The 112,130-nt window shown below is 39.4% G+C and overlaps 3 protein-coding genes across 17 annotated transcripts; 2 read left to right on the forward strand and 1 right to left on the reverse strand.

The window, feature by feature from the left end:
- Nucleotides 1-617: 617 nt before the first annotated feature.
- MCCC1 (methylcrotonyl-CoA carboxylase subunit 1) lies at nucleotides 618-19,813 on the forward strand. Its single transcript, XM_071437981.1, has 19 exons — nucleotides 618-935; nucleotides 1,997-2,043; nucleotides 3,039-3,178; nucleotides 3,591-3,686; nucleotides 3,840-3,961; nucleotides 4,921-5,068; nucleotides 5,850-5,971; nucleotides 7,080-7,191; nucleotides 7,513-7,594; nucleotides 8,380-8,507; nucleotides 9,415-9,598; nucleotides 10,151-10,260; nucleotides 11,472-11,688; nucleotides 12,411-12,497; nucleotides 13,063-13,112; nucleotides 14,055-14,192; nucleotides 15,546-15,653; nucleotides 16,639-16,710; nucleotides 18,261-19,813. Exons 1-19 carry the CDS (start codon nucleotides 880-882, stop codon nucleotides 18,378-18,380), a joined length of 2,139 nt encoding a protein of 712 aa, XP_071294082.1. The 5' UTR covers nucleotides 618-879; the 3' UTR covers nucleotides 18,381-19,813.
- A 6,173-nt stretch (nucleotides 19,814-25,986) lies between these two features.
- On the forward strand, nucleotides 25,987-44,193 carry DCUN1D1 (defective in cullin neddylation 1 domain containing 1). The gene is made up of 7 exons (XM_071437982.1): nucleotides 25,987-26,144; nucleotides 33,746-33,962; nucleotides 35,229-35,397; nucleotides 35,892-36,022; nucleotides 40,030-40,112; nucleotides 40,348-40,444; nucleotides 41,423-44,193. The coding sequence occupies exons 1-7, from the start codon at nucleotides 26,142-26,144 to the stop codon at nucleotides 41,500-41,502; spliced, it is 780 nt and encodes a 259-aa protein (XP_071294083.1). The 5' UTR covers nucleotides 25,987-26,141; the 3' UTR covers nucleotides 41,503-44,193.
- Nucleotides 44,194-45,345: 1,152 nt separating this feature from the next.
- On the reverse strand, nucleotides 45,346-111,454 carry ATP11B (ATPase phospholipid transporting 11B (putative)). 15 transcript variants are annotated; one of them, XR_011680834.1, is made up of 33 exons: nucleotides 111,190-111,454; nucleotides 96,079-96,195; nucleotides 95,198-95,287; nucleotides 92,112-92,192; nucleotides 87,818-87,925; nucleotides 87,543-87,671; nucleotides 87,315-87,418; nucleotides 86,052-86,099; nucleotides 83,273-83,337; nucleotides 82,639-82,720; nucleotides 81,584-81,734; nucleotides 79,377-79,574; nucleotides 78,949-79,107; nucleotides 78,477-78,649; nucleotides 78,028-78,096; nucleotides 77,015-77,088; nucleotides 76,826-76,929; nucleotides 76,491-76,672; nucleotides 75,567-75,770; nucleotides 75,141-75,294; nucleotides 72,385-72,487; nucleotides 72,001-72,146; nucleotides 71,138-71,197; nucleotides 70,733-70,860; nucleotides 69,754-69,892; nucleotides 67,930-67,953; nucleotides 66,442-66,507; nucleotides 66,063-66,166; nucleotides 65,272-65,437; nucleotides 61,378-61,463; nucleotides 53,913-54,046; nucleotides 47,526-47,599; nucleotides 45,346-46,160 (listed from the first exon to the last, which is right to left on the reverse strand). XR_011680834.1 is itself a non-coding variant. In XM_071437977.1 (32 exons), the coding sequence occupies exons 1-31, from the start codon at nucleotides 111,214-111,216 to the stop codon at nucleotides 47,566-47,568; spliced, it is 3,423 nt and encodes a 1,140-aa protein (XP_071294078.1). In that variant the 5' UTR covers nucleotides 111,217-111,454; the 3' UTR covers nucleotides 45,346-46,160; nucleotides 47,526-47,565. The 15 variants fall into 15 exon arrangements, 12 of the variants coding, with proteins under 12 accessions (XP_071294078.1, XP_071294075.1, XP_071294074.1 ...); XM_071437977.1 differs by lacking the exon at nucleotides 61,378-61,463; XM_071437974.1 differs by having other exon boundaries at nucleotides 45,346-47,599.
- Between the last annotated feature and the right edge of the window lie 676 nt (nucleotides 111,455-112,130).

Consider the following 112,130-nt stretch of genomic DNA (forward strand, 5'->3'; position numbering starts at 1 on the left):
CAGAGTATGGAGAACACTTAAGACACTAAACACTGCCACTATTGCAATTGATAGCTTGTGTATTCCCGTTGTGGAAAAAAGCATGGCAGCTTTGCTATTTGTAAACAACAAATGGAAATACTTATTTTGACTGTGCTGGGGCCGGGCAGGTTTAGCAAGGCCCCACACTGGGGTGGGCTGGGCCTTAAACTGATAAATATTGGGAATAAATTCTTCCCTGTGAGGGTGCTGAGGCCCTGGCACAGGCTGCCCAGAGCAGCTGTGGATTCCCTATCCCTGGAAGTGTCCAAGGCCAGGCTGGATGGTGTTGGCAGCAACCTGGGCTGCTGGAAGATGTCCCTTCTCAAGGGAGCGTAGTGTAATGTGATGAGCTTTCAGCTCCCTTCCAGCCCAAATCTTCTGTGGCTCTGTGGCTTGCAAAGCTCCAAAGCCTGAGGGAGCAGAATAGATCCTGACGGCTTTCTGATCCCTTCGCTCTGTGACCGCCTCTGCTGCCCGAGGCGGTTTTGATGCCGGATCTGGGGATGTTGAGGCACCCGAGGATGCCCACGCCCTCCCAAGCACCCTCACCGTTGCGTGTCTGTTCCACTACAACCCCGGATATCATTCCTGAAGGAGCGCGCTCAGCTGATTCCGTGCACCCACAGGGCCGACAACCTTTCAGCGACACGCATCGTTTCACATTTAAATAAATTTATTCCATCGGCCCTCTCAGCGCCGTTCCTCGGTGCAGCCCAGCCCCGCCCCCGACAGCCATTTCCGCGGCTCTCCCCGAGCGGGCCCCGGCCGTGCGCGGCTCTCCTCCCGGTGACGCGCTCTCTCCGCCCGCTCCCTCCCTCCCCCTGAGGGCTTTCCCCGCTGCCGCCCGCGCTCCCCAACATGGCGCTGGCGGCGGCCGAGCGGGGCCGCGGCTGCCTCGGGGCGCTGCGCCGGCTGTGAGTGCGGGCCGGGGGAGGCCCGAGCGGCCCCGAGCGCGGGCAGGGGCGGCCGGGCCGGGGACAGCCGTGGGTGCGGGCCGGGGGCGGCCTGAGGAGCCGTGGGGAGCTGCCCACAGCGAGCACAGAGCCCGCTGCCCGGGCAGGAGGGGAGGGGGCTCTGCGGGGTGTGAGGGGACACACAGGGAGCCCGGGCTGCTCTGGGGGAAGGAAGAGCAAATAAGCCCTCCTGGGCCTTAGGGAATGGTTGTGGCAGATGCCGCGAGTGCCACGAAGCTGCTCCGGCCCCGGGGGTCGGTGCGCAGGCTGTGCGCAGGGAGGTGACCATGACAGCTGTGTATTCAGAGTTTGAGACATGCACAGATTCCTCCTCTGTTACATCCGAGCTCTACTTGTGTGGTGCCGAGGACGTCCCGTGTCTTTTTGTCCGATAACGCTTAAAGAATTCTGGACTTGATCCAAAATTCCGACGTTGTTTTACATACTAATTAAAACAGTTCCAGGAGTTCGCTTTCACAGCTCTATCCAGTCACTTCACTGCTGTTACTTCATTTAGTTAGCATTAATTATCTGAAGTTTAACTTTCCATTTCTAAAAGTCACCATAGCTCACTCTTGCTCTTTCACATTCTTTTCTCTTGCACCTTTGCTCTACAAAAGCAGCTCCTGTTGCCTTTTTAAGCTTTTTTATCTTATGTTTGCTCACGTCTTCTTTCCCAAATAATTCATGAGTTGGCCTCTCTGTAATAAATAAATGCGAGTTGTTGGCTGTTCTGTCCACAAAAAGAGGGTTTTTTGCTTGTTTAAGAAAGCTCCTTGATTATTTCTGTTTGAATACTACTAAAAAAACATGGGGCTAATTTTTATTGTGTACAAGTGAAAGTACTTAGGGTGATCTGGTAAAGTTTGAGCAACTTCCCTTGTTACACCTGAATATGTTCTGTGTCAGTAGATGTATCAGAAGTTTCAGTGCTGTACTTCTCTCACCTGAAAATAAAAGTAGCTCAGTTGCCACTTGTTCATATGCACTTGTAACACTTCTGTCCCTTTATAATTGCACAGGCAATGGAACCAAGTACGAATATTTGTGAAATGGGCCTCAACAATAGGTATGAAATTTCACCTCTTTAGCTACTAGCTTAAATTGCTATACAGTGTGGATGGTTTTAGAGTATTAGTTGCTGAAAGACTGCAGGGGTTTTTAATAAATATTGAGTATCTTCACAGCTTTTGAAGAAAGGAACCTGTAGCTAACCAAAGAGAAATCGTCTTTAATGTTTAAACAACATTTTGTATAATTTTATCTATCATATTTAGGTATATGGAAATTAATGAAAACGATTTATTTTTTGTGATGTTTTTCTCTGAGTTCTTTTCTGATACAAATGTTGCAAAGTCTCTGATAATTGTTTTATAGGCATAATGGTATTTAAATAATATATAAAGGAGTGTAAAGGGGTTTAGCAAGATTATTTAAACTCACTCTGTGTTCCTGTTATCTAAAAAGTTATGTTTGAGAATTCAGAGATCTATTTTCATTTTATTGTTTAGTTTTAAGCTATTTAGTTCTCACTGAGAAGTCTCTGTCAGTGGTGGCCTCATACTTCTATCAAGTTGTGGCTGCTGTCTTGACAGTTTTTAGAAGTTTGTAAGTCACTGATTAAAAAACCAAACCAATAAAAATTGATATCTTTTTATTTCTTTGTCACTGGGTATCAAGGGGGAATGGTGCTCTTCATATGTGAATCACTTCTGTTGTGGGGGACACAGCACAGCTTTGATTGTTTCCTAGTTAGTCCAGAAGGTACATAATACAACTATAAGCATTAGCTGGTATGTAGAAGTGGGATTTTTTTAGGGTTAGGATATATTTCTTGAATTCTAAAAAAGAAAAAAAAAAGCTTAAAGATACTTCTGCATAAGGACTCTGAGTTAAGAATTTGAGGAGCAGCTTGAAAATGCTTTTGGGTGAAGCATGCTTTTTCAATTATTGAAGAAATGCATAAACTTTGTAATGTAAAAGAAACCAGAATTTTAAAGTTGCTTTGTTTCCAGGGATGTTTTTGTGGCTTGGTTTCTTACTGTGCTTCATCTTTTCAAACAGGAGGTCACAGCATAGGGAAGATCCTCATTGCAAACCGAGGAGAAATCGCCTGCAGGGTGATGAGAACAGCCAAGAAAATGGGGGTGAAATCTGTGGCAGTTTATAGTGAAGCAGACAGGAATTCCATGCACGTAGCAATGGTGAAGTATATTCATTAAACTTGGCTGATGTTCATTCATAACAGTACTTTTCATTGATAAGTTCCATGGGTAAAGCAGATTTGGGTGCTGATACAAAGTTGATTTTCACTTCTGTAGACCTATTGCCAAGTTTTCCTTGAAGGGATGGAAAGTTTGCCTGGTGTCTGTCTCAACACCTGACAGCTTTACAGGAAGTGCATTCAAGTTTGGCTTCCAGACTCTGGACAGCCAGGGGTTGGAGAGTAGACTGTGATTCTGAGGAAAAAGTCGGAATTTGTTTCACCCAGCTGAGCCTCTCCATGAGGAAAGGCAGTGATTTAAACTGCAGTCTGATAAGTGATATAATTAGCTTAGAAAGTAATTTAAATTTGCTAGTGACCAGTCTCTGTTGTATGTATTTTTTGTAAAACAGGCAGATGAAGCATATTGCATTGGTCCACCACCCTCTCAGCAGAGTTACTTGGCCATGGAGAAAATACTGCAGGTGGCCAAGAGCTCAGCAGCGCAGGTAAGGAAATCAATCAATCACATTTTCTGTTACTTCCATGTCTTTAGTTCTTTATTTTTGCTCATCTTGTTTTTCCTTAATGATCTATGAAATTTTTGGGTTTTCTAAGCTAAACTGATACAAAAACAGGCTGGTAACATTTTTCTGTTTTAGGCTATTCATCCAGGTTATGGTTTCCTCTCAGAAAACACAGAGTTTGCAGAGCTGTGTAAGCAGCAGGGAATCATCTTCGTAGGTCCTCCTTCATCTGCTATCAGAGATATGGGTATTAAAAGGTATCTATTTCTGATTTATTACTTGCTTATGCAGTTTACAGCTTGACAAAGATGATTTTGTTAACAAATGACCAGTTGCTCTGTAATTGTTTTATTCTGTCAATTTGCATTGTATTTTTACCATTTTCTTCAAAGGAATAAACTCCAGGTTTATAGATTCATTTCGGGACATAAACAGTCAAGATTGTTCAGTTATTGGGATTTTAGTAATTAAATAAGTAATGGTTCTACTTTTCCAGAATTGAAGCATTGCAGTGTAGTATAGGTAAAGGTTCAGCAGTCAGATTGGATAGGTCAAAAGAGCAGTGGAAAAGAAGCACCAAATCATCAGGGTTGTGGTGGCTCATGTAAAATTATAAGTTTAGTTCATCACAGAGAATCTTATTCTTAGTTTCTTAGATCAAAGAAAGACTTTAAAGGTATGAAGAATAAATCAAGACTATCGAAGTATAAATCAAGACTATGGAAATGAAGATAATACTGACACAGGAACTGTATAATCGTAGTTAGAGAGAATTAACTTTATCACCTCATAATGTGAGAGTAAATTGCCTCAGTAATTTAACAAGCTTTGCATGCATTTTGGAAATTAGAGTTGTTATGCTTGAGGGTTTTATGTGTGGTGTGAATGTAGCCTGTGTAATGAAAAGTTTTGCCTTTGTACAGCTTTAAATATTGTAGTGTTTTAATTTGAAATTGTTAAATTTTGGCATATATAATGTGGAAAAACCAGTCAAACTAAAGTGTAATCCTGCTGGGAGAAATAAAAATGTTTGTTGGAAGTATGTGCTGAATTACAGTCCAATGCTGTGTAACCACCTATGCAAGTAGTCCTGTTGAGGTCTACTGTGGAACTATTTTCATGGAGAGAATTAACACTGGGAGCATTAGACAGGTTGGAGCTTAAAGTAAGAAAAAAATATTTTTATCATTCTAAATATAAAACTGTTCTGTCAAAGCACTTCCAAAGCTATAATGTCTGCTGCTGGCGTTCCTGTTGTTGAAGGTTATCATGGAGAAGATCAGTCTGATGAGTGTCTAAAGGAACATGCCAGGAGGATTGGATACCCAGTAATGATTAAAGCTGTCCGTGGGGGTGGAGGAAAGGTAAGGAACTCCTCTGTTCAATATGTGCTGTAAAGTTACCATGGCTCAGGATCTGTAACTCAATATTCGAAAAGAAAACAAAAACTGGAAAAGTACTTTGTGTTAAAATTTATTAATGGCCAATCTAGCACTATGAAATCTCATTTCCCTTTGAGATGCAGAAGATAAGTAGCTGGAATAAACTGGAAGAGTTTTGTTTGTTTCAATGGATCTCCAGTAATTCACATAAGCAGAAAAGTTATGCTGTGGATTTATGCAAAATGAGATGACTTTAAATTGTTACTCTGTGATAGCTTCTGTGACTTCCTTTGCCAACAGTTTTAAATGTTGTATAAGAAATGATTAGAAATAACATTTTGTGTCTAGATATTTTTCAATGGGTGGTGAACTCCCAGTCTAAATCAGACTTTGCTCTGAAATAAATGTCTATAAAAATTATGTATAGAAAATCTTAGTTATTTCCAAAATAGCTAGACTTATTTTGTAGAAAATAAGTTTTTCTCTGCCAGCCTTGGAAGATTTCTATAATATTTGAGGAAAAAATTGAATTTTGTGCTCACTCATATCAATGGAATGATAATATCTATTTTTTACACTTCTTATGGCACTTTCACTGGGACTTAGTAGGATTATCTTACTGGAAGTTGATACACAATTCTCCTAAAGTTTTTGAAGGAAAGAAAAAATGTTATTTTTAAGCTAATTTTCACTCTGTGTATGCAGCAAGGTTTTTCATTGTGTATTGTTAGCTGTTTGGATAAGCTTTTTTCTTGTATTTTAGGGCATGAGGATTGCTCATTCAGAAAAGGAGTTTCTGGACCAACTAGAATCAGCAAGGAGAGAAGCAAAGAAGTCTTTTAATGATGATGCAATGCTGATTGAGAAATTTGTAGATAATCCAAGGTGTGAAATAGATGTTTCAATATAAACACTGTAGTGTTTCTTCTGCTTAAATAAACATAAATAGCTCAGTTTAGTTAAATAAACGTAACTAGCTTAATTGTAGGATTAAAATTGGTTTGTATGTCCAATTTGCACTATGAAATTTGTTAATTTGGTCAAAATTGTTTATAATTTATTGAATTTCTTGTAGTGACTTTGTTTTGAATGACAGGAATTAAAATGCTACTGCCTGGGAGATGTGGCAGTGAGATTTCTAAAATTGATTTACATCTAGGAAAAAAATCACTATAATGTTCAAACTATAGACCTTAGTGAAGCTGTGATGGTGTTTCTGCTGCCCTCAGGTGTCCCAAACCAGTTATTTAATCTTCCTCTACTTGGATGTTTCAAACAGAAGTGAGAGTCTTTAGCTCATGCCTGGCCTGTGCAACTGAACCAATTTATTTTTTATAAAGAATGTCTCAGAGGTCTGTTTGACATTCTTGTACTTTACATCTGTTCTTCCTTGAAGCATCACTATAGGGAAAGCATTTATCCCAAAGAAATTGAGGGTCTGCTTCTGCTGTCAGGTAGACATGAGAAAAAACTCATTGCTGGGGAATTTCTTTTGGCAGGATCAGGGGATTGTCAGAAAGGTGATGTATTTTTATTAGTTTTATGCATAGAATAAATTTCTGCCACCCAATAGTTGTCCTTTGAAATGGTGTTTTGAAGTGAATAATGTTATTCCTGAGCCAGGACTGCTGCAGTCTCTTGTGAATTGCTGCACAATAAATTATGATGGAAATAATCATTATCAAATTAATAGTGAAGTGGTTTTACTTTATTATAATAACTAAGAAAGAGGTAGCAGCCTTCAGATATGTGTCTTGCTTATCCTACAGTCTGTGAGATTTCACTGCAGTAGTTGGTATTAGGAATCCTCTTTCATTTAGAAGATGAATAACTCTAAAACAGCAAAATCCTGCATAATATCAGCCTCTCTTTACATTTTTGGCATTTATTTAAGGGCAGACACTTAAATTTATAAGAAATCCTATTAAAATTATAAGTTTAAAGTCTCTTTGGGGCATTAAAATACATTAAAACATTTATTTTTGTGGAGCAGGCATGTTGAAGTCCAGGTGTTTGGTGACCAGCATGGCAATGCAGTGTATTTGTTTGAAAGAGACTGCAGCGTGCAAAGGAGGCATCAGAAAATCATTGAAGAGGCACCAGGGGTGAGCAGAAAATTGTTAATATTTTTTATGAACTGCCATGTTTTTATAGTGATTGCTATCCCCCTCTGAATGCATGTAGTGGGTAATAATTTATTTCTAGTTCCTGGACCTGTTTTAGTTTTGCTGCTGAAGATGTTCTAATTGAATAAAAACCCTGCATTCTTTAGGAAAATGATTCTCAAAGAAGTACTATGTAGATTTCAAGTGTAACATAGATCAGGGTTTCACTGCATTTGTTAATTCTGTTCAATATTCATGCATACCAGGTTTAATATCAACAAACTTAACAATAGTTTGTAATCTTTTTATTGTTATTTACAGCCAGGAATTAGTCCAGAGGTTCGAAGGAGACTTGGAGAAGCTGCTGTCAAAGCAGCTAAAGCAGTGAATTATGTGGGAGCAGGTAAGCCTGGGGAGGTGCAGCTTTTAACTTAGTCAGACTTTAAGTCTCAAGCAAATGGCATCTGGTTGTTTTCGAGTATGACACACATCCCTCAAATTTTTGAGGTTTAAGCCAGTAATCATGTAGTTAATTCTGATGTAATTACAGATTTAAATTGGCATACCTGAACTCAAGACCAGTGGCAGCTGAAGGATAGAAAGAAAAAAATTTCAGGACAGATAATTTGGTCAACTCAACTGTTGTTGGAAAGTGAGCATTATGAATTAGTAAATTTGAGCTGAGCAAGGGGAAAATAATTTTTCTTTTAGCATAGAAAGGGTAATACTTTATATGCAAACAGTAGTCTTTAAAAGAAAATCACAACTCACTTTAAAGTCCACACCATTTCCCAGATGAAAAATAACCTCCTGAAATGATCTGTAACTTTGTTTTCTCACTGCTTTCTTTGGATATTTATTTTAAAAAAATTACATATCCCATGAATATTCAGAATACTTTCAAAGACTCTTGATGCACTTTTTAAAGTGCTAATGAAATGCAGCTCTTACTGTAGAGAGTGGCTACTAAACAAAGGTTATGTAAATGTATAAGGAAACAACCCTTCTGTTTTCAGATCTCAATTTTGTGACCCTTTTAGATTATTTGTATAGAATTTAATGCAATTCAGTGTGTCTGATTTTGAAGTAATAGTCTTGGCATAGTTGAATTAAGTGTCTTGGATGTCTTTTCTATAAATGGACATTAAGATGCTCTTAGGTGAAGTGTCCGTCTGTTAAATACTTCAGGAACAGTTGAATTTATTATGGACTCCCAACATAATTTTTACTTCATGGAGATGAATACCAGGCTGCAAGTAGAGCACCCAGTTACAGAGATGATCACTGGAACAGACTTGGTGGAATGGCAGCTCAGGGTGAGTGTTAATTGATTTTACATGGAGTTCCTCCTGAGTGCTGTGTGACACTGCCTGTGAGAGGCTGGATGGGTTTCCAGATCCTCATCTCCTGCTCAGCTGTCAGGGTAGAGTTTCCTTTGCTCCACAGGAGCATCTCACATTGCTGTATTGGATGTAGAGCATTGTGTAGGTGCTCTGAATTTCAACCAGCTGTGTAGAGAGAAAACATTTTAAAAGTGTATTTAGAGGCATTAACAGACAGTGTGGAAAGTGGGAGTGAGTGAGGTCCTGATCTTTCCTTTGCTATGTTGTAAGGTTTCTAAAACTCTAATTGAAATGGATCTGTGACCCAAAAGTCATTCTTGCATCAGGCTGTAGGAGGAAAAAATCCTCACAAAAACCTGTGTCTGGTGTTATACCAGTATAGCCACATTCTGAAATAGATGTACAGTGGGGTGGACTGGAGCAGTGGATTTCCTCACACACCTAATTTGCAGAGATTATTCACATATTTAAGTGATCACAGGAAGTTTTGGGTATTAGGGAACTTGAAATAAACCCCAATTCTGTTTTCATAAATCCAAAAGTGAGGACAGCAGCTTAAGAAGTGTGAGATTAAGGGTGGGGAGGTGTAATCAGAAAGAAAATTGAACTGGCAATGCTGATGCAAAAAGAAGGAACATTTGTCTTCCTTATCTGTGCATGGAAATTGAGAATTGAATCCTGGGTTAGAGCAGGGATCAAACAACACTGGAAGAGAGAAACAAGGTGGACAGGTTCAGTGGTCTTAGCAGTGTTTTTCTCCTTGTGCTTTTTAAAATGTGCTTCCTAGTTCTTCAAATTCAGAAGAAATACACTTAATATTTCATATATCAGCATTCCAGAATATTCATCCTGCATTCAAGAAAAAACCTATTGTTTTCAGGTTGCAGCAGGAGAGAAGATTCCTCTGATGCAGGAAGAGATCCTGCTGCAGGGCCATGCATTTGAAGCTAGAATATATGCTGAAGACCCTAATAATAACTTTATGCCAGGAGCTGGGCCACTGTTGCACTTATCCACCCCCCCAGCAGATCGTTTCACCAGGATAGAGACTGGAGTCAGGCAAGGTAAAACTGAAGGCAGTGATGGAAGAAGAAATAATTAACATCAAGAACTTGTTTTTGTAAGCATTTCCCTCTTTGGCCTGAATAAGTTTGTCTAAAAGAGTGGTGTTATAAAGACAAATCCCTACAGAATCATTCTTCCTTATGATTTTCCATGTACTTTTGGTCAATCACTGAATATTTTATTTACCTCTTCTTTACCTGTACCCACATTAATGTCCGCTGGCTCATGCTGGTGATATTCTCCTCACCGTTTAGCAATCCTGCATTCTAATTGCAATAAAGAAAACTGAATTTGAGTCATGTTATCTCTACAAAAATTTATAAATTTATTTATAAAATTTATAAAATTTATAAAATGTCTGTGCTGAAATTGTCCTTGAAATTGAAATGCCAGGTCACATCATGTCCTTAAACAATTTTAATCTTGAGAGAAATGTGGCCATGAATTGTGCCCGTGTTGGATGCCATGTGGTGCCCAGTACTTTGCATTACCAACTTCCATAAATTCATGGTTGCATGTTAGAGCATTTTTGTTTTATTGCTGCATTTCAGGTGATGAGGTTTCTGTGCATTATGACCCCATGATTGCCAAGCTGGTGGTTTGGGCTGAGGACCGACAGGCAGCGCTCAGAAAGCTGCGCTACAGCTTGCACCAGTACAACGTAAGTGGGAGGAGGAACCCAGTGTGGTACCACAGCTTGAGCCACAAAAGTGGTTTCCAAAAGGGAGCCTGCATTGCTACTGCATTTCAAATTCATTAATTATTTGCAGAAGTTGTATTTTTTCCCAATTTGCAAACTGTTTTCATTGGTGGAGTGAGTGAAAATAAGTGTGAAGCCCAGTTTTACACATAGATTTTTAAGTTTGTGGTTCAGTTTGAATATGCATCTGGGACTTTGTAGAAGGGTAAGGCTAAAAAACATTTTTAATTGTACTGTGAGCTTTCTCAGACTTAAATGGTTTCTTTAGTGGAATTTGTATCAGACAATGTTTGCTTGTAATTTTTAATTTACTAAAAAAGCTAAGTTTTTAGACTATACATGTGGTAAAGAAATATGCTGTCAGTTCTTTTTAAGAAACATTCCATTTTTCCCTATGAAAACTACAGGTATTATAACTGTTTTCAAAAGTGGAATTCAGAAGGCTTGGCTTGAGGCGAGACTGAATATTACTTGTGAAGAACTAATTTACACTTTTAAATCAACAACATGAATGTCATGTTCATGTGCCTGAGGTAGTGAAAGTGTTGGGCCCCTTATTGTTTTAGCTAAAAATGAAATTTACTGTAAGAGAAAGAAATAAAAGAATTCTCTTGTTTTTTTCAGAATTTTCTTAGCAGTTCTGTCAGTAAATGTTAACAGCATAACATGGTTACCAGTGTCAATGATTTCTCTAAAATAATAATGTTGTTTCATTGGGTATTTTGCACTATAGGAAGTGGATAGTATCTAGTAAGCTTATAGAAATCCCTGTTCCTACTTTTTACTATTAAAAGATCAAATATGGGATACTGGATTTATTGTAACTCATTTTTAATAAGAAGCACTTGTCAAGTTAGGAATGTTCTTCTAAATACTCAGAGCACAATTTTCCAAAAGTAGGGGTTTTTTTCTGAAATTACCTCCTGTTACTGTTTCCAGGAAACTTTGCTCAACTTCACAGTGGACAAAGGCAACATTTAGATAACAGAGTGCTTTTGAGAAAGCAGCTTTTGGGTTTTGTTTTGGTTTTTTGTCTTTTTCCAGTCAGTGGTTTTATTGATAATAAAACAGACCAGTTGAATGAATTACATTTTATTGATAAACTTTGTGAGCAGAAAGCTGTGTAGTCATAACTCAGTTTGGCAAAATACTTCTGTTCTGTTTCTTTACAGATTGTAGGATTAAGCACTAATATTGATTTCTTACTGAGCCTGTCAGGACACCCAGAGTTTGAGGCTGGAAATGTGCACACTAATTTCATTCCTCAACACCATGATGAACTATTTCCAGCCAAAAAGGCAACTCCACATGAAGTTATGTGTCAGGCAGCTCTAGGGCTCATACTGAAAGAGAAGATGCTAACAGATGCTTTCAGAGATCAGTCAGATGGTAAGGATCATTGTTTTGTATTGTTTCATTTTATGAGTTCACGTGCAGTTGCTTAATTTGGATGTTCTTTCTTTGCCCTACTTTGTGCCTGCTCAGGGTTCTGCGTGCTGGCATCTCCCAGGTATTTGCACACAGGGTAGACTATAAATTTTGTTAAGGATCAGATAGGGAATATGTCACCACTGTAATGTCCAGAGAGCTTCCCAAGCCCTTCAGACAGGCACTGCCTGAGAGACCTTGGGATTCATGGTCAGTGACACTGTGAGCTCTTTGCTCTTGATAAGCACAAGCAGGGACCTTCTGCCTCTCTTATTCCTACAGCTGGCCAAGGTCTTCAGACAAAATTACCTCTGCTCTGAATGGGAGAAGCAGTGGGGATTTAATGGAACCTTCACCTAAAGGTTAATCAGGACCTGCTCTGGTGTAGTTGAATTCTGATGCTCTCTAGTCCTGTTCAGGGATGTGTTCATGGAAAACAGCCAGTGCCCTTCTTAGTGTCACGTTTTCTGTAGGTCACACAGCATCAATTTATTCTGTGTTGGAGATCAAGGAATTGTCACTTTCTCTGACTACAGTCATTCCCCAGTCTTTTCTGTGCAATATAAATTAATCAATACTAAGGTAGTAAGAGTAGGACAATGATTTTAAGGCCTAAGTTCTAAGTATTGTGTTTTGCTGAAGTAGAATGAAAAATAATAATATCTGTATATTTTGTATTTTAGATAAATTCTCACCATTTGCATCCAGCACTGGTAGAAGATTAAATATATGTTACACTAGAAAACTGTCTCTGCTGGATGGGGAAAACAGTAAGTTAATAAAAAAGTGTGTGGAGGGAAGGGAGGTACTTGATGGATGAAGTTATTTTAACTGGTGCTTGAAAATTCAGGCTAAGAAACAGCATCGAATCAGTATGAGTTTTATGCAGTGTAAGCTGGGAATTGACAGAATTGCATGTTTAATCCACACTGTTAGATCCTGAAGAAATGTAAACCAAATTGAAATGACTACTAATTCATGTTCATCATTTAAATGAATGAGGTTGAGATTTTAAAAAGAGAAGAGTGACATTTCCTTCTTTTGAACTTCTTTTTTTTGTGAAAGGAGTACTTCTTCCCCTCACAAACTTGTTTTCTGTACAGATAATACAGATTTTAGATACATTTCAGATGTTTATTGTGGAAAGAAAAATTGTCTGGAATTCAGTAGGAATTCTGCAGTGTGTAGTAAGCTAATCTGAAAATACTTGTTCTTATCTTAGTGTTGGTAGGCCTCATTTTTATCAAGAAAGCCTTGATAGAGTTTATATGTCATCATTCTCTAGATACTGCAGTGAAATCTACTCACACATGCATGTTTTGTTTTATTGAACAGTTGTGGATGTAGCTGTAAGTTACAATCAAGATGGGTCATACAAAATGCAGGTATGAGTACATTTTTTTCAGATACTTCATTAGATAAAAGAATCAATTTCATGTCGATTTCTCTTAGTAGTAATTGTTGCTAAAGTTGCTTGGTGATTACAGATGCAGGGTTCTGTTTTTAGTTTGCTTGTATCCATTGCTATACACTGTTACTTCAACCTGAAATTATCTGTGCTAGATGCTGGATCGGCATGGAAGAGCTATCAAAATGTTCCTGACAAGGCTAAGGGAAATGCTTGTATTTTCAGTACTTAAAGGTCTTATTCTTTATTTTCCTTGTTGAATTTGTCTGTTTAAAACCTGGGAAGTTAGATTTAAATCTGCATTTAAAAAGACTTTTTTTCCACAGGACTCCTGCTCTATTCTTTGCATGAGAATGGATCTTCTGTGGGATAAATAAAAGCTTTCTAGAGCATTATCTGCAAGATAACATTTTATTTTGAAGATGGAAATTGGAGAGTGATTACCAAATGAGCTGAGGAATCTTCTGGTTAGATAATTGAGTGATACCCCTAGAATTGGCTTCTTTGTCCATGCTATAGAGCTCCTGTAGTAAACAGCTCAAGATGCCTTAGTTGTAGCTAATTTTGTGTGTGCACATGTGAGAGTCTCCAGTTGTTGGCTTAAGGGGGTTGTGTTTGGCTGGGTGTTCAATATCCCCTGTAGTTGAATGTCTTATTCTCTCAGATTTGGCACCCAGAATGGATGAATACTCAGGAATGTCCTGAGTGAATATATTAGATAATTTGCTGAGCTATTTTTATTGGATACAGAACAGTCTCTTAACTGAAAGACAAAGGATACATAAGGTTTAAAAATGTTTTTTTTTAATTCCTGAGTTGCCTATGCAGAATCACAGGTTATGAGGGTACAAATACAATCTTTTGATTTATTGCTCATGAAGGGTTAACCTTTGTCCTTATAAAAGCATTTAACTTTCAGATTCAAGATAAAACGTTTCTGATTTCTGGAGAGATCTTGAAAGAAGGTGATTCACTTTACTTGAGGTCTTCAGTAGATGGAACAGTCTCTAAGTCCAAGTTGGTCATTTTGGACAACACCATTTATCTGTTCTTCCCGGTAACGTTCCTTTCTTTATTATCACAAATTTAAAATTTTGGATTTTTATCCATATAAATGAACAATATAAATTGCAATGGAATGTGAAAGAGAGCAACAATTTCAGTCTCTTACTTTGACCTATCAAGTTTTGATACCTGTTGGATTATTGTTCTAATTAGAAATTCATTGCTTGTAGTGAGTGAGAAAAAGAATTACTTTTAAAAATTTGAAATACAGCTAGTGAGGAAATGATGGTTTGGAAATGATGGTTTAGGAGAGGGGAACACAAAATACTAAAATTTGTCAGGTATTTGAGTTTGTCACAGAACAGTAGCAAGTACTTCAAACTGACAAATATTTGAAAGGCCTTGTAATTGGTGTTTTAATTTCAATTGCAATTTTTAAATTATATGACAAGAAATAAATCAATACCGGTCTGAAGAAAGATAACTTCAGCTAATATTAAAATATGCAATTATGAGGTACCATGGCATTATATGCATTGCATATATGCAAATGACATTTGAAAGAAGAGGTACTCTAATTGCATTATTAGGTTGTAATTTTTTATTTACAGTTAAAACATTGCAAAGCCTTAAAGTAACTCAGTGTAATTAAATAAATAAATTATCATTTATTAGTTTCAGTAATTACCCTCTAGCACTGAGCCCCTTAAGACTTTCAGCAGAATGCAGCAAAAACTTTGTTGCTCCAGTGATGAGGACAAAATAACCCCATGCTGGAATGGGAAAGCTCAGTGGTCCTGTGGTATCAGAGTGGAGTCTGGGATGAGTGATAGAAAAGAAATCACAGGACGTGAGGGCATGGGAAGGATGTGGGAGATAATGAGTCTTTGAGAGACTCTGGGAAGCAACTCTGAGAGGACTTAAGGGATTTTTGAGCAACAGTGAGAAATTTTGACTAAATTTAGCACTGAATTAATTTTATTGTAAATTGTGAAGGATTCATTGGCAGTGGCTGGCAGTGGAGATGCCAAGGTGTCTCTTGTTGCAGCAGGTGCCTGCCCCTGCGCAAACAGCCTTTATGCATTTCCAAAACCTGCACTGCTGATGCAGGAACAGGGAAGGTACAAACACAGGGTTTGTACAAAGATCCACGTGGAGCTGCTTTGTCACAGGGGTTGTTCCTTCCTTGCTGGTCCTTCCAGCAGCAGGTGTGACTTCCTAGGCCTCAGGCACTGGCACAGCAGTGACCATCTCAGTCCTAGTGCAGCCCTGACTCCAGGCTCTGCCACCCTCAGAGCTGACTGCTTTGCCTAAGGCTGGTGCTGTTCTTTCCCTCTCTCAGCCCATCTACTGGTGCTGTTATCTCATGTTGTTAACTCACCTGTCCTGGGTTTTCTTCTTGCAGGAAGGCAGTGCTCAGATTGGCCTCCCTGTGCCCAAATATTTGTCTGCAGTGAGTTCAGGGGCAGAACAAGGTGGAGCTGTGGCGCCCATGACAGGCACAGTAGAGAAGGTAATTATAACAACAGGATGGGACCTGAATTCTCCAATATATTCAGATTTACTCTGCCAGAAATAGAGCTTCTGTACTGCCAGGAAAGAACTGGGGCCAGTAATGTCAGTGTTGTGTGGCTTCTGATTGGAAAAAGCTTTGTTTACTCCAAGTTTTCAGCATCCACCCATGGCTTTTTAAGGCTTCCATTTTTTCTCTAGAGCTCTGGAATATCTGAACTAATGCTACTGCTTAACTAGTTTTTTCTTCATCTTAATTACTTCCCAAGTCAAAGCTCCCTGAAGTGTTATGGGCTGTTTGATTCATTTCATCTAACAAAAGAGTGAGATGCACTTGCAAAAGAAGAAATAATCAGAAATGCCTCTTTTGTTAAGCTGTGAATTGATTTAATTTTCTTTAGCTCAGCAAGTCTTCTGCATTCTCTGTACAGTGACAAAGTTTCAACAGAAAGAGATTTTCTGGAGAGTTTAGTGGTTGAAAGATTCAGCCACTAATAAAAAGGCATAAAGGATGGAGTACATAAAACATGGATCTCTGACATCCTGAATGAACATTCCAATTCAGAGTAATTGTTGAAAAATGAGGTGGCTCCTGCCATCTTCTTTCTGGATGTTGTTTTAAAGACTTTAGGGACTGGCTTCAGGAAGAGGTTCTGCACTTTTCTCAAAATAGAATTGCTGAAGCCCAGAAATGGTAGACTATACATCATCTCTTGTAGTCTTTCCTTTGACAGGTAAATGGCTTCCTGTTCATCCTGTCATCTGGCACTGACCCTCTTTCTGTAGGCTCTGCCTTCCCTCGAGGAGATCTATCTAGAACTCTTCCCTATCTAGAGAACTCAGATACCCAGATCAACAAAAATAAATAATATGAGGCTGTTTTGTAAAACCTCCCTCCCTCTGTGCATTGTGTTAGTCAAGATCCAGCTGATTCTGAATTGTACAGGCATAAATGATTTTTCCCCCAATTTTCTCCTGAATTGCAGGTGTTTGTGAAGGCAGGGGATAAGGTGCAGATTGGAGACCCTCTAATGGTTATGATAGCTATGAAAATGGAGGTAAGTGACATATAAAGGTTTTAATAATTGAGAAAATAAAAATCTGCTCAAAATTTAATAATTTTTGGTTGCATTATTGAATTTCAGTGTGGAGTGCAGCTTGCAGCTGTCAGTATCACTTCATCTGCTGTAACATCAGTGTTGTGTCTGACTGGATTTCAGAGGATTATATTTGCTGTTATTTTACTAACAAATGATGATTATATAATGCATGGTATTTTGCAGCTGTTTTAACATGCATTTGGGTGGTGGTGTCAGGCCTTCTGTCCCCTCCTCTCCTTTGACTTTGCTAGCACAAAACTGTCTTGGTGTGTCTCTTGTCCTCTGGTTGTGATCCAGGCACATGGATGTCTGCAGTTTCTTCAAGTAGAGATTTAGCTAATGGGGACTTTGTAAATATACACGGGATTCTTCTTGTGTATAATCCTTTTATTATTAATGATAATAATAATAATGATATTTACAGAAAGTTTTATGAGGAGCACACTAAAGATTCTGTGTAGTTATTCACACAGCATTCAGAGGACTGAATTTTATCTTGTCACATTGCTTGACTGTGGCTCAGATTGCTTTAATTACAGTTTCTGTAGCCTGAACTGGTTTGGTTTGACTATTAGTTTAAAATAAACCTCAGTTTGTGGCAGCAGAACTAACACTGTTGAGAAAATCTGTCTTTCTCTTATCATGTTCTTTTTTTAATTACACTCAAATTCTATTAAATAAAACTGTGTGCACTAAAAAACCTACACACAAACTTCTTTGCAGTTGGATGCTAAATGTGTTTGTGCCTCTTCAGCTGATACCCAGACCGACATTATCTGAGTTATTTTTTAAACTGCTATTGAAATATAAAATGTAAAATTTAAACAGCAAATTATTATTTAGAGAGTCCTTAGATGTGAGGATTTAATATCTGATCTTAAATGTTTTGATGCTAGACTAATCCTCTGTAGAAAACTACCAAGAGGCAAAGCTCCAATATCAAAGTAACCTGGTACAATGACAAGCAGACCAGCTGGGGGTTGGTGTGTAAGCATGCTGTTCCTTTACTGTCATTAGGAGCTGTATTTGTGTTTCATCTGCATTTTGCCAAATATCTGCCCACTAAAGACCCCTCCTGGCCATAAAACAGAAATATCTTTAGTAAATCTGCAGATTTCTCTTAAGGGAGCAAATCTGCTCTCTGATTAACATTTTGGATTAATTGTGTGTTATTTCTGTTTGGTATTTATTACAACAACAGAAAGTATTAGGGAGGTAGTCAGCTGTTCATACTGATGATCATTCATATGATGATGATAATTCATATAAATGTATTATACAGCATTTTTCTCCACAGAATACTTGTCAAATATTCATGAGAAAATTAAACTCAGAAATGGACTAGGAATGTTTAAAAGAAGGTTTAAAATAAAATATGTCAGAGGAAGGAATTAAGTGTGTTCAATTCTCTTTGGACCAAGCAGTAATGCTGGCATTTGCTGGAGAGAGAGGGAGGGCAGGGAAGCCCCTGAGTGTCTGCTGTTGACTCTGGCTGTGTTTCTGTGCAGCACACCATAAGGGCTCCCAAGGCAGGAGTGATTAAAAAGGTCAATTTCCAAGAAGGTGCCCAGGCCAACAGACATGCTCCACTCGTTGAATTCCTGGATGAAGAGGCAGAGTCAAAATAAAATTCAAGAAAGATGCGTTTTATTTTTTCTACTTTGCTGATTTTCTCCTGGAAGAAGATTTCTTCATGTTTTCAGCAAACTGTTTTGTATGGTTGGGGGATTGGTTTCCTCTGCACTTCCTGCATAGTTTGACTGGAAATTATGCTGACTTCACTGAAATTTGGGTATCACTATACTGTAATTGTATTTATAACTTGTGGACCTATGTGATTGTTGTCCAGTGGTTGTTTGCTTGAGGAAAGGACTGGAAGAAGATGTGAAACTCTGAAAGTATCAGAGAGGTTAATAAGGACTATAAGGTACAGACAGGTTGGGTTCTTCTTATTCACAGCTGCCTTTTTTCCCTTAAATATGTGAGGATTGATTTGAAGGAAATCTGAAATACAGTTTTTGTATTTTCTGGCAAAATTCCTGTTTCTATCTTATGTTTTTGCCTTAATAGGGAATTTAGGATTGTTCCTTAGCCCAGAATCCCTCTCAGTCATTTCTGGTGCATCTGTTTTTCCTGTTTACCTCAATGAGTTGTGAAAATTTGCATTTCAAAAATTATTTTAATATACCTCAAAATATGTGATGCAAAACATTTCTAAAATACATTTGCTACACTAATCAAAGTTAAAATGTAACTACTTTCAAAAAATGCCATTTTAACTTTAAACATGAAGTAGTAACATAGAAATATAAGCTTATTTAATACTTAGTGTGCCAAAATACAATACTGACTTCAAAATCTTCGTTACTGTTACCATATTGTTCATGTTCTAGTGTATTTCTTATTGGCTGGAATGAAGTACACCACAGTCTTTATAACAGCATGAAACAAGAATACTAAGAATAATAGATTTTTTTTGTATCTGCAAGGTTTCAGAAGGGAAAATTGGTAGATTTTTGGATATGCAAAGAAAAAGAATTCTCAGACTAAGCATACTGATAATTTGCCATAAATTTAAGTTATTTAACCAGCACCTTAGGGAAACAAGGGAAAGAAAAAAATGTTTTAATTGTTGCAAACTTTCCAGTTAATGTGAAGTTCTGTTATCACGTGAAGTTTTGGTATGCTAATTTAATTAAATAATCTGTTCTATGCTGCAGAAAGGAACAATCAGATGCTGCAGTGATCCCAAGTCTGTAGTTAGATCTGTGCAAATGGACCCTTACCTGAAATCTCATTTCTGAATCAATATACAATATCATGGGGAATTCTCTGATCTGCTTTTATAATTGTGCAGCCTTGTCTGCAATGCAGAAAAAAAAGTGGTGAAAAAGCAATGACTCTGGATATCAGTGTATTAAAAGCATATTTGAATACTTTACAATTTTCCTTCCAATCCTCTGGTCACCTAGCAAATAATTAAATTCCAGTGATCATCTTGTAGAATATTGCCACTATGATTTTTATTTACTGCCAAATAAAAATGAAGCATAACTTGGAATGTTTGTTTTGATGTTTTTCCATTTTGTTCTTTCCTTGGTTGCTCCTGTTCATGCATTGGATTAGAGGGTTTAAGCAGCTGTTTCTGTATCATCTGATGATGATGAGCACAATCTGCAGACCACATTTAGGAGGCAGTGATCCAGACACTCGTGATGGGTTTCACTGCAGGTAAGGTTAGGCACTTGTTTTATCCAGAACTGAATCCTCAGATAGAAACATGAGCTCAGCCCTGAAGAGACTCAGCAGCTTGGCATTTCTTTTTCTCTCTCTCTGTGACACGGCTGTTTCTAGACTGACTTTGCTGCACTGAATCTGTACCAAAACATGAACACTCCCAGCAGGAGGTTCCCTGCCCGCTCAGTCTGCACAGCCCGGCTGCACACAGCCAGTGCAGCAAAACACATTCCCTGGGAGCTGACAAAATGTCCTCCCTTCGGAGCCAGGGGACACAGATAATCTCAGCAGTGTTCGTTTTCCCTCGCTTCTCAAAAATACGCTGGTTTTATCTCTATAGGTTTCTACTGAGATAGATTTTTCAGATAGTGATGGTTTTGTTTATTTAAGAAATATCTCTTGCAGAAGTCACTGTCACAGTTTGCATACTTGAAATGCTTTACTGCAGTGTGATTTAATTGAACTTGGAGATGCTCAAAAAATTATTAAAGGTAGGTTGTTCCTATACCAGTATCTTAGTTAACAAAATATTCATGAATCTTCAGTTTTTTACAAATAAATGTTTTTTATGAATGTAAACTGGTCCTAGCATAGTAACATAGCTGTCACTTGTTGTCTCTAAAACACTTAATGGCAGACTAAGAAAAAGAAATTAATTTTTTAAAATGCAGTATTTTAGCATTTGGGCTAAAGGGGTAATCTCTGCTACTAATTTATTATCAGTGTACCTTTTCAGATAGTGCTGTAGTTCTGAAACAACAGTCACAGATGTTACAGAACAAAGAATCTGAACTGATTCTAGCTGTAATGATTTTTTTCTTGCTACCAGAGGAGAGAGGGGGCTGTGTCACGAGATATTTAATTCAGCCACAGTTGATGGTCTGCAGGAGAGAACAAAGGTGTTGGTGTTCCAGACTCAGGCTTCTCTGAGACAGGGTCAGGGAGACACACTGAGCACTGGTGAGCTTGGATCAGGAATGGCTCATCCTGCCAGAGCACAGTGAGAGCCCTGTGTGCATTTCAGTTATCCCCTGTGGGCATCTCCATCTCTCCTGCACTCTCCAGCCACTGCCAATTCCTGTGGCTGATACCCAGGGAAGCTCTGTGGTGTGGAGCCTCAAGCCCTGCTGGACTGGGAGCCAGGAGAGCAGGACTGTGTTCTTATTTTAGCCACTGACTCACTGTGACTTCAGACAAGTCACTTGCTAGATATTTGCCTGTTTCCTCCTATTTAATGAGGTTGATGGCAATCAAAACACTGCAAAATTTGTGGACACACTGATTGATAAATAATTTTCTCTGCTTGTTGGGAAAGTTGTAATTTCAGATGTAGACTAATTCTACTTGGAAAAGTAGAATTTTTTTTTACCTTTTATACATCAAATATCAATACCAGAAAATTACAAAGTTTCCAGTGTGTGTTGTATCCTTTGTTGTAATGATTGTACCAGCTAGTTACCAAGAAATCATAGCTTCAACTCTTGATGCTTACTAAAAAATGAATACTCACGTGCTTTTTTGGCAGGACCTTTAAAATTTAGTCAATAGTAGAGGAAAAAAAGTTCATCTGGGCACACAACTCCTTTATTAAAGTAACTTGTTGATATGTCCCTTGCAATAGGTACCAGTGCACTCTCACAGGTATTTTCATTGCTGCTGATAATCCTTTTCAAGCAGATCAGGACTTGTCTGTGTTCTGTTTTAAAAAGCTCAGCTGTGCTGATTAGAATGTGTTTACTGGACAATCAATGGCAATTGATTAACTTCTGAATTACCAGCTTTTACACAAAGTATATTCTGAACATACTCAAGATACTTCAACTTCTCATACAGTTATGTTCCAAATAGAGATTTTTACACACAAATGTCTCACAGGTAAGTATCATTTAGTACCTTTATAATACTGGGGCATATCCTTCTGCATAAGAATTCCATTTGGAATATAATATGCTCTACTGAATGCTGTGTTAAAAAATCAATATTGCAGAAATTGATAATGGAAACCCTGGTATTTATTTTTATGTGATCCAACTTGGAAGAGAGCCTGGGTTCTAAAAGCAATTTTGAGACATTTGATGTTAGCCTAAAACCTGTTTATTGTACAATGAATTCATATTAAAACAAACATGGACGTTCTGGTTGAATACACCATGTTTTTTATTATAGCAGTAATTAATAAAACACATCTGGAGTCCTGCTGGGTTTTAAAATCATAATTGTTGCTGGGTTTAACTTTAATCTGTGTCCTGGTTTCAGCTGGGAGTTAACTTTCTTCCTAGTAGCTGGTCCAGGGCTGTGTTTTGGAGTCAGTGAGAGAATAATGTTGGTAACAAGCTGCTGTTTTAGTGTTGCTGAGTGCTGCTTGCTCTAAGTTAAAGGTTTTCCAGTTTCTCATGCCCTGCCAGCAGCCAGGTGTACAAGGGGCTGGGAGGGAGCAGGGCTGAGCCAGCTGCCCCAAGGGACATTCCATACCACAGAGCACTGTGGCGAGCACTGATGCCCCTGATTGCTGCTTGGGGACATTCAGGGCATCAGTCAGGGTGCACTGAGCAACTGTAGTGTGCATCACCTGTCTCTGCTGGGTTTCATTTCTCACTCCCTTTGTTGTCTTTTCATTACAGTTGTAGTATTATTATTTATTATATTTTATTTCAATTATTAAATTTTTCTTACCTCAACCCATGGGTTTTGCCCATTTTTTCCCATCCTCCTCCCCATCCCAGCAGGGACATAGAGCTGTCCTGCTCCCTCCCAGAGATGCCATCACATGGAAAACTGCTCCTAACAGTGCCTTGGACTGGGTGTAGTAACTTGTTAACCTCTTGTGTAATGCAGGAAGGATGAAAAACTTCACAGAAGGTGAACACCCTTCCCTGTAACCTATCAACAACAATCTTCTGATATTGGTGCTGTGTCACTGCAGTTTAAATTGCTCAGACACCTACAGAAGGACTCACACTGTTTACTTCCTCTGTGCTTCTTTCAGTGCAGAAAAAACCCATTATGGGCTGATAGAGACATTCCAACTGTGTCAGCTGAATGGCACAACAGGAGCAGAGCACTGGGTCTGCACCTCTGGATGCCTACAGAGTGGCATTAACTACCCTTGTGCAGGACAGCTCATGGGACTGTTCTCTCTAACCATGGGGCCAGTTTGCAGGCAAAGGGCCACAGCTGTAATCACCCTATGGCTGTTACATCAGGATATGATGATTTGGTGGTTTCATTTTCTAGAGCACCAAGTAGCTACTAAAAAGATGTGGTTATAAAGACACATCCAGCACAAGCTGCCCCAGGTTATTGTTATTCTTCATAAAGCTTTGGGCCTCTTCCTCAGAAAGTGCCCTAAGTTCTCAGCCAGGGGATTACACTAAATGGATTCTGCTTTGACCCAACATGAGACTTATTTGTCTGCTCAAGAAGAGAGCTCAGGTCAGTCAGTGTAAACCAGTGTTAGATTCAGATATGCACTTGACACAGTTGGTTTACAAAAAATAAAGTCACTGCCTCATTTTCCCGGGCTTCACGTGAGAAGATAAAACATCATTGGCTCACACAAGAAAACAAGGCAAGTGTGTCAGCCTTAAAATAAATTGAACAAGTCATCATGTTACCCTGGTCATGGTGATTATGCTGCGTGCACATTGCACAATGAAATTTCCTGCTCGTCTGTGTCACTGAGGGCACGTGTCACCTTCACAAGCAGCAGAGCTGGGTCTCCCTGCTCTGACCTGGGCTCCATCCTGCAGGGAGCTGCACAAAAGGCAACATGTAACAAGCCCAATTCAGGTAACTTACACTTTCTGGTGGCCTCATGCTGCCTCTTGCTTCGTAAAGCATCAGAAATGGTGCTTGGTTTTGCTCAGAAATGGTGAGGGTGAGATTCAGACAGCACACACATCATGCCAGTATCCATCTCCATCTGTAGGCAGGCTCAAACGTGTGGGTAGGGGTGGAACTGGAGCAGTCTGGCTGTGTCCTGAGCTGTGTGCCTGCCCATTGCAGTGAGCTGTGTTGGAGAGTAACTCAGTCTAGTCAGATCATGGTGACCAAGAGCTCTGGGTAAGGTAACCTCAGATTGAGAAATTCAGCCATATTGCCATGGAAGCACTCTGGAAACCAATACAGAACACTGCAGTTCCCACTAAAATCAGTAACACTAGACTTGCAACCTTTCCCCAGGTACAGTTTCTCCTGAGGAGTGATCTTGAATTGGAAAAAAACCCACAAGAAGTAGTATGTATGCTGTGAATAGCAGCGATATGCATTTCACATTTTTTAATAGATTTCATTATCATATGGGATGATCTTGTTATTTGCCCTGCTCAGAAGCAGTTAAATATGATTTTCCATACCTTATACAACAGTAATTTGTAATATAGAGCAATCTAGTAAGTTAGGGAGATCAAACCAAAAGCCAATCAAAAAACTGAACACAAATACAGTGTGCACCCATACACTCAAAAAACCCACTAAGAGACCCTGCATTACAAGAAACCTGCAAGATCTGCAGGTATTAGAAAAAAACAAGTCACTTAAAAAATCCTCTTTCTCTCCTGAGGAGTCTCCTGCATGCACAGCTCATCCCTCAGATTATTGTTACATGTCACAATAATTCTCCAGGTCTAAACTGTGTCTTCAGCTGGCAGGAGGGCTGTCACAGCATGTTACAGTGATGGCAATTAGCTAACTCAATCAAAGAGATTTCCAGGTTTGGCTTTGCCTCCCCTGCCGTGGTTACAAGGACTGGGCTGGTGTGCAGTGTTCATGGCTGTTCGCTGGCCAATTTGCATCCATCCTCAATTTAAAAATTATGCTCTTTGGTAGGATTCAAGGTATCCAGGCAACTGCTGTCTCCAAGGGTAGCTGAATTCAGCTATATTCCCGTATACTTGATATCAAGCTCTTAATTTTACTGTTTTGTACACCAGCAAAATTGGACGCTTCACAGGACAGGCCTGATTTTCCTCACTAAATACAACTTAACTCCTCACACTCCCATCTAAGCTTTGCTCTGACTTTCAGGAAAGTAAGCAAGAAACTTAAGCAAAGAAATTCAGACCCTTTTCTATAAGAACACATACATAAACTGTGGACATCCATGATGAGGAATGGCTTTTTGAACTCTTAATTTCTCTGTGGTGTGTGCAATCATACCAGTCATAATAAATACAGAAGCTTACTTTAATAACTCCCATCTCAGCAGGAGATGAGAGAACAAGATGAGATCTCAAACCTTTGTCCTTCACAACAGCAGTTTGCCACCACTGTGAGTTTTATCAGCAAGTATTTTGCTTCCCCAAACTCCCTCGGCTGCCAAAAGCCTGCAGTAGGTAGAGTAAGCTTTCCTGGGAAAAAACAACTGTCTGGGATAGTAGTACAAACCGTGATTTAACCATTGCAGACCCTTCTGCAAGTACAGCTATGCTACTGCAGGAAGAGCTATACCTGTCCACAGCTCCCCAAAGGGGATCACAGCCTGGACCAGGGAAATCAGGGAAATCTTACAGATGTGCAGGTGCTCCTCTGTAAAGCTGCTGCCCCGAGATTTCACCTTCCCCAGGTGTCCATGGCTGCTCAGCAAGCGATTTTGCCTCTTCTGCGAATCCATCCTAGAAAACCCGGGGGATTTTCCAATCTCGCCCTTCCCGTGTTCAGGCCCCCGGGAACGGCGGCCTGCTCACCGGATGCTCGAAAAGTGTTTGACCTTTTGATACTGACGAAATAGGAACACAGAGGGAGATTCCCCGACCCAACATCGCGTCCCGGGGTAAGGAGCTGCTGGGAGCCCGCATCTCGGCCTGCCCCCGCCGCATCCCCTCCGAGCCCACCCCGTAACAACCTCCAGAAGCCTTGGGGGACTTTTCCCCTCCCTCCCTCCCTTCCCTGCTCGGGCCGAGGCCCCCCTGGTGCTCGCCGCGACCTCAGCGCCGAGCGAGGGCCGCCCGCCGTTCGCTGCCGCCGCTCCCGGGGAACGCGGCCGGGGCCGCCCCCTGTGAGGGCTCCCGGCTCCCCGCACTGCGCATGAGCGGGGGAAGGCGGCGGAAGGGCCCGTGAGGAGCCGGGAGCCGCCGCCGCCGGAGGAAGCGCCGCCGCCGCCGCCCTCAGTGTCCGCCCGAGCCGGGAGGGGAGAGGCCCGCACAGCCCCCACCATGGTGAGCGGCCGCCCGGGGTCCCTCTGGGCCCAGCGCGGCGCCTCGGGGCCGGGCAGGGGCAGCGCGGCCTGGTCGTGGCGCGCTGGGTGTCCGGGAGCGGCCGAATGGCCGGTGTCGGGGGCTCCGCAGCCGGGCACGATGTGTTGGCCCGGGGCTGCTCGTCCTCTTGCCGGGCACGGCAGGGCCGGCGTGTGGGGCCCGGGCCGGGGCCGCGGGGCGGGCGGCAGGGGCCTAAGCGGGGGGCGCCGGGATCCCGCCCAGGCTCCGACCCGCGGGGCCCCGGCAGGCCCCGCACGGCGGGAGGGGCTCGCTGGCACCTGGTGTGAGGGTTCAGGAGCCTCTGCGAGACAGCGGCCGTGCTGTGGGCAGCGCTGTGCGGGCTGTGCCCTGTGCCTGCAGCAGCACCGAGGGAGTGCAAGGGGCTGCCCGCATCCAGGGGCTGCTCGGAGTTTTTCCGCAGGATTTCAGGCGACTCAGGGCCCATTAGGTGCTGTCAGCTCACAGGGAAGCTTGGGGGTGTTGATGCTTCTTGAGCTGGAATTCTGTTGGGGAATTTCTGGATAATTGTTCCAGGGTCTTGGTTGTTTTCATAGAAGTGTTGTAAAGGAGGGCCTTGCAAAGGTCATCCTACTAAAGGTCTTGTAAAGGTTTATCTTGCGTTTTCTCTGTCATACTGTTCTTGTAACTGAGGATTTGCTGTGGACTCCCAAATCGCCTGACTTTCTCCCTTGCTTCTTGTAGGGGGAAACTGCAGTGTTTAGAACAGCATTTGCTGGTTTTGTTTGCCTAAACAAAAGAAAAATATCTTCTTTCAATTTAATTAAGGAGGCCCTCGTTGGTTTCTTGCACGGTGCCTTATGCACCAGAGGGAACAGTTTACAGCAGTACTTCCAGGCTTTCTCCATATTCAAATGTTGTAACAGCTTTAGCTACTACACCTGTACAATTTAAAGCAGTACTTTTCTGTAGCAGTGTTACAGTCTTAGGAAGGGTGTAGGAGGGAGTTGTAAGATCTACTGGTGTATGCTTATTGGTGTAAAAATATTTTATACTTGCTGTTAATACTATTCTGACAAGCAGAGTTAAAAACATATTAAAAAAATTACAATGTCACCTTTAATTGATGGAGTTATGTTGGCATAAAAATTTGGTTAGCCAGCATTTAAATTTGTGGTGTGCAGACCTCTAATAAACTTGTCACTGTGTAACTAGTATAATTTTTAATTGAATAGTTTGATGTAGATCTTCATTTGTGTTTTTTTATGAGCGCTTAGGACTGAAGTCTGAATAAAGTTCTGACTGTGAACTTGTCTTACTGTAATTCTGCAGGTCTGGGACTGTCTGAAATTGTGCATACACAGTAATGTTACACAACTTTTTATGAAGACTTTTTTCTATAAAAATCACCTAGACCTGTCTCACAGTATATCCAGTGTAGGTAGGCAAAATAGATACACAGTTGATAAAATAGACAGTTAATGTCTTGAATGTACATATATTATTGGCTGGCTATGAGATTAGAAATTTAAATTGAACCATACTGTAGAAAGTGGCATTATAACAGAAATAGTGAGGTCCATTACTCAGAGAATATCTTTTTGTGAGAAACAGCAGAGTTCTGTCTGCTTGGTCTTCTTGGAAACACTTAACTGAAGAACCAGCAGACATATTCTGTGTAGCAATTCTGTGCTGGTAGATTGGTATTTATCAGATGGGAGGGAGTATGAGAATACTCCACTCATGGCCCCGAGCAGAGCTGTTGGCCCTGTGCAAGCAGCTGTGTTCCAGGCTGTGCTTGTTGGCTCCAGCACCCAGGTGAAAGGATGACACTGAAGGGGGACTAAATGACAGGCTGCAGCTTTTAGAAGTAGTAAATACAGGTATGGATGGTTTCCAGTGCCTTGGTGTAGGATTCTGTCCCTTACTTGTGGTATGGCAAAATCCTCTGTTTGGTTAGGGGAAAGATAGGGAGACTTCACAGAGATCTGAGGATGCTCATCCAGAAACATGAGATTCCATGTCCAGTTTTTCTGCCCATGTACAGAAAACTGCTCTGGCTCTTCCTCCCAGAGGCTGTGGCTTGTCCAGCACAGCAAGTGCCATGGCACAGGCTCCTGCTGCTGGGGCCTGGCTCCTACCTGTCCATGCAGCACTGCCAGATTGAGCACTGCTGGCTCTGCCTTAGTCTCACCAGCGTCCATATGGCTTTGTGCCTTCAGGACAGAGGGTTCCTGCCCTTGAACCATCTTTGTCCTGGATCTGGAAGGGACAACACCCTGGCAGTATTCCTTGGGCTGCTGGGAGCAGTCAGCCTTGCTCACCCACTCTTCATCTGAGCTGGCTGAGCAGCACCTGTAGAAGGGCTGTCCTTCACCTTCCCTGTTGGAGTGGTAGTGCTTCATCTCATCCTGAGGACAGTGCTGTGCCCATGAATCAAGGCACAGCAGTGAGCTGGTCCATTGTACTCTGAGCCATCTTCACTGCCTGAACAATTCTGAATGATTTAATGAATTTAGAACTGTGTGTGGTAATCGAGGCAAGTGTGTTATTATCTACATCATTATCCAGAGCCATGTGCTAGCCTTATCTCTATTATCTATTATATTGTCCAGTTTGTGTTTTCTGAAAAATATTTCTGTGCTGATAAATACATAATTTCTTACTGCTAACCTCAGCTGACAGGAAGTTGTAAAATTTCATATTCCAAGAATTTCATGTCTGACGCTGTCTCCTGTAATGTTAGTGTACTTCATGACATTGTTATGTGGTGTTTAACTCCACGAGCTATTCTGCAAGGCCAGCTGTTTATACGTGTAAGCAGTGGTGCATATGCATGTCTGAAGCACTTTGTTGATATTAAATAGTTGAGGTTTACTTGTCCCATGGTAAAACTTCAGATTCTTGGCATTGCGCTTCGGACGGAGTAGTCAGAGTGCCAGACAAGATGGTGCATGATTCTGTTTCCTCTCCTAGCTTACCAGAGATCCCTTTGAACTAATACTTAAATCACTTTTAACTAGAGCCATGAAAAAAATATTCAAGAATATGAACTACTCTGAGAACAAGGTGTGAAATTTATTATGTAGCTCTTGATATTTTACTCATGTTTTATGGTGCCAATGCAAATATACACTATGAATAGAGTTTGTGCCCCAGACCAGAGTTAAGAATGCTAAACAACTGGCTGCTTTATGTTGTCCTTTTTTATTTGGAAAAGCCCTGATTTTTGTGTTTCCTTCACCTCTCAGGTTAGCATGAATTACCATTATATCTACAGCAATATTCTTGGTAGCTGTAAATTGACCTTCTGCCTGCATGCAAATACTGAAATTATTTTATCCATTAAAAGAACATTATAGAAGGTGGAAAGCAACTTTATGTTGTGATTTTTCTCTTGGATTTTATATCTCAACACACTTTTAAAGTGTATTTGTTCTGTTCCACTGCAACCCAGTAGATTTCACATCAGTTTGAAACAGAAGCTTACAAATGTCCTGACTGTCTTACTTTGTGTGCCCTCTCTTAGAGAAACTGCTGTGGAAAATAAAATGTAGTTGAAGGACATATTTGTTTACAGTATTCAGAAACTGTGGCTATTTACTTTCACTGTTTTTGTCTTTACCTCAGATTTTTTTTGGTAGTATACCCGTGTGCCATCACTGTTGGTGGGTTAAGATGCAGTTCTGTCTTTTTGTAGATTTCTGTTGTAATTAACGTTTTTCTTACAAAACAAACTCATGATTACTCATGATTCTGCCTGTTAAGCTTTAGCCATGTGTTTGTTGAACACAAGCAGTAAAGCAGACATTTTTAGGTGCCTTTGGTTCCTGTCATGGACACAGTCCTAGGTGGGATGGTTCAGGAGCAGAGCTCCCCTGGCCATTCGTGTGGCATCAAGGGACAGCAGTGGCAGTCGGTGAGGGGCTGCACCCCGGGCCTGGGGGACTGAGCTGGGTCCTTGGGAGGAGCAGGGATCTTCCCAGAGCCCCAGCTCCTGCCGGAGTCTGAGTGCAGTCAGTGCAAAGGCCGAGACTTCGTGGAGGTTGATACTATTTTAGAAAAGGCTTTTACCTGTCACATGCATGAGAACTTAACAGGCTTTTCTTTGAGTCCTGCCTGAAACAAAAGCGCAGATGTCACATCGTTCAAATTCCTTTGCTTAGCAGTGAAACTCCCAGGATTTGGATGGTCTGTATCAGTGCCGGGAAAGGTGCAAAGCAGTCGCTCACTGATGAGGGACTGTGTGATTGCCTTCCTTGGGGGCCGCAGGGGACTTTGGGCAGCAGAACTCACCGAGCCCTGCTTGTCTCACTGGGGCCACATGGGACCTTTGAGCCAAGTCCAAGAACAGGCTCCAGTCCGGGCAGTGTGGGACAAAGGTTGGTGCTGTTTCCCATGAACCTTATCCAGGAGAGTGGAGCCCTCATTCAGCTATTAACTGTCTGCAAAATGTTGATGACCAGCGTTCAGAATTTATCTTTGAATCTGGGGTGACTGAAAACAGTGCAGAAGATAAGGAAAAATAATGCTGTAGTCAGAGCTGGTAGAGAAGTTCTAGCATTTTTTGTACCTGAGACTAGGAGAAAAAATACTTGGGGAAATAAAAGTCCAAGTATTTTATTTTTTATTTGTAGTTTTTCACTGAAGTATCTGATCAAGGAAAGGATATTGAATTAGAATATTCAAATTTGGTACTTCATTGTAAGAGGCAAATCTTCGTTTTAAAATCAAAATAATAGAACCAGATGTTAATTAGAATGAGTGTAGTTTTATGAATCTACACAATGTAGCTTTTCATTTGGAGAAGTTATTCTGTGTTTTAAAAGTAAGGTTATCTGTCTTGTGACATCTTTATTATGAAAGGTAGCTTGGATACCACACAAACTTGATCAAAGGCTTGCAGAACTGAATTTTTCCTTTGCCTTTTGATCCAAGAAATAAGAGTACAAATTTGTTTCATTTGCTTTCCATTGGTGTTCATTTGTATATATAGGCAAGACACATATGTGTTAAATAAAATTCTGTCTTCCTTTTTAACCTGTGTTAAAGTTGAGATGTTTTACGTGGATTGTGTTGCATTACAGTGAGCACAATTTCAGTGTCAGGTATTTGTTGCCTGATGACTGTAGGATTAAAGGTTATGTGCTGCTCTGTATTGCACTTGAAACAATAATAGAGTATTAGTGCTCAGTGTCTAGAAATAGCCCTCAAAAGTGCAGAAGGTTTGGAACCTGTTCCTGCTTGAAGTGTGGGTTTTTAATGTGCTGGAAAAAGAGCTATAATAGGATAATAAAAGCTCAGCAGTAATTCCATCTCTTGCTGTCCTGTAGTAGGCCTGCAGAGAGTCCCCAGTCACTTAGGATGTGGAGTGTCCTGTCCATATTGGCAAGGTTCTGCAGAAGCATTCATCAACTATAAAGAAAGGGGTTTGGCACTCCTTCACTAAAAATAAACTCATATTTGACCAGGAAAATAGGGAAATTAAAGAAGAAGATTATGGCTGAACAGTGTGATTTATTGCATCTTATACCTTCCTGAATGTTGTAATTAGCTGCTTGATTCTCTGCAATTTCAATCTTCTTTTAAAAAAGGTTTTATGTTGTTGCTATCACTTAGGGAGCCCCAAGCATGGGAAAATCTCATGTACATATGTAGAATTTAAATTTTATCATAACAGGCATTTAAGCTGCAAGCTTTTGTTCTAACAAATTGCACTCTTCTTTTATGTGACAAGATGCAGAACATACCAGCTTCTGTGGTCCTGGGCATCCATGGTAAAGCCTACTTAAACCTGTTCCTTGACTTTTTGTGGGATGTCACTGCTTTTAGAGTTCACCCTTGCAGGAACAGGGAAGAGCAAAGCCTCCTGGGGTTTTACAGAGTACTCACTATTAAATGGGCTATGCATACTTATGTGTACACGTTTTTAAAAAAATCAAAATACTAAAGATTAAAGGCACCAGCTTTGTAAAGAAAAAAGGAAAGCTAAGATAATTAAGTATGGCTGCCCTATAGTGCAGCTGAGTCTGTGGTGATGCAGCAGTCTGGCTGTGTGGAACTGATTACAGGAAGCTGGTAATTGATAGATTTAAATTTGGGATTGTTTCATCTTCATTTGGGATTTCTTTCAGTGGTTTGTTTCCAATAATCTGAGTTTACAATACATTTTAAAAAGCTGCAACTAAAAATCCATTAGTCATTTCTGGAAGTTGTTCCACGTGGCCTTGTCAGTGTTAGAGGTTTTTGTGGAAGTGTGAGCTCAGTAGTGCAAGGTGCTGAATGTCTGCTCTGGAGCCAGCCCTTGACACATGGGGTGCACAGGAGCTGTGCTCAGGGTATTGTTCTATTCAGTATATTCTGTGGGTATCAGTTTAAACCAAATGTGATGTTCTTGTATTGTTTTCCAGTGGTGTAACTCTGAAGCTGGTGACTTAACTATTCTTACAAATAAGTGTTCACACTCATCATCAAGCCACAGAAAACTAATCCTGACTTTTAGGACAGATGAATTTGTCCTCTGAAGCATTAGTTCTTTTTTCTTATGATGATGTGATTGAACACTAATTAACACTTTGGAATTAAGAGCTTGAGCACATACTGCTCCTAAATCATTCCCTGTCTGAATTTTATCATGTCATGGGATTTTTTTGCCTTTTTTCTCCATATTCACTGAGAAGGAGCTGTTGAAATTACAGATGCAATAATGAACAGAATATACAAGTTTTGGTTAGAATACAAAGTAAACTAAAAATGAAATACTTGTGCCATGTAAGGAATCCAATACTGATTTAAAATTTTGTCAGAACTTTTCTGTACCAAGTTGTAACACTGGGAGTGTTTGCTTCGACTGTATTGAGTGAACTGTGGAGCTGAGTTTGGGTGTAGTGCAGGAGCTGTGATTGCTTTCTCATGATGAGCAGTTAATTTTGTGTAACTCATACCCTTGAAATCCTGCGTGTGCTTCTCCTCATCAGAAATATCCTTGGGAATCCCTCTCTGCTGATAAGCAGCAAGTCTGCATTCATTCTGGGCTGGAGCAGGGCGGGATGGCTGGGTCTGGGCAGGAGGCCTGGAATTCCTGAGCTCTCACCTTGGCTACTCACTCCCCCGCCTGCCTCAGGCACCACTGCCTCTTTTTTTCTGAGCTTCGGTTGCTGCACCTGTGAAATGGAGACAATGCCTCCTCGCAGGAATGTTTTGCAAATTATGTAGGTGGAGCTGAGAACCTTCAAAGTGAAAAATCTCTTTAAAGGAAAAGAAGTCTTTAAGGTGTTTCAGTGTGTAGCTCCCTGAAATGGATGTCCCAGCCTGGTCCCTTGCTGCCATCAAGAGGCACCTCAGGAGATCCCGTTCCAGGTGTGGCCCTGGTCCTGCAGTAGCTGGGACACAAGGGACACCAGGTTTGCTGCTCAGAGGTGCTGAACGGCCCAATGGCCTGCTCTGCCCCACCTCTGGAGGATCTTGATCAGATATTTTGATATCCTGATTGCTTGGGAAAATTAGACTGATTTAAAAAGCATTAAGAGACTGGTTTTTATTTACTGGTGGGGTGTTTTTGTCCAGTAGACATTTCTAGTTACAGTATTGTCTGTTTTCACTAGAACAAGTTGAAATCATCACAGAAGGATAAAGTGCGTCAGTTTATGGTCTTCACGCAATCCAGTGAAAAGACAGCAGTGAGTTGTCTGTCTCAAAATGACTGGAAGTTAGATGTTGCAACAGACAACTTTTTCCAAAATCCTGAACTTTATATACGAGAGAGTGTTAAAGGATCACTGGACAGAAAGAAGTTAGAACAACTATATAACAGATACAAAGGTGAGTACCCTGAATTTTAAGGCTTATTTCATACTTGTATAATTCTTATTTACAATGTCTTGGTGATGTTGTGCTCTTGTGCTGGGAAATCTTAACTGACTCTTTCAGCTTTTTTTTCTGTGCTAATAATAAAAATTAGAAGGGGAATATATATATATATTCTGCTTCACAGGGATTACATGCAGTTACTTTATGTGCTCTGGGTGTATCTACATTTATAGGACATTAGGGTCTGAGCTGGAACTGTGTGTGCAGTGAGTAATTGTGGTGGTTAATGAGGATTTTAGGTAAGTCTCCTGGGGAAGGCACACCACACAGGACTTGATCCTGTCAAAGGACAAGGTTGCATACTAGGGATGGGTTCTACCTTGGTTTTTATTCAGCTTGTTCTTATCAGGTAGTTACAAAGAGAGTGTAAAAGAAAACAGAGTCTCTGTATCTTATATAGCCAGTGTTCAACTGGTATCCTACCACATAAAGTGGATTCAGTAGAGCAGAACAATTCCTGTGCTTTAGCACTTAATCTAAAAATGAGTGCTCTGTTTTCTGTCAGTTTTCCTATGTTTTATATGTATAATCCAAATACCTTTTTTGTGATGTCTGTATTGGCTTGTGTTAGTAGATCTTTGTTAGCACAGTTGAAATGTGAGCATCTCACTTCCAGACCAGATGTTGATTCCTTTGTGGAAGGAGGAGTGGACCTGGCTGACTTGGAATCGCTAATGGAGCAGCATAACTTCCCCCTGGAGGTTACTGTGTCCAACCTCTGCATGCTGGAAACCTCCTGTGGGCCAGGAAATGCCTACATCTGCTCTTGGGGGAGCTGTGGATGGGCAGATTTGGGTGTTGGTACAACTTGGAAATGATCACTGCAGAATGGCTTCTATGGGAACACAGCTCATCAGTCTGACCAAAGAGGCCAAAAATGGAGTGTGCTGGGGGAGAGAACCAGTGTGCTCTGTAGGGAATGAGTCAGAAGATCCTGCACATTATTAGGCAGAAGATAAATGTTTGTGGTGCTTTTGTCTCTCAATTAAAATAACATGATCTTCTTTGTATGGGAGGCTTTATTGCAGTAACTGCCTCAATTGTTAAAGCTTAACCATTGGGAGCACTCATTTAATTTTGTTTTTAAAATACTCTCTTATAAGGGCAGATCCCAAAAATGGCTTCTTGAAAATGTTTCCTTGTCCTAAATATACTTGTTGAACAAATTAGCTTTTTCAAATATCTGTTTTTCTTGATCCTTACTTTTATGTGCCCAAGATCCTCAAGATGAAAACAAGATTGGCATAGATGGAATTCAGCAGTTCTGTGATGACCTAGCCCTCGACCCAGCCAGCATCACCGTGCTCATCATCGCGTGGAAATTCCGGGCTGCAACACAGTGTGAATTCTCAAAGCTGGAGTTCATGGATGGAATGACTGAGCTGGGGTAAGTGCTCACTGAGTGTTAGATGGTCACAGTGTGACCCAGTCTCCTGCTTTGGGGAATTCTCAGCTTTGTGTCCTTTCTGAGATGTTTCAGAGCCCAGCATCGCTTGTCTGCCTCTGGAAGAACACAGCCCGGCCTGGGTTGTGTGAGGGTTGTGTGATGGCTGGCACAGAGCTGCTCTGGCAGGTAGAGCAGGAATGTTGGGCAGAATTGGGGTTTCTCTGCCTTGTGAGAGTGCAGGAGTCTTTATCACATTTCCTAAAAATTTTGTGGATTCTGGAACCTGGTATGTTGGTTATATGTGCAAATGCAACATGAAGAAATAACAAATGAAATTCTTGTAGAGGTGCAGACTCATCAAAGGCTTCCTGAATTCTGTTTTGATAACCATATTGTATTCTACAAACAGTTTATAAATTTTTGTTTAATTCACGTTTTTATGGCAAAATGAATAATAAATAAATATACAAACAAATGTGCTTTTTAAAATGCAGATGTGACAGCATAGAAAAACTGAAGGCCCAGATTCCTAAAATGGAGCAAGAATTAAAAGAGCCAGGAAGATTTAAGGATTTTTATCAATTTACTTTCAACTTTGCAAAGAACCCAGGACAGAAAGGTTTAGGTATGTATTCTAATTCATAAGCATTTGCTCATTAATATTGGAAATGGCTAATTAAAGCTGTAAATGAATGTATTATTGTGATCCAATGAATCTGAAAGATAATCACCCTTGGGTTAAAATACATCTCTGTTTTGAAAGATGCATGTCAATTTAAGGTATTCAAATTGATTATTAATAAAGGCTACAGAATTTTATGGGAGAAGGTTTATTTGTTCACTCAGAGTGAGTGCAGTTCTCAGTAAGCACAATGGATTATGTTCTTATATTAAAGACATAATTGCAGCACTTAGAATTTGCAGCACTGAACAGATTAATTGAATTTTTACTTTTAGGATAAATTGAAGCTGTTAAAACCATTTTCTGTGTAAGCACATTTGTACAGTCCCTTGTAACACCAGAAATGCTTGCAAATGTCTTAGCAGGATAGAATTGGAATGGTACAAATGGATTCCTGTGTTCTGGGCCTGATGCCTGCTGGTGCCTACCTACAGAGTTTTTTCCCCTTACCTCACTGAAGGCTTTTTGCCATTATTTCAGAGTTCACACGTGGAGTATGGCTTTAGTTGATGTAACAGGTGGAGTGGACAAATAACTTATTAAAAGTAATTTCAGAACATCACACTTTGGATGGAATTAAAGCAACAAACTGTAGCTCTGTCTATTCGAAACAACAAAAATGAGGGAATAAAAATTTCTTTCAAGCAGTGATGTTTAGCAGCCAGGATGTACATTCATTTCTCTACAGTGTGATTTGGCTGTTAGCCATAACTAGCTTTTCATGATCCTGTAACTTAAGTTAATTTTTCTGGTTTTGAGAAATAATAAAATCTGGAAAGGCTGGTAGGTTCTTCCTTTGCAGCTTGTGAATTTGTTCTTCTCAGTAGTGAAAATGCTCTAAACTGGCTGCCACTGGACAGCTTTGCATTCCCAGGCTGTGTAAAGATGAGCTTTCTGCTTTAGTTTTACTGGCTCTTATGTACAGACCAACTTTTGTCTTAAAATGAGTATTGAAAAATAAGTAAATAAGCAAAAGTTCTATGTCCTTCTTTGACACCTGGCTGTTATCTTGTTTGTGTTTTCAGTGGATTGTGAATTTCATTGTATCCAAAGGAGCTAAAAGTGCTGCTAAACCATCTGAAAATACTTGTGCATGCTTGTAGTCATTTCTGAATCATGCAAATAAATGAACAGGCTGATTTGTATTTCTTGTAGAAAATCATAATAATTTTTTTAGGCTGCTACAACAAGGAAAATGTGGACAGCAACTGAATTGTGGGAATAATTTCCCAGGAAAACTCATTGGCTTGCTTTATTTGTCATTGATCATAAAGCTTCTTCCTGCATGTTAAGCTCTAGCAGTGGCAGACAGGTATAGTTTTCTGAGATCCATATGGCATATACATAGTGTAAGATAGGTTTTTAAATTGTTTTTGTTTTAAAATCTGGGTCTGGAAGTCTGAGCCTAAATTCTGGATGCTTACCAGCCATTTTGGTGCTCATAAATACACAGTTCTAGGCATGAATTTACAACAGGGCAGAATAATTCTGGCAACCCTGGAGCAAAACAATACTGGGAGAAGTACAGAGCTGCAAAGTAAGTGCTGCTAGTTAGGCAATTAATTTTGGTGTGTCTAAATAACTGCTTGTAGGAACTTGCCAAATTGATTTTAATGTATATTGGTCTCTAATCTTGCAAACATTGTGCTGTAGTTCAGGCACAGTTCTGGAAATATATTTCCTCTGCATAATTCCTTACTACTGTGTAAGTAGGAGGGTGTCTGAAAACTTCTTGTGGTATTTGTATCTCACTGGAGAATACCTTGTAGCTGGTTTTCATCTCAAACATTGTTTGCTTCTCTTGCATCTCTCTGGATACAATTCAAAATGGAGGAATTTTGAGACTCTTATATTTGATCCAGGGGGATTTCACTGAGCATTTTCACACTTACAGAAATGTAAAATTGTATCTTTACCTTCCAGTTTTGCTATTTAATATAATTTATTTTTAAAAATGTAGTTTGTCCCAAGGTATTATGTCATCATGCTTTACATGTTTGGACTCATACAGTGAGTTTGAGGTTGCAGCACCCTGAGATTTAGCTTTTAACAGCCTTTGCTTACCCACAAGAATTACCTCAAAATTGGATAAAAATGTCAGAATGCACAGTTTGTTTATAGTGATTGTTTACAAACCACTGTAAAATGCAGTGATTTGATCACCTTGCCTTTTTGTATGCATACCATTAATGCAGCACAAGTAAATAAAACTTAGTTTTCAGCTTTTTTCCTTGAGGAACTGATCAGCTTCCTCTGAAGTTTGTATCTATTAATTTTTAGAAAGACAGTAGTTTTAGTTGAAAGCTAAAATGCATGTTTTTGTACCTGAATCTGCCGTCAAAGAGAGACTTTGAGCTTCTACAGTCTTGAATGAGTTGCCATTTTCAGATACAGCTTTATTTACTGAGGAGTAGTGACTTCTGTGTAATTTGTCTCTGCTTCTTGCACTTTTGTCTGAAATAAAACCTCTTTGCAGCTTTACAGCAGAAAATCCTTCACAAATTTTATTCTGTACTTTGGTCAGGAGATATAATGTGACTCTGCTGTTTGAGAACTTTTAATATCAGATGCTAAACAATTCAGAAACTCCTCATCAGCTCCTATTTTCCCTCCAGCAATGCAGATTTCATACTTTGTTTTGTTTGTGTTGGTTTCACCTCCAAGATCTACCTCCCTGGGTTCTTTTAAATATTTGGGCATCCTGGGGGAAGGAAGGGAGTGGAGCTCTTGGTTTATTGGTGTAGATTTTTTTCTTCTTTTCCGAGGTGTGCAGTTGATCCTGTGCCTTCCCCCCCTGCTTCCACAAGGGGATTGTTTGTAGAAGAAATTTGCTAGTCTGCCATAAGAGCTTTTTTTTAAAAAGAGGCCACTTACCTGGGCAGCCTTTTGGGGTCACTGTGTGATATCCTGCAGCTGAGGATACTGAATTTGGTAATTCAGTGAGTGGGGTTTGGTGCTGCAGCAATCCCCTGGTAATTCCTGGAAGTGCAGGTGACCCTGGGCAGAGCTGTGGGTTCCAAATGTCTTCATGTGCTCCTGTCTGCCCCTCCTGGCCCTTCAGCCCTTGCCCCTCCCCAGGGAGGGGGGACCTGGCTCTGTCCCTCCCCTCCAGCCGGACCCGCCGGGGTTTTTTGGGAGCTGCTGCCCTCCAGCAGCTCTGACAGGCAGGGGGCTGCTCTCAAATCTGTCGGGCCAGGCTTCACTCATTGCAAACAAGCAGGAATTTAACAGGAGGCTTGGAAAGAAGAACAAAAAAAGCCAACCCACCACCCAGCAAACAAACAAAACACCCCACAAGCAAAAGGAAAAAAAAATCCCAAACCAAAACAGCCAAAAACTACCCCACACCACCAACAAAAAAACCCACAAAAGCAAAAACTCAACCAAAACACCACCACCACCAAATAAATCAACTGTCTTCTGTCTGCTCAAGGACACTACCTAAAGAGTCTCTTTCAAAAGGAAATCTTGACTACAGAAATGAGCACTTGACAAAAGTCTCATTACAAAGGCAGCACTTGTAATAAGGTTGCCTTATGAATGAAATCATTAAAAGTTGGTTTTATCTAAATTGTATTTTGTACATTAAAAAAGATAAAGTCTCAGTACAAAATACTACAAATTTTCTTTTCAAGCCAATAGCATCTTTAACTGAAAATATTTTGCTGACTTTTAACTAAAGTATTGCTAGATAGCAAAAGGCATATGCAATGTCCTGGGGGGGTTTGGATATGTTAGATATTAATATGGGCAATTCTGTTCTCTAAAATGTAAAATATATGTGTAACACTTTATTTATGGTTGCCTTTTTGTAAAGGATCCTTGAGTATATTTGCATTAGTTTAATCTTTTCACGTTTATGGATACATGGTTGATCCTGGTGTTAGATACTTGTGGAGATTATATATTTGATATGTATATCTCTAAAAGTAATTATTTTAATATTACAGATTTAGAAATGGCCATTGCCTACTGGAATTTAGTACTTAATGGAAGATTTAAATTTCTAGACTTGTGGAACAAATTTTTGTTGGTAAGTTTAAACCTTTACCTAATTGGACTGCAGTATTTTCAGAACTTGGAAGATAACCATGTTTAAGTTACTGAGTAGATGAAATAGACTGTCTTGACCTAAATCCCAGATATTCATAGTGTGTACAACAGAAATATGTTTTGGGGATATGGATGTGTTTGAGACAGTAAAAATGAATGTCTAATAGGGTTTTAATTTATTTTTTTAAATCTAAATTTTCCACCTCTCCAAACAGGAACATCATAAAAGATCAATTCCTAAGGATACCTGGAACCTTCTTCTAGACTTTAGTACAATGATAGCAGATGACATGTCTAACTATGATGAGGAAGGTAAACATTGCCATTTTCTCTCATTAACTTCTGTGTTTTATGTTACATTTATTACTGTGCATCTGCCTTGGCACAGTCTCAAAACCAGCTCCATTAGAGTATTTCTGGTGATCTGAAGTTAGGGCTGCTTTAATGCATGTTGTAATCATATCTTTTATTAATGTTTTAAAAAGAAATGCTGGAGCTTTCATGGAATCCATTTTCTTTCTTTGTTCTAAGCTCAGCCACAAATTCTTTCTTACTGAGACAACCTCAAATTCTTTCTTACTGAGACAAACCCTGCTATATGTCCATTTAAAACCCACAGCTTCTCTATTGCTGCAGTTCTTGGCATCTTCATCGAAGGAACTGATCCGTGGTTTGTGCAGCTCTGTGTAGGGTCCTCTGGTTACTGCATTTCGTAGCTGAGAATGTTTTTAAGTCTGGTTGCTTCTGTTTATGTGAGCCTTGGACATGTTTTGACATAGAAGTGAAGCTGGCAGCACACAGGGGTTGCTGAACAGAACTCACTTCCTACCAAATGTGTTTCTTGTAAACTTTTGTATTGATCTTTCCTCTTCAGTCCATGTGCAGCCAAGAACAGCTGATTGCCCTCAGCCCTTGGCAGCACATCAGTTCAGTGAGGGGGAAACTAAACTTGGGATACCTCCAGAGCAGAGGGCAGCAAACTGCTCCAACTTTATTTAGTAATTATGGACCGTGCTCATTCCCTTGTCAGTGTTGAGTTAGGATTTTGATCAGTTTTTTGTTTTTGTCTGGAAGATAACCCTTGAAAGTGATGTGTATTAATTGGCTTTAAAGGAAGCAGAAATCTTTAATCAGCTCTTAAATTTTAAGCAGGAAAATAAAATTATATTTTTTTGCTTCAAATTCTGCCTAGTTTAATACTGGAAAGCAAATATCTTGTCTGGATAGGAAGCTTGTGAAAGAATGCCTTGTTGAACCAAGTTCTTACATTCTGGTGTTTTCCTCTTTCAGGGGCATGGCCAGTTCTTATTGATGACTTTGTGGAATTTGCACGCCCTCAAATTGCTGGGACAAAAAGTACGACAGTGTAGCACTAAAGGACCCTTCTAGAGTGTACATAGTCTGTACAATACCTGAAATGGAAAATTGCACAGTCAATTTCTGCTGGCTGGACTGAACTGAAGATCAATCCTCACAATATGGCTGAGGGTTGAGACAAACCTTTAAGGATACATCTTGGACCATATCATATTTCATTCTTCTACTGGTGGTTTGGGCTTTTCTTCTAGTCTGGACCACTCTTGCCCGTTAAAATTCCAACACTGTGGATTTCATCATGGATTTATTTTTTGTTGGTGGATCACCCTAGTTTCATCTCCCATAAGTCCTAGAAGCTTTATTATTATTTTGAGGTTTCTGATTTCACATAAAGCACAACGCTGGTCATCATCAGACAACTGTTGTATGGCATCTGAATTATACAGATCAACATCAAAACAATTTTTAAAAGAACCCTTAAATACACACTTGGGGCTAGTTGCAAAGACTGTACTGATAGCACTTCCTGCAAGAGTGATATATTTAAGTGTACTGGGTCCGAGTTTTTTCTTTTCTGGAAAAGTGCAGGTGTCGTCTGAGTGTGAGTCTCTGGTCACAGCAGTGGCAGGAGTGACCCAGGAGCCCCAGGGCTGTTGATTGGAGGTCCCTGGTGCCTGGCTGGGGTTGGCTGGTGGCTCAGCTGCTCTGGGGACAGCTTGGGGACGACACAACTCGAGCCCTTCCCCTGTGGGCCACGGCAGAGCCCGCAGTGGGCAGAGCTGTGTCCTCACAGAAGCCAGCGTTCTCTAGGTTACTCTCTAAGAAATCAGATTTCATTACAGTTTTGAAATGCTTATCTGTCTGTCAAAGAAAGGTTTTTCATTTCTGTGGAAATCAAACACTTGAATATACTGAATTTGTGTCTTAACTGTTTGCTACACAATACAGTATTTTAAATTGAGACATGTGACTTTTATGACCCTGTTGTACAAGAAGCTGGTGAGGTTGATATGAATCTGGGTTTTGAAACCATTATCCTGGTAAGTTAAATCTTCATAACATAGAGGTACTGCCATTATGGATGACACCCTTTTTAAATTATTTTGCTGAGTTTTCCTTAAATTGACGTATCACTGTGGTTGCCAAATACAGAAATTCAGAGTAAAGCTTTCCCAAACAAGCACAGATCAGATACAAACTACTACACTGGCTTTGTTTAAATTATTTTGTTGATCATCACTACTTCTGTCTAGCTGCATTTGACTAAATCGCTTCATTTGGATCAAAGCAGCTTTTATCAGATGCAATTCTTTAATAATACAAGAGCTCTTGAGCTGCTTTTATGGTCTTTTACTCCTGAGTTACTTGGGAGGAGATGTGATAAATCCTGCTCTGGAAAACAAGCTGGAAAGAACGAGCTCCAGGAGAGGAGACAGACCATACTTACAAGTGAGAAGAGGGGGTTGAAGTCCATGCTCTAAATAGTGCCCTGATAAGGCAAGAATTATTCTTGAGATGAGTCACTGGTACTTGCACTAGACTGCAGCACGATTTTATGCAGATGCTAAAAGTATTTTAAAGAAAAATTGACTATTAAACAGCTAAAAGTTTTATTTGTACTCTGTGCAGTTGACCTTAAGGCTGGCTCCCCTTACAGCAGTGCCCTTTTGGCAAATCCAGTTGTGCATTTATTCCAAAAATACAATTCCTCAAAAACATTGCAGACTTTCTCCAGCTACTGGAATTGGCTATGCCAAAAACTGTGTGTTTTGCTGCTTTCAGTATTTCCTTTCTCAGTTTTGTGTAAATAAAAATGGGGACTTGAAATTATGGGGTGGGTGGGGTGGAAAAAAAAAAGCTCGACAAGGTTATCTCTGCGTGCTGTTTTCTGTCTTGAGGGTTTTGGTACTGTTTCAGATTGATTAGTTCAAGTATGCTGTGCTTGGAGAGGAGAACTGACTTGCTTTTCATCCCAATGCAGACTTGTCCCTCAAAAAAGTCTGGGGTTGGGCAATGGCAAAATGCCGTGGTGTTTTAGAGACTCTTCCTTTTGAATGCAAGATCTTTCCAACAAAATAGTGTTGTCATCAGTTTGGTACTACATGCTTATAATTACTGTGTAATTATAAAGAAATACATAAAAACTTTGACTAATTATGTTGCAGAAAAGGGTTATTTGTGCTATCATGGCATCTTAAAAGTTTTTCAAAATGACTGAAGTTGAAAGAAACATTGATTTAACAGGGTGTTGTTCTAAGGACAAAATGCCTGGTTACAGGGAATATTTTGTACTGAAACGTGCTCGGATGTGGCCATGTGGCTTTTTCCTTTATATATGTGTGGGGTTGTTTTTTGTTTTTTGTTTTTTTTTTTTTGTTTGTTTGTTTGTTTGGGTTTTTTTTTGTTTTGTTTTGTTTTGTTTTTTAAGAATGCAGCCAGTTGCTTACTTGGATTGCTTTAATTCGTAAGTGCTTATGTCTTCAATTTGATGATCTCCCCGCAAATGGATTGATTTAATTTTGCCAAATGTCAAGGAAAAAAAAAAGAAGGCAAACATCAAGTTTGTAAACTGTTTTTATACATTAAAATATGTACAAAATTAGAAGTGCCCTGATATAAAACACTTAATCTTGAGATTATATTTAGTAAAAACCCATAATTTACATATCTCTGTAAGTTCAAAATGTAACTTCTTACAATCCCTCTCATTACCAACAGAGGCAATAAAGCTCCAGTGAAATTGCCATGACTGAGGTTTGTACTGCATTGTTTCAGTGTATTATTTGTAAAACTTATTTCTGGAATGTGCTTTTAGGGAGTGGGGGGGGAAAAAAAAAAAGCATGGAATACATGTGTTCTGCATAAAGTACAGTTCAGGGCAAGTCTTTCTTTTGGGTGGGGGGAAAAAAAAATCTAAAAGCTGCTCCTCCACCTTGCCTGTTGCTTGTTCCCAATGTTTACAAGTCCCACGTGGAGCTGATGCCCCAGCTTGTGGAGGAAGACACCACACACTGCAGTGGCTCAGCTCTGCCTCGAGTACAGCAGTAAAGCCACTCCTTATTGATCAACCTGTTAATAGGTAACTTATGACTTGCCTCAAAACTGTTTTACAATGAAATCTGTACTGAGACATCCTTATTTAAGAAAGATATAATTTTTTTTTAAGAATGCATTTAATAAACTTTTGTCATTCACACTTTTATTTAAATAACGTTGCCGGAAGTCTCTGTAGATTTTATTTGAGGATGGTAAATTGTCTGGGTTGGCTTTTAAACAAATACCAGTGATGCCCTGCAGGCCTCTGAGCTCTCCAGCAGTTGACCACACCATTAAATACTTGCTATAATTATAATTTCATCTATCAAAAATGGGCCTTAGATTCGTAAATATGAAGCTGGTTTAGTACCAACGTGTACTAAAGCAGAAGTATCTGCAGAAAATAAACACCAAGACTTTTGCTCCTAAGTAGGCACCTGTAGCTCAGGCCCAAGTCTGACCATTTAAACTGACAGAAAACTCAACACCCAGCTTCTGGAATTGTCAGCAAAAGCTGCCTAAATGCAATTTGAATGTTTTGCATGAAACTGCAGCTGTGTCTTTTCTAAACTCAGCTCTGTGTTTGTGGAATATACAATTTCAAGCCTTTTTCAGTGTTCAGAGAACAACTGGCAGGAGTCTGAGGGATAAATCAAATTAGGGCGAGGAACCTGGGAGGGTGAGATGAGGGGACTGTAGGAATTGTGTGGGGAGCGGCCCAGGTTTGTTATTTTCTTGTTCTTGCTGGTGATTTCTCTCCAGCCCTGCTCCTGACTGTTCATGGGCCAGGGTGCAGCAAGCCTGGTTTTGCTCTGCCATCTTTTCCTCTACCAGTTACATAATTAAAACAATGACTCAGCTAGAAGTGAAAATTTTATTTAATAAATATAATTTTCATAAACCATTTTCAAAACAACTACTGACCAAGCTGTACAAGGAGCAAGCACACAGCCTCGCTGTCAAAGGAGCAAAAATAACATGAGGCAGCCACAGTGTCAGAGGTCCAAAATTCTTTGTATAACTTATTGCTCATTTCCAGTAGGCAACACCCCTAATCTGCCTAAAATTAAGGATCAACAGCTTTTAAAAGGTACTTGCAGAGATGAAACCATTTGTTTTTCCCTTCAAAGAAGCAAGCTCAATCCCTCTTCAGTGAAAAAACAGGAGTCTAGATGATGATTTGTGATTTTTGTATACATAAATGCTGAAATCTGTCATGAGGACTGCAACTAGGAATTGTAAAAATATATTCTTTGAGATACAAATTAAGATCCTCCTGGAGCAAGGTGCGCCTCATTTTTAACCCTTTTCAACTGCACGCTCCACAGATCATCTTTCATCCTGTTGTCAAAATGTAAAAAGGGTGAGAACCTGCTGCAGTTTGAAGTCATTTCCTTGAAGACTGCTGAGGAGAGATGAATAAAGCCCCAGGCCAGGAGGTGCCCGCGGGGTCTCTTCCAGCCAAGCCGAGCGTCGCTCTGAGCCCCCGGGAGCTGCGCGTTTCTGTCCCCGTGTCCCGCGGAGCGCTTCCCCCCTCGGGGACACGGGCGGGCTCAGCCGGAGCCGGGCGGTGACTGCAAAGGTCCCCGGAGGAGCAGCACTGCAGGCGGCCCTGGCAGCACACACGGCTCTGAGGGCTCTGAGCCAGTCCTGACGCCTTGGGAGCAGCACTGAGCTGAAGGGAGAGAGAAACCCATAGGAAGCAGAAGCCTGGCACGTCCCTGGCACGTCCAGGAGCTGCCAGAGCATCCCCGCACCCCGGCCCTGCTCCTGCTCCAAAGCAGAGCAGAAACCAAACCGTGCCACGGAGAACAAACAACAGAAGCAGGGAACGTGTGAAACAACCAACAAGAAAAACATTTGCAGAAAAAAATCCCAGCCCAGAGCTGCAAAGCAGAGAGTCGGGCTGGGAAATAATTTAGGAACGGGATAAAGGCTAAAATGAGGCCCTGGTGAAAGGTTTGCCCAGCTCTAGGAATGGCTCCTTTAAGCGGTGACATCTGTGTAACAATCTGTGTAAAAAAGCAGTGGTGAGGGCAGTGACAATGGTGAGGTATTAGGGATTCTACACCAAAAAAAAAAAAATAATAACCTCAAAATAAGTAGTTCAAAAGCACCTGAGCACTTTGGAAGACAAAATCACATATTTAGAAGTACAGCAATAGCACATAGAACTGTGAAAAATAATTTAGGCTGCAGCTTTGAGACACTTCGAGCACTAGAAAATAATAATTTATTCCTATAAGAAATTATAGGTGCTTAATATGCATTCCAAGTTGCATAAGCTTTTCTCAAATCTTTCTGAAAATGAAAAACCAAAGTTTTCAGCATTCCTTCCTTGGAAGCTTCTGTTCCCCTTCCCTGCTCTAATCTTAAAAAATACAGAGTATTTTTAAACAGAATATTTACATTTTACTTTTTGTACCAATTCAGAACATCTCAGGCTTTTTTCCACTGCATCCTCTTAAAAGCATGAGTTTGGCAACTAAAATTTTCCTAAGTAACAAAACCAAACCCTGTTTTTCCCAGAGGCAGAACTGACCTGCAGAGAACATGATCCCATGGAGAAGGTGCTTCCTCATGGACACTGCACAGTAAAGTGAGTGCACACTGCTCTTGCTTTGAACTACAAACATCTGCTACAGGCTTTTATGGATTTCAAGGCTAAAAGGTAAATAATAAAACTTTTCCTCCCCATAGCAAAGCCTCCCCCACTCATTCACATTTGCAGTGGGGGGTCAATGCCAGCATTACACTGAATTTTTAACTGGATTTTTCAGTTTCCCTCATAAAGGACTCTGCACTGTGCCCAGGGCACAGTGAACTGGCTCCTACACTTCAGCTATCAAAGAAATACACAAAATCTTTCTTCCTTGAATAGGAGCATTTTTAAAAGATTTGTGATATCAACACAAAACCCCGGTGACTTCCACACAAAATATTTTTCACACCAAAAAGTCTGTCCTCAAGCAAACCACATCTATGCTCTTACTCAATGAGACATTACTGACTTAGATTTACTGCAAATAGAAAAATATACCTTGGCCGAGGGATGGATTCTTAAGTCCTTCCTGAATTGTTTAAATGCAAGTTTCTTCGGTAACCTTACAAACACTGGGAAAAGGGAAAGCAGGGGGAAAGGGAGGAGAGGAGATGGAAGGTTTTAAAGAAACACATCATGAGTGCAAATTATTCTTCAAATACACGACTGTGCTGCTTTTGTGCAAATCTACTCAACACACTGGTGTGGTAAAAGCCAAAATACATCACCCACAGAGCTGGGCCAGTGGAAATGCTTGGAGTGGGGTTTTGGGCAAAGCCTCTGCTCCCCTCACACAAGGAACAGGCTCAGGGCAGGACACACGAACCACATGGATGGATGAGGGCACACGGTCACACACACTGACAGGACAATGCTGTGCCTGACACACACAAACAAGCACTGCTGAAAGGTGAAACACTCTGGTTGAGGTGGAAAATACAGCTAAACAGCAGATATCTGATTAGAGTAGTAAATAATTCTGTATTTCCTAGGTATCCATGGCAGCATGAAGACTCCTAGGAAAAGAAGCTACTAGGAAGAAAATTACTATTTTAAACCCAGGTTTAAGATAGATATGAAATATAAAGGAAGTTAGAGGAGTTGGTGAAAATTAAGTGTATTTTGCTACTACTGCAGATCTGGAGGGGACTGGATGGATTATTGTCTCTCCAGCTGGATCCAGGTGTTCAGCCCCATGCAGGGGGGTTAGTCACATGTTCATACCTGCTGCATGAGAAGACAAGGCTCAATTTTAGTGTTTCTTCATCCCCTGGGCACTCGCTGGGGGGATCTAGTGCACACTGACATTTTCAGCCTCGAGCTTCACTGCACTCAGGCATCTGAAGACACGATACAAAAATGCACTATGAACGCTGAATTAAACACTCCTTTAAAAGGAAAGTTTGCTGTATTTTGTTCCTCCTTCTTGTATCGTAATTTTTTTTAAAGCTTCTTAATTTCTGAACTGATCTTTACCTGTAACAGTGGGAAAAATCCCTTGTGTGCTGCAAGTTCAAGTCACTAGAAATTTAACAATGAAGTTGCAATGACCATTTCTTTCCTAGGCAGATGTTGCCTTCAGCACTGAGATCTTGTAAACTCCACGGTACCTACAGCCTGAGAGAAGCTGCCAGGCACTAATGCAAAAACAAAGCTCCAAGAGGAGAGGTGAAATAATCCCAGTTAAAGTCACGGGCAGGAAAATGAACTGCAGAGCTGTTTATAGGTAAGGAACATCTGAAGGATGTGATCCCTGGAAAGCGGGACCTGTTCCTTTGCTCATTGAATTTGGGGGAATTTGGGATGACACTCTCCTGGCAGCAGCCCAGTTACAGTCAGCCAGGTTTGCAGCAGCCCAGATTTACAGTTTTTACCCAGGGCTAATTTTAAGATGGATCTTTACACTTTTAACTGTCCGACAGGACAAGTATTCCAGTTATTGATGGGATGTCACTGTCAGAGCTGACAAAAGGGGGTGTCCTGGAGCAGCAGCACTTTTCCCAGTCCCCAGCCATGAACAGCTCTGTTCTAAGGCACCTCCACTTCATCTCCCACATCCCAGGACAAGCAGTGGGTTCAGCCACCCTGGCTGAGGGAACAGTGAAATGTTGCTGCTCCCCAGCCCCCATCATGCAGACAGGTCTGTACTGGGACAGGGAGGCACCTGCAGGATGCACCACCCAGAGCTCCAACTGTGCAATTTGTTTTTATTGGCATACTTAGGTATCAAAACATTGCCATCAAGGTCTCGGATCCTTCCGATAGACGAAGATAATTAAGCATTAATTATATCTTCAAAGTACAACGTGACCGAATATAAATACATGAAAAAGAACAAAACATGCAAAAATTCCCCAACTTTAAAAGGATTAATAATTCAAAAATTTATGCTAGTGAGACTTCTGCTCAATCTGCCAATGCTTAACAAATTTTTCCATGTCAGGATCCAGAACTGTTAACAAAACGTACAGGGCATAATAAAAGATGACTGGTTTCTGAATTGTACTTTAGGAGAACAGTGAGCTGTTATATCCCTTATTATTCCAAATTGCTGATTTGTCACAGTTAAGTGTTTTTCAAAGCAATGGCTAATATATTAGCCACTCATACACCAGCATAAATATTTGAATTGCGTTTAACTCTCAAAAATTACTAAACTGATTGCTTATAGAATACAGTAACTGTCCACAGAAGTAACAAAATTGATTTGCAAACTGCTAAGACAGCATCTGCAAGACAGCTTAAAATGAATGTGTGTTTAAAAGGAAGGGTCATCATTAAAAACACAACTTTTAAAAGTTTAATTGCACAGATTCAAATTGATTCAAATTGGATCACTCTAATTTGGGAGGAGAAAAATTTCTGTCATTGCCCTATAGGGACATCTCCAGTATTTAATGTAGGATTCCACTCTGCTCATACAGCAACAAAAAGGATCAAATGGTCAGAGGTAAAAGCATTCCTTAAAAAAAAACCCAAAAACCCAAAAACTTATTTAGCAATTTGTAGATATAATTAGAAAAAATCCTGGAAGCAATTGCAGTGCAGATTTTGCCAGGCCAGACAAGCCCTGCCTGGACTCAGGAGTCCTCTGGGCTTTCCTAGGGCAGCGCCGGACACTGAGCTCGCCTCAGCACCTGCTACAGGTGTGTGAGCACCACAGGGCTTCCACAAGGCATTCAAAAATGTCCCTGTCAGCAAGTGGCTGAGTCCATTGTGGAGAGAGTCAAGATGCTCCTGTCGTTGGCATAGAAGGGATCCGTTGAACTCCATGATCTAAAGTAACAATAAAAAAAAAGTTTGGCTGACTGGGAACTTGTATTTGTACTGGGAGGTGAGGAGAAAAGTCTATGAGAGCAAAAGATAGAAGTGTTACAAGAGCAGGCAAATTTACCTCTTTAAAGGACTAATGCACTAATTTCTTGTAGGTACCTGCAGTTCATTCAGACCTTTGGAAACAGAGGCCAATTCATGCTTGCTGTGTAATCAGCACACAGCTGCAGCTATTTTTCCATCACTCTAAATTAAAACAACCAGAGGTTTTTATGCCTATTTTGCAGCTGAAGTTTTAGTGCTGTGCCTCGGGAGGCTGGGAATGCTGCCTGTGCACAGAGGCACCGTGAGGCTGCTCCAGCAGAGCCCTGTGGAGCACACAGCCAACCTGGGAACCCAGCACAGCCGTGTCCCAGCAGGAAACCTCCACACTGCCTGAGCCTGGGGGAGGCAAAACTTATCTACAGCCAGGAACCTGTTCCATCCCTTCCTCTTACACTTCAAAACATCAGGGAACCGCCCCTGCTGCTGACTCAGAGGGGTCTCACAATGTCTTTCTCTTGATTACTGCTTGGGAAGAAATCCTGTTCTTGGCTACACAGCATTCTAGGACTGTATGGGAAAAGCTGAAGAAGTTTGGAAGGCAGGAAATAAAAACCACAATGAGCTTATCCTCCAAATTAGGCTCTGTCAGAAATCTGCTGTTTCTTTAGAACTGTTCCATCCAGTGCCTTGACACAAGAACCACTAATGGGAGACCCAACAATTCAGCAATGATTCCTACTGTACAAGTGATGTATGTGATCCAGCATTCTTAATATTTTAGTGACTGACAAGTCAACAGACAATTTAATGGAACAGACAGACAAAATGCATTTTAACATACCACACCACACATTTTATATTCTAACTGGCTAATGAAGTTATAGAAAATACTTCTCAAATACATTTTACAAGCAGTAAATTAAGCACAAGAGACTATATTCCTGTGGCCCACTACTCCAAGCATTTGTATCACTTTGATTCATCACAGTTTTTATCAAAATTTGATACAAGGTTTGATTTCATGTTATCATATTTGATAGAATATCATATTTGACAGAATATCCGGAGCAGAGAATACAACACAAGCTGCCTACAGCAATGTTATTTAAAATAGTGCTCTTCATTCTACAGCACTTGCACAAACAACATATTCATCAGCATCACTTCAATCAACAAAAATAATTTGCAGCTACTTCCTGGTTGAATACTTAGCTGTTTTATAGAGTACAAGTACTCAAAAGACCATCCTGTTGGGGACTGCACAATCTTCTGGAGATTTAGGTAAAAAACAAAGCAGCTCAAGCTCATGAACAAAGCCTGAACAATTTTAAAATCACCCAACAGTTTTCTTAATTGTACCTTTGGCATTTCACAACTTGTAACTGCTCCATATGATTTAAGCAATTAGTAATTTTAAAAAATGAATAAAGACTTTCTCATATTAGCAAAAAAGTTTAAGGGAGAAAATGGTCCCTTGACTTTTAGACCAGGTTGTCAACACTGAGTGGAAGGAGCTGAAATCATTGGAGAAAATAAATATGACTGACTTTAAAAAAAATCTCTCTTGTATTTGTACTGTACATAAATTTAAGTGAAACTAGAAGATTGCTCAGAGCAATTTCAACCAGAGGCAGATGCAAAATCCACAGAACTTCAAGCCCTTAGTGTAGCACCAAGATAGTTTTGCATATTCCTTGAAATTAATCCTTATGTCTATGTTCTAAGAACTCTAAAATAATTTGGCCAGATGGAACTTCATCTGAAAACTACATGAGGTAAGCAGAAAAGAAACCTAACAAAAAGCAGTCTTGAAAAAACTGTTTAATATTCTGTCAAATACGAATTAGCTTCAATAAGTATTTTTAAGTTCTTAAGGAAAGAAAATTTGAGTGGAACAAAGAGAAAATTGTAAAACTGCAAATACATTGCAGAAAACAAAACACAGAATACCTACCTTAGAAGAAGACTACAGGTTACTAAGGCAATTGTTAACTAACAATCTGCCCTAATTAGATAACAATAAGTGAAACAAACTAGCATGAGAAATTCCTCATTTGGAAAGCACGGTTTTACAGAGAAGTGAAAAACACCCCAGAAAAGTTAGAGCAACTGCTACCAAAATGTTGATTTTTAGACCAATTAAATGCTCACCTTGTAGATTAAAAATTCTATTAAACCGTTTATTTTACACATCATGCCCGCTTTCTACACACCAAGGTTGAATTAAAAATGTACTTAATAGTAACAGTTCATTTTTCATATGGAATGAAACTTCTTGCATACTCATACCCTAGATTTGTAGAAACATTGAATAAATTTCATAAGCAAGCCAGAAGAGAGAGACTGACTGAAAGCACAGACACCGTGTTCAACACAAGAGTTCCAACAGAGATGAGCTACAGACCAGGCAATACCTAAAGGCAGAATCAGAGCTGACAAAGCTGTCAGGGTAAATTACCCACACGAGATTTGATACCCAATGAATGATATCACAACCTTTAACTGAAAGAGACAAAGTTCTTCAAATACAAAATGAGTTTCCTTGAAAATGTGTGAAGTTCAGTGTTTTCAGGTTTGCCTTTTGACCAATGAAGGACCATGATATCATTCAGGGACAGAGATTACGATGTACAAAAGACTATTTTTATTTCTACCCCCAAATATTTCCATATTTGTTTGCTATCCCTCTTTGTTTGGAAATGGGGAGATGGCACATGAGAGGATTCAGTAGAGCTCCTCTCCCAGTTGGGCTGACTGCAAGAGCAGTGTTGCTCTGCAGGCATGTTCAATTACTCAACATGCTTTTACCCCACTGAGGTTTGTTTCACGTGTGATTTGTGAAGGAAAGATTTATTTAGCACATACTTTGGAATGGCACACATGATTTTGACAATATACCTTCTGGAACCCAAAAAACATTGAAAATTCTTAGAACCTGAAGACTCTGTTCTGTCAATCACTCTGATTTTAGAAATAGATTATAAAAGTTATACTACAAAAATATTTCATCTTCATATCAATCAATGGCTGAAAGATTTAAAGGCTCTCCTCCTAACAATGAAGTTAGATTTAAGGGGGGGAATGTGAGCCTTTTGTATACCTTCAGGAGTAATGCAAGCTCCAAGGTAAATATTTGGAGGTTGTACATCAAGAACCAAAGGGAAAAGTCTTTCGACTTTACAAACAACTCCTGATTTGTGAAGGCAAAAAAGTAATCATAAAAAGGAAAACAAAAACAGGAGCAAGGCTTGATTTTCTAAAGAGAAGAATGTACAAATCAAGAGAAAATACGATAGATACAACACAAGAGCTTGTAAAGCCAAACTAAACACTTTAACAGAAATCTTTCGAAAACTGGTTTTCCCCTCCCCATCCCAAAAGAAACCACTCAAAAAGAAACAAGAAGCTAATCTTTTAGGATGAAAAAAGTACAATAAAGAGTTGCATTTTCTACTTAGATAAGCAAAACCTGCAGCTGGTTTCTAGACATCTATTGCTGCAGGCTCATCGGGTTCCAGTTTATAGGAGAATCGTCTGCAGCAAAGGCTATTGAGAGAAATGCCACACCTGTTGACCCGGGTTGGGCTACACCTTCCCATTAGTCGTTCCAGCATTCTTCTAACAGATGTGCATGCTGTTTCCCCATCTGAGAAGCAGCACATGGAGTCCAAGCAGTTGATACCTGAACCTGCCTCAGTAAGCTGGAAAGAAAAAAAAAAAAAAAAAGAAAAAAAGAAAAAAAGAAAAGAGGAAAATCAGTACTCACAAATTCTAGCAATGAAGATGTTACTGAAAAACACATAGGAAAGCAGGTTTTCTTAGCTAGAGTGTTGAATATTTTTCAATTTCAATTTTATAGGAGAACTACAATAATAATATTACCACTCCCTAAGGTCTACATACTCTAAAATTTGTTCTTCCCAAGGTTTGATTGCAGCCTTGTTGAGCGCACGGAAATGGTCTGGCACCGCATCTCCCCAGCCCTGGAAATTCCCTCCACCAAACCCCACAGCAGAGCACATGCACTTCCAGCTGGGATGCCTTGATTTACCTACAACAATTTCTATCAGCTCAGCCCTATTTTAAGGGAAATTTATCAAGACAAAGCTTCAGGCTGCAGAATACAACACAGCAACTCGGTCCCAAGTAATTCTTCCTCAATGCAACTTCCTAGAATAATTGACATTATATCACTACCATAGATACCCTTGGCTTGGTACAGAACAAAAGCACATTCCTGATTGTGTGAACATGGTTTATCCAAAAGCAAACAAGGCTGATGTCAGAAAGGTTCAGTCATGTTCATGCCAGCATGAAGAATAATTCAGCATTAGCATAATAAACTCTTTCGAAGCTCATGTTTTGTAGGTGAGGAAAAAAAGGAATAAAAGAAATAAAATGAAAAGAAAGCAGCAACAGATGTATGGGTGTAATTGCCACCTACCAGTGTGCTCCTCTACAGCACTGCTGCACCAACTGCAGCATAACTGGAATCTCCTGCTTCTGCAGAGAGAATATCCTAAACTGACTTCAGTACCATTCTAAAGAGAAATAAAAATGTGAAGTGTGGGGATGCTTTTAAATTTAAACTCTCCATGAGAGCATCCTGTCAAACAAATACTAAACACAGAGGCTGAACTTTACTCTCTCCTCACACCAGGAGAAAGAAGAATTCTGGGAGGAGGCATCTTAGCCCATGACAGGACACAGCTCACACTTAAGACCTTCCCACAACTTTTCACTGTGACACTAAAGGTCACTGACTGTTGTCTGAAGATTCTGTTTTTGAGCCCAAATTTATTCCACGCCACCCACAGTTGCCAAAAACTGCAAGGAAAGCAAAGAACCTCAAGAGTTCCCTATGGGAATGGTTTACTTTGAGTGGAGACACTCTTTTTCCTAATTCCCCCAAACAAGCAGCTGGACACATTTATAGCTTCACAACAGAGGAACAGCCTACACAACAAAGAAGAGGCAGCTAACAGAAACAAGAGGCTTTTGGAAATACAAGAGAAAAAATCTCAGCTGGTAGGACAAGAAGGAACACACGCAGAACTGGTGTTTGTTTCCATGCACCTTTTCCTGTGCCTGCCCTTCCTCAGCCCTGTGCCACATTCCCCACAGCCCCTCCAGACCTTCCCATCACATCACTCATTGGGATGTTCACAGAACTGTCACTCAGCAGCTGATGGAGTGTACAGGATTCTCCACAAACTGAGCCCCTTGATCCTGTGGATGCTGCACCTCAGAGGCTGTGGCTGAGTACAGGCAGAACACACTTTGACTCACACACTCATCTGGGGGGTCTTTGGGACACAGAAGGAACATGTACTGTCACAATGAACTTCTGTACAGGCAGGAGCAGAAGATTTGCAAGTGACAGGTCTGAAAGGGGTTCTGGTCAAAAGACAAACAAAACAAAACACATCTCAACAGAGCCTGAGTCCCTGAACACCCTCATGTGATGACCACCATGACTGGTCCCAACTGCAGTGCCACAGAAGATACCAGAATCAGGAACTGCACACTTGGCAGCACTGCAGTACCAGCAAATATGACCCTCAGAGCCACCTCAGACTGTGAGTTGTGACACAAGAGATTACACAGAGCAGAAGGAATTCCCATTTGGAGGTCAGCAGGCAAACCCCCTGCTGCAGATGGAGAGACCCTCACAGCTGTGGCCACAGCAATACAAAACTGTAACATTGCTACACTCAGGATTTCAAACAGAGTATTTAGTTCATCCATTATGCTCAAGCAGGCCTTCAAATTTACTGCAGAAAGTCACATTACAGCAGCTGTATGCTGGATCAGATGAACCAGAGCATTTTTTCCTTAGAATCTGCTACCCTGAGAGCCAGGAGCCCTGGATATTATCCAAAGACTGCCAGAAAGAGGAACCAAGAGTAACCCAAAAAAGCTTCCAAGGAGCAAACCCTCAACTCTGGATTTTGGAGGTCTAGTGTCTCTTTTTCTGGAGAATCTCCTTTATTCTTCACAAGTTAGATACAAAAAGATCACGCTTGAACCAATACCTCTGGAAAAGTTAATATCACTTTTTTAAAAAATAGCAAATGAGACCTTACATAAGTCTGGAAACAACAATTCTTTTCTAGCAAACTCACAGTGTACACAGTTAAGTGTAAAGAAATGTTGTGAGAACATTAAGGACAAAAAAACCTAACTAAATTTTATATGTAGATATACTGTTTATCATTGCCTGGTGAACACAGATTTTTCTATTTACATCCACTACCTGGAAGGAAGATACATATACTAGAAAGTCTCTTTTCTCACTTTCTCTCTGTGGAGGACAATTATGGTCAGAATTTTATACCAAAGTAAAACCTAGCATGGCAAGGCAGGAAGGCATAATGTTCCCTGGAGACCTGAAACAAACCCTCAGGAAACACAAGACAGGAGAGACAATGCTTTAAAAAAATTAATGAGTGTAGAGAAATACCAGATATTATTAATATTTGGGTGGCAAACAAAGTATGTTCATAAGGTGAGATCTGGAATCTCAATAAACATAATACTTCATATGAATGGCCCACTGGATGTAATAAATCAAAAAGCAACTGAGGTGCAGAATTAAAGAATGATTGAGCTTGATAAAGAAAAATAAAATCAAACCAACATTCTATGATGCAATTTTTCTTGCAGATATCAAAAATATGGGTATTTTGGAGATGGCTCAATGACTGTCTCTGTATGATATATGTAAATAAACACACACACATTAGGGTACAGTGGGAGTACTACCTAGTGGAGGTAAGAACTGTCGGGCAGGCAAGATGGGTCTAGCAGCTGCCTACTGTCCTCCCCTCTGTGCCTGCTTTCAGCAAAGTCACATGCTGAGCTGACTGAACCCTTATCTTCTTCCATCTGGAAGGACAGAAAAGCAACAGATCTTATAAAGCACCATGCTTGCATTGCTTTAAAAGTTACCATTGTTACAAGAACTTTCACAGGTCTGGTCTTGAGAGAACAAGGCAATTTACAAGGTCAAGAGGCAATTTTTATTTTTGGTGGATCAAATGTGGTTTCTCAGCACCCAAGTGTTAAAAGTGTTTGGCCTTCTTGTGCTCTACAGACTACAAGGAAAAACAACAAATTTGGAATCTAAAATTCTTAAGAGATTTTGGAGTTTTGTTTTCATCCCCTTCTAACAGAAAGGACCATTTCAGTTTGTTTGTCTTACTTCAGGTTATTCCACATGTCACAAGATAGACATTTCAACCCAAGATTTAATCACACTGAAAAGTTGGGACTTTGGGGAATGGGGAATGTGTCTAATCCTGTACACCAAGCTAAGAGCACTGCAGGGTATTCTCCTGAGCCCAGGTCCCAGCTGCCAGCATTCTGATGCCACATGGATGTTTTAGAAGATTGATATGAGATGGTTATTACTATTCCACAATTAAGTTAAAGCTTGCTCCCTACTGTAAATCTCAGCATCTTTAACCCTTAATATACTGTATACCAAAATCCCAAACAATTGGATTTAAATTTTTTAAAGAAAATATATAGGAATGTTGATGTCTAACAACTTCACTGCCATGATGTTTTTATCACTTCTTTTTCTACTCTTTGTATCAAATGAACCTACAAGGGCCAAATTATTTCATTATTTCAAAGTCATTAGACCAAGGTTTCTTCAGGTAAGTAGTAGGTGCACTTTGTGACTGAAGTCAAATCCAAAATGGTGCATTCTTCCCTCATTTCCTCATCTTCCTGTGATAGATTCTGTGGATTAGCCAACAGATCAACACCAAGCTATGCTAACAGGTCTGTACAGGAAGAGATCACCCTTGATCAAAGTGTAGCACATCAGGGTGTTCTGGCACTCCTCACTAGTGGGAATTCATGCTTCCAATGGGTCAGTTTTCTTGGAAATTGCATGTTCCTTACAGAAAACATAGGCTGTAAAAGGAACACAGACCTCTCTGCTCTTGACACAGCTGGGCTGGGTCAGACCTGAAAGCTGTAGGGAGGAATCCTATGGAACAGGAGCTGGAGTTAAAAATATAGACAAGGAATGAAGGCCTTAAAGGCAGGGCCTGGAGCTCCTGAGACAGCTAAAGAGCAGATCTGGACTGAGATGAAGGGAAAACCAGGCAACAACAGACTCATGAGGCTGGAGATGGGGAAAGAACAGGGTTTGGCTGTGACAAGGTAAATGCTCCAGAGCCCCGGATATAACACTGTGCACTGACAGCCTTCTCTGTAAATAAAACCCTTCCTGGTGTCTTACATTTCCCCAGTTCTGGGTACAGTTCATAACACACTGTCCAAAGGCAGAAACTCTGTAAACACAGTTAATCCCATCAGTAAGTAGAATCAAAACATCTGTCCAAGCAACACATCTCAAATGTGGCTTAAGATTTCTGACAGTTCTTACAAAGCACAGGACATGTAGACATCCATGCACACAGAACACTTTCTTTACAGATAAAAACATGGAATGAGATACAGTGGGACCCAGTTAGTACCCTGGTACATATTTCACACATTCTAAGAACAGAAGAGGCAGCTATGAAGGAAAGCAGTGCTCTGCCAGACTCCAATGAAGCACAACACCTGCACCTGCCTGTGCTGCCTCATTTCCTCTTCATCCCACGTTCCAAAAGGGACAGTAAAGTTCAGAGGCAAGACTTTAACAGGCACAAAAGACTGCAATTCTGACTTACAGGAATCACCTCCACACTTAGAAGATCCCCTCTAAGATCCTAACTGTACATCACCAATGTACTCAATATAAACTTGAACATTTTTTGCACACTGTGAAGCCGACAGAAACAAAAAATTATTGTAACATCATACTTCTCTTTTAATTTGCATTCATAAAATAAGTCTTCTTTTGGTCTCAAGAGAAGAGTAAGCATTTTGGCAGAACAAGGCATAACTCAGTTTAACCTGGAGTAATGCTCCTTTTGAGACTCTTAATACACATTTACAAACAACAAAAACCTGCCAAAGTTGTTCATCAACCTCCATGCATTCTGCAGTCACAAAGGATGCAATCCCTGGGTGGGCATGTACAAATGAGATGTGACAGATTAGCTGCTTTACAGCTACATATTCACCAGGCAGCTGTTTTGTTTCATGCTCCCACAATTTTCCTTGCCTTCTTTGCCCTGTTGCTTTGGGAAAACCACAGAAACCAACTCACGCTCTCCACTACAAATTAGATTTTATTTAGTATAGTGAAGTGAGTAGTTTCTGTCTATCAATTGATGTTCCTTTTCACTGTTTTAGGCAAGGATCCACAGGATAACTTTTGAACTTTGTCCAAAGACAGAAAAAAGAACTAGAGAAACCTGAATCTTTCTTTGCTTCTTGTTGCACTTTACAAGCTCAACTGCACATTAGAAAGCAGCTAGTGCTTGTACTTCAGGTACTATCAGATACTCAAGTGCAAAAGTTCTGACTTACAAGAGAATTGGATTTGCATAATCATTTGTTACTCATGGACAAAACAGATTTCCCCTTTTTTCCCTAAGTTTAATATGAAGAAAATTGCCTCACATTAGCAAAGATTCTCCCGATTTTAGCATTTTAATGGCTACAGTGCTGCATTCCTAGACAGCTTTATTTTTCTTTGACCATCCAGCTGTATAACCATTAAGATGTGTTTAGTTTTTGAAATTTTAGCAGAATTATAAAACCTTTGGTGTAGCTATGATGTGTGATGTAATTTACTTTAATAATTAATTGAGAAAATAAACTTACACTTATCCACAGTTTTTAAAAGGTAACTTGATAAACCAAGATATCTGATAAACTAGGAATTTGAAAAGCTAACTTGTAAAGGCTTTTGCAGAAGAACCTCCCCAATATATTGCTAAGTTTAACAGCTTTCAAAAGCTATACTGTACTTTGCCTGTTTTAAAGATATTAACTGCTGAATTCAAAACAAAACAAAATAAAACCAGTCCACCACTATCCCCCTGGGTGTTTGGAAATCCAAGGTGTTGTGTTTCACACTGGGGTCACTAACAACACAACACAATGGCCATTTCAAGTTTTGCCTTGTAAAGTTGTAGTGCACTCTCAGAGGAAATACAAAACTTTTCTCTTTTGGTTTAATAAACAGGTTTAACAATTAAGTCCTTAAAATGTAGGTTAGTTGGTTCTCCTAGGCACCTATTTGCACATTTTTAACAACAAAGTCACCTTGAAAAATATTTAAAAGGAATCAGATTTTTGCATTAATTCTTGCTGTAGGATGTGGAATTATACAGACTGAGACATTGCTGATGTATGCTTAAGTCTTACAAAAGAGAATCAGCATTTGACAGCATTTCATTTGCTGAACTCAGTGCATTTGAAGAGTTGCAGAATCATGTTTTACCTACACAGACACATGTATGCTTTGATCTTGTTTTGAATAATTTTCTGGGACTTTGTAGCCAAATGCCTTTAGGAATATGTATCTATACACATTGAAAACAAACAACACTCACTTTATAGCCGCACAAAACAGACACAAAAAGCCTCAGCTGCACAAGGGTATGGACGCACCCAAGCTTCAAACATTATCTGCTCTTTTGACACAATTGAAAGCAAATTAAAATGGGCAAATAACTTGCAAGAAATTGCTGCCTGAAGTACATGGATCTTCCTGTCACAGCCTTATAAAGCTGAAATTATCCAGCATGCAAAATGCACTGTTAATTTTTATCATAAAGAAACCAAAAGCATTATAACCATGCTAGAAACTACGATTATTTAAAAATGGATGCAAGAACAGCTGATCTTTATTCTGGAAGTCGACCATCATGCTAGGGATGTTTTTTCCTTTTAAAAAAAACAAAAAAACGTCCAACACATGCTACTTAGGAGAAGCATTTGGCTCAGAAACACAGAGCAAAGCCAAGAAATCACCAAACTGAATGTTTCTGCACTACATGTATTGCCCTCTCACCCCACTAAAATATATTCATGCCTCTTCCCATCTCTCTCAGCACTGGTTAGTTCACCTTAAGCATGCATAAGAGTTGATGAGGAACTGTCCCTCCTACTCTACCTAATTTTGCTCAGCTGATTCCTGGCCCTGGACAATGGCTGCAGTGCGATGAACTCGTCACTTAAAGCAACTCTGTTGGAGTACATCTACAATTGGACAGAGAAGGGATGGAACATACATGTCAGTAAGTAGCAGCAGTAGTTTTCTAAGAGAAAGACACAGGACAACACATTGTTATTTAAGTGGAATACACATCATATACAGAACACAAGCCTGGTACCTTCAAGACAGCTCCTGGGACCATCACAGCCAGTCACTGGCAGGACCATTCTTAAAGTACCTTTGCTTTCATGCTGAGAGAAAAGGCCTACACACTTTTACATCTGTGCTTTACCAGACACCTTCATTCTGTATTGATTTCTTCCCTCAACAGTGTGATTTATCTTTACTCAAAGGTTTATATTTTGATTCACATTTACCTTACTGTCCAATTCCTCCTGTATGCTTCTGTAACAGATCTATATTGAGAAATTGCCCACAAGCTACTTCAGGGCAACTGACCTCAGTGAAATATAAGATGGCTTTTCTTTAGGCCAGCAAAAAACCCTTGAAACCAGCAAAACTAAAATAAAATACAGTAACACACATTCACCTTAAGTGCATTAAAGAACATAAAGTTAACCAAGCTCATCCTCTATAAAAGTCAACTCATGCTTGCCTGTCAAATTTTTAATTTTTAGTTTCCTAAAATGAATGACTGAGATTTAAGCTGCTGTTAAAGAACAATATTTACATTTAAAAGCCTATCAAATTTCTCTCTCATATCAGTTAAATTTCTCTGCTCTCTAATGAAAAGCTTAGCTACATGTAACACCTAACAGATCAGAGGCAATCTCACATTTGATGCTATCACCTTATACTAACAAAAAGATATAAAATCAAGGTAAGGCAGGATCCTACAGATATAGTGAATTCAGAGCACTAAAGTAAGTCACACACAAAAAAGTTCTGAAAAATTACAACAATAGGGGCCAGCATTTTCAGGTGAGAAATGTGTATTTTGCTCATTGTTCCTGGGATTAGTTTGGAATTTAAATGATGGCAGACAGAAACAAATAACCTAAAAAGCTGCAATTTAAAAACAAAGAACTAGGGCATGTAAGAATTTATCTTGCCACAATAAAAACACAGTAACTGTAAACCAAGCTTTTTCTTTCCTCCATATGAAAATATACCAATGTAGTCCTACAATGAAAATGAATAATTAAACATGTTCAGTTATACAGAGGGTGCACCTACACAATGAAAAATAATTTTAAAGGACAATATACAAATTTCCATAGTTATTCCTTCAATGACTTCCACAGAGTTCATTAGCATCAGTCCTCACCCTTAGCATTTAGGACAAAGATATTCTCCAAACCCTTTCTATCTGAACGTCAGTCTTCCTTTGCTTGGGAATGGAAAGAAAAATATTTACTAGCAATTTTAAACAAAAATTATGAGGTATGATGATAAAAGAAGCACTCTGTCACTTCTTGACAACAAATGTGCTAAGCTGATCATCTGCTCCTCTTCAGTTACATTCACTTCCCCACTGCAAGAACAGTGAATTGAATCCAGTGGAGTTGACTGTCTCATTAAAGCAAGAGTAGGAAAATCTCAACAGATTAAACCTCAAGAAAGGAACAAAGAGTTGCCTTCTTTTTGCAAATACATTTGTAGCTACAATTTCACTATCAGACACACAAAGAGAAACCACTGGATGGACGCTGAAGAACTTCTGGTCGAACTCCATTTCAGATACCTTGACTTTGCAGCATCAGGAATTAAGAATTTTCAGAGAAAAGACAGTATTTTGGTAAACAGAGACCTCAGTGCTGACTCTGTCAAATGCAAAGCAGAAAGCAAATAAGAAAAAAGATAACTAATAGAGATGCACAAAGCAAAATCCCCACAGCCAGGAATCAAGCTATAGCCACAGGAAAGGAGTTAGATATTCATCAAGATTCCTTCTTAAAAATAAAAAGTGTTACTGTGTCTTTGACTGCACAGCTGTAATGGCATTAAACTGAACCAAAAAAATCTTTAGAAAGGAGCCCTAAAGCAAGAGAATGTAGCAGAAAGCACATGGATAAAAGCAGGAAAATCCATGTGGCTTTTAGGGTTTTAATTCAAGCACTTCAAGAACATGAAAAACCTCAAGAACCACACCAGTACCATACCACACAGCAAGAGGTGATGTACAGCAAGGAAGGAAAGAGAGTGTTTGATAAATACTACCACTAGTTTTTGAACAGATAAGAAAAGGTAAATATCATTACCTACAGACACTCTAACCCAAGAAGTCCAGTAATGTGCAATCCAGAGCCTTACCAGGTCTATCTGAACAGTCTTATGAAAGCCAGTGGTTATTTACTTTGGCTTGTAGCTACTAAATTCCAAGACAGGAAAAAGTAGCCAATATTGCAATTTTTGAAAGGGACTAGTGGGATATTTTGGCTAGCAGTAGGCTTATCAGCACCATGTTGATCCTAGGCAAACGAAGAGAAGGTCTCACACGTTTGTTTTTTTTTTTAACACACACATTAGAAGGGTAATATAATTTAATTAAGTCAATGTGCAGTTACATCAAAGTAATTACAAGGTTAGATGCTAAAGATTGCAGCACTGATGCAGTGCAGTCAGCAGTTCTGCATGGCACAGAGCTCAGTGCCACTTGCATTAAGCAATTGGGACACCACAAAATCCACCTGGCACACAGGTGGACAGAAAGCTGCTGAGATGTTTCAGACCATAACTGTGCATGGGACATCTCTGTCAGCTGGTTCTTCACACACTTTCACTATTTTTGGCCCTATGCTAATTGACCTCTCATCAATGCCCTGAAAGAAACCAACATCACCACCTGCAGATGTGTTAGAGGATGCAGAAGACAACAGGTTATTGATGTATGTGATTCTGTAATCTGAATGCAGCTGGGGACTCATCATTTCTGTACTTGGCACTGATGTCTGCTGTACTGGAATATTGGGTCCACTGGTCAAATCCAAAATTCAAAATGAGGTTGAAGAAGGGTGAAAATTACAGGAGAAACACAAGAATGATGAGAAGACTCTAAAACAACCTTTTTGACTGAAGATGCAAGTCCAATCTACCTATCAGTGCTAAAACTAGCTTGATCACAGAGCTAACTGTGAATAAAACACAAATTGTAATTGAAACCTTCTCAGTTTAGCAGAAGTATAAAAGATAAAATGTTGAAAACTGAAACCAGAGAGACAGTTACTATTAGAACAATAGGCCAGGATTATTTCTCAATAACTGTCTCTAAAAAGAAGAAAACACTCAAAGATATTTACCTAAAAGACAGTCTAATCTCACCAGAATGTTTTAAATTATTTTCTGTAGGCTGTGTCAGGCAGAAGGGAGATTCCATTACCACAGCATAACTTAAGACCTTGTCTATGAATCTGTGAAACTGCCACATAGGTAATTAGTTTTAATTACAGAATCAACAATCAAATGTATAGTATATGAAATGATTGATATTTAAGAAATACTAATTAAAACAAGTTTTACTAAAGTAATTTTTACAATTATCGTTTCCATCACATTTTAAGAACTATTCAGTGCTAATTAGAGCAGTAGCTTCTAATACTTCTAATACCTAAACAAAAAGTAAGTTACCATCTATAAAGCACTGTAAAAATGTGCAGTATGATCCTTTCATACAGCTGCAAGCCGAGATGCAAAAGACTGACCCCTTCAAATAATTCTATTCTTTTTATTACCAATTACTAAACATAAACATTACTGCCTTGTAAAATGGTGTCCTCACTTTCGTAATTTGAAATTAACAAGTGTATTTTGAAATGAGAACACTTCTCTGCACATGACAGCAATGTAAGAGGTTTACTACTGGTCAAGTTGGATACAAAAGCATAACATTACCTGAGCTTTTTCAGTACTTGTTGGTTGCAGATGTCTGTACAGCACTTTCTTCACAACATCAATAAACAAACAAGCAACTACTATGAGGATTATGGCAAACCAAGCAGAACCACTTGACAACAGTTGAACAAATACAAAGTACATGTCCTGGGTATGTAAAAATGGCCTGAAAAGTTAAAAGAAGTGGCAATTACTAAAAACTTCTAGGAACAAAAGTACAGCACAGGCTGTCTCAAGTGTATCTTATTTTACATCAAGCAGAGGCACTCAGGATGCAGAGACACAACTGCACCATGTCCACCTGAAGTCCAGCAACCTGTTGGACCTGACCTGCCAATGAGCTCCAGGGAATGGGGATACTGAACTTTGGAGGAAAAGGTTCTGATTTAATTTTAAATTGTGCTGCAGAGAATCAATCACCACTCTACCTCTCCAAACTCGAAATTACAAGCAAAAATACTTCACTTTACTGATTCAAATCCCAGCATCTTTATTTCTGTTGCAATTATTCACCTAGTACATAGCACCTTGGGAACCTAGTTACTTAAAAATGCCTTTATAGTTACAGGCTGTCAGAGAAAGATACTGTGTGTCCTTGAGCACAGGACAGCACAGCAGCACTTAAATTTTTCAAAGACTCACCAAAAGCAAGTGGCCAGTCTAGATTTAAAACCTTTTTACCACAAACCTGTCACAAAATTCAGAGCAAGATGGTAGAACATAATTTTTCAGTGTTTTTTAGCTTCATTGATATTACATGTGATAAAAAGGATGGGGGGAAAATCACTTACCAGATAATTCCCCCATAAAACAAGGAGAATATGAAATAAAATACAATGGATCCCCAAGTAACAAAATGGTTTATCCATGTCCAGAAGTGAGTTTCTAGTGCCATCTAAAACAGAGATAACTTCAGTGAGCTTCTGTTTTCCACTTCACAGAAAATTATAAATACCAGTCAGAACACACTTATGAACTTCCAGCCCCAACACTAAGTATTGTTGTAACACACAAAAACTGAAGAAAAATTTCAACCACTGTTTAAACTAAACATAAAAATCACTTATCTGGAACCCTCAAGAATCAGTAACTTTGGAATCCATTTTAAATTACTGCTTTATTACATATTTGCCTACACATCCAAGCCCAAAGAGCAGTGTGGTATCATACCTTCATCGTAACAGTTATAACCATAACGGTGAAGACCAAAGTACCAAATGTCCAGTTCCCAAACATCTAAGAAAATGGCAAGGCAAAAATCATGGAAGAAAAAACCATCAGTTAAGGGCATTCACAGTAAGGTAAATTCTTTTCAAGTCAGCTACACTAAAGAAATAAGACATAAGCTTGTGACAAGTAATCATCATGAAAAAAGCAAGGAGGATACAACACAAACTACTAGAAAAAATACGGGTTATGATAAGAGCATAAATAACAACCCTCAAGTCATCTTTCTTCTTAGTTCAAAATAAATCATCACAAAGGCTACATGAAATATGGGGGGAAAAAAGGCCAAAAAAGGAATATGAAATGATAGGGAAATGAAGACACCAATTTGATCAATTCATTATTAGTGTCCAATAGAAAGGAAATATTGGGTGGAAGGTATTCACTTTAAGTGCAAAACAGTTTTCAGTTTAAATGCTTCCAGATAATTTTAAACATGCAGCATCAAATGAAGGTTCACTTTTAACCCCAAGCACGATTATACAATTCAAAAATAATGGTGCCATTGTATTTTACTAAGAAAATTCTAAGGAAAAGACACTTTGTTTCAAGGCTAATAACACACAAAATTAAGCTCTAATTCTGAAACACTGAAATCTGTCACTTTTGTATTCTCTTGTGCTCATAAATTAAACTATCAAAACTCTGAACAAGGTCTACAACAATAAAATCTCAGCTCTGACAACCAAGCAGGGATGCTGAGATTGTATCTATCTACACACATGCTACTCAGGGCTGCCATTCTACACCAGGTCCAGCCTGGAACTGGCTGGGGGATCACGGGGAAGATTTTGCTGTTTCACAGCTGGTTTTGCCACTGGCAAACTGAACAATGACCAAATCCTCAACTCTGTGTTTACTGGCAGCAGACTAAGCAAGCAAGGAGGGAGGTACCACATGCAGACAGGCAACCAAGGTCATCCTAGAGCTGATGTGTCAGTACAGCACAGGGGCACGGAACTGGGGTTCACACAGTTGTAGTTCTTGTTGCAGAGCTCTGACAAAAAATCCCAACAGCCTGAGGACAGATCTCACAACTGCTTCTCTCATCTATACATAAGGTACAAAATAGAGGCAGCCATGAGTCTGGATTTACTGATCATTTTAAAGATCTTTGCGATAACATGCCTTTTGAAGCCTTGGATTTACTTGTCCCACCAACAGTAATGGTTAACAAGTAATGTGCTTGTTGTTAACTGCTGCAATATTCATCTTAAAAGTAAAATTAAACTTCTTCTCCTGAGTGACCTGTGAAAGAAAGTGTCTTTGCTAACACTGCTCTCAATGGTCACAGAGTTAGAACACAAAACACACACAGGTTCTTGCCACCATTTTATTTTTGAACACATTTACACTGCGGATGCTGCATCCTTTAATCCTATGAAGTAACAGATACAATATCTTGTATCTCCTCCTCTTCTAAACTCTTACCATTTGCCTGTTAGGTTTCAATATCTGACGACATGCACAGCATGAAAAAGGGGGGAGAAAAAAGAACTAAAAGATCAAGTTGTTGCACAATGTGTTGAGGTAAGCCTAACAAAGCACCAGCATTACCAAAGTATTTACAGTCTCTTCTATTCTGCTGTGCTCTGAACTGAGAACTTGGAATGGAGACGTGAGGCCCTGCACTAACACTACCTGTACCACACATCTGTACAGGTGATCACTTCTTGAGGACTTAAGAAAGCACTTCAGCAGCACACAAAATCCTCTTGCTCTTAATTTTGGCTTTTCCAGGCACACATTAAATTTGCAAGAAACTATGCAATGAAGATATTTCACTGCAACACAGTTCTACCTACAGTTCTAATCAACATCTTTTAGCAAACACAGAGAGGCAGAGTAACTAAAACCCAGAAAAATCTTAGAATTCATTTGAAGTCATATCACATAAGAAGCTAAAGGGCAGCTGCCAATCCCCCAAACCAAACAGTTGTTACTAAATACAATGGGAGAAGTCTCTTCCTAGCCCGTGGACATTTACTAAGCAATTCTGAAGTGTGGTGCTTTGACAACTGAAGATGGATGCACCACACACACTGATTCATAGTCTAAAATTACCTCATGACAAGAGTCCTGAAGGACCTTTACCAGCTCAAAATAATTTCAAATCCCACAGCTTGTAACACATGACAAGAGAGGACATACTCATGCCTCAGCTGGAAAGAGACATTTTCGTCTAAAGCACAACTATTTTAATATTCTTATCAATCATCTGATGATGGAATGGCTGCTCCAGGTGGCTGCACCACTCCCCCTTCACTGCTCCTCCCTCTGCCTGCAGCCCCTCAGGACCATTCTGTTCCCTGCCTGAACATCACTGCATTTCTGACTAAACTTCCTGAGCTCACACCCACTCCCTGGCACCAGGTGACACTGGGAATTCAGCAGGATGCTGCTTTTCTCCCTTGTGCCCTAACTTGCAACTCTGCCAAGCATTATGAGAATTGGCAAGTTCTTCATGCCAGTATTAAGTATGGCATAATGAGAAGGAAGTGCATTTTTCCATTACTGCCCATGTTTAACAAGGGAAAAATCAGTATCTAATTGTTTTAAATTGAATTAAGTAACTCAGAACCAAGGAAAATAAGGAAACAGACTTGTAATGGTCTCATTCAAGCTTTAGAGACTTTTGTAAATGATTCTTCCTGTGAACTTTAACATCTTTAAAATAAAAAGTGTCAAATTTGTGTATGATGATTTCATTAAAGTATGGACTTAGAAACACTTACTGAATAAACAGCATAATTTAAAAGTAGCTTGCACTAAATTTAGAAAAATTCAGAGTAACTAAAATAACATTTTCAGGAGAAGCTTTAAGACTTTTGTCAACTTTCAGCCTAACTTTATAACAGTTACTGAAGAGAAGTCATTGCTTCTCTTGCTTGACATTGCAATTAAGTCCAATTCAAAAAGAGTTTTGAATGAATGAATATAAATTCTAATTTGCTGACATTATGAAATAGGATTTTGACAAAACAGTTTATGAAATACAACAAAGTTTAAGACAACCATGATACATCTATTATCATGAAAGATATGTTCTTCAGGGACATATGCTTTCTGACAACACCTTACAGTTTCCATGCTAAGAAATGTTACTCTTGAGAGCACACACAAATACTGACAAAGAATCTTTGATAATTGTAATTGATAAAAACAAAATTTTTTGGACACAGGAGGATTCTTCAAAAAAGCATTAAGAAATACCAACAAAAACACAGTGGTAGAATAACACTTATGATATTGTACCTGGCCATTTCCCAGCAGAGAAGTGTCTTCTCCCATTAGAAGATACGAGCCATAAAAGAAAACAAATGCATGAAAGAAGCCCAAGATGGTCCAGTAAAGAAATGGTTTAAACCCCAGATGGGCATTTTTACTGATGTCTCTGCAGAAATAAAACAGATTTGGATTTCATACTGTCCATAACCATCAGCTATCCACACTGCATGACTGCTACTGGTTTGAATAAATGTAACTTTCAATTGCACCAAGACACATTAAACAAATGCTGACATATGAAAAAAAATACATGAATCATGGGGAAAAAAAAAACCTCTGAGCTCTCAAGATTTGGCTCTGCTTTAAGGAGAGGTCACCAATGGCCAGGGTCTCTAATGGGTCAAATTCAGAATAGCACAAACTAGAATTCTTGTCCCTGGAGGTGGAACTGAAAGAGGAAGAAAAAGCCAGATCTCCTGATACTTACCCCTTGCTCTGCTCAAAGGACCTTTACAAAAACAGAAACATCTGAGAGGAGACATCTCTTTTTTACAAAAATATCTATTTTTTACTCCAAAAAGTATGCAGTGCAACATACTACCACTGGGAGGACATCTAATTCTACAGGAAATCACTCCTCCTCTTAGTAAAGGATTTTTTGTGGTGATTCCCCTAATCATGGTGTCCTAGTTTTTCATTCTCCTTGTCTGAGTGATTTTCATCTCCTACATGTAATGCAGGAGAAGGCTGCCAATCATGTAAACTGACCAAGTGCTCAGTGCTCTTCACTCATAACATCGCTGACATAAAAAGACACTTCTATTAAAATATTCCTTTTAATTGACTTTTAGGATGAGAACTATGTAGCTTTAATTCTTCCTCATCAACATAGTTACTAAAAATGCCTAAATTACAGATAATTATTGTAGCAAGTTCAGAGCTGTGCAGATGCCACTGCTGCTGCACAAGATGTGTCCCTGTGGGAACTGATGCAGGACATACATACCTGTAGAGCACAGGTTTACTCTGCAATACATGCGGGTGCACATGCTGCTCAAAAAGACTGTAGATGAGGACAGGCAGGGAAGTGAAACAAATATTGTACAAAGTCAGGTATACACTGTCATAGAGCGTCTGCAAAGGAAAGCAAAAAGCATTTTATGCCTTGGAATCAATAAAGATTTATTAGCACACTTATAGCAGCATTGATTGATCAGTTACATTAATTTGCTAGTTAGGAAAACAGCTACATTCACATAACAATCTAATAACATCAGCTATCAACTACAGAAAATGAAGCTGGGTATTTGCTAAGTGTAACATCTCTACTGCTCCTTGTGTCACCCTCCTATTGTCTTAATTATGGACCTCAAGTGTTTCACAGACAAGATGGCAGGCATGCAATACTTACTTGTTGTGAAAACAAACAGAAGAACTGATATAAAAATTGTGGTGTAATAAAGCACACATTCTGAAATAAAGAGAAATTAAGAAAATAGTTAATCCTTAGTACATGCCTCACAGCCCTAAAAGAAATTGCTAACTCTTAGAAGCTGCTAAAAATACACAGGAAGACCACAAAGCCTTTCAGCATTTTACTTGGCAAAGTAAAACAAGCTGCTTTTCTTGAGGGGATATTTTGTTTGTTTGTCCTTTGGGACAATGAACTTGAAAAGCAGGAGCTTAACTATATGTGCTTGATGAGCACATCTCACTACAGGAGTCTAAGTTGCAATTAAGTAGAAGAAATCCATTCATTTTCCCCTTCTGCTTCTTTTTAAGAATTTCTTTGCAGAATAGTTTCCACATTTTATTCAATAAAGCTGTGATGTGCTCGTGTGAGTTTGTTACACAGAAGCAAACAAAGAAGAAACCAAAATATAACACCATGCTATTGCCATTAAATGAAAGAAATCAACTTCAAAAGGGACTTGGGAGCCAAACTGAAATCCCAGATAAATTTCAATAAAGATAGTGAGTTTTGACTTGTTTTAAAACTGATGAACAAGTGAAAAAAACAAAAGCATCCCAAACAAACAAACCCCTGCCTTGAGAAAACAAACACATCAGCCTCTCAGCCTAGACAAACTCACCGCAGTATTTAAAGCCTATTTCTAGGTGGAAAGACTAAACAATTCCACAGTTAAACTAATACATTTGGTTGTAAAAGATAAAATAAAAAAGCTCAGAAAACATGTTTAAACAGAGATATATAACCTGATCCCAACAAAATTTCAGATCTGAAATAAATTTTTTGCTGGGAAAAAAACTCACCTTATAAAAAAAGTACTGTACAAGGGTTGCTATTCTAATATAGTAAAAGTGCCCATGAACAAAAAGCAACTTGGAGAGGAATTTAAATCGTGCTATTGCATAGTCACTGTTTCTTACAGCTTGCCTTCCTTCCTTGCCCATGATTCCTGTAACGTTTGGAAAACAAAACACAAAACAGGTCAAGTATAACAACAACTGAAGTTTAAAAAAACCCAACACCATACATCTGAAGCTACAACTCTGTTTTCCTTCACTTCAACACCATAAGGACTTCAGCAGTGTTGCAAAGGAAGATATTCCTCAAACTTAAAACTGAAGGAAGCTGCTCATGTGATGCTGATTCAAATAAAGAAGCCCCAGTTGGTGGAGACAGAAGGAAGTTACCTATGCCAACATGTGCCTCCTGGATCATGCTCACATCATTAGCACCATCCCCGATCGCTAACGTTATGGGCTTCTCCGGAGAGGTTTTTAACAGTCGAACCACCTGGAAAAAGAAAATGAAACACTTTTGGACTAGACAGTCTAGCTACAAACCATGTCAGCAATTCCCAAGTATCTCAGTTAGCTGCCTATCTGTAGATATAATTAATATGTTTTATGAACATGCATGTTTGGGTAAAAAATATCTTCGGCATATCACATGCATACATTAATTCCTTCTTTAGAAAAGCTGCCTGTTTTGGAGCACAAGCCTAATTTAAATATTATATCTGCCTTAAGCCTATTTTCCTGTTCTTATTTCAATGTTCTGTTACAACTCTTAGTTTGGTGCTTTATCATACAAAACAAAGTCAAGTAAAATTTAGAACCGAAAATTCACTTACAGACTAATACAGATTTAATGCCCTTTAATAAACCCAGATTCTTCGTATTTATAATTAATGGAACTCATCCAGGTGAAAGAAGAATTTGAAAAAGCAAATGCATTAGCTAAAAAATCAATATGCCATTATTAAGAAAAATAGCTTCTTTCTAAAGCAACTTCATTATCATCAAGGGGTATCCTCAACTGACAAAGAAACAGAAGAAGATATGACAGAATGAGAGAAAAAACTGTTGACATGCAAGGCCCTAAAATACTCTGAAGAGAAGCAGTGATAACAGATCTTCAATATAAGTGTCAATAATATTCTAAATACAAAGGAATTAGTTAGATGAGGCTTTTGGTTAAGGAGAATTAGTGATTCATTAACCTCCCACAGAGCCCTAGCTTAAGGTAGAAGCTTCACTAATTCAGTTGTAAGTGGGCTGCAGGTAAAGGTATGAATGCAGATCAAGAGGTTTTCCAAAATCAAGAAATAAATATGTATAAAAAAACATTTTCCCCCTCAAGTTCCAGAATCCCCAAAGTGGAAATATCAATGGAGCCACTGCATTAAGTTAAGTAGACACAAAAAACTGTATTGGAGTAATTGAGTTGTGGCTGGCAGTGTCAGGGCATTGATTCACAGGAGTGGGAATTCACTTCACACAAAGAACACAACAGCGATTAAACAAAGTCCACAGCTCAGAAAAATCCACCTGATTGTGGGAATACATTCCCTAATTGCAGGTATTAATATTCAAGTTTAAAGGCTCCTCATTCCTAAGGGGCAATTATTTCAAACACATTTAGTATTAGATCCCAGGAAGCAGCCTTAGAGAGGTAACAAGGCTGCAGGACAGCACCCAGATCAGTCCTCTTGAGATCCCCAAGGCCTGGGAAATTTGGACAGACAAACATCTATGTGAAAAGGTCAAGACAAAGCCTTTAGCAAATTTTAACAGCAGCAGTCAGCAGCAGCTCCAAATGACTGAAATGATGATGTTTAAACAAGGTTTTGAGTCATAAAACATACCAAAATTAGTAGTGAGACCACTAACCAAACATTAACATGCATTATAATTAAAGATGCAGGAAGTATTAAGCTGAGTTCCAGCTTTATATTGGAATAAACCTCACAAAAAGTCTGCCTACTGCAAAAAATAATGTTCAATACTAGACTAAACTGCCCTGCACTTCCTTCCCTACTCCTCAAGTTGTATGGCATTTGTCTTGGTGATTTATATACTGCAATATTTGAAATTAAAATTCACTGCAATTAAAATTGAATTTTGCTGTACTTCATGACTCAAGACAGGAAATAATCTCCATTATCTGCTGGCGAGGAGAAGAATTAAGAAAAGCAGTACAAAACATTATAAATCAAGTTAAATGACAAAATAAGAACAAGGACACAACACTGACAAATAAGTGCACCTTAAAGAGACAGCATGGCAAAAATTTCAGCCAAGAAATGTACAGAGTTGACACATCCAACAGATTGGTTTACTCAGGGAAACTAAGCTGCAACTTCCTTTCAACATTTCACTGAAACTAATAGCAGGTGAACAGTTCTATACTGAAGTGATTCTAAAGACTGCATGAGAACTCTGGAGGGAAGAGTGACCTCCAAACAGGTCACTCCTGTTACAGTAGAACAGCCTCCCCCCTGAACATCTGATACCTCACAGAAGGGTTTCCTAGTGCTTTAAGGTAAAGAGAAGTCTTATCATTAAAAGAAATTTTCAAAAGGAAAAAATATTTATAGTCCTTCAGAGCTTAGCATTCTGGAGTTAAAAAAAAAATAAATCACAAAATCTGATTTTGAATCTTATCCAACATGTATTTGAGTAAAATTTAGTATTGTGAATGAAAAATTTTATTAGAAGAGAGAATTAAGGCAAATCTTTCCTGAAGACTAGGCCTTGCCTTCCCTTCTACTTCTTCCTCAAACTTGGGTATTTTTAAAGTATTTAGAGAAGCACAGTTTCTCCTTAAAGATTAATGAATTTTCAATTTAGTGTTTTGGTTTGGAGAAGTGGTGGAGCAGCTAAGGCAAAACCATGCAGGAGACTGGGAGAGCTGCTGCCTTACTGAACACTCAAGAGGCAGAATAAAGATGAGCTTGGTGGCAGTTTGATTTCTCCATCAACTTGCAAATTTACAAACACACATGTAGAAACTTCTGAGCAAACTACTCTAGATCTGAATTTAACAAGGATTCAGAGGTCACAAAAAGGGTCAGACAAACAAACAAAGCAGTTTCAGACATATTTGCCTTCTCAAAGCATGACAAAAATACTTCAAAGGCAATCCTGACCATATTGTCACTTACCTTTGCTTTCTGAAGGGGTGCCATGCGACAGCACAACACTGCAGAGCAGTTTTTGCAAACTTCCATGAACAGTTTTTCATGTTCCCTGAGTGCAAGAGAGAGGCTGGTCCCATCCACAACCAGTCCATGCTGGATAACATGGTCTTCCTTTATTCTATTTGGGGATAAAAATGTTGAATTTGTACCAGTGTTAATGGTAAAATTCTGATTTTGCTATAAACTATGTTGTTGGCCAGACAATAAGCAAAGGAGTTAATTGTCAGACAGACTACTTCTTCCAGTCTGTTATGATATTAATAAATAATTTTTTTTAAAAGACAGCTTTTTTATTTGGCACATGCATCAAAGAGACTGCCATAAAATATAAAAATGAAAGCAACCCAAGCTGAGATCATCACTGCAATAGTGACTTCTCAGTTATTTTACCTCTTGGCTAGCTGCCTCAGCTGTTCTGCACAGGTACTGTCTGACTTGTGCTGCACAAGCTCAAGGATGTTCATGGTTCTGTGAAAGTGTCCACAGGATAAACTGACACTAACAGCTGTTTCGTGCTTGTCTCCAGTGAGCACCCACACTTTGATACCAGCCAGCCTGAGGGCTTCTATAGTTTCTTGGACTTTCTCCTGCAGTCTAGAAACAAGAAAAATCTTAAATAACCAACTGAACAATTTACAAACAAAAGAGCTCATGCTGTAACTCCATGCTACCAACTGTAACCCCACTGTCATGGTGAGTTAAGTTTGCCTTTCCAATGTTACATATATTTTCAGAGAATCATAGTCTGGCAAATGATATTCTGTTACCACCAACAAAACAAAGGCCTAGATGAAACAAAAACTAAATTTCAATCCTTCTAAGGGATAAAAAATTTGTAATAAGCATATCCTGATTTAAACTAGGCACTGCCACTGCATTTGAGAAGCTTTAAAACAGTCCACAGTAATTCCTGGCTACTGAGATGCATGAAAAGCTTCTCAAGCCCCATGTGCTCACTTCAGCGTACAACACACCCTGGGACCTACAGAGCACAAGCACAGTGCTTTGCAAAGGAGCTGTGTGTAGAAGCTTTCCCAAGGTATTTGCTGTTACACTAAATATTTGCTGCAATTATTCCATTTCACACACATGACATCTCTCCTGATGAAACACACTGTACATCACCGTTATTAAGGCAGAATCAGTTGGTACAAGTTTTGTTTTGAATCTGCCTCAATCCAAAGGTAAATATACTAAAGAAAAATAACACAGAACTTTTAGTCATAGTGGGAGAGCTTTTCACACTTCATATTTCAAGTATAAATCCTAAACTCGCTGGGTTTGAAGGTAGATAACAGTAACTCCATGGCATACTTGTCTTCTACTCCTGTAGCTCCAAGCAACTCCAGATCCCTTTCTATGAAGTTGAACACATCTGCCAATCTCTCCTCCCGCTGCTGTAAGGCAGTCCTGGCCTCATGAAGGCGTTTGCCAATTTCTTGGTACTCCTCGGGTGTGAATCTTCTGTAGGCCACACACAAAGTTCTTAGGCCTTTCTGCAAGAAAATAAAAGGCTACATTCAGAGTAGACAAGTTTCTGATCTAACAAGGTGTCACCAGCAATTTTTTCACTTCAAGTCACAATTTATACGGCACGAATTTTCTTCTGATCAGCTGAGGCTGAGAGCTGGCCAAGCCTACACACTTACCAAAGCAAACTCATCCACATGTATCCTTGTTTTATCTATTTCTCCACTCTTACTACGAGGAAGAATGGAAGATTCTGCTCCCTTTGTGAATAAAAGCTTCTCCCCTAGAAAGTCAAATAGAACTGAAATTAAAAATAATGTTGTTTAAGAAGTTCTCAAGTGATGCTTGTGCAATTTCTGATCACATACCTGAGGGACTCTCTACAATGACACTCATTCGTCTGCGATTTGGATCAAACTCCAAAACATGAAGCAATTTATACCTGCATTTTGTGTTTTAAAAGAGGGAACAGGAAGAAAACATTTTTAGAAATAAACTTCCAAAGACAATTACTTATAAATAGACTCTTACACCACAGACCTTTCCTCAAAGTGTTATTTTTGTATAGAAACTCTGAAAGCAAAGCTATCACTGCTGAACAACAATCACTGTTCATTGCTTTTTATGAATTTATATATGCTTAATTCCATTCTGTAAGAATAAAAGGTTCTTCTACCAACAGGAATGGCTTTCTGAATACTAACTTGGCATTTGGCAATTACAAATAGCTCCTATCTATTTCTTCACCCTTCTGTCATTATTTCAAGTATAACTTTGAAAACTACATTTTGTTTCTGACAAATTTGTAAAAATCTAGACTGTCAAAAAAGTGTGTGTGCCCTGGTAAGTGGATTAGTTTTTGTTATATTACCACTAGCTTAGCAAATTAATTTTAGACATTTAAATGCAAAGTACTGCCAACTAGCTGACACAGATCAAATGAGTAAAAGGAGTTATGGAATACTGCACACATATAGTTATTAATAATTTGAACTCATTTTAGGAAAGTTTAAAATATCTGATTAGATTATGCACAGACGAGACTGATTCTGGGAATTTCGAGAGCTGAAACAAAACTTGAATAAGCAATTCAGTTTTCCAACTCTGCTACAGTCTCAACCTTTGAGGAATGGGCAAAGATACAAACTGTTACAACACACACCTACACAGAGTAACTCACACAAAATTCTTGCATCTCAGCTACAATTGGTAAGGAATAAGATGCAAGCTGTCTTGAAGACATCAAGGGAAAAGCATTAAACAGAGCACGCTGTGGAAAGGCAAGGTTTGCTTATGAACAAAGAGGATTAAGAGGAGAACATTACATTAATCTTCACTACTGTTCTAGCCTTCAAAATAATCAAGGAAAAAAAACAAATACCTCTCTGGTTTTCCAAGACTTTTTACTTCCATACTGTCTCCACTAATTCCAGTAAATACTACTCCGACCCTAAAAGTAAAGAAGATATACACTTAATTATGAATTTAGACAAAATGCCTCTTAATGGAGGGAGGGGAAGATGGCAGGGAAGAAAAGGAGAGACTCTTACACCCCATTACTGTATTTTGCTCTAGGGAAAACTAAGAATGCCCATTTCTGCAGTATTTTATTCACATTATACTCTGACTACTGTAATTTCTCACGTATTTTCATAAATATTTCAAATCATCACTTTATAATACACCTAGGGGGTTGTGTATTTTACGTTTGAATGTTTTCCCAGTAAGGTGACAGTGCCAGGCCCTGGTCTTCACCAGTGTCCTGAGCCATTTGTAAGGCTGCCCTTGCAGGCAATTCCTGTGTCAGACAGCCCTGGCAGTCCTGCTCACCGGCTCGCAGCTTCCACCAAAGCCTTCTCATCTGGGGAAGAAGCATAATATTCCAGGGGGGATGTTATTCCATTGGCATGCCAGGGACCATCAGCACCATCTGTCTGATCTGCATTGATCTGCACTGTATGGCACAGACAAACTGCTTTCAAGAAGAGCTCTTCCTCTTTCACCTACAAGAAAGAAAAAACTTGATTTGTAACATTTACACATCAACCCAGTTCTGAACACACTTAAGGAAAAAGTGGTTTTACTTACAAATCTGCCAAGCATTTCATGTTAAATAATCACATCTCAACATGCTTAATAAATATTATTTGTTCAGTGACACTTGAAAGCGTCAAGCTATTCAGAAATTCTGATTTATGTTTGGCTTGGGATTTTTTTTATGCTAATGGTACAAGAATATATCTCTGAAATAAAGCACTTTCAAACTAGGATGACTAATGGTGGGAAAACCAAAGAGCCTTACCAAACCATGCCTATTTCCATCTGGAGAATCTTCAGAAAATCCCTCTGGAGTTAGTTTACCATTGACCTCTTGGTACTTTATGCCATTAATAGAGCACTCCCGAAACTGCATCTCATTTTCAGTTAATGTACCAGTTTTGTCTGTAAACACATACTCTACCTTTTGTAAAATAAAACAAAAAAAACCAACTTGGAATTACATGTTCTTGTTAGAAGAAAAAAGATACAATAATCTCCACTCACACTTTCTTTTACACACATTTTTTAATCATATAAGAATTTTAAGTTCTGCATCACATCTTTATACCTTATTTTAAAATTAATCAGAAATTATATCACAAGTAATAAAAATCCCACTGTAACAAATTTTAATATTAAAAACTAAGTAAAAAATAGGTGAAAAAACCCAACAGACAACATATTTTTTACCTGTCCCAATTCCTCATTGAGGTCCGAAGTATTTACTTGTGCTCTCTGGTTTGTTTCTTCATGATAGAGGTCAAGATCCCAGCCAATAAAAAAAGATCCAAGAAATTTCTGCATCTCAACAGTCACATAGAGTGAAATGGGTATGATAAAATTGTAAAGTACCAGAAAAGCAAGGAAATCTGAAATAAATCTCAGGATCTACAAGAGAAAAAAAGAAAAAGTGAAGATTACCACAGTGGTCAGGTGAAACATGGTGACTTAATTATCCTTCAATATGCATGCAAAATGAAAAACTGGGAGAACCAGAGAAGCCCAAGTCCCCCACACACACGAGAGAGAGACAACACTCCAGTGACAACACAGGCATTTGCAGGTTGCCCCAGTAACACGCCTTCACACTGATGCAAAGTCTGCCTTAAGCTCTGACTGGAGCTTTCAATTCACAAGTTCATTAATTTTTGTCTCTACTGAATCTGTGAGAAGGGCTGCCAATTAATATTAACTGTCATGGTGATTCTGTTTTCCAACTCTGAAAGAGTTTGGTCTGAGAAATCAAATGTATTCCCCATTCCATCAAACATCATCATTCATGGAAGCTTTTCAAGGAACCCTAAATTGTGAAGGCAAACAAGTGATTTTCCAGACTGTCAGAGGAATCTGCAAGCACTCTGTTGGTTCAGGACAGCAAAGTGTCACGAGGGTTCCTGTCTACTGGCATTCCCCAGTTATTTGGGTGATCCAGACTGCACAAAAAGAAAGGGACCACATGGATTTCTTTTATGCCTCTTCAAATCATTGTGTTCCACACACACATTTCAGGCAAACACCAATGTGACAGGAGAGAAACTTCTTTTTACTAGGTATGATAATTTTAACAAGCCCTGAAATGCAACACTACAGTCTCTTTTTCATCTGCACAACAAACTCAGTATCTAAATTGTACTTTGGAAAGACTCTTACCAACACTTGAATATTGAGCAAGGGAGACTAGAGATGACAAAAACCAGGCCACCTCTTTTAACTCCAGCAGATATTGGTGCAGGAGAACTTTTTAAATAAAGGAAGCATAAAAGTAGTCAACAATTTGCAAAGCTAAATAATGTCTATTCTTCCTCTTTAGGGAGCATTTTTGTAAGTATTTAATAAATAATTAAAGTAGCTGGCAAAAACTCAGCAAGTTCTGTGCCTAAAGAGATCTTCCAAACTAAACCAGAAAAGACGGACAGAAAGTGAGAGCAGTAATTAATCTAAGGGGGGTAGTGACAATTACTTAAGAGAGTTTCTTTAAGCAATGGCAATGAAAAAACAATCTGCATACACAGGAGGAGATGGACAGAGAAAGAACTCTGAGTAAGGATGTCAGCATGCTGAGAAATGAAAAGCAGATTGCAGAAGTCAACATGGGAGACAGAAAAACAAAGACATGACAGAAGGAGAATGACACTGCAGAAACACACATGGCTCTCTACACTCCTGATGGCAAAGGAATGGAAAGATTGAGGAAATACTTATCCCTGCTCTTTTCAGAACTGAAAGGCTCCACAGGCTAGACTAACTCGCATAGCAATTATTTCAGATTAAGCTCCTGAACTGCTTTGGACAAAGGCAGACTCATAGAGAAATCAAAAATTAAAGAGAACACAGAAAAATACAGACTAATTGGAAAAAGAGATACTTTTCAGAGCCATAGATTTCAGGGACACTTTAAAGGATCCCTTCAATCTCTAAAGAGAACTGAGCAGGCAAGCAGAAGCTTGAGCAAAATTGCAGCCTTACAAAATTGCCCAAACCATCTCAACATCACAGAATGTACAAAATGCCTGAACTGTGAAATCACTGCAATAGAACATACACAAGGACAGCCACCCTTGTCCTCTTTTCCTTTATGGAATGACAAAAGACATCCTAAAGAACAATAATTACAACACAGACCATGAGAAATATGTCCTAACAAAGCCTTTTCAAAAGTTTTCAAAAAGTCTGATCTTTTCATAATGGAAGGAAAAGTCCAACCAGTAACAGAGGTAGAAATATTTCTACACAGTGGTGAGGATACATGGGACTAACTCAAAAAACACTGAGACAACAGCACAGAGACCTGCAAGTGGATCATGTGGTGGTTACACGTGGCATAGAGACATAATATATATGACACTGAGTGTATATTGGTTGAGTGTTCCTCAGATATGCAACTGGACAGAACTTACCTTACTGCTGTTTCTTTCATGCTCTGTTTTTTCATTATACCAAGGCTCATCCCATTTCTCTTCAGCTTGCCATGCATACTTTAAAATAGTGCTCAGAATGGCTTCAAAGAGGAGGATTATTAGATAAATAATCAAAAAGGAATTCATGGACCTATAAAGAGCCAAAAAAGTAAAGCAAGACATTTCAGTTTATTTTACTTCATCTGTTGACACAGTGTGGTTACATGAATTGATCAAAAACTTGCTGGACCTTTTTTAGAAAGTGTAGCCTGTGCTTGATACAGATATAAAGTTACTATGCAACAAGCAGGCAACAGAATGGGAAAGAAATTCTACCTCTGACTAAATTAAACCCTCTACATAGCAATATGAAGCCTAGATTAAGGTGCAGGAACACCCCAACAGCTGACTTGTGTCACACCTACAGTCCCACACTGGTCCTCCTTTTCCCCAAGGAGCTTCCAAGGCTGTGCAGGCAGTGCAGTACAAACAAGCACAGCAGAAATCCATGGCTGCACTTTTTCCTCAGTTAGAAGAGCACTACACCATGTGCAGCTGAGCATTTAACCCAGGCCAGGCTACAGCAGGATAGTCACACCTGCTTCTTGTTCTGTAACCAGCCAGACCATCCTTCCTGCCTGTACTTTTATGCTGGAACTTCTCTTGTGCTACATACAGTTGTTTGTATGTAGCTATATATTTGCACAAGAATGCCAGGGGGCTCTCTCAGATTTTTAGTAACTGGAATAAAGGCAACATATCAGAACCCCTTTTCCTTTTAAAATAAATCATGAGACTCAATGTAAGTATCTATCATAGTAACACCTATCCTGCAACCAGAAGCAAGCTTAGTTATTTCCACTTTGTACACTACTAAAGGATGTAATATCAAAAAATAGATTTTATCTTTATAGCTTCCTACTGAAGGCAAGGCAATTAATACTCTCTTCCCTTTGCCTATAACTCAATGATGAGACCACCAGGGTTTTAAGGCTACACAGGAAAAGCTAAGTTAAAGCTCTACAAATAAGAGAGATATTAGAAAATAAACATACTTTTCTACTGCTGACCGTTTCTGAGATTTACTCTTGTAATTTAATGCCATCTTTGTCTCCATACCTGTATACACAGCAACACCTGGGAAGGAAGGGGGGAACAGTCAGACTTCACTTTCTGCATAAATACAATTTGCAGAATTTTTCATTTTTAGAGATATAGGATAAAAGCAAAAGGTGGTACTACTTCTGTGTTTACTATGAGACAGAATTTTGTACTATTTGCAAGCCTCTTCTGTAGTAAGAGTACTGCTGAAGTAATTTTAACACCTACTTTAACACTCTTCATTATTATGACTGTACTGCTCTTCAATATGTATTTTATGGAAATCAGCATGGTAAATCTCAGGAGAAAGCCTTCAACAATAGGTAACAGTAAGAACAGTCATTTATCCATTGAAGTTAAGTTATTCCTTTATCAAACCACTTCAAATATTTTCACAGAGCAGAGCTGGAACTTTATATCCTTAGAGGTTCTTCAGCATAATATCATTACTTTCATCTATAATCATATCCCCTCAGGTAACAGTCAGCAAGATTATTACATTTTCTTCAGTGCAAGTAGAATTAAAACACAGTTCATCAACATGCTTTAAGAAGAGAATACTCTTTAAATATTTAGATGTCTACAAACCAAATATTTCTTTAGTGTTTTTTAATCTTGCTCCACGAAGTAAGAGACTTTCAGGCCCAAGAGGTCTAAAAAGAAATAGACATATCAGCATGTGAACATAAGCTGTTCTGTATTCTGGAGAAGTACTGAAATCCAGTTTCCTATGCAAAGCTGTCCTATATCCCCTACAAATTCCCAATGCAGCAACTCAATCAGTGATCTTACCCCTTTCACCACACCTCCCACACGTCTCCACAGAGCTCTCTGTTTCCTTTCATGTCTCCTTTGGTCACTGCCATACTCCTCCACCGCTGTTCCATATCCCATAATACTGACTGAGCTAAATATTCCAAATGGCTGCTTCAGAGAGACCCACAAGGCACTTGGGAAGGAAGCAGGCAAGAAACCAGTGGAGCTCAGTGTACCCAAAGTGCTGGTTCAGGTTTGGCTAATTTACCAATCCTCTACCCCTCTGTCAGACTGAAATGATCTACAAAATTCAAAAGATATTCATACCAAAGAAACAAACAATTAGATGGGTACCATGGCAGCAGTGCCAATTTTTTTTTCCTAACATAGAGATACAATTTCAGGAGGTAAAATAGATGTTTCTTCCTCACATCTATCACACTACAATAACACATTAATTTCTTTGGCTAATTTCATCACAAGCAGTGCTGTGAAAATAAGGGCCTAGTTAGAAACAAGGTTACTATAAGGTTAGAACCATATGTTCTACTGCAGCAGCTGTATCATCTTTTGAAACTGCCAGCAGGGTGGGTTTGAAATTTAAAAAAAGTATTTTTTCCACTATTTCAAATGAAAGCAGAAATTTAACAACTACAGTGGCCAGACTGACATATTAGGTAGAAATAAAAGAATTAGAGCTCAGATGCTAAGTGCTTTGGCATGCAAGCCCTTGGGTTTACCCTATTTTTCCTTTAGCTGTGCCACATGTAGGCCATGATCACTATCAGATAAACAAAGCTCTTAAACTTGAAGTCCCTTTGAAAGTATAATCTGAAGTTACTCAAAAGAGCCGAAGTAAATCCACAACCCACCTCCCACAGTCAAAAAATTAACTTTAATGTTACTGCAAATGTAACAGTTACCATCACAAATACCACGGGTACCAATTATACACTCAGATTATGATGGATTCTTTAAATGAAACATACATTTGTTAATATTTTAGGCTAGACTCAGACTAAGTGAAAATTTGAGTTAAAGCAACTAAATGCTTGAGCATTTAAAATTTTCACATAAGAAACGTAATTTATATTTCTGGATTCAATTTTGTAAAACCAGCCTGACAAACCCAAAATACCAAACCTGAATCAGTGCAACACAGACTAGATAAGTTTATCTTAGACAGAAGATACAGCTCCACTAATAGTCAGAACATGTAATTATTTTTTTCACCTCCCTTTAAACCAGCTGTTTTACATTGTCAACTGAATTCTTTTGATAAATTATCCCATATGTCAAGCTTGGCAGGAATTAATTCTGAAAAGCTCTCAATGAAGTAGCAAAAGTGACCTTACAGAACAGCTGAGTGGGTTTTGGGGGGTGGCATGGGTGAGGCTTTTTGGTGAGGGAACTAAGCCACTGAACTTGAGGCCAAGTGACCTGGCTGCTACACTTCCATATTTCTGGCAAAACTCGATTCACTCTGAACTCCATGTCACTCCCATCCAAAGCTGACAGATGTTTGTCAGTCTCAGACTCAGAGACATTCAGCTCAGACTGAAGGCAGATATTACAAGGAAAACAGTAGTCCTTTAAGATTCAAGTAGAAATTTCACTAAAAAATAAGTGTAAAGGATAACATTTTGGACATTAGAGGAGTGAAAGAACCAAAGCAGATTTACCTGCTTCTGTGACAAATTTACACACAGCACTTCACCTTTTCAGAAGAGGTGACAAAGTTTTTTTGAAAGCTGGACAATCAACAACTCTCAAGATAAAATAACTAAACTTGAATGCTAAGTATTTCTGAAAATTTGGCAATTTCTTGTGAGTGATTTTAATGTCTTTATTTCAACCATGATCCTTCTCACTCCTGTCCTTCCTGTTTTCTCTTCTATCCTGTTGTGGTGGAGGGAATTGAATGAGCAGCTGTTTGGATGCCTCACTGGTAGCTGAGACCAACCCACGGCAATTAGAAATCTTTCCAGGAAGTCGAGATGGAAGTCTGTAAATGGCTTCACATCTTTATTTTTGTAATTGCAAGCATGTTTGTTACTTGCTGTGACTGCACAAGGAGAGGTGGTGGGCCCATGATTATGTGGACACAGCTGTGTTGCCTGTAGCAGATGTAAGCACTTATCTGCACAGTCCAGCTGTAATTTGAAATAGATACTAAAAATTACAAATTCGTAGCAGAGGCTTTGTTAAACCAGGAATTTCTAGGGATTTCAATGGCAAAAACTCCTTCTCGGTGCCTCTGATGACAGGGGATCTGTTGTAGTATAGATACTACATCAGTGGAAATAGTTTCAGATCAATAAATGCTTTGATTAACAAATAACAGCAAAGTTACCAGCTGATTACCAGTGACAAAAAATTACCTGCCTCGCAACAGCCAAGCTTTCCAGAACTGTTTTATTAAATCTGTAAAACTGGGTAGTAATGAACTTTTTTTCACTCATCTTTTCTCATCTCCATCTGAGGTATGCAGCTGCAATTGATACTTTTAGTAAAAATACCTCCCCTTTTCATATATTCAACAGTAACCCCCGTGATGGTCAAGATTTTAACCACCTCCATGTAAATAAACATCTTATACAATTTTACTCACCGTACTATTTCTTCAGCTTGTTGACTTACAGTTATTCTTCCAACAAATCTATGGAAGATGGATATATCTTAGAAGTATCTACATAAAGACTCAAAAACATAAAAACCTTCTCTACACTTATAAAATAATCATTAATAGTTCACAAGTAAAAAATAAATCAACTTTTTTTAACAATCAAACTAAACCAATATGGCGAAACTGGCAGTAATTTTACAAGAGCCATTTAGCAACAGAAACATTTATCCCTCATAGGAACAGGCATTTGAGAAAGCTTATTAACTCTGATTAATTGCCACAAAAGATTCTATTTCTATTAATTTAAAACAGATTGTGACTTCTTGATGATTCAGTAAGAAATAATTCCTCAACAAATCTAAGTTTGCGCATTATCCATCAAAATAGAAACTTTTCATTTAATAATGCCAATCTATTACACATTTAAAAATCTGACATGCACATATTTAGCAGGACTCCAGCCACAAAAAGGGACACAAACTTCTATAGTGATTGTACCTTAATTTGCTAAATATCAAACATTTGAACATCTGTTCAAACTGAGTATCTTAGTTTTAAAATACCTAGTATTTCTCAAAGATCTCCAAGCTTACTTAAGAACAGCTGTGATAATATACTTGGATTTTAAAAACTACTACTTTATAGCTACCATTTTCCATTATACAATTCAGAAGAAACTTGGATGGGAATATAACTTTTGCTACCCATGATGCTGCTTTACAGAGTCTATGACTTTGCTTGCTGATGTTAAAGCATGCTCGAATATCCCTTTTTAAATGTAAGGTTTTGCTGCTGAAAAATGGAGTTCAAATCTTCCCTGAAGCATATGCAAAATAAATATGAGCAACACATATCCTTAGAATTAGACTTGAGTCAATTCCACTTTAACATATCCTATATAATATTGAAATCTCCAGCAGAACCTTATGGAATTCTCTTCAACCTGATCAGACTGTAGGCCATTTAATTCTTTAAAATCTAGAAAGATGTTTACTGATTAGAACTGAAATGTACATAATTAAAATAAAAAAGAAAAATATAATGTCTGGTTTACTACTCAAGTACTCAAGTTTAACTTCACACTTGCAACTTTCAGTAAGTACATTGTATAAAAACAAGCTGATTATTAAAACCTGAAATTCAAGCAGATGTCTGAAGCTATTTTAACCCTAGCAAGACCTGTAGCATTCTGAGTACTGAACACCTCATTTTGATTTAATTTCAAAATATTTAATAATAAAGTGATACCTGTATAGATCTGCTTCTGGCTGCTGACATTCTATAACAGCTACCAGTTTATCCAGGTTGGCAACAGACTGCAGCACTGCTGTTTCTGGGACTGCAACATGTGTCTGTAAAACAGTGACCATTGGGTTACTACAGGACTACCAGGCAGCAGGGCAGCTATTTCAACAGGCTGAAGGAAAAATGGCACCACAAATTAACTACATTCTATTTCACATGAGTAACTCAGACCTTAAGATTGGTCTCTCCATCCAAACTTGCAGTGGTAACGTGGCATGAACCATCCACTCGGTCAGACGACAGGAGCACCAGATCAACAGGGAAAGTCTCATCTTTGGCTACTCTGACAATGTCCCCCACCTAACAAAGTGAACACAGATCAGAAAAACACAAAGAAGTTTAAAGGGCAGAATTCCTTTCAGCATTGTTACCAAACTACAATGATTAGCAATAAAACAAGAGTTTTAGCTGTATAATAGAAACAAAATGCTCAATTAGTCCTTTACCCGAATGTTTTTAGATCTGGTTTTCACAAGGCCACCACTTCGAACAACATAAACTGGAGCACCGTTGACTTCATTGTCTGCTTTATGTCGCAGCCAATCCTCATAGCCCTGTGGAAAACACATAAAAATCTACTTTTTAAGAAAGAAAACTAAAAAATGGACTAAATTTAATCTACTAAGCAAATGTGTTCAAACTACTTCCTGTTTTGTCTGAATAGTTATTAATGTCTCTTGAGTTTCTGCTCCAGCTGTTACTCAAGAACCTGTGAACCTCTTAATTTTGTCACTTTACACAAACATGTAAAGGCAAATAAAGTAGCAGAAGTGGTGAAGACACTTAACAGTCCCATGTTCTCTTAAACCAAACAGGCAGTGACATTTTCTGTGGATCAGATGACCAAGCACTCAATAAATCTTTGATCTATACGGATTAATACACCACAAAATCGGGAACAGTCAGTCCTCAGGCTCCTTTCTGGGTTCCTTTTTTTTTTTTTAGAAGTAACAGATTGAAATTACTTTCTCAAGTCATACCGTATAGCATTTCTTATAGTTACTGCCATAGCCCATGCAGGAAACCTCAAGACTTAATTCTGCGTGACATACTGTTGACACATTAGCTCTGTCCAGCAAGAGAAGATGACTGAGAAGAGTTTTGTTCTTTTTGAGTCCTAATGGAACAGTTTGCAGCAACCGAGCTTTTAATTGATAAACTAAACAGCTTTTCTTTACTTGATACTTCACACCTGTTTAGGCACCCTTTATCCCATGTACACACATACAAACATTGAAGACTGTGAATCCAAGTGTACTATTTGCCTCCTATTTTTCTAAAGTATGAATCCACTGCCTGTTTAATCTAACAGCATTAGATCATAATAGCATATTAATCTCTGATCCCCAAGTCTAGGTACTGTTTGGAAAGTCCCACTAGCAAGCACAGGAAATGGATCAATCATGTAGGAAGTTCAAATGTCTCTTGCAACATGGCAAGACTCCTGCAACTAATCTGCAATAATAGAGACTTCCTAAAATGCGTTTCTGTAGTTATAAGAACTGTGAAAAAGTTAAAAACATTTCCTTGGAAGTCTGCAGACAGAAGAAGGTAGCTGTGTGAAACAGCAGGCATAATCCCAATTCATCCTACAAACATTATATGAATGTCATCGTACAAGAAATACTAATGCAGACGCAATTTGGAGAGTTCTGGAGTTCGTAGGAAAAGTTATATGATGAAATTTGCATGTTAAAAATACTGTTGTAGTTCTACCTTTGCACATCTCCACTGTTACTTGCACAAATGAGTAAGGACAGCACAACTGCACTACCTGTGTTTGAAAAGAAAGATGAAGGAGAGGGGGAATAGGGAAAAGAAAAGAGCTTTATATGTCAAATAGTTCAAAATCAATAATTAAGAAGTGTGCAGTAATAGCAGCCATACAGAGAGATACTGGGACATCAGAATCCTGAAGTCCCTAAGTACGACTCTTGAATCCTTTCTAAGCAGTATGAAAAAGCACGAGTCAGTACCTACAGCTCCTTGTTAAAGGTGACTGACAGAAGAAAACAAGGATTTAACTAACATCCAGTAACCTTGGGGCATTTGTCTCACAGACCTGAACAGCTGAGCAATGTGGGCATTTGGCAAAGAACTGAAATTTACCTTCTTTAGAAAGTACAGATTTCAGCGCTTTCTCCATCTGACACCTCCTGCCTCCAACACAAGGGTGACACCTCACACCAGGGAATTTTCAAGAGCCAACTTAGTGTGGTCAGTTCAAATTCCCCCCAGATTTACCTACTGCAGCATTTTTGAGAGGTCCTTGTCCTCACTTGAAAACATTGGAAAAATACAGTGAGAAAGAAACATGTAAGAGGAATACAGGCAATGTTGCCTACTTGCCAGAAAATAAAGATCAAAATCCCTCAATCAAATTACATTCTTAAGTCCAGCTTAAATAACTGCATCAATGTAATTGAGAAAAGATCTGCATTTTATACCACCAGGTTTTTCATTTTCAGTTTAGGTCTACAGTTAATCAAAACCTGCAAAGTAGTTGTTTATAATTTACCTGGTAGTCAAGTAAACATCTGTGTTCCTTCAGCTAAATACATATGAACTTATTAAAATGCATTGTTTCCTTAAGTTCCTTGGGAAATACCTCTATTTTGTTGTATTTTTGTTTGGGTTTTTTTAACTTTTTGTTTTGTTTTTATTTATTTGCTAACTTTGAACTCCCTGGAGGACTGCATAAAGATCTTCAGAGGCATAAGGAGGAAAGTGCTCTGGCTAACAAGACAGACAAAATGACACAGCATGAGCTGCATCACTTTGCAGTCCTGTATGTCCTTCTTCTGACCTAGGTGCAATTACACTTCCAAGTAGAAAAAGTTCTGTCTCCTTGGCTGAGACTAAAACAAAGCTGAGTTCTGAGGTTCGCAAGAGGTGCCACATTCACCAGTCTTCTGGAAGGCAGGGGACTTTTTCCATCCACTGCTAAGCTTCTCAAACCTTCATATGATTAATGCTTCTATTTTTCCCCTTCATCTTTTGAGAGAATACAAAATTATAGTTTAACATTTATCCTGATGTAACTTTGTACAGAACCAGAGCCCCACAGCATTCAAAAAAGAATTCTTTCTTTAAGATCTTCTCCTATTACACTTCTGGTTTAGAGAAAATGGGAACTGATTTTGAGGCAATACTGGGGATTTTTCCCTCTGCACTCCAACAGATTTATGCTTCTCTCTTGTCTGAGAGCAGCCTGGTGGAAATAGCACAATTCATTGTCCCTTGAAGATAACAGCCTGTGAATATTGTTTGTGTCCTTTGCTGCAGGTAGGAGAAACATGAGAGTCCATTAGAGCAGTTTAGGTGGTTCCAATAGTCCTTGCAGAGATATTGAGACAGCCAGAAAATCTCTTGATGCCTGGCAAGTCATGAATCATTTGAAGCTTCCAGGAGGAATGACAAAATCTCTGTTCTTCAAAATTGATGATAAGGGAGTTAAATTTCCCAATATAAGATTGGACATCTAGAAGCAAGGTGGTGTTAAGATTATTTTGGACTATTTTAGACTTACACAAGTCCAACTTCTTTCTGGAAAAATTGATCTAATATTTATAACTCTGTTTCATAATCCCTTTTAGTCCACACAGTTTCATTATCCATTGCCTACATATGATTAATAGCTTTTGAACATGTGATTTTTGGGGGGGTGATGGTAACAACTGCAATTGAATAGGATTAGGGCATTCTGCATACACAAATTGCACAGCAACAAGATGAAATATTAGTCCAAATATTACTCCAGCTTTAAGAACCACCCTGTCCCAAACACCTTTCTATCTGCTTGAAAGCTAGAACTATTTTTACTTTTGCCCTGTTTCTGGGTGGCTTTGGGTCTTTCTGGCACAGAAGGCAAATTGAAATTCTGGTTACAGCTCTAAAACAGTCTCCTGCTTATTTTTCAGTAGCGAGGCTGCATCTATTCCCGACAGCACTGTCAAATCCCTTGAAGAGGATAGTTCCTGAAAATAACCTCCCTGCAGAAGAGATTATAATTTTTATCCACATCACTTCTTTATTTATGAGCTTGTTTCTTTCTCCTCTTGCTTTAAGGACATAAAGAAAACAGAAGACCTTTTTTTCTTTCTTTTTCTTTTTTTTTATTTTTACATTCTGATTCCAGATGCTCTAGGTCTCAGTAGGATGTAATATGGTGCTGGAACATGATTTCTATTAAACTCAGATGATTTTTCTTATTTTAAGTGCTATAAAACACTCCAAAATGTTTTATGCAACTGAAGAAGACCAGGGGCTTTTACCTGGTACAGAATCACAGTTAATACACATTTTACACGACAAAACTTACCCCTTTTGCCTTTTAACTACTGACAAACACACCCTGCATCACTGTTTCATCTGCCCAAGCTCCTTTCTCAGGGTGTGATGTGGGAGGACTGGTTCTAACAGGCAGTGAGGTGTGCCAAAGGAATGAGTGAGGAGCTTTTGGAAAAGGTCTGATAACAAGTGACATGTAATGTTTAGACAAAAATGCTGCCTGACAGTCATCCACTGTCCATTTTAGGGTACTGCAGTGAGTCACTGAGTGCTTGACAACCAACCAAATGCTGAAGCTCAAGCATCTAACTAGAAGCATTAAACCCAAAATAGTTTCTAAAAATTACACCATTTTAATGTATTTTTAGTATCTAAGCACTATCCTGGTGAGACTCTGTTAAGTAACTTTACTTCAGTAGGACTTCACGCTGCCAGATTTTTTCCCTTTACCTGTTTTATGGCTGTCACAGTTATGACAAAGAATAATGGCAATCCACTGGTAATAGGACTGGTAGGGGTATCTATCATGAGCTAAAAGAAAAGAAAATATGAAAATTAGTCCAAATGTCATTTTTACATTTGTACTTTCAAAAAAAAAAAAAAAAGAAGCAAGACAACTATTTTCCAAATTCTTTATTATAACCTGTGAGTATTTTTACTGAATGTCCTGCAGAGTTTCTCAAGCAAAACTCAGTTTCTGACAACTAAATAATATGTCAGTAATGATGAAAACAAATGTTTTAGGGCACAGAGCAGCCTTAGTCACATTCTTAGCCTTAGTATGGGACGTGACAATTTTAAAGGTCCTTACCAAAAAGAAGGTATTAATTTCATCCTAGAAAAATGAATTCAAAAGAATATTACAAAGGAAAGAAAACTACACTTCATAAAGCTGTTTCAACACTATACAATCTACTGCTTACCAGCAATGTAGAGTATAACATCATCCACTTTAGAAGTGAAAATAAAGTTAAGATCAGTAATTTTCAATGATTTAGATATTAGAGAACACTTTTTTAAGACTGCACCTTTCTGGTTGCCCCAAGTTAACATGCGGTTTTTACAATTTGTGCAATTATTGCTGGCATGCCAAAAGTGCAGTGTACACACTAAGGTTCTGTATGTGGGGGGATGTTAGTGGTTCTCTTCTGCTGCAGGAAAAAATCAACATGGTCAAGTGCTGTAAAGGAGATATACACAAGAACTACTCAAAACCACAGACATTGATTTGATCCACTTTACCTGAGACTTATGGCATTGCTTTGGGAATCATTAAAGAAGAAAAAAAAGTCATACATGAAGTTTACTCTATCACTGGGGAAGGACCTCACAGAAAAAACATATCATGCCACTTTACAATGCACACATAAGGTTTTTGGTTGTTTTTTTTTCACTGAAACAGAATTTATAGAACACAACAAAAATGAGACCTAGCCTGCAATACTGTCTGTTCTTTAATGGTAGCACTACAATTTCAGCTTGGCAGCATACTGACCAAGAAAAACCCTACCAAAAGCATCTGATTTTCAGCTGGATATGTTAATCATGGCATGTCTGCCGTCTATACTCTCTCATCCTTTCTCAAGAGAGCTCATATATGAAAATGAAACAGGTTTTGTGCTGGTGGAATTGTCATGTTTCACTAGGACACCATGGTCCTCTGCCTGCGACGCAGCTGGACACACAGCCATGACACACCTCATGTCACCAAAATGCAGTCTGTCACCTTGTTTTGGGCATGCACATGTGTGGTGAACAATGTGGACTGGACTGTGCTGCAAGTTGAAATCACACAATGAGACCCTGCCCCAGCTCTGCCATCCCCAGTGGAAAAGGTGGTAATGACAGACACTGCATCTTGGCCACACGAGATTCACAGGACAGGGAAGGTTCCATGGTGTCAGCTTTAAAAGGCAGCTTAGCCTCATAAAAATAAAAATATTAGATATTAGTGAACTTCCACCAAAAGGGATTTGAATAAAAACAGAATTCCATTCTAATAAATGAACAAAAATGACTTCAACTTTTCTGCTGTTCTGTTTCCAAGAACGCAGACACACAGACAAGAAGACATTTCCCATACACATGAGGGCATCCACTTGATACAAACTGAGAGGACAGGATTACACTCAGAACAGAATTTCTGCCTTAGATCCTTATTTAGATACTACTGAAAGGCAATAGTTTGAAAGAGCTATGACACAACATTGAACTGAAGAGATAAATCTGCACTAAAAAGAAGTAAAAGCCATGCTTTTACTTCTCTGTAAAAGTCTGTGGTTACTTTAATAACACTTATGTTCCATCTTCAGCACATTCCCATCTCCCTCATGCTACAGTATGTTAAACAGCATGAAACATTACAACAGGAATGATACAGTCATTATTCTTAACATTATACAGTCATTATTCTTAACATCTTAAGGAAGATGTGACAGACAACACATTTTGTGAGCCTAAGTTAGAACTGTATGACTTTAGTCCAGCATAGGAATTTTCAGCCTAGGAATGTTCTTCTTTTTAAATGTGAAAGAACAAGATCAAGGGACACAGGAGGCAATGGATTAAAAGCTGCAGGCCTGGCCCTGATACTGACACCTTACACAACCACAGACAAGTTTTCTGAATTTTTCACTATCCCCATTCTTTGTCAAACGAGGTGCCATCTTTTTCATATGCACACTCTAAATGTTGGTTAATCACTGTACAGGGCTGTACATGTTCAAGTAATTCTATTTTATAATGAAAGAGAAGTTTGTGTACCCCAAAATCTTGTCTCTGCCTCAGATATTAATTAGTATCTCAAAAGTTACTATCTCTCCTCTGAAACCTTCTCCCATTTATCCATCATCTACTAAGCCTACAACAGCTCCACAGAATTCAGGTACATGACAGAGCTGGAGAGGCAATGGTCATAGAAAATGTACAGATTGTCCTAATCTACTTGTGGGTGTTCTTAATGAAAAGAAATACAATCAGCTACAAAAGCCACAATAATATTTCTGACATAAACTGTAACAATAACAGCACTCACTGAGGTCTTCAAAACTGGCAAACTATTGATTTTACCTGTAATAACTGTGTGTTCATTTTATCTGAACAAATTGAATTTGAGGATCTTAGAACTATATCACAATAGTCTGTTAATGACAACCACCTACAGTGGAAATATACAAACATTCAAACACCACCAACGCCCACAAAGACAAGAAGCATATCTGGAATTTCATTACTCCCTTAAGAGCTTTAAAGTTGTATTGGAGGCAGACAACTGAAACCCTGTGCTGACTGAGCAATAGACTTTGAAGCTGCACACTTAAACACATTAGCATTCATGAAGGTAAAACCTAAGGATAATACTTAAATTTGGACATAATTATTTTTAAAGTTATATTCATGTTCTTTTCCTGGAGAAACTGGAAATGTATTCTTTTTATAGACAGAATATGTAAGTAGAGAAGTTAAATTCATAAAACAAAGATCAGTGGCAAAACTTACAACAAAAATTGCAATTTCTTGAGTATTATTCAACTTACCTGAACCAAAAATATAATGAGAAAATAAAAGTTGGCTACTCTTCTGAACTGCTCAAATAAGTTTTTTGGAACAAAATTCCACACTGTATACTAAAGGGGAAAAAAGGAGAGAGATGAATAATTACAACACAATGCACAATTTTTCAGTGCAATTCAGTTCTGCTCCCATTGAACTCTCCTAACCTAAATGTTCTCATTCCCCAGGTCCCCTCCCCCAGACCTTGCTGCTGTATCCAATTTTTGTTCTTTTTTTTATTCCTTCTGTTTTAACTACAGTTAGCAGGGAAGCAGTGGTAGCAACTGCATTTCCTCTACAGGCCAAGTTTAAAATGTTTTCCTCCAACTGGGACAGGGGCAGCTGGAGTCATTTGGCTGCTTGTGTTCTGGGTAGGAGGAAAGAAATTAATTCCTGCAGCTGTAACATTGCCTCCAACACTACAGCAAGGAGGCACATCCCCACCATCAGCTCTATTGATTTCAATCCAAGGACACACCGGGAGGGAATCCGCAACTGCAGTCCACTGCTGATTTATTTTATGCAGAGTACTGGATTTCAATTTGGCTATTTTAAAAATCCTCATAACCAGCTTCATCCTGCCTTTTAAGTAGTTTTGGTAACACTGGATGAAAAACTACTTTTCTTCAGAAAGCCTGACCAACTTGCTTAATTGCTCTGTACTTGAGTTTTGAGGAAAGAAGGGTGAGAGGATGAGACAAACTACACAAGAAGCAACCCAGCTTTTCTCTCAAAACAGCTCAGAGTTTGTTTCACTCTGAATATTGTATATGCACCACTAGACATAATACAGGCATGCACATCTGCCACACAACTTCTTAAGCAACACATCAAGTGGTTTTGCCATGACAAATTGATTCCTTACCTTGGATGATATGATTCTGTTGTCTGCAAACTTCTGAGGAACATAATGGCCATGCTGGGGAAAACGGTTTGCTATATAAATAGTTCTTGTGTCGCTTTGATGCGGTGGGTCAAAACCCTAGAACATAAAATAAAAAAAAGAGGTAATCAAGAAAGTTGATTTTATTAACTGCTGTTTTGTAAAATTCTGTAGAAAAGGACATTCTGTGGAAAAGATAGCAAGCAGCCATTTTCAAAGAGTAAAGAAAATTACTGTATAAAATTGAAGTCTGCTGTGTCCAGACAATTTTCAAAAACTGTGGGGAAAAAAACCCAAAATCTTACTTTTGAGGTTGTGTACTCATTCTGAAAAAATGAAAGGAAAAAACGCTGTCTCAAGGCTAGAGAACACTTGCTACCATGCAAACTTGAAACCCTGCAAAACTTAAAAAGGAAGAAACAGAAATAATTTACAAAACTTCACAGCTGTGCTCATGATAACCCTAATAAAACAGTTTATTGAGAAAAATAAAAGGTCAAAACATACAAGCTATACTACTATGCTGTGGTAACTGGATTTTGAAAAGATTCTCACCAGAGAAAAGCCAAAAGCATATGCATCTGACCAGACAGCAGTATTTTTCCAAACAAGTTCTATCTCCAAGAACTAACATTTTGTCTCATTTCAAATGTGATTTCCTGCCATTACCACCAATTCGTACCTGAATGGTGCAGCAGTGAAAACAAACACATGGGGAAAAAAAAAGAAAAAGCATACTCAGCAATACTTATCAATAATTTCCTGCCAAAACAGATGATCTGAGTGAGGTCCCTGGGAATCAAAGCCCTGTTGCAGGTCTAATGGTCAGTGTTTTCATCATCTGCTTCTTCAAGAGAAGTGGAACACAAGTGTTAAACCTGCAGATGATACCACCCTGGGACTGCAAGAACACCAAGAGAAAATTCTTGACCAACCAGATGCACGGAACACAAAGATCCAGCACAAAGAAACTGCATCCAGAAAAAGAGAATAAAAGCCCGTAAAGGAATTTTGATGAAAAATGTCAAAGGCTATAATAGATCACAGGCTAGACATGAGTCATCCACATCACCCCACTGAGAAAAAGGCCCTCACTGCAGAGGAGGCTGCAGGAGGAGCGGGAGCCACAGCTGAAGCACTGTGAACCAACTGGACAGCACCCAGAGGAGTGCAACATGAGCTCCAAGAGATCCTGAAAACACGACATATAACGCAAGGCTGAACAATCTAAAGAGCAAACAAATTAGAGTCATTTAGCCTGGAGGAGAGGAAACTTGGGATATCCTAGTAAACCTCCTGATACACAGAAGACTGTTCCATTGAGAAAATGGGGGCTTTGAAGGCCAAAGAAGAACAGAAATAAACAGGCTTAAGTTGCAGGTAAGAAAACTTCAGTCTGGGTATTGGAAAGCAAACAAATTCCTTTGTTGTGGAAAGGAATAATTAAATACCAAAACAAGTCATGAGGAAAGGTTGCAATGTCTGTAACACAAGGGCTAATATCTAGGTCATTCAAGTCTATGTTTAATTGAGCCTTTCCTGGGGCTACATGACTCACCAGAACCCTTCCTAGCAATAATGTTCTGACCCGGAGAAGCAGGTGATGGCAGAAGACAACCAAACAGTAATAATTCAGATTACAGGCCAAGAAAACTACTAAAGAAAAAAGGCAGAAAGCTCTTAGGCATGAAATAAACTAGTGAAATTAAATTTGGAACTGTTGTTTGATTGGGAGTCAATGACTGTCTGCAAAGTGGTGAATTCCAGCACCAGCATCACACACATTCCTAATCTTAGAACCAACTTGCAGAGTTTACACAATCTCCTTATTCTTTGATGCCAAGTGCAAGGACAACTGGTGGTGTCCTTTGCTAGAAAGGGCATTATCAATTCCACCACTGCAGGTGAGGAAACTGCATTTGCAGTTGTTTTGCTCCACTTGTGAATGAGGCTCAGAGTTTTATCCATGTGAAAAAAGTGACACTTCACAGAACTCCAGAAGAAGATACTTCTGTACCAGTTAACTACAGAAGATGGAAGTGAGCACAATGACTGACATAAAAAATGATTGGTGCAACCAAAAATTAATTTCTTTTTAATCCATGAATATCTCTAACACAGGTCATTAGGTATGCTCACATTCAGGATGGTGTCATTTTAAAGTAAAGGAATAATTAAAAAATCCTCTCAAACATACAAATGTTTGTGTTTGGCATCATTACTACAGAAACATTCTGCTTGAGAAAGAAAGAGGTCCAGAATAATGAAGGGAGAAAGAAAGGAAGGGGGATTTTTCAAAGAGATTTGAAGGAGAATAAACTTTAGATGACAAGCAGTGGAAGGCTGGTCTAGTCACATGCTCCAGGGTGAAAACTTGTTTAAAGATAAGAGTGGAGCAGGGAGACAAAAAGTAGATAGGGGAAAGGATGGAAAAAAATACACAGGATACCAAAAGCAAAATGCAAGGAACTGTTCACAGCTTTAAGAAAAGAATACAAGTATGAAAGGAAGATGAAAAAAAAAAATGTACCTGTTAACTGCTGACACAAAATTTAAAGAGAAGAGTGTTTGTAGCAGAAGCATTTTGGATATCTGACATTAGTGACACAGTATTTCTAAATCAATCCAGAAGATGCCACAAATAAAAGTGTTTTTCAGGCAAGAAAAAAGGTGCCTAATTAGTAAGACTTCGTGCACAGCTCTCTTCTACATCTCAGAAAATGTCTGGCACTCACAAAATGCCAGACATCCTCACTTTGGAAAGTCAGACTCTACAGCCTGAAAAAATTCCACTCTAAATCAAACAGATGTAAAGCAAGGAAAAAAACCACAAAGAGCAGAGAAAACAAGTTGCAGTCTTCTTTCTGACAGTGATAAATGCTAACCTGCATGCCACTCGCTGAACACTATTAAAAGATAAATCAAAGATTACTGACTGACTAGGATATCACTGAATTTTTTATATGCCCTTTTTAGGCCACTATCTGAGCACCTGGAAGGTTGATGAGTATGATGACATTTTATGATGAAGAGTAAGGACCTCTGTACAACTCCAGTCTCACTGCACAAGCACTTCTATCAGAATGACTACCTCCACTGAAGCTGGCTCAGATGATTAAAAGCAAGAACTTTACTTTCCAAATAAATCAGAATCTCAGGCCATACAAGTTTACAGGTGCAGTTGTGGAGCTAAAACAGCTTAAATTTGCAGTCCACAGAGATTCAATTCTGTTTTGTTGACATTTGCCACGGAGAAGGCACAGAAGCTGTGCAGTCAGCAGATCACAGAGCACATGCAAGGCAGGCCAGGGACAAAAACCCCTCAGTTGTCAGAGCTGCAGTTGGAAAAGGACACATCCCTGACAACCTCAGTGACTCGGCTGTGGTCACAGCAGGAAGTGAGTGTCAGAGCTGGCAACACAACTTAGATATCCTAAGTTTTATGACTATGACTACTAAAAATCACTTGAAATTAGCCAACAACTCTGCTGTCTCACAATTAGCTGATGAGACCACAACTAAGCAGATCTTCCAGAGAAATTTTAATTACACATCTCTCCAAGGAAAATTCTGCACAGGCATTGAACTTCACTGTTCAAGAGCTGAAATGTCTTTAACTCTTCTCTAACTATGGAGCTGGTCACAGAGCCTGCTCCTGACACTAAACTGATTTGTAGACCAAATTTCTGCCCAGCAAGGGATTTTCCACAGTGACTCTGTGCAGCCAGCAAAGCAGAGCAGAAAGCACACTGTTTCCTAATTTCACTTAATAGACAGTTCTCTCTCTTTCTAATGTCATTCTCCAACTCAGCTGCAAAAGTAGGGTAACATGCCCTTGTCAAAGGATTTCTGCAGCTAAACAGCATGAGCAGAGAAACCCTAAATTAGAGTCTTGCAAAATGATTAAGTTGTCACCAATCTCTTTCCAAAAAAATTTAGCTTTCCTGCAGTTATCTAGTTATCTAGATTTCTACCCATGTGCACAGATCACTGACTTCATAGCAAATAATGCTGAATATATGACAAGACCTGGTATTTAAGGTTTCTTGACCAGGTATATTACAGGCATATATATTGCATGAATCCCCTTTAAATAAAATTTGACCATATGATGAAGTGACCAGATTTTTCTCCCCTTCATGCTGCAAATTAAATCTAGATTTATTGGCTAAAGATCAGTTCTTCAGATGATTTACCAACACAAACCAGTCATTATCTACCCTTGGAATACAACTCCCATTTAATCTCTGCTACACACTTCCCCAGCAGAAGTTTTGTGCCCAGATGAACTTAATACCTTGGTTGTGAAAACAGCCCAAAAGCATGCCACTTATATAGAGCACAGAGATACTCTAGTCAAGCTGATTTATAAAGCACAAATGAAAATAACCTTTATAAATAGGAAAAGAAAGAAGTCATTCATAGTTTTAATTTCTTATAAATTTGAATGACTGTAAGCAAAGTCTGGGTAATTTTCATTGAACTTCTTCAGAAGTGATTTCATTACTGTTCTAAAAGTTACACAAAGATATTCTCTGTGCAGTAAATTAGGCCCCTTTAAAACGGCACAGAAAACATATCCCGGGGAACTGAGGAGAACTATTTGACTGTAATTTTATGCAATTTATTTCATGAAAGCCATGATATTCAACAGCCACCCCCAAACAACTCTTTCCTACATTTTGTCTGCATCTCAGCCACTGTACTTGGAGAACTGGCCATCAGGTAAGGAAAACTGATTCATCCATTTTCCCATTTTGGTTTGTGGTTTTGGTTTTGTCTTGGGTTTTTTTTCCATCTTTTTTAATATGCCATGCCAGTTGTCTGGTCATATAATAAAAAGCTTTCCCATGAAAGAAGAGTTTTACACTGCTGCTGAGGAAGCCTTAGTAAGACACATAACAAACCAGGCAACCACACAGGAAGCAAATGAGGATCAGCACTACAAAAAAGACCCTCCCAACGCCTTCAAGTGCAAAGGAAGAAAAGAAAAAAAGGCTTTTGTACTCAACCTGTTGCTGTACCATACACATCTACTGCAAGACTTAACACTTCAATATCACTATTAAGGTATGGCAGTGTGCACCAGCGCCCTCCCCACACACTCCACAGCACTGTGAGGTGAGACAGCAGAAACCCACAGACCTTTCAGCAAGGATTACTGACATGAGCCTGGCAAGCAACACATCAATTTCGTTATCAGGCTTTGCAATACGTGCATTGATAATCACAAATCGTCTGCCAGGTGTTTTTTGCTTTTGACTTGCATAAACTTAGTATACTTTAATATCATCTCCCAGGGTTTCTCATTCATTACTCACAGCTTTTACAGAGGGGGAAGAAAAACCAAATTTGTATTTGCCAAAAGAACTTCTGCTACATGACCACTGAAAAGTGAAAGGGGTTTCAAAGAAGGAGGTCCCATTCAGAGCCTCTTCCTCCTTTAAAAGCCCACACTGAACACAACAGACAAAAGCAGCAGCTCCCCTAAAACCTTTCTGAAGATCACATACTACTTAATAAAGCTAATAAACAGAAGAAAGGATTTCTGAGACCAAGTTTTCCCCTGGGGAAGTGACTTGACTGATCATGGCTGCAGAAGCAGAACACCACATTTCCTGGCAGACAGCCCAAAAGTCTGCTATTACACTGCTGTCAAGATATATTTTGATTAAAGGTGTTTTGAGGAAATGGATTTTCTTGCTTTGGATTTTCTTCTGAATATACATAGAATACTTTTCCCTCTGTCAGATAAGATGATCTATTCACACTCCATGCCCATTTTCAGAAGTCTGTGTAAATTTGTACTCCATACAGTCAGCCAATAATTCTTTCAGTCATGTAACTGGGCAGCAGTCAAACTGAATTTGCCTTATCAAAGGTTAGCATGAAGGAAGAAACAGCCTCTCACAGCAATTTTAAACACTGCTCTAACAACTAAAATAGTGAATCAGCTGAAGCACCCTGATGTGTACACAGTGCCATGCAATTTGTACCTCCCCTTTTAAATACCACTGCAGTAAAGAAATAAAACTACTTAAAGTCATGCACTATTTGTGCAATTTCCTCTTCCCTCTTACTGTATCTACAGCTGTTCAAAATATCTGATAATAAATCATGTTGTAACCTCCTAAAAGACCTATAACCAGATTACATTCTTTTGTGAAAACACACCCTCTAGGTAACAAGGCCTGTGAAATCATGAGGCAATAACCCTTCCTTTCACAAAGTTAAAATATGCCTAGTAATGCACTTAGAAAAGTTGTACTGGTGCTTGCCACAAAGTCCTGCTCACAAAGAGCTCAAGTTGTTCTTACTTTACATACTATTTTGCCAAGATGCCCACCAAAAATAACTTGGAAAAATCCCTACATAAAATTTTAAAAAATCATTTATCGTCTCTTTATTTATCTGCAAACACAACAAGCAAGGTAAGCTGGCCTCATTCACTGCCAACATACTGCCCAGTGCCAGTTTCTCTGCTCAGGTCACTGATGCCAAACAGACTGGTCTTGTAACATCAAAAAAATCAGACAGGAAAAATGAGCTGATGAGGCAAGTTAATATTTCTAACACAGCACACTCGAAGGCTGCTATGGCACGTCCAGTTCCTGTTAGCAGCAAAGGATTTGAACGGAGATTCAGGTAAATTGTTTAATTCAATAACAGTCCAACTTGCATCAATGAAGGAAATGGCTTTCTTATCCTCTCTTAAAATCCAAATCACAGTATTTATAAAATATAATCCATTTTGGACTTCATATGATAATACAAACCTAAGACCTTGTAATAGTTGCTCTTTCATGACTGTCTTCAACAGAATGCCAAGATTCACTTGATTAATCCAGTAACCAAAGAGGGCCTACATAAAAGCCAGGGAGGGACTGTTTATAAGTTCTTGTAGTGATATGACAAAGGGGAATGGCTTTAAAATGAGAGAGGGCAGATTTGGATTAGATACAAGGATGAAATCCTTCCTTGTGAGGGTGCAGAGGCCCTGGCACAGGCTGCCCAGAGAACCTGTGGCTGCTCCATTCCTCCAACGTGCCAGTGTTCAAGGCCAGGTTGGATGGGGCTTATCCTCTGGCCTCCAATCCTCTGTGCTTAACCAGCCAAATGCCTCTAATACATTCCTTGCCCATTGCTTTATTTTAGGATGCTCCCTGTCAGACACACAGATCATCAATAACTTTTGCTCAGATGCTTTTTGGAAGAAAAGAGACTCTACAATAAATTGTCTTCAGCTCCAATGAAGGAAGAAACTTACTTAACATTCAGGTTCTAAGAAGCAAGCCTCAATTCCAAAGGCAGGGCTAGTGGCTCCCAAGTTACATTTCAAGGCCTGTCAATGTGCTCTCATTTTTTTTTTCTTTGAAAAAAAGTGCTTTACATAAAAGTCCAAGAAGGTGAAGAGACCCTGAGGCTGGACAGTGTCTGTAGTCCAAAATGCCAAATGTGGTTGGTCTTTTGCCACATGCTCCCAAAGCAGCCCACTGCTCTAACATGGAAATGAAGATGCCTTTGCAGTTCCAACTACACAGTTCTAATTTCAGAACTAAAAGTTTTCCTCTGTGGGCTCCAGCAATTAGTTTTCTTTATCTGCAATATCATCTTCCTGTCAGGCATGTACAAAAGGAGAGTAGGCAAGATTTTTAAAGCTGAAGGGTGACTTCAGACACCCATCAGGAGACAACTGCAGGGCATCACACTTAATAAAATAAGAAATGAGAGCTCAAAAATCACAAGCCACTTCTTCAGTAGACTTCTCAAACTATATAAACTACATTGAACATGGAAAGTGCTACAATCCTGCAATAATCAACCACAGAAACAGCAGCTACTAAACAGGCCACACTAAGAAATAAAGAACCAACACAAGAAATGAAACATTTAACACACAAATCCTTCACGTATCTCTAATGACCATAGTATGGATCTCAGAAAAAGAACCCTCCAAGTGCATCCTTTCTGTGCATTCCCTGCATTTGTTAACTAGGTTTATAGCAGATTTTCAATATGAAATAAAGCATTCAAATCTGTGACAAGCTATGAACTTTCCCTTAAGGCTAGAAAGCAGCTCAAATTTTGTAGATAGCAATTTCACCATAAAAAAATTACATTTCTCAAGTCCATGACAGGAAAAATACAGAGCAATCATACATTCCTTCACGTACTGGAATACTAAATACACTATTATCTTAAAATGAAATGCTGTTTACCCTCTGCTTTGAAGAATCATTTATAAAAGTATTTTACACAAGCATGAAGGGCTCCTGTTCTGGACTACTCATACAGCCATTATTGAAAACCCTTGTTTTCAATATTTGGATTTGTTCTAGTAGGCAATAGCTATTTATGCCAATCAGTTCCTGCACTGAGAGTCTAATTCATATTTTCTTTCAGCATGGAACAAAAAACAAAAAATCCTTTCCAAAAGTATCTTCCCCAAAATCACCATTAAATAATAAATCTTAAGGCTTTTTCAAAATGTGTGCCAAAATTATACTGACAATTGCTGACAATGGCTGCTCAACAAATTTCACAGGAAGATAATTTAGTTCATTGCTGGAACTGTCTGGCTCTTCTTTTAACATGCTTTGAAAAAGCCTGCTCTGTAAAACATTACAGTTTTGAGTCTATTGCATCCACCCAATAGTATTTTTAGTTCAAATTCCATTTTGAACATGATTTATGATTTAAGTGTCAGTTTAATGCCCTGCTTTCAGACATGTGTACAGACTAGTCTATCCTTAAAGCTTGCTAAATCTTAAGCTTCCTTTCCATTTTGTTGCAATTCTCTTTCCAAAGAGAAATGTAAATATCTACAAAAATGTGCACAGCCACACAAAGTAGCACAAAAACACGCAAAGGAGTAACAAAATGCAACAACAGATGACAACACGTATTTTGGGGGATAAACCATTTAAAACCTCTTCCTCTAGTAAAACATTGCAGGATAAAAACAAACAGTTTGCCTTTTGTCTGCATCATTATCTCTCCTTCCCATTTACAGGAAAGTTCTCCTTTCCCAGACTTATTTTTACTCAAAGTAAACAAGGAAAAAAAAAATCCTCTTAAGTCGCTGCATGTGGGAGGCCAAGGAGTTGCAGGCGTTTGTTTTTTAAATCACAGCGTAGTTCTCAGTCCTACTTTCTATCTTTCCTGCCATGGCCTGTACTAATGCTAAGTGGTTTTCTCAACAGCAGGTGAAAAGAGGTTGCAAAAAGTCTAGCTGCAAATATGTCACCTGTGTTTTGCTAGAAGATATGACCTTGCATTCACAGAGACACTTTGTCACATCTGTTTTGCTGCAGATCTTACCTGCTTGCTTAACAAGCAGATTTTGTGCTAGAAATTGAAGGATTTTTTTGAGAGGTAAACTTTTTCCTGGTGACATAATTACAAAAACAGTCATAACTACTGAGCACATCATAATATAGTCAAGAAAAAGCAAGAGCAGATTGCCAGTGAAAGTCACAAGTCACGATGCTTTTAATGAAATTTAAACACGTTGTTATATTTTTTTATAACTTCTGTCTCTCCATCCCAGAGGAAAGCAAATGTCAGCTTTAATGAAGTCAGCCAACCCACTTAAAACTAGAAAAACAAATACCAATGATACTCAAAACACATGTTGAATGTTACTAAATCCAGCACATATCCACTTGCCTTAGATTACAAATTTTACCTTCCACTGAGAGTGCAGAAACAATCTCTGAGCAGTAAACAGAGCCTTTCACCCATCCCACCAGATACTCCCTACTGACCAGAACACAAATAGTTTTTGCTCATTGTTAACAAAATTGTATTTTTCTCCCTCTTCTCCCTTAGTCACATAAAACCATAAACAGACAGAAGCTATTAAGGGAGCAGGGCCCCATTAGTGCAGGAATATCATACAGTCAATTAAATAGTCCTATTATTGAGTGATAAGTGGAAATTTGGCACAACAAAAATTTGCTGTTTGAAAAGCTCATGGATAGGAGAAAAAAGAAAAGAAGATGGGACAAGATAAAGGTCAAATGCCCAAGTCTCACAGCAAGGCAGCACATCAGACAATACCAAACTTCCCATTTTTAAAACAGTTTTAGAAAGAATCAGTGTCAGGACTGGTTTGATTATGTTTTGGTATGCAATTCTTAGATTTAGAGTTTAATTTTCATGAGGTAAGAGTCATGAATTACACACAGGACACAACGGATGTCTCCATTTGGAACAGACAGCTGGCTGAAGGCAGGGCCACGTTCGGCAGGCTTTGGAATACATTGTGCTGCAAATGTATCAGCCCTCAGCAGCCACAGAACACAAAGGGAAAATGAGGTTTAAAGACCCTAACACACGGGAGCACTACTCCAGAGATCAAAGAATAGCTCCAGCAAAAAAAAGAGGGCCACATTTGCTCCTCTGCTAAGTTACAGGAGGGGAGTCCTTGACCTCCAGCTCTCAAACTACTCCAGCAAAGCAATGCAACCTTTGGGCTGTTCCAACCCACACCTCGCTGATCCCTCAGTGCTTATTCAGAAGGCATTAACTGCGCAGTCTGAACCCCAGGAACTCTTCTGAAAAAATATGTATTTATTTTTCTAGCATAAAATAACAAGTAGTTAGTTAGTTTTAGCCAGAAAGGGGAAGAGGCTTCATTGACAAATAAGAGGAGGGAATGTAGTATTCCAGAATAGCAAGGTGATTTCAGAAGCTAGATTCTCAATCATTGGATTAGTTTAAAGCACTTCTGGCATTCAGAAAACAGAAGGAATTTTTTTTGGGGGGGGGGGGGGGAGGGAAGTAACTGTATTCAGTAAAATGATTAAGAGAAAATAAAACACACTTGTCAGGGCAAACAATGAAATAAATGCTGTCCACCTTGTTCAGAATGGCAGTAACTGCAAGGTATTACAAAATACCATCTGTCCTCTCAGAACATCTTAACAGTAACCAGCATCTGAAAGGAAAAATAAAACTCCGTTCCAGACATCCAATCCTCCAGTTGAGGACATTCCCTTATTAGTAAAAAATTTTCATTAGAACACATGTAGAAGATGAACACTCCTACAGATACTGTGCTGGCTGTGGAGGGTGTGAGGTGTGACAGGCACTACCTACACAGAACTGTCAAAAACATTCCCTGTGATCACCCCTCAATGCAGCCTATGGAGAACTTCTGGACTTGATGAACTCCCAACATCCCTCCCAGTCTGAACCTTCTTATAACCAGGAAATAAATAAAATAGCCTGGTAACTAGGTTTTACAGTTAATCTATAGATTTAATCTTTGATTTACAGTAAAATAAGAACACTGCATTTGCCCAAACCCAGCCCTCCACAGCATTAAAGCTGTTGTGCACTACACAAAGATATTTGGCCAAATCCAGCACACTTGTCTTGAGTTGTCATTAATATATGAGGGGCCAGGCAGGCAACTCCTAGGTTTTGTCCATGTAGAATCCTTTGTACTTTACTGAGCTGTTAGACAACAGCTCAAAAGGCTCAAACTCCTCATAACAGCAATAGAAGAGAAATCCTGAGTCCCTTCTCCAACTGACAGGACTAATAATTTAAAATTACACAGCTAAATCATACATACAAGGGTATTCTACCACAATTTTCAGAGACCTCCTTGCCAGAGAACTGAAGGTGTCAGTACGTTCTGTTAATAGCACTGCAACAGCTCCTGCACTGCATGTGCACCATCAGAGAGCAGCACAGCCCAAATGCTGCCATAAACCCACCAAAGGAGAAGTGGAACAGAAAGTCCCTGGCTGTTACAAATGTCACTGTATTCTCCTTTTGTGTTGGTACTGCACAAACTCGACCGTGGGAGCCACAACAGCACTTGGTACACAGATTTGCCATGGGGTCTAACCCATCATATCTGGAAATGCAAATAAAACACGCTACGCTATTCCTGAATATTAACGACGCTTCCTATCAACTGTTGTTTATCCGGTTGCTTTTTTCAAGCGGAGCTGGCTGTGCCTGTGGTGTTATGCAACCCTCCAAATCCACATGCCTACTGCTCTCTGAGATCTCAAGGTAACAGAGCTGGAACCCAGACATCTCTCCTGCCCAAAGCCTGTCTTTATCGTGGCATTTTACTCAAAGCCATGAACTGTAACTCCATTTGGCTCTATATTTTTTCATTACTAAAACCTAAGTACTTCCAACTATTAACTAATTCTATAACATCACATTAACTAGGAAGTTAATGACTTACTATGCAGCTTATTTAGCATGAGGCAGCATTAGATGGAGAAAAACTGATGAACTGCTCTGCTAGGGTGGTATGAATTGTATCAGAGCAAGAAAACCAGACTTAATGCCAAGATATCAAACAACCTGATGATTTGTGCCACATAGGCACTGAAGGCTGTACTACAGTCACCCACTTCTTAGATACAACAAATCACTAAAAACCATCTAACACCTCAGTTAAAAAACTCATACAGACTTGTAACACGATAATAAGGATGAATGAAGCCTTACATTCTCAGCATGTCTCTTCAGCTGACTGTTCATACCTTTCTATCCCTCTCTGTAGCTCTACAGGCATGCACTGGACTTCACAGAGAAAGCACAGCAAAGTCACTACTTCCAAAACATAGCTAAAATAATCTGAATTCCATACCAGGTCTTGTCATTACTTTAAGTTCACCTTCTTCATTCTCCCCCCATCTTAACAATGCAAGTTCTCAAAACCATACCCACTCCTGAGCCCTCAGTATATGAAATACTGTTCTCTTAAGCAAACAAGAAATTGCAAAAATTCATTGGTTTCATACAGAGAGTACTTAAAAACTACCTCAAAGCACCTTCAGCTAAGTACCAGTCCCTCCCCCTTTCCCCAGTCCCTTACTACTTTTCCAGCATTTCTGCACACCAACGTTTTTCTATTGTATTACTACAACATCCCACTTCCATCAATCCCACACATTTGCCTGACTCCAACCCTCCTGTAAGGATGAGGACCCTTTTATAAAACCCATTGCCACATCAAGCACAGGTACAAACGCACGCTCCGAAGGCATCCAAACCCACACATTCCTCTGCTCTCAGACAGATTTTGGCACCTTTTAATTCGATTATTTCTGTCACCCCACTCTTCCCACTCATTCTGGTTATTTTGTCAGCATCCTTCCCCATGTTTTTAGCCCTCTGACATTCTTTCAGAACCTAAACATCACAGCCATGTGGAGAAGCAAACATATGGTGGGATCTATGTTAAACCAGCAATTACACACAGGGATGAGTTGTCTGAGTGTCTTTAGGAAGAAACATGCAGTGTGATACCTATCTTAGGCCATTTTGCATCTTTATGAGCAGTGAAACAACCAAGCCATTAACATCTGTGATGTCTATAGGAAAAAACCCACAAAACACATACCATTGCAATAATTTTTTCTCATCAGTACTGTAATTAGATGTCTGCCAAGAATCTTGAATTTTTATTGTCCTGCTTTTCTACTACACTGATTTGTTTCTTCCCTGTCAAAACTAGTGCAAGTTTTAAACTGTTATTTTCCACCAATGGAAAATGTTATTTTCTGTTTTCGTGCTTTAAGAAGCACTAAAACCTCCTAGTGCCAAGTTTATTGCTCATCCTGTTACACTAAAGTTTTACTTTCTATTAAGGGCAAACAGATTTCTGGAAAACTGGTCAGTATACTACTTGCAGTGAAAAAAACAACCATGTTTGATACATAAATTGCTAGCACTGATACAGTCCTAATCTAAACTCTATGGAAGACAGCATAATGCTGCTTTAAAAACCACACACGCAAACCTCAAGCCACCTTCAAGTGGAAAAATTGACAGCTATGTTATACTAGGGTTTTTTTGGGTTTCTTTTTTGTTTTTTTCATAAAAAAAGGTGTGTAGGACTGTAACAGAACAGAAGAGTGCGGTCAGAGCTCAAACAGAGCAATTCATTTCCAGGTCAGTAACTCTTGGTGTCAGACCAAACTACTGAGCACTGTCAAGCTGGCAATGAGACCATGACCACAAGCTCTCTGCCTCAGACACAGAACTGGGAAAATCTATGGGCCATGGGAAACCAGGTCAGGGAAGAACAGGAGGAAAAAAGAAAACACAAAATTTTTAATTTTTTTTTTTTGGTAAAAAAGCGATGCAACAAATTGAGCAAATCATTAGCGACACAGAAGATTTAACAAATCAAAATCTGAAAACCTAACTAATGTAAGCTCTTGCACTAACCTGGACAACATCCGTGATGCAAAGTAACTCCAAAGAATGGAAAAAATTATTTTACAAATACATCATTTAGAGAGAATTTCTCCCTTAGAGGAAACGCAAGCAGGATAATGCTGGTCGGGGCAGGAAGCCGGCCAATCCTTCAAATCAAAAGAGTAAATCTCGATGTACTTCCCTGCTACAGTATCACAGACGTGACAGCCAGGGCCGCCTGGATTCCCCTGCTCGTTCTAACCCAGCACAGCAAGCAGCGCGCGGGCGGGGGCACAGGCACCCTCACTGCTGCCTTTTCCAAGGGGCTTCCCCCGCCAAAAGCATTTCACGGATGTTTTCCTTCAATTTCATTCACTTTCAAATCCTCAGCACGCAGCGGCTGCAAAGCGCTCAGGTACGGGGAAATATTTGAGAGAGGCACGTAGGGTGAAAAAGCCTTAAAACATTTCGCAACGGGAAGGAGGAAGAAGCTGCGAATCTCTGAAGTGTGGGTCCAGGGAAAAAGGCACCGTCATTTCTCCGGGAAGTCTGGGGAGCCCTTCCCAATGGGGGCCACACGAAAGGGAACGCGCTGTCCTCTGTGCCAAGGGGGTTTCGAGGAAAAAAAAAAAAAAAAAAAGCACAAAAAAACCAACCAAAGGCCAAAAGACCGGAACACCCCAAACCCTCACATACGAGTTAAAAATAAAATTTAAAAACCCTTCAATAACGATCCAAGTGCAGCCCGCGGGTCTCCCCAGACCCTGCGGGGGGCAGGACTCTCCTCTCTCCCGCACCCCGGCCCTGTCCCCCGCTCCCTCCGCGGACCCGCGGCCCGGGCGGCGCCGTCGGGACGGGGCCGAGCCGAGAGCTCGGCGGCCCGCGGCGCGGAGGGTGCAGGGAGGCACCTACCAGCTGCTGCCGGACCCAGCGCAGCATCCCCGGCGGCGCGGGTCGCGGCCCCCGCGGCGGGGCTCCCTCGGCAGTGCCGCGCCCTCCCTCCGCTGTCGCCGCCGCCGCCTCAGGCGAGCCGCCCGCCGCGGCTGCTCCCCATGGCGCGGGGCCCACGCCGAGTCAGGAGCGGCACAGCCCCGCCGGCGCCCCGAGCCAGGGCTGCCGCCGCCATCACAGCACGGCCGCTGACACTCGGCGGCTGCGGCCGCCCCGGGAAGTGACGTAGCGGGGCGGGGAGAGGGGCCGGTGTGAGCGATGGAGCCGTGAGGGGGGAGCCGTCGTGACCTGCCCCAGGCTGGGCTGCCGTGGTCCGGTCGCTGCGCCGGCCTGAGGCGCGGCTTCTCCGGCACAAGAGCCGTGCGTGCGCTCGAGTCATCCTCGAGCAAAATTCCAGCTCCCCGCACGGGCTCCGGCCGCAGCCCGTCAGGGCTCAGCGCCCTCAGCCCTATGAGGGCCCCCTGTTCTACCCAAGGGAAGCTACTTCGCAACTTGGCTGTTTTATCTTTCTTTTCTTTGCAAAAAGTGCAAAGCGTACACATGTTGGAATAAAGACTTTGAAAAGAGAGCAGATAATCACTGATTTAAAGTTAAAGCCCAAGTGCATGGTGTGTGGGTCCCCTAAAGCACGGAACAGGTGCTGGAGGATCTGGCGCCCTGCTGCCGGCAGCATTGTCTGGAACCTCTGTTCGTTAAAATCGGGTGTAGAAACGTGCTGCTGTCAGATCTCTCTGAAATCTTCCCACCTGCACGCGTTCCTGTGTCACCTGCTGTGGGTGACCGTGCCTTGGCAGGGGAGTTGGCCTGGGTGATCTCCGGAGGTCCCTCCCAACCTCAGCAAATCTGTGATTTTGCTCTGAAAACAGCTGTTGCTTATCAAAACAAAACAGCGTTCAGCGCCA

This window comes from Agelaius tricolor, unplaced genomic scaffold (assembly GCF_023055355.1).
Source record: "Agelaius tricolor isolate 1412-34295 unplaced genomic scaffold, bAgeTri1.0.p SCAF_12, whole genome shotgun sequence".
Lineage (NCBI taxonomy): Eukaryota > Metazoa > Chordata > Aves > Passeriformes > Icteridae > Agelaius > Agelaius tricolor.

Bases quoted from the DNA above. Each gene is read 5' to 3' on its own strand.
- MCCC1 (XM_071437981.1), top strand. From the start codon at position 880: ATGGCGCTGGCGGCGGCCGAGCGGGGCCGCGGCTGCCTCGGGGCGCTG. The intron at 3,962-4,920 runs GTATCTATTTCT...GTTCTGTCAAAG, and splicing joins AGAGATATGGGTATTAAAAG to CACTTCCAAAGCTATAATGT. The intron at 9,599-10,150 runs GTAAAACTGAAG...GCTGCATTTCAG, and splicing joins AGAGACTGGAGTCAGGCAAG to GTGATGAGGTTTCTGTGCAT.
- DCUN1D1 (XM_071437982.1), top strand. The intron at 35,398-35,891 runs GTAAGTGCTCAC...TTTAAAATGCAG, and splicing joins GATGGAATGACTGAGCTGGG to ATGTGACAGCATAGAAAAAC. The intron at 36,023-40,029 runs GTATGTATTCTA...TTAATATTACAG, and splicing joins CCCAGGACAGAAAGGTTTAG to ATTTAGAAATGGCCATTGCC.
- ATP11B (XM_071437968.1), bottom strand. From the start codon at position 111,216: ATGCTGCGCTGGGTCCGGCAGCAGCTG. The intron at 77,089-78,027 runs GTATTTGTTTTT...CACAAAATGCAG, and splicing joins AGTCTTGGAAAACCAGAGAG to GTATAAATTGCTTCATGTTT. The intron at 71,198-72,000 runs GTGAGTTTTTTT...TCTTTATTTCAG, and splicing joins TACAGTACTTTTTTTATAAG to AATGTGTGCTTTATTACACC.